General features: G+C 38.5%; 11 protein-coding genes and 1 pseudogene across 22 annotated transcripts; 3 read left to right on the forward strand and 9 right to left on the reverse strand.

Annotated features, from left to right (window-relative positions):
- The first annotated feature begins 1,581 nt into the window (after window positions 1–1,581).
- On the forward strand, window positions 1,582–11,096 carry LOC131794341 (DBH-like monooxygenase protein 1; annotated as a pseudogene).
- A 134-nt stretch (window positions 11,097–11,230) lies between these two features.
- On the reverse strand, window positions 11,231–37,428 carry LOC131794339 (serine/threonine-protein kinase PRP4 homolog). 7 transcript variants are annotated; one of them, XM_066164625.1, is made up of 14 exons: window positions 37,297–37,428; window positions 36,113–37,213; window positions 35,600–35,972; window positions 35,122–35,206; window positions 34,512–34,659; window positions 33,528–33,665; window positions 33,006–33,159; window positions 32,017–32,131; window positions 30,854–31,092; window positions 30,186–30,383; window positions 28,861–28,953; window positions 28,283–28,328; window positions 12,841–12,870; window positions 11,231–11,924 (listed from the first exon to the last, which is right to left on the reverse strand). In XM_066164625.1, exons 1-11 carry the CDS (start codon window positions 37,377–37,379, stop codon window positions 28,930–28,932), a joined length of 2,658 nt encoding a protein of 885 aa, XP_066020722.1. In that variant the 5' UTR covers window positions 37,380–37,428; the 3' UTR covers window positions 11,231–11,924; window positions 12,841–12,870; window positions 28,283–28,328; window positions 28,861–28,929. The 7 variants fall into 7 exon arrangements, with proteins under 7 accessions (XP_066020722.1, XP_066020721.1, XP_066020718.1 ...); XM_066164624.1 differs by lacking the exon at window positions 12,841–12,870 and adding an exon at window positions 27,991–28,020; XM_066164621.1 differs by having other exon boundaries at window positions 11,231–12,870.
- Window positions 16,638–25,278, forward strand: LOC131794340 (DBH-like monooxygenase protein 1). The gene is given in 13 exon segments (XM_066163569.1): window positions 16,638–17,078; window positions 18,593–18,739; window positions 19,277–19,447; window positions 19,664–19,747; window positions 20,311–20,499; window positions 21,461–21,563; window positions 21,659–21,848; window positions 22,435–22,508; window positions 22,717–22,802; window positions 22,948–22,986; window positions 23,519–23,572; window positions 24,229–24,353; window positions 25,170–25,278. Coding segments are annotated over 13 exon segments (1,677 nt in total). The 5' UTR covers window positions 16,638–16,772.
- A 1,328-nt stretch (window positions 37,429–38,756) lies between the features above and the next one.
- On the reverse strand, window positions 38,757–43,601 carry LOC131794377 (uncharacterized). Its single transcript, XM_059111905.2, has 4 exons — window positions 43,447–43,601; window positions 41,269–41,562; window positions 40,542–40,714; window positions 38,757–39,992 (listed from the first exon to the last, which is right to left on the reverse strand). Exons 1-4 carry the CDS (start codon window positions 43,511–43,513, stop codon window positions 39,894–39,896), a joined length of 633 nt encoding a protein of 210 aa, XP_058967888.2. The 5' UTR covers window positions 43,514–43,601; the 3' UTR covers window positions 38,757–39,893.
- A 2,114-nt stretch (window positions 43,602–45,715) lies between these two features.
- On the reverse strand, window positions 45,716–59,688 carry LOC131794255 (uncharacterized). Of its 4 annotated transcripts, none has more exons than XM_059111766.2 (5): window positions 59,572–59,688; window positions 53,452–53,730; window positions 50,279–50,566; window positions 49,580–49,755; window positions 45,716–48,130 (listed from the first exon to the last, which is right to left on the reverse strand). In XM_059111766.2, exons 2-5 carry the CDS (start codon window positions 53,516–53,518, stop codon window positions 47,996–47,998), a joined length of 666 nt encoding a protein of 221 aa, XP_058967749.2. In that variant the 5' UTR covers window positions 53,519–53,730; window positions 59,572–59,688; the 3' UTR covers window positions 45,716–47,995. The 4 variants fall into 4 exon arrangements, with proteins under 4 accessions (XP_058967749.2, XP_058967747.2, XP_058967748.2 ...); XM_059111764.2 differs by lacking the exon at window positions 59,572–59,688 and adding an exon at window positions 59,109–59,520; XM_059111765.2 differs by lacking the exon at window positions 59,572–59,688 and adding an exon at window positions 59,051–59,520.
- A 1,052-nt stretch (window positions 59,689–60,740) lies between these two features.
- On the reverse strand, window positions 60,741–66,238 carry LOC131794336 (uncharacterized). Its single transcript, XM_059111858.2, has 4 exons — window positions 65,987–66,238; window positions 63,598–63,837; window positions 62,492–62,685; window positions 60,741–61,770 (listed from the first exon to the last, which is right to left on the reverse strand). Exons 1-4 carry the CDS (start codon window positions 66,069–66,071, stop codon window positions 61,552–61,554), a joined length of 738 nt encoding a protein of 245 aa, XP_058967841.2. The 5' UTR covers window positions 66,072–66,238; the 3' UTR covers window positions 60,741–61,551.
- Window positions 66,239–67,361: 1,123 nt separating this feature from the next.
- Window positions 67,362–70,093, reverse strand: LOC131794342 (uncharacterized). Its single transcript, XM_059111863.2, has 3 exons — window positions 69,939–70,093; window positions 68,611–68,753; window positions 67,362–67,797 (listed from the first exon to the last, which is right to left on the reverse strand). The coding sequence occupies exons 1-3, from the start codon at window positions 70,006–70,008 to the stop codon at window positions 67,705–67,707; spliced, it is 306 nt and encodes a 101-aa protein (XP_058967846.2). The 5' UTR covers window positions 70,009–70,093; the 3' UTR covers window positions 67,362–67,704.
- A 956-nt stretch (window positions 70,094–71,049) lies between these two features.
- LOC131794349 (uncharacterized) lies at window positions 71,050–77,272 on the reverse strand. The gene is made up of 4 exons (XM_059111871.2): window positions 75,987–77,272; window positions 74,772–75,038; window positions 73,221–73,405; window positions 71,050–72,464 (listed from the first exon to the last, which is right to left on the reverse strand). Exons 1-4 carry the CDS (start codon window positions 76,078–76,080, stop codon window positions 72,258–72,260), a joined length of 753 nt encoding a protein of 250 aa, XP_058967854.2. The 5' UTR covers window positions 76,081–77,272; the 3' UTR covers window positions 71,050–72,257.
- A 33-nt stretch (window positions 77,273–77,305) lies between these two features.
- Window positions 77,306–81,232, reverse strand: LOC131794275 (cyclin-dependent kinase 10). Of its 2 annotated transcripts, none has more exons than XM_059111787.2 (3): window positions 81,198–81,232; window positions 79,968–80,579; window positions 77,306–78,993 (listed from the first exon to the last, which is right to left on the reverse strand). In XM_059111787.2, the coding sequence occupies exons 2-3, from the start codon at window positions 80,500–80,502 to the stop codon at window positions 78,368–78,370; spliced, it is 1,161 nt and encodes a 386-aa protein (XP_058967770.2). In that variant the 5' UTR covers window positions 80,503–80,579; window positions 81,198–81,232; the 3' UTR covers window positions 77,306–78,367. The 2 variants fall into 2 exon arrangements, with proteins under 2 accessions (XP_058967770.2, XP_058967769.2); XM_059111786.2 differs by having other exon boundaries at window positions 81,194–81,232.
- A 936-nt stretch (window positions 81,233–82,168) lies between these two features.
- LOC131794314 (ankyrin repeat domain-containing protein 27-like) lies at window positions 82,169–102,109 on the reverse strand. Its single transcript, XM_059111830.2, has 34 exons — window positions 101,978–102,109; window positions 101,405–101,524; window positions 99,435–99,494; window positions 98,100–98,190; window positions 97,328–97,402; window positions 96,941–97,035; window positions 96,633–96,692; window positions 96,318–96,374; window positions 95,558–95,623; window positions 95,357–95,433; window positions 95,010–95,055; window positions 94,586–94,667; window positions 94,200–94,278; window positions 93,263–93,325; window positions 93,032–93,119; window positions 92,343–92,417; window positions 91,808–91,929; window positions 91,040–91,122; window positions 90,618–90,733; window positions 90,372–90,464; window positions 89,653–89,761; window positions 88,972–89,066; window positions 88,706–88,786; window positions 88,267–88,350; window positions 87,866–87,910; window positions 86,860–86,985; window positions 86,046–86,246; window positions 85,522–85,641; window positions 85,196–85,257; window positions 84,547–84,643; window positions 84,137–84,239; window positions 83,437–83,692; window positions 83,086–83,158; window positions 82,169–82,988 (listed from the first exon to the last, which is right to left on the reverse strand). The coding sequence occupies exons 1-34, from the start codon at window positions 102,101–102,103 to the stop codon at window positions 82,851–82,853; spliced, it is 3,264 nt and encodes a 1,087-aa protein (XP_058967813.2). The 5' UTR covers window positions 102,104–102,109; the 3' UTR covers window positions 82,169–82,850.
- Window positions 102,110–102,185: 76 nt separating this feature from the next.
- On the forward strand, window positions 102,186–110,460 carry LOC131794160 (malonyl-CoA-acyl carrier protein transacylase, mitochondrial). 2 transcript variants are annotated; one of them, XM_066163976.1, is made up of 6 exons: window positions 102,186–102,571; window positions 102,814–102,922; window positions 103,632–103,885; window positions 105,191–105,369; window positions 106,138–106,227; window positions 108,990–110,460. In XM_066163976.1, the coding sequence occupies exons 1-6, from the start codon at window positions 102,260–102,262 to the stop codon at window positions 109,165–109,167; spliced, it is 1,122 nt and encodes a 373-aa protein (XP_066020073.1). In that variant the 5' UTR covers window positions 102,186–102,259; the 3' UTR covers window positions 109,168–110,460. The 2 variants fall into 2 exon arrangements, with proteins under 2 accessions (XP_066020073.1, XP_058967665.2); XM_059111682.2 differs by lacking the exon at window positions 106,138–106,227.
- A 342-nt stretch (window positions 110,461–110,802) lies between these two features.
- On the reverse strand, window positions 110,803–116,586 carry LOC131794158 (E3 ubiquitin-protein ligase TRIM71-like). Its single transcript, XM_059111681.2, has one exon. It carries the CDS (start codon window positions 116,335–116,337, stop codon window positions 113,980–113,982), a length of 2,358 nt encoding a protein of 785 aa, XP_058967664.1. The 5' UTR covers window positions 116,338–116,586; the 3' UTR covers window positions 110,803–113,979.
- Window positions 116,587–128,023: the final 11,437 nt, after the last annotated feature.

Here is a 128,023-nt window from a genome sequence, read left to right on the forward strand (position 1 = left end):
GTATCTAAACTAGTAAAGTATATTTTCCATGTTAACAATTGGAAGAGTAGCATTGTAAAGGTCACAAGAATACACAACAGATTTTTTGTTTGTATCTTATTCGCTCCACTCTACTAACTTATCGAACGCAACGACTGACATCTGTTCATGCGCTGGCACGCGAGGTATTTCGAATAAATGTATGAATCGATCAGCAGTTGGCTACGAACTAACTCTTTTTTCGCTTTCTAAATACAACTTTTGAGTAATTTCTACTACGATGAATGAAAATATTAAGACCTTTTCTATGCTAGGTATGATAAGGTTGATCGTTTTGATCTTTTGAATTTGACTTTCAAAAAACCCTTCCTTTATCAGCCTCTCACCGGGAGGCATGTGCGACCGTCTCGCTAAAGTTTGCTGATCTTGCGAATTCACTGGCAGAAAATTGACAACATTCTTGAACGTCGCGATCCACATGTGTGTTCATGCACTACTAATGACTTTATACCTTCAAGTATCTTTTTAAACGCATTGCCTATGAAAGTAGGAAGTTATATCAGCGGAGGGATTAGTGACCTAGGAGACGGAAAATGCGTTACGTAACGAGATTGAACACTGGCTGCAAAGGGCACCAGGTCTAAGAAAAGCCTTACATTTATCTTCCGGTCCATCACACCTTGAGCTGTTCAGTCAGATCATTCAGTTGGCACAGAACAAAAACTTTTATTTATGTAACTAGTCAGACCAATTGTTTACATTCTTGAACGATTTTAGCATAGTCAGAAACATTAGATAATATCATAGCAGATGATACCACGCTTGACTGTATGATTATTAAAGTAGCCCACAAAATATGTGTAAATTTTGAAATTTTGCGTTTTTCAGGGAAGCGGAGGTAAAAGTGAGGCATCCGCGAAGGGCGAGTCATTCCTCTCGCTCGTTCATCACATGCACACGCAGGTTCAAGCAAATCCGCACCAAAATGGTTGGTTCTTAAAACACGTGCGAGCTCGTCATTGTTACGTGCAAGCGAGAGTACTCTTCGAGCCAATTAATATCACAGGATGACAGCACTTCTTTATTTTAAGGCATTACTAATTGGTTTGCATTGCATAATCGTTGATGAATTTGTTGCCGTATAATCAAATTATATTTGGTGTAAATGATGATACGTTTTTCGTTATTTGTCTATCTTTGCACACATCTGAAGTCAAATTTTCCGTTTAAGAACTATTAGACGTGTAATTCAGATTTCATGCCTCACCTTTATTGATACTCTTTTGGGAAAGATTTCCGTACAATTCCCTACTATCCTAAAACAAAGCTGCAGTCTAAAACGCAATTGTTCTAGCCATTGTTTTCTTTATCTAAAAACTTTTATTATAATGAGTATGAGGCTATGCGGAAATCTTGCCCTAAAGTCACATGATTAATTGTGGTGTTGTAATCAATAGTCAGTAACTCGTGTACGACAATGCTTTGCAGATCCTGTGCTTTAAAAAAAAAAAATGAATTGATCCCTTTGACTAATCGACTTTTGACTTTTAACTCTTGGATAGCTTCGACGCTTCTCAGTATTCACATAGGAAGGTTGTTTGAAGCGCCTGTTGTGTGAAAGTATTTATAACCTCGACGTAATGCGTCACATTGTTCACTTAATTAATGCTTGTTCACTAGATTAGTGTCAGAAAGAGCGGAGAGCTCTTAATCCTCTCCGTACTAAGCACTGGAAGTGTTACTGTGAGCAATATTCGGCCTGCATTCAAACCAATTTTTTGTTGTCTGATTTTGCAGGCACTTGTTGAAGCTACATTTGTAGAAATTTGCCACAATGTCAACTTTTTGTCAGACGCAGAAGGTCACGAAGGTATCGGCCTGCTGTTTGCTGATCTTCGTATGTTTAGCGAAGTCGTCCATCATTGATCTTACATCAGGACATTCCTTCTTTGCTGCTTTGGATGAGAGCCAGAAAGTGAAGCTGTATTGGAATGTCGACACTGCAAAGAAAGAGATTTCTTTTACAGTGGAAGCCCAAACAACTGGATGGGTCGGCTTTGGAATTTCCACAGGTCAGGGCAAGATGCAAGGAGCTGATATTGTTATCGGCTGGGTGAAGGATGGCAAAACATACTTCAAGGTAAGCTTTGTGGGGGAGGGACACAAGCTAACGGAAATCTGTAGCTCACAGGAGTTATTTTACAGTACTTCTCTTGTTTTATTCAGCTTGATTACGCAACATGGTTAACTTAATGTTGAACGACGGCGCTATTTAGTATTCAAAACTAAACATTCCGTGACAACAAGAATTGTGCGTAGTTTGCATGCCTGGACGTAAACCAATGGGAAAAGAAAAAAAAAACACTAAGTAACAAACAAACTCGTTTTGAAGATTTTTTGATCAATTTCTCATTAGGAATTTATTTTGTTTATCACTTTATTGATTTCACATTTTTTCCAGGTGATCCATCATTAAGGGCAATATTCTTCAAGATTGCTTTTTACCTTTTTTATAGTATTAAGCAGTCACCCACAGGGTGGTAAACAATATAAACAAGCCGTTAGGACTTAGTAAAGGGTGGCTGCAATCGCTTACGTAATAGAAGTGACCGCTTAATAGAGGTAAAAGTTAGAGTGATTAAAGGGAAACAAATTCGGGACTTTGACAACTGACCGCTTAATACTGGTTAACCGCTTAATAAGTTGCTGCTTAATACAGGTTGAACTGTGTGCTGAAAATTCCATGGTTTTTATTTTCTGCATCACCGACTAATCCTCTCCTTTTAGCGATTGATGTCATTTTGTACTTGGTGCAACTGAAAGTGTGTATTCGACATTTTTTGGATACCCAAAATTAAGGCGTTTTCAACAGTGTCATGTAGACATTCACTTTTACCTCCGACTTCCGCGAATTTTCGTCCTCACAAAATTAACTTCTGAATCGTGGCTTTTAGCACTACGTGTATAAGAGGTGGCGACACATTGGTCTGTCCACAAAGTAGAAATAGGAAAATCAGTAGGAAGAGAACAGACTTTAATACGGAATAAACCTAATATGGTGTTAAACTTTTTTATGAAAGTGTTGTTTGCCTATTTTGCTGCAAATATACTGATTAAGTATGTTAAGTAGCTCTGCGGGGCAAACAGTGTACAGGTATATCAAAATCCCCTCTTTGGAATCGTTAACCTCCCTCTCCAAGTCTTTTGAACTAAACTGTCTTGGAGTGTCAAGCTTTAACAAACTGTTTCAGCAGATATGACGACTGATAAATTGGCGCTGTCTTTGGTTTTGCCTATCGCTTTGCTTCAATGGCTTTGTTTGCCTCGTGAAAGGCCAAGTGAACACACGTAGACAAATTTTTTGCAACATCAGCTGTGTTTTAGCTGACTCATGCTGCACGCCTCAGTGATCTTCTCTATCGGGGGGGGGGGGGGTAGTGAAAGTTCTCAGGTTGTTTTCTTACAGGTCTTGAGGCGATGAGGTCGACTGGCACCTTCTGAAACTTGATTCTCTGCTTTGATTGGTTTGTTACTGTTGACCTGCACATGCGTGAAATTTCTGTCTCTGGAGGGTGGGGAGGGGAGTGACCTCTCTCAGTTATTAAAGTTAAACGGATATCGTTTTTCCCACAAATAACTTCAAGATCCACTCGTTTTCAGGATCGTCATGCAACCGGACACTCCACACCAAAGATCGACTCTCAGCAGGATTATGTCCTGATCGCCCTACAAGAGGAAAGTGGCAAGACCGTCATGAAGTTTAAACGGAAGTTTGAAACTTGCGATACGGATGACAATTCAATCAAGGTTAATTTTTAACTTTCCATGTAATGAATAAAGGCAGATGAAGTATTTTCAGTTCATTCAAATTTTGGGCATGTGTTTGGATCGTGAGGTCGTTGTCTATTTGCTCCTGTAAAAAAAAGGAAAATATGTCCTTACTCAAACAATCTTGACGCGAGGAAAGAAGACTGGGCGAAGCAAACGATAGTTAGGCTGACAGGTAAACTTCAGCTTAGAAATGCTCTGAAAGGACAAACAGGCTTTTTGCTTACTGCTGTTTATTGGAAGTCTCCTCGCTCGGGTAAAAACCTTTTTAAAGGGAAACTTTTCAATAGAAAAGAAGAGATGCTGCCTTCATCGATTCTACGCAAGGCCCCACGCAATATTTTAGCCCACCGCATATACGTAACCCAGTTGTAATTTTTAGTCAAACCGTAATTTTGAAAACTCGATACTGAGGTACTTTATTTTGACTCCGTTTTTAGACTAATTGTACTAAAGATGTGGAGAACAGGTTATTTATTCTTTGGAGCAGATGATAAAGTCTTTGTATTCTATTGCAGGAAGGCACAACTAAAGTCATCTACGCTATGCACCCAAAAGATCCAGAATCTGAAGATAATATTCCAATGCACACCATAAGAGGAGCAAGAAGTGTGTTTTTACTCAACGCTATTAAAGACGTGCCCAAACTTCCGGCTGATGCCAAGACGTTCGCCTTCCTTATGAACAAGGTAACAGTTGCTGTGACCAGAGTGTCGAGAAGTTATTGAAAGCCTGGTGAAACCGAACCAAAATAATCAAAACGGCTAGTCATAAAACAAGCGAGATATCGCAAAGTTAAAACAAGCAAATTACCTGCAGAGGGGGAAAACGCGAATGACAATGTCGTGACCGTTTTTTTTTTTTCCCCTTTATTTGCTATCATTCATCCTTATTTTATTATCTTACAGACACAAGTGCCACCTAAACGTACAACGTACTATTACCGCGTGTTCCAGTTTCCAACTCTACCTGGGAGACGGGACATTATTAGGGTAAAGTTATTCTCCTTTACCTTTTATTTTTTTCTTTTTTCACTTTGCAAAGTCGTTATCACTTGTCTACAACTTGATAAGTAGTTGTAAACCTAAGCAGTTGTACTGTTTGATTGTCTCTACGCATATATTTTAAGACTGTTGAAAAGGCTTTGAAATAGCTAAGGAAAACATGACTTCGTTCCCAGAACCTGGGAACAATGTCTAGAAACAATGTTTATAAACAATGTCGATGAACAATGTCGATGAACAATGTCGATGAAAATACGGTCTATGTGAGTTATTGGAACCAATTAGGTTTAGGAATCTTGATTTTCCCTTCAAATTTAGGAGGGACTTGGAGAAGAAATTGCTTGTGGAAAGTTCCACGATTAACGCTCCAGAGAGGGTTGGTCACCAACACTTTTCATTAATACTTTGACTTAACAAAATAAATTCTACTGGGCATGCAAATTGTTTTTGGAACCATTGTCAGAAGGAAAAGCGAATAATCTTCATTGCCATTGATCAAACGGGGCTGGTCAAGTTTGAAGTTTAAGTTGTTTCTCTCCGATTTCCTTCTCAGATCGAACCTGTTATCCAAGAAGGCAATGAAGGAGTTGTTCACCATATATTACTTTACCAGTGTGATCACAACAATTTCCCTTCGAGCAATCTCAGCTATGAAGGAGTGGGTGATTCCCCTGACATGCCTCCTGCTGTGAAAAGTTGTAGTGGACCTTCCACCATTGCCGCCTGGGCGATTGGAGGCGAGGTTTGTGTCTCCTTACAAAATGTTTAAGCTATGGAGTTTCCAGCTCAATAACCCATGTTAGAAGATGTTAGAAAGGTACGAGGAAAGTCCGAAAATTTTGAATCGAGGAATTTCTTCTTATTAGGGGTGTGGGGCTGTCGGAAAATTTTCTCATCACTTCTTGCGTGAGGGTATATTTCAAACAAGTAACCTCAGCGGCCAATCGGAACAATTAACCTTTAACTCCCAAGATCTCATTAGTAATTCTCCTTACTGTCTGCGATACAATTCATATGATGTGAGTTTGGAGAATTTGGGATTGGATCAACCAATAATCCTCCAATTGATATTTCTCTTTATTCTTATTACTTGTCTGCTTGATATTGTACTGATAATATAAAGAGAAGTTTTGTTTTGGTCTTTAGCGGGATTTGAAGGGTTAAGGGAAATTATTCAAGGAGCTAACGGGAATCTAGTATAAAACGCGGAAAACTATTTGGGCGCGAGAAAACGCGACGGACCAAATCGGGATAAGTTGTAGTTTTGCACCACCTTGATTAAGAATACATTACGTTTTTTTTTTCGTTTTTGCTTTTGTTTTGTTTTTTGTTTTGGTGTGGTTTGTTTGTTTGTTTTCTTAAACCGAACAGAGAGCAAAATATATTAAAACTAAGACAATCCCTACAGCTCAATTAATCCTTTACACCCTAACATCAGTATGCATTTTCTCCACACTGCTCCCTATGCATTTCCTATGGTATTCACAAAGAGAATTTGTTTAACAATCAAGAGCTTCTTTAGTTGGTGATCATTTCCTTTATTCTCATGACCTCAATGTTTGCTTTAGGGGTGATACTGATAGGAGAAAATAGTTGCTTATCACTCCTAGGGGTTAAGGGTTATGAAACGGCTCCATCATCGCAAGCACCATTTGTTACATGTCTTCCTCTGTGACTAACAAATGTGATGATAACTGAATCCACAGACCTTTTATTTTCCTGAACACGTGGGATTTTCCATTGGAACAAATGACAGTCCAAAGATCGTAGTAATGGAAATGCATTACGATAATCCTTTACAAAAAACAGGTAATCTGAAATGAAAAAAAAAAGTTTTTCATTTGTATCTGTTTGTTTCCTTTCAATGCCTTTAACTCACTGCCGTTCCCTTTTCGTTGCAGGCATTTTAGACAGTTCTGGTTTGCGCTTTCATTGCACAAGTCAACTTAGAGAGTACCAAGCTGGTATTTTGACCGTTGGATGGCTTGTGTCTAAAAATATGATCATTCCGCCTCATCAAGAAAGTTGGGAAACACAAGGCTATTGTGTTAAAGATTGTACAAAAGAGGTTAGTAAAAATGAAGAAAAACTGTTCAGTGCTGCATGCGCCCCTGAAGCTGTGTCCAGAAAGGCAGCGAGTCTGACACTGGTACGACAGGCCTTTCTTGAACTTCTTGGACTGTTTGGCAAGAGAAATCCACGAACAGAGCATAATTTTTCAGGTTTATTATTCCTGCTACTACAAAATATGAACAAAGGGAGTAAGTTTGTAAAGAAACTGTGGCGCAGCGTCGGTGGGAGAGTATAACATGGTAATTTGGTATCATCGACTGAATTGATAACGTAAATTGGTTACCGTAAAGAGTTTCAAAGCTGACGTTTCGTTAGCCCTTCGTCAGAGGACGTCAACTTTGAAACTCCTTGCGGTGGCCAATTTACGTTATCAGCTCACTTGATAATACCAAATTACCTTGTACTACAAAATACGATTTGCTTCATTTATTGGTTTCCCCACTCTTTTTTTATTGTTAACTTCCGCCACCACCCTCCCCTCTCCCCCTTCAACCTTCCATCTACGCAAATCTGTGAGGCCTTAGAGTTGCTTATGAAGACGTAATAAAGAGATGATAAAATATTATTTCTCAGGGTATGAAAGGATCCTCTTTATCCGGCGGAGGAATCAAAATATTTGCCTCTGCTCTCCACACGCATTTGGCTGGTAAGTGTCAGCTACTAAGCCAGCACATTCTTTTTTCCCATATGATATCATGTTGTCTGCTTGAATGCTGAAAAATAGTCACTAGAAACTGAAATGACTCTGTTTGCCTCACAATGCACTGAATCACTGTACATATTCATAACAAGGCCAGGTATAAATAAACGAAGATCACACCCTTAGCGTCTCATTCCCGCTTCCCTCTTGCAGGTCATGCAGCGTACACTAAGCATGTCAGGGATGGTGTCGAGCTTCCAGAGATCATCAGAGACGATAACTATGACTTCAACTCTCAAGTGAGTTTGTTATGATTAACTGGGGGAAAAAAATCGCAACTAGACTTTGACAATTTGACACATAAATTTCTTGTCAATTCAGTGTTTCATTAATGTCCTTGTTTCTCCCAATTGTTTCTCTTGATGACTGTAGGAGTTCCAAATTCCAGCTGAGGAAACCACAGTCATGCCGGTAAGAAAGAATTTTGATCAGTGCTAGGGGTGGCTAATATTTCAATTGTGCGTCCAATTGATATTGTGTGTGTGTAACTGTGTTCTTACCCAAACCCTGCTGTGGAGACCTTTAAACGCTTGCACACCGATACTACTGAATCCGCTGACATTTTGGCGACCACATCTACGGTATTCGGGCCCTTACAATGATGCCTCCTCCAAGAGCCGGTTAGGATTTTCTGGAAAACGCACTTTTAACGTGGAAATCTGAAGGTCCCCACAACTTATGACCAGAGTGTTTACATTTTCCTCGGAAAGGTTCCTACAGTGGTATGCTATGATGAAGTGTACACTTTTCTTGTTTGTTGATGATGTAAATGAAGATGATAACTTTTAGTCATTTGTTCGCCCACGATCGTGAGATCGATTGTTCTTTCTGCTGATGTTCAGAAGACTGATAATTACAGTTCTGATCTTACATTCCTTCCTTATTGTCTCTTATAAATTACTCACGTTTCCTTTTCTTTCTTTTATTTTTATTATTTTTTTCAGGGAGACACGTTGATAACGTGCAGATATCATACAAAGGACCATCCAAAATCCGTACGTCTCTTTTTTTAACTTCTTTATAACTTGTAAGCTCCAGTTTGAGAACGAACAATCTGTTACCAGAGCTAAGTCTCATTTAGAAGGATCAAAGCTTTTGTTTCTTGACAGATAGCCGTGATTCCTAAGCGCACGAGTGAAATGATTTCTTATCACTGGAGAAGTAAAAGATAGGGAAGGAAGGGGTTAAGGTTATTTCCGTGACCCCTTGTTCCGCCATTTGTGTTTTTCGTCAATCGCGATTCACTTAAAACCGATCTGTGAATCATGAGTAGAGTGCACTCCGTGAACAGTCAGCACAGTCCGCTCACTAAGCTCCCGGAAAATTACCAATGGACGGTGTCAAATAAGACACTCAAGTCCGTGAAGAAATGAAAAAATGCATCCACGTTGATCTCCAATATTCCCTTACCGCCCAAATAAAAAATGTCTACGCTGTTGGTTATATCAAGGATGGCTTTCCCACAGTTATTTGCGCGCAATTTACCGAGGAAATTTATCCAGTTCAGGTGTTGTGCTTCTGCCGTGCCGAGCTTCATCGTACGTTCCTCATCATACTGAATAATGATCTTGCTCGGCAGCTATTCAAACGTCGTGCCTCTCTCACACCAGACACTTTTTTAATATTTGCTTGTTTTGTTTTTTTCCAGGGCGGTCTGGGAACGAGCGAAGAGATGTGCCTATCCTTTCATTACTACTATCCTAAAATTAATTTGTCTAACTGCTTATCGTGCCATGTCCAGCTGTGGAAAATTGGTATCAATCACACTACTCGTAAGTATCGTCTTTTAAACATCGTAATTAGCGCCGAGCTAATACTATCGAATCATGAGAAACTGGTGTCGAGTGTTCCATTGTAATGGTGCTTATCAGAGGTTCGTTGCTCCCGTCGAGTCTGACAACCAACGTCCTCACGGTAAAATTGACCAATCAGTTTTCACGAACGAGACCTGTTACGAACGACAAACAAGAAGTTGGTCATGTGATTACTTAGCTCGATAATAGTTAAGTGGTAAAACGTCTGCGCGTGTGCGAAGATTGAAACACATTAAATCTAGGGAGGCGGTCTGACGTACCGCTTTCATGGTAAACAACCTCACAAACTAGTTAGTCGCGGTGTTTTGAAAGCGTGTAGACTTTTTGTTTGTTTAAGTTCGAAACTAATTATTTAATCAATAGGATACCCTTATCCTTACCCTTTGAGCTCGGGAAGTTTTCCTTTCCTCACTCTTGTTTTAATATTTATCCATTAATAGTTCAATTTATCTTCATAGATTTTATGTGTCAGCGTTCTCTTTTCATGATTTCCTTTAAAGTTTTGCGCTGGAAACTAACGCGAGCCTGGCAAAAAATAGGCGGTGCCCATATGTATAGCTTTCGTTTGACCGCTGTGTTCCCACCGCTGTTTGGGAAATAGGCCCTCACTCCAAACACGAAACAGGCGAAAGTCGCTCTCAGAACAGCAAAGTCCCTTTCGGGAATACCCCTCATCCGGACGATCGCACATGATCGACTTTAAGTCCCACGTTAAAACGATTTACTGTACGCATCTAAGTTAGTGTTTCTCATCTTTCATGAATCCATGTAGGCAACATCCCGCAAAAAACAACTCTCTGTGGAACGATAAGTGGACTCCCGGACTGCGAGACAGTTATCGAGACACCAACGCTATAAATGCTCACTGCAGTGGTGCTGACGGAAAGGACCTGCCGGTGGGTATATCTTAAATTTCTTAATCATTTGATGGCCTTGTGAATAATTGGGGGGGGAGGGGAGGGGGGGAATGGAGCACACAGATCCCCACACCCATCTAACCAACCAGCATTTATTCAAAACTTACACTGTGATAACTTTTAGTGGGGACAGAAAAGGAACAGCCCTGTTCTTTTGCAAAGACAAAATGAAACAGCGATGACTTTGCCAAACATTCTTTTCACAGGGTCTCGGTTGGAAAGTAGTGGACAAACCAAAAATCGACACTCCTTTGAAGCCTGAGCCGGTGTGCCAAGATGTACCCTCAAGCTCCCCTAACAAACTAGCATCGTGCAGCCTTGGGCTGGTAACAACTCTTCTTGCCGTGCTTTTCTCTTGTATGTACTGATTTCGATACAAACCAAAGGGTTAAAAACTACATGTATTCTCAGTTTCCACTGAAAGTAATTCCCATTTACCCAAGTAATCCACTTTTATACTGAAAATTGAGCTGAATACATAAATTGATATCTTTCCAGAAAAAAAGGAGGCACGGAAGGCTTTCCCAATGGAAAACTTTCTCAAAATACCATTTAACAGTGCATGACAAGACTTTGTGTATTGCAATTTATTTAACCAATCACAGCAGCAAATAGTATCTAGTCTAAAGTAGAAATAGTAGTAACAATTGTAATCACTTTGATCTTTTTGAGAAGTAAGTTAGGAAAAAAGTGAAAAAAGTGCATAGTGCTTTATCATAATTTGACAGCTAAATTTTGTGAAGTTTTGAATTAAATAAAAATCCCTTAAGTGGAAACTTAATTTTTTAAATTGTGGATCTGCTATCTTTAGTAGCTTCCTCTGACACTGTTAAGTCAAATGTCCTTTCAAGTCGTATGATTTTCTTTAAGTGCGTATTCCTACCCTTTTCACCCTAACATCAGTATGCATATTCTCTACACTAGCCTCGGTACATTTTCAAAGGTGGTGACAAGGAGAGAGGTTGTTTAACAATCAAGAACTTCAGTTGTTGATCATTTCCCTTATTCTCCTGGCCTTAATGTTTGATTCAGGGCTGATACTGTAGGAAGAAATTGGATGCTAGATACTCTTAGGGGTTAAAGGATTAAAAGCTCGCGCAATGTCCAAGACTATTCGATCGTACGATCAATAACACATGGAAAATTCTTAACTCTGCTGGGTAAAAATATTGATGAACACGGTAGATTTAATCCATTGAAGCATATGCAGATAACAAAAAGTCAATGAAAACAGAAATTCCAATCTTATGAAAGTCGTTCCTACGTTGAAAGCTGTGCATATCACGTTACTAAGGGTACCACTAAAGCTGGCTCATGGACAATGCTTCATACTACGGCAAATTTGATACGGCGCTGAAGAGTTTAACGGAAGGGTGCGGCACTTGACCGTTTGTAAAATTCAGTAATTCAACGAGTTTCGCCATGGTTCTCTTAAGGTTTTTCTTAGGAGAGCGAAGCTCTATATAGGATTCCCTGACGAAATCTCTAACGTTGTTTTGCTAACGTGAAAGAAACGCAAATAAGGTATCGGGAGTAAGTGTCTCTGCAAAAACTAAAAAGCAAATACAGTGGTTGTACGCCAGTTTAAAGAAGAGCTGTCAAAACATACCTAGGAAAAGAAAACGCATGTGAGTGACTAGAATAACCGGTTCGAGACTAAAATACTCGCAAACTCTTCTGAAAATATGTAATATTCTTCGGTTGTCATTATCGATGATACTAACACACGAACAGTAAAACAATTGACATAAAACTAAAAAGAAAGGCACACCCCACGGAGCAGAACCCGGCTTCTGTAACACGTTGATTGGCCAAGAACAAAATACAGTGACCCTGTTAAGGGCTCTATACCAGACCACTCGGTCCAGTTGACTCCAGCACAATAACACCAGGCCTCCTCGTGTGCCATGTCGAGACACATTTTAAGGACACCCAGCCGTTACGAACCTACTTTACTAAGAACAGTAGCTAAATCCCCGGCCAAATCTACAAAGAAAAGTGTGGAAGCAGGTACCGATAAAAAAACTGCGACCTAAACTGCCAATTGCATCGTTCTACTCTCCTTACGACGGAGAAGTTCGATAATGGACAAACCTTTTTTGTGTTGTCCCACAATGTTAACGATTTTCCGCTACTTCGACCTATATTTCACATTGATGTATGAATCAAGGTAAACGTCCTCGAAAAATGAGTGAAAATGGACTACAGCTATCTTGAAGGAGTATACCTCTACATTTTAAAACTAAGCAATGGGTCAATTTCATCACCTTCCGCTATTCCGTAGATTATGAGCAGTCCTTGGCGGTAAGGTCTGTTACGCTTTAGGCGCTAACAACAATTTTTTTTTCACCGACTTTTTTCTATTCGGGCGGCAAACTTCGCCGAAAAACAGGGACTGTTCGGAGTCTAGCTATTCTGAGTCTCGCTTCTATGGATACCTTGTGGCGGTACCCGAATATCTCCGCCGTTATCAAAGTCGAATCTACATTTTATCATTGTGAACAATTAAAGAATTTCCACAGTACCTTTGGTTACAAGAGACTGACCGCTACCACCTGTATTGGAAAATAAAAAAATTTGATGGGAAACCAAGTTGCAAAAAACAAATAGCTGTAAAAACACTACGGACTACGAAATTGAGAGAAGGTTGAATTCAAGTTCCTGACATTAAAATTTTCATCGTTGTTTCTCATAATATTGTTGCTACTTTAAGATTTGTGCTAGATTCCGTTAATCTTAAGATATTTGTACCACAGTCACGAATATGGATCGCAATTAAAAAAACTAATGTAAAACACTCCAAGAAGGAAAAAAAGCCCTATTCTTGGCCTTAACAGAACTGAAAAGCAAATACTGCAAACCCGAAACAAATTGTGGTACGACTCAAATATCAAGAGGTATTTCTGCTCATCATCTGTATAAGGATTTTATCCATCCTTGGTTCTCCATTATACCCCTTCAAGCTCCAGCTGTGAGATGATCATCTTGCGAAATAACAGTCATGTCGAAATTATAAGAGTTTGTATGATGGGGACCACACTGTCACTTAGCACCCGTGGTTCTAAAACAATTTACTGATGCCAGTGACGGTGTGGTTCCAGGTGAGGTACAGTTTGCAAAGGAGGCAGGGTTACCAAGCTAGTTTTCACTGTGAACGCGGACTGTGAGAAACGTCTCAACTGGAAATTTTTGAAGCAAACTGCGGCTTAGCGTCGGTTTCAAGGGGAAGGTTGAGTTTGTAGTGAACTGAGATGAAACTACGGTATATGTGATGGATTCTGTGTTGGATCCGCCCGGTTATTTTGAGTTTGGATTTTTTGATTGTGCAGCCTTGGGCTTCTCTTATGTAGTAAACTTAGAAATGGATAACTCGCTAAAATGGGTTCTTTGCAACACAGTAAGCTGTCAGACAACAAGCGATACACTGTGGAAGTAAGGTGAGGTACTTTTCTTGAGAATTTGACTGCATTTTGTATTCCTAAGGGCAGTCGTAAATATTCCCATACAAACTCTTATAATTTTGATATAACTCTTATTTCGCAAGAAAGATCATCTCACGGCTGGAGCTTGGGCCACCTGTGGTTTCAAGAGTCCATCAAAACTGGCTACGAGAGAAGCGACTGAGTGGGAAAGGAGTCTCACCAGATATCACACTACAACTTCTTGAAGGATTGATTGCTTGTTTCATTCCGTCCGCCATCTGTTCTTGCATCCTCTCCTCCATCTTTTCAGCTCAACTCAGTTCTTGCCTTCCTGGTTCCGTTTCTTCCCTATCCACCTGCCCGCGGATCTACCGACCTATCTATTTAGCTGCTTACCTAGCTGGTTGATAACGTATAGCGAATACAAATCTTCCAATTTCACCATTCTACTAATTATTAGACAAGTTCCACCAAATCCAACTGATTGGACTGAAGAGTTGGCTTCTGAACTATGGGATAGTTATCAAGACACTCAAGACATTTCCGTCTACTGTAGCGGCCATAACAGTATTCTTTTGTCGGTGGGTATTTCATGATAATATTAAGATTGCCATCTGATGCGAGGGATAAAAGCACAAAACAATAGAGAACCTGCCGTCGCACACGAAGGTGCTGCATAGTTTCCAACATTTTACACATAAGTGACCTCTGCAATCTGGTTGGCTCTCAGTAGTGCAACATATTCACAAATCGCACTCGCACACAGATTTGCTTTTTTGTTCGTGGCTTAGATTGCTTGCTTCTCTCACTCAGGGAAACTGGAACACTCCGAAAAATTTCAGGACGCAAGACTGGCTTAAAGCAACCGATCGAATTTCAAGCAGATGAATAAGCAAAGAATGAAAATATGAAGCGAATTCTTCAGCTTTTTTCGGCAAAAACTTTGCTTTTTGAAATATTAGTATACCAACCAGAGTATTATGGACGATGGCCTCAAGAAACGCCGGGATGCCTGATGTTAATTCGATTCCCTAGTGTGAATAAGACAAACGGCAAGTATCTTGGCGTTGGGTTATTTCAACTGATAACTTTGTTTTGCAGGGTCTGAGGCACACTTTACAGAAAAAGGCAGTCATCAGTTCGCCTTTGAAGCGAGAGGTTGTGAAGTGTGCCGAGATTATATCGAATTCACGAGCGGGTCAACATCCACCATTGCACTCTGTCCTCTTTTTGGTCGCAAGTTCTCTTTCTTTTGTTTTATAAACTTGCACTATTTGGGCTTCCACATAATTCAAACAACCTGTTGTCGCTTTCTAGGAACAACGTTTTAGAAATTTTCTTCCACAACGAATAAATATGTTGAGATTCTCTCCATGTCGGAGCTAATATTTAGGTCGATCGTTTGAAAGACTCTGAATTTTACCCTCAAACCCCCTTTCTTCATCATCATAGCACTATGAAGCCTGCGGGACCCCCTCGCCAGAGAGAGCTTATCTGACGGGGGTTGACTGGTGAATGCAGGTTTACTAAATTTCGCAGAAGTCACTGATTGTTAGACCCCTAAGAGAACAGAGTGAGCAATTACTAGGGCAATTTAGTATTATCAACTGAGGTGATAACGTAGATTGGCCACCGTAAAGAGTTTTAAAAGCTAACGTTTCAATCAGCCTCTCACCGGGAGGCATGTGCGACCGTCTCGCTAAAGTTTGCTGATCTTGCGAATTCACTGGCAGAAAATTGACAAAATTCTTGAACGTCGCGATCCACATGTGTGTTCATGCACTACTAATGACTTTATACCTTCAAGTATCTTTTTAAACGCATTGCCTATGAAAGTAGAAAGTTATATCAGCGGAGGGATTAGTGACCTAGGAGACGGAAAATGCGTTACGTAACGAGATTAAACATTGGCTGCAAAGGGCACCAGGTCTAAGAAAAGCCTTACATTTATCTTCCGGTCCATCACACCTTGAGCTGTTCAGTCAGATCATTCAGTTGGCACAGAACAAAAACTTTTATTTATGTAACTAGTCAGACCAATTGTTTACATTCTTGAACGATTTTAGCATAGTCAGAAACATTAGATAATATCATAGCAGATGATACCACGCTTGACTCTATGATTGTTAATGTAGCCTACAAAATATGTGTAAATTTTGAAATTTTGCGTTTTTCAGGGAAGCGGAGGTAAAAGCGAGGCATCTGCGAAGGGCGAGTCATTTCTCTCGCTCGTTCATCACATGCACACACAGGCTCAAGCAAATCCACACCAAAATGGTTGGTTCTTAAAACACGTGCGAGCCAATTGGTTTGCATTGCATAATCGTTGATAAATTTTTTGCCGTATAATCAAATTATATTTGGTGTAAATGATGATACGTTTTTCGTTATTTGTCTATCTTTACGCACATCTGAAGTCAAATTTTCCGTTTAAGAACTATTAGACGTGTAATTCAGATTTCGTGCCTCACCTTTATTGATACTCTTTTGGGAAAGATTTCCGTACAATTCCCTACTATCCTAAAACAAAGCTGGAGTCTAAAACGCAATTGTTCTAGCCATTGTTTTCTTTATCTAAAAACTTTTATTATAATGAGTATGAGGCTATGCGGATATCTTGCCCTAAAGTTACATGATTAATTGTGGTGTTGTAATCAATAATCAGTAACTCGTGTACGACAATGCTTTGCAGATCCTGTGCTTTAAAAAAAAAAAAATTGATCCCTTTGACTAATCGACTTTTGACTTTTAACTCTTGGATAGCTTCGACACTTCTCAGTATTCACATAGGAAGGTTGTTTGACGCGCCTGTTGTGTGAAAGTATTTATAACCTTGACGTAACGCGTCACATTGTTCATTTAATTAATGCTTGTTCATTAGATTAGTGTAAAAAAGGGCGGAGAGCTCTTAATCCTCTCGGTACTAAGCACTGGAAGTGTTACTGTGAGCAATATTCGGCCTGCATTCAAACCAATTTTTTGTTGTCTGATTTTGCGGGCACTTGTTGAAGCTACATTTGCAGAAATTTGCCACAATGTCAGCTTTTTGTCAGATACAGAAGATCACGAAGGTATCGGCCTGCTGTTTGGTGATCTTCGTATGTTTAGCGAAGTCGTCCATCATTGATCTTACATCAGGACATTCCTTCTTTGCTGCTTTGGATGAGAGCCAGAAAGTGAAGCTGTATTGGAATGTCGACACTGCAAATAAAGAGATTTTTTTTACAGTGGAAGCCCAAACAACTGGATGGATCGGCTTTGGAATTTCCACAGGTCAGGGCAAGATGCAAGGAGCTGATATTGTTATCGGCTGGGTGAAGGATGGCAAAACATACTTCAAGGTAAGCTTTGTGGGGGAGGGACACAAGCTAACGGAAATCTGTAGCTCACAGGAGTTATTTTACAGTACTTCTCTTGTTTTATTCAGCTTGATTACGCAAAATGGTTAACTTAATGGTTGAACGACGGCGCTATTTAGTATTCAAAACTAAACATTCCGTGACAACAAAAATTGTGCGTAGTTTGCATGCCTAGACGTAAACCAATAGGAAGAGAAAAAAAAACACTAAGTAACAAACAAACTCGTTTTGAAGATTTTTTGATCAATTTCTCATTAGGAATTTATTTTGTTTATCACTTTATTGATTTCACATTTTTTTAGATGATCCATCATTAAGGGCAATATTCTTCAAGATTGCTTTTTACCCTTTTTTTATAGTATTAAGCAGTCACCCACAGGGTGGTAAACAATATAAACAAGCCGTTAGGACTTAGTAAAGGGTGGCCGCAATCGCTTACGTAATAGAAGTGATCGCTTAATAGAGGTAAACGTTAGAGTGATTAAAGGGAAACAAATTCGGGACTTTGACAACTGACCGCTTAATACAGGTTAACCGCTTAATATGTTGCTGCTTAATACAGTTTGAACTGTATGCTGAAAATTCCATGGTTTTTATTTTCTGCTTCACCGACTAATCCTCTCCTTTTAGCGATTGATGTCATTTTGTACTTGGTGCAACTGAAAGTGTGTATTCGACATTTTTTTGATACCCAAAATTAAGGCGATTTCAACAGTGTCATGTAGACATTCACTTTTACCTCCGACTTTCGCGAATTTTCGTCGTCACAAAATTAACTTCTGAATCGTGGCTTTTAGCACTACGTGTATAAGAGGTGGCGACACATTGGTCTGTCCACAAAGTAGAAATAGGAAAATCAGTAGGAAGAGAACAGACTTTAATACGGAATAAACCTAATATGGTGTTAAACTTTTTTATGAAAGTGTTGTTTGCCTATTTTGCCGCAAATATACTGATTAAGTATGTTAAGTAGCTCTGCAGGGCAAACAATGTACAGGTATATCAAAATCCCTCTTTGGAATCGTTAACCTCCCTCTCGAAGTCTTTTGAACTAAACTGTCTTGGAGTGTCAAGCTTTAACAAACTGTTTCAGCAGATATGACGACTGATAAATTGGCACTGTCTTTGGTTTTGCCCATCGCTTTGCTTCAATGGCTTTGTTTGCCTCGTGAATGGCCAAGTGAACACACGTAGACAATTTTTTTGCAACATGAGCGGTGTTTTAGCTGACTCATGCTGCACGCCTCAGTGATCTTCTCTATGGGGGGGGGTAGTGAAAGTTCTCAGGTTGTTTTCTTACAGGTCTTGAGGCAATGAGGTCGACTGGCACCTTCTGAAACTTGATTCTCTGCTTTGATTGGTTTGTTACTGTTGACCTGCACGTGCATGAAATTTCTGTCTCTGGAGGGTGGGGAGGGGAGTGACCTCTCTCTGTTATTAAAGTTAAACGGATATCGTTTTTCCCACAAATAACTTCAAGATCCACTCGTTTTCAGGATCGTCATGCAACCGGACACTCCACACCAAAGATCGACTCTCAGCAGGATTATGTCCTGATCGCCCTACAAGAGGAAAGTGGCAAGACCGTTATGAAGTTTAAACGAAAGTTTGAAACTTGCGATCCGGATGACAATTCAATCAAGGTTAATTTTTAACTTTCCATGTAATGAATAAAGGCAGATAAAGTATTTTCAGTTCATTCAAATTTTGGGCATGTGTTTGGATCGTGAGGTCGTTGTCTATTTGCTCCTGCAAAAAAAGGAAAATATGTCCTTACTCAAACAATCTTGACGCGAGGAAGAAGACTGGGCGAAGCAAACGATAGTTAGGCTGACAGGTAAACTTCAGCTTAGAAATGCTCTGAAAGGAAAAACAGGCTTTTTGCTTACTGGTGTTTATTGGAAGTCTCCTCGCTCGAGTAAAAACCTTTTTTAAGGGAAACTTTTCAATAGAAAAGAAGAGATGCTACCTTCATCGATTCTACGCAAGGCCCCACGCAATATTTTAGTCCACCGCATATACGTAACCCAGTTGTAATTTTTAGTCAAACCGTAATTTTGAAAACTCGATACTGAGGTACTTTATTTCGACTCCGTTTTTAGACTAATTGCACTAAAGATGTAGAGAACAGTTTATTTATTCTTTGGAGCAGATGATAAAGTCTTTGTATTCTATTGCAGGAAGGCACAACTAAAGTCATCTACGCTATGCACCCAAAAGATCCAGAATCTGAAGATAATATTCCAATGCACACCATAAGAGGAGCAAGAAGTGTGTTTTTACTCAACGCTATTAAAGACGTGCCCAAGCTTCCGGCTGATGCCAAGACGTTCGCCTTCCTTATGAACAAGGTAACAGTTGCTGTGACCAGAGTGTCGAGAAGTTATTGAAAGCCTGGTGAAACCGAACCAAAATAATCAAAACGGCTTGTCATAAAACAAGCGAGATATCGCAAAGTTAAAACAAGCAAATTACCTGCAGAGGGGGAAAACGCGAATGACAATGTCGTGACCGTTTTTTTTCCCCCTTTATTTGCTATCATTCATCCTTATTTTATTATCTTACAGACACAATTGCCACCTAAACGTACAACGTACTATTACCGCGTGTTCCATTTTCCAACTCTACCTGGGTGACGGGTCGTTATTAGGGTAAAGTTATTCACCTTTTTTTTTTTTTTTTTTTTTTTTCACTTTGCAAAGTCGTTATCACTTGTCTACAACTTGATAAGTAGTTGTAAACCTAAGCAGTTGTACTGTTTGATTGTCTCTACGCATATATTTTAAGACTGTTGAAAAGGCTTTGAAATAGCTAAGGAAAACATGACTTCGTTCCCAGAACCTGGGAACAATGTCTAGAAACAATGTTTATAAACAATGTCGATGAACATGTCGATGAACAATGTCGATGAAAATACGGTCTATGTGAGTTATTGGAACCAATTAGGTTTAGGAATCTTGATTTTCCCTTCAAATTTAGGAGGGACTTGGAGAAGAAATTGCTTGTGGAAAGTTCCACGATTAACGCTCCAGAGAGGGTTGGTCACCAACACTTTTCATTAATACTTAGACTTAACAAAATAAATTCTACTGGGCATGCAAATTGCTTTTGGAACCATTGTCAGAAGGAAAAGCGAATAATCTTCATTGCCATTGATCAAACGGGGCTGGTCAAGTTTGAAGTTTAAGTTGTTTCTCTCCGATTTCCTTCTCAGATCGAACCTGTTGTCCAAGAAGGTAATGAAGGAGTTGTTCATCATATATTACTTTACCAGTGTGATCACAACAATTTCCCTTCGAGCAATCTCAGCTATGAAGGAGTGGCTGATTCCCCTGACATGCCTCCTGCTGTGAAAAGTTGTACTGGACCTTCCACCATTGCCGCCTGGGCGATTGGAGGCGAGGTTTGTGTCTCCTTACAAAATATTTAAGCCATGGAGTTTCCAGCTCAATAACCCATGTTAGAAGATGTTAGAAAGGTACGAGGAAAATCCGAAAATTTTGAATCGAGGAATTTCTTCTTATTAGGGGTGTGGGGCTGCCGGAAAATTTTCTCATCACTTCTTGCGTGAGGGTATATTTCAAACAAGTAACCTCGGCGGCCAATCGGAACAATTAACCTTTAACTCCCAAGATCTCATTAGTAATTCTCCTTAATGTCTGTGATACAATTCATATGATGTGAGTTTGGAGAATTTGGGATTGGATCAACCAATAATCCTCCAATTGATATTTCTCTTTATTCTTATTACTTGTCTGCTTGATATTGTACTGATAATATAAAGAGAAGTTTTGTCTTGGTCTCTAGCGGGATTTGAAGGGTTAAGGGAAATTATTAAGGAGCTAACGGGAATCTAGTATAAAACGCGGAAAACTATTTGGGCGCGGGAAAACGCGACGGACCAAATCGGGATAAGTTGCGGTTTTGCACCACCTTGGTTAAGAATACATTGCGTTTTTTTTTTCGTTTTTGTTTTGTTTTGTTTTTGTTTTGGTGTGGTTTGTTTGTTTGTTTTCTTAAACCGAACAGAGAGCAAAATATATTAAAACTAAGACAATCCCTATAGCTCAATTAATCCTTTACACCCTAACATCAGTATGCATTTTCTCCACACTGCTCCCTATGCATTTCCTATGATATTCACAAAGAGAATTTGTTTAACAATCAAGAGCTTCTTTAGTTGGTGATCATTTCCTTTATTCTCATGACCTCAATGTTTGCTTTAGGGGTGATACTGATAGGAGAAAATAGTTGCTAATCACTCCTAGGGGTTAAAGGTTATGAAACGGCTCCATCATCGCAAGCACCATTTGTTACATGTCTTCCTCTGTGACTAACAAATGTGATGATAACTGAATCCACAGACCTTTTATTTTCCTGAACACGTGGGATTTTCCATTGGAACAAATGACAGTCCAAAGATCGTATTAATGGAAATGCATTACGATAATCCTTTACAAAAAACAGGTAATCTGTGAAATGAAAAAAAAAAAGTTTTTCATTTGTATCTGTTTGTTTCCTTTCAATGCCTTTAACTCACCGCCGTTCCCTTTTCGTTGCAGGCATTTTAGACAGTTCTGGTTTGCGCTTTCATTACACAAGTCAACTTAGAGAGTACCAAGCTGGTATTTTGACCGTTGGATGGCTTGTGTCTAGAAATATGATCATTCCGCCTCATCAAGAAAGTTGGGAAACACAAGGCTATTGTGTTGAAGATTGTACAAAAGAGGTTAGTAAAAATGAAGAAAAACTGTTCAGTGCTGCATGCGCCCCTGAAGCTGTGTCCAGAAAGGCAGCGAGTCTGACACTGGTACGACAGGCCTTTCTTGAACTTCTTGGACTGTTTGGCAAGAGAAATCCACGAACAGAGCATAATTTTTCAGGTTTATTATTCCTGCTACTACAAAATATGAATAAAGGGAGTAAGTTTGTAAAGAAACTGTGGCGCAGCGTCGGTGGGAGAGTATAACATGGTAATTTGGTATTATCGACTGAATTGATAACGTAAATTGGCTACCGTAAAGAGTTTCAGAGCTGACGTTTCGAGTGTTAGCCCTTCGTTAGAGGTAACGGCGAAGGGCTAAACGCTCGAAACGTCAACTTTGAAACTCCTTGCGGTGGCCAATTTACGTTATCAGCTCAGTTGATGATACCAAAATTACCTTGTACTACAAAATACGATTTGCTTCATTTATTGGTTTCCCCACTCTTTTTTTATTGTTAACTTCCGCCACCACCCTCCCCTCTCCCCCTTCAACCTTCCATCTACGCAAATCTGTGAGGCCTTAGAGTTGCGTATGAAGACGTAATAAAGAGATGATAAAATATTATTTCTCAGGGTTATGAAAGGATCCTCCTTATCCGGCGGAGGAATCAAAATATTTGCCTCTGTTCTCCACACGCATTTGGCTGGTAAGTGTCAGCTACTAAGCCAGCACATTCTTTTTTCCCATATGATATCATGTTGTCTGCTTGAATGCTGAAAACTAGTCACTAGAAACTGAAATGACTCTGTTTGCCTCACAATGCACTGAATCACTGTAAATATTAATAACAAGGCCAGGTATAAATAAACGAAGATCACACCCTCAGCGTCCTCATTCCCACTTCCCTCTTGCAGGTCATGCAGCGTACACTAAGCATGTCAGGGATGGTGTCGAACTTCCAGAGATCATCAGAGACGATAACTATGACTTCAACTTTCAAGTGAGTTTGTTATGATTAACTGGGGGAAAAAACTCGCAACGAGACTTTGACAATTTGACAATCGTTTCATTTACATAAATTTCTGTCAATTCAGTGTTTCATTAATGTCCTTGTTTCTCCCAATTGTTTCTCTTGATGACTGTAGGAGTTCCAAATTCCAGTTGAGGAAACCACAGTCATGCCGGTAAGAAAGAATTTGATCAGTGCTAGGGGTGGCTAATATTTCAATTGTGCGTCCAATCGATATTGTGTGTGTGTAACTGTGTTCTTACCCAAACCCTGCTGTGGAGACCTTTAAACGCTTGCACACCGATACTACTGAATCCGCTGATATTTTGGCGACCACATCTACGGTATTCGGGCCCTTACAATGATGCCTCCTCCAAGAGCCGGTTAGGATTTTCTGGAAAACGCACTTTTAACGTGGAAATCTGAAGGTCCCCACAACTTATGACCAGAGTGTTTACATTTTCCTCGGAAAGGTTCCTACAGTGGTGTGCTATGATGAAGTGTACACTTTTCTTGTTTGTTGATGATGTAAATGAAGATGATAACTTTTAGTCATTTGTTCGCTCACGATCGTGAGATCGATTGTTCTTTCTGCTGAGGTTCACAAGACTGATAATTACAGTTCTGATCTTACATTCCTTCCTTATCGTCTCTTATAAATTACTCACTTTTCCTTTTCTTTCTTTTATTTTCATTATTTTTTTCAGGGAGACACGTTGATAACTGGGTGCAAATATCATACAAAGGACCATCCAAAATCCGTGCGTCTCTTATTTTAACTTCTTTATAACTTGTAAGCTCCAGTTTGAGAACGAACGATCTGTTACCAGAGCTAAGTCTCATTGAGAAGGATCAAAGCTTTTGTTTCTTGACAGATAGCCGTGATTCCTAAGCGCACGAGTGAAATAATTTCTTATCACTGGAGAAGTAAAAGATAGGGAAGGAAGGGGGCTAAGGTTATTTCCGTGACCCCTTGTTCCGCCATTTGTGTTTTTCGTTAATCGCGATTCACTTGAAAACCGATCTGTGAATCATGAGTAGAGTGCACTCCGTGAACAGTCAGCACAGTACGCTCACTAAGCTCCCGGAAAATTACCAATGGACGGTGTCAAATAAGACACTCAAGTCCGTGAAGAAATGAAAAAATGCATCCACGTTGATCTCCAATATTCCCTTACCGCCCAAATAAAAAATGTCTACGCTGTTGGTTATATCAAGGATGGCTTTCCCACAGTTATTCACGCGCAATTTACCGAGGAAATTTATCCAGTTTCAGATGTTGTGGCTTCTGCCGTGCCGAGCTTCATCGTACTTTCTTCATCATACTGAATAATGCTCTTGCTCGGCAGCTATTCAAACGGTCGTGCCTCTCTCGCGCCAAACACTTTTTAATATTTGCTTGTTTTGTTTTTTCCAGGGCGGTCTGGGAACGAGCGAAGAGATGTGCCTATCCTTTCATTACTACTATCCTAAAATTAATTTGTCTAACTGCTTATCGTGCCAATGTCCAGCTGTGCAAAATTGGTATCAATCACACTACTCGTAAGTATCGTCTTTTCAAACATCGTAATTGGCGCCGAGCTAATACTATCGAATCATGAGAAACTGGTTGTCGAGTGTTTCCATTGTAATGGTGCTTATCAGAGGTTCGTTTGCTCTCGTCGAGTCTGACAACCACGTCCTCACGGTAAAATTGACCAATCAGTTTTCACGAACGAGACCTGTTACAAACGACAAACAAGAAGTTGGTCATGTGATTACTTAGCTCGATAACAGTTAAGTGGTAAAACGTCTGCGCGTGTGCGAAGATTGAAACACATTAAATCTAGGGAGGCGGTCTGACGTACCGCTTTCATGGTAAGCAACCTCACAAACTAGTTAGTCGCGGTGTTTTTGAAAGCGTGTAGACTTTTTGTTTGTTTAAGTTCGAAACTAATTATTTAATCAATAGGATACCCTTATCCTTACCCTTTGAGCTCGGGAAGTTTTCCTTTCCTCACTCTTGTTTTAATATGTATCCATTAATAGTTCAATTTATCTTCATAGATTTTATGTGTCAGCGTTCTCTTTCATAATTTCCTTTAAAGTTTTGCGATAGAAACTAACGCGAGCCTGGCAAAAAATAGGCGGTGCCCATATGTCTAGCTTTCGTTTGACCGCTGTGTTCCCACCGCTGTTTGGGAAATAGGCCCTCACTCCAAACACGAAACAGGCGAAAGTCGCTCTCAGAACAGCAAAGTCCCTTCGGGAATACCCCTCATCCGGACGATCGCACAGGATCGACTTTAAGTCCCACGTTAAAACGATTTACTGTACGCATCTAAGTTAGTGTTTCTCATCTTTCATGAATCCCTGTAGGCAACATCCCGCAAAAAACAACTCTCTGTGGAACGATAAGTGGACTGCGGACTGCGAGGACAGTTATCGAGACACCAAACGCTATAAATGCTCACTGCAGTGGTGCTGACGCGAAAAAGGGACCTGCCGGTGGGGTATATCTGAAATTTCTTAATCATTGGATGGCCTTGTGAATAATTGGTGGGGGGAGGCGGAGGGGAGGGGGGCGGGAATGGAGTCACACAGGTCCCCACACACATCTAACCAAACCAGCATTTATTCAAAACTCTACACTGTGATAACTTTTAGTGCGGGACAGAAACGGAACAGCCTGTTCTTTTTGCAAAGGACAAACCAACAATGCGAACACAGCGATGACTTTGACAAACATTCTTTTCACAGGGGTCTCGGTTGGAAAGTAGTGGACAAGCCAAAAATCGACACTCCTTTGAAGCCTGAGCCTGGAGGTGTGGTTTTTGGGCCAAGATTGTAACATCAAGCTCCCCTATACAAACTAGCAGCGTGCAGCTTGGGCTGGTAACACTGCTTTTTGCCGTGCTTTTCTCTTGTATGTACTGATTTCGATACCAAAATCCAAGGGTTAAAGTTGTTTAAAAACTCTTACATGTATCTCATGGTTCCACTGAAAAGTAATTCCCATTTACCCAAGACGTAAATCCACTTTTTATACTGAAAAGTGAGCTGAATATAATAAATTGCATATCTTTCCAGAAACCATAAAAAGGAGGCACGGGAAGGCTGTTCCCAATGGAAAACTTTCTCAAAAATACACATTTAACAGTGCATGACAAGACTTTGTGTATTGCAATTTATTTAACCACATCACAGGCCAGCAAATAGTATCTAGTCTAAGTCGAACCAATAGTAGTAACAATTGTAATCACTTGATCTTTTGTGAGGAAGTAAGTTAGGAACACGTGAAAACAAAGTTGCCTAGTGCTTTATCCTAATGTGACAGCTAACTTTTGTGAAGTTTGGAATTAAATTTTAATAAAAATCCCGTAAGTGGAAACTTAATTGTTTTAATTGTGGACTCTGCTATTCTTTAGCTAGCTTTTTTCCTCTGACACTGTTAAGTCAATGTCCTTTCAAGTCGTATGATTTTCTTTAAGTGCCGTACTTCCTTACCCTTTTTCACGCCTAACATCAGTATGCATATTCTCCTTACACTAGCCTCGGTACATTTTCAAAGGTGGTGACAAGGAGGAGAGGTTGTTAAACAATCAAAGAACTTCAGTTGTTGATCATTTCCCTTATTCTCCTGGATTAATGTTTTGATTTCAGCGCTTGATACTGTAGGAAACGAAAGAAAAGAAAATTGGACTGCTAGATACCTCCTAGGGGTTAAAGGATTATAAAGCTCGCGGCAATGTCCACAGGACCTCTTCGATCGTACGCATCAATCAAACATGGAAAATTCTTCACTCTGATGGGTTAAGTTTTACAAAAATATTGATGAACCACGGTTTAGATTTAATCCATTGAAGCATATGCAGATAACAAAACGTCGAATGAAAACAGAAATGTCCAATCTGATGAAAGTCGTTTCCTACCGTTCCGAAATAGCGGTGCATATCACGTTACTAAGGGTTCAGACACAATGCCTCATACTACGGCAACAATTGATACGGTGCTGACGAGTTAAACGAAGGGTGCGGCACTTGACCGTTTTGTAAAATTCAGTATTAAAACGAGTTTCGCCATGGGCTTCTTAAGGTTTTTCTTAGGCGAGCGAAGCTCTAGATAGGATTTCCCTGACGTGTAAATCTTAAACGTTGTCTGGCTAACGGGAAAGAAACGCAAATCAGGTATGGGCGTAAGTGTCTCTGCAAAACTAAGAATCATAAATACAGGGGTGGATGACAGTTTAAAGAAGAGCTGTCAAACATACATAGGAAAAGAAAACGCAGGTGAGTGCACTCAGACTAACCGGTTCGAGACTAAAATACTCACAAACTCTTCCGAAAAATATGTTCATATTCTTACCCGGGGGTTCATTATCGATGCTCGAAACACTACGAAAAATAAAACAATGGACGTAAAACTACAACGAAAGGCACACCAACGGAGCAGAACCCGGCTGTCTGTAACACGTTGAGTGGCAAAGAACAAAATACAGAGACCCGGTTAAGGTGCTATATACCAGACCAATCGGTCCAGTTGACTCCAGCACACCACAAAATCAACATCAGGCCTCTCTCGTGTTGCCATGTCGAGACAAATGTTAGAACACCCAGCCGTTACGAACCTACTTACTACGCAACAGTAGCTAAATCCCCGGCCAAATCTACAAAGAAAAGTGTGGAAGCGGTAGGTAACGACCTAAACTGCCAATTGCATCGTTATTGCATCGTTCTACTCTCCTTACGACGGAGAAGTTCGATAATGGACAAACCTTTTTTGTGTTGTCCCACAATGTTAACGATTTTCCGCTACTTCGACCTATATTTCACATTGATGTATGAATCAAGGTAAACGTCCTCGAAAAATGAGTGAAAATAGACTACAGCTATCTTGAAGGAGTATACCTCTATTTTAAAACTAAGCAATGGGTCAATTTCATCACCTTCCGCTATTCCGTAGATTATGAGCAGTCCTTGGCGGTAAGGTCTGTTACGCTTTAGGCGCTAACAACAATTTTTTTTTCACCGACTTTTTTCTATTCGGGCGGCAAACTTCGCCGAAAAACAGGGACTGTTCGGAGTCTAGCTATTCTGAGTCTCGCTTCTATGGATACCTTGTGGCGGTACCCGAATATCTCCGCCGTTATCAAAGTCGAATCTACATTTTATCATTGTGAACATTAAAATTTCCACAGTACCTTTGATTACAAGAGACTGACCGCTACCACCTGTATTGGAAAATAAAATGTTGCTACTTTAAGATTTGTGCTAGATTCCGTTAATCTTAAGATATTTGTACCACAGTCACGACTATGGATCGCAGTCTAATTAAGAAAAATAATGAAAAACACTCCAAGAAGAAAAAAAAGCCCTGTTCTTGGCCTTCACAGAACTGAAAAGCAACTACTGCAAACCCGAGAGAACCGTGAAATTTTGATTAGACACAAGTTTTCTTCTGCCAATCTTGTCTGCGTTATCTGTCAGTAATACCTCTGATTCAGATGGTAACATCTGTTTCATCCATTTCACCAAATAACTGCGAAGGATGGATTCATTGGCACAACCAGCATAAAGGCAATATGTAAGAGAAGACATCGTTAGCAATGAAAGTACAATAACATAGCGCACATTTATGTTACAATTTAGCAAAAATACCGAGAAGTCAAAATCGGCTGTCTACCAGCCAACTGTCTCAAAACTGCCGGAGTTAAACCCGGTTTCAGCAATGTTCAATTGAGTGTCAAAGTAATCCGGGTTCGCTTTAGTTTTTCTTTAAGTCGCTCTACGATTAGTCCCGAAAACTCGCGCCTTTTTCTCAACCAGTCAGATTCGAATTCAAAACCAATCGCGACTTAATCACTCACGTTTTCCCGCGCTTCACACAGTTCACCTATTTTAACTCGTATTAACTTGCACAGACCTGAAATGGGTCTATAAAAATCCTGCTTTAGTCTAACTGGTGGACAGAGGTAAGATTGGGACTTGTATTTTGATAAGTATCAGAGTGTTTACAGAATAGAAGAATTCAATGATCGAGCATCACAAATCATTGTCAAGAATTGCATTACCCTAAATACTGGAGAAATACAGTATAATTTACATGTATTTCTACTCTTTGGAATGGTTGCCGACTCGCACTAAGGTACCTCCTGTAAGAAAAACTATAAAATGATAAAACAGTCAGCATAAATTTTGATGAAATACACACATGTATTTAAAGAAACAAATTTTGAGTAGGTTAACTTGATAGGCACCATCAAACACTGACATTCACATTAGAACTTTTAGGATAGATCCTATTGAGTGCAGAATGTTTATGTTTATGGAATGTGCATGTTATTCTCAGTTACTAGTAAAAATTGGAACGCAGTTATTGAATTCCTAGCCTTCTAATTGGCTGAAAGGAGGCAGGATATGAACCTATAGCTTATTTCCGCGCTCAAAACCTAGCAGCGACAAATAAGGTAAAAAAAATCGTCAGCAACGTGAGAAAAAAACAAAATTATTAATTTTACGATCGAGGTTACATGTAAACCGATTACCATGCAACTCCTTCTAAAATGGGAAAGAGAAAAACATTGCGCTAAGTATAAATGTATTTCACTTCTTCTCAACTCGTTCCCTGACATCCTATCAAAGAGACTTTACAAGGTCTTAGCCTCAAATAGATGTAACTTAAAATTCAGTGAACAATTATTAACGACATTAACAAACATCCCACTCTTGAATTAATCAAATCAAAATTGTGAGAAACATGACAATATAACATCTGCCAATGTTCCGCACTCTTTTTTCTTTATTTTAATCAGTTTATCAAAGTCAATAAATTACTCTAGTAACAACAAACTTAAAACATCACAATGTTTTATTAACAAACAATAAGAAAGTGCAATCAACTTTTATCAAGAACACCAACAATCCCCTTGGACTACGATAGAGACAGACAAATCTATTCTTTTTCATAGCTAAAATGCCTCGTAACCCCCATAACATTCAGAATAGGAAGAAGTTGAACCTTCAAAGCTCAAGAAGGTAAACTTTTCTTTCTACCTATATTCACACTAACTCGTTAAGCCAGGAAGGCATCGGAGCTGATATTACTACACGTAGCACTGAAAGATGCAGGAACTTTTCCACGTCACAATATGTATATACTAAAATTCCCTAAATGGCTTAAACAAGTTTAACAGCTTGCAATATTTTCATCATTATCCAGTCTGAGCAATGTACATAAAAGAAAAGACTCATGAAAAATAACTCAGCCATTAAATAAGTACTAATGTCTACCAAATGAAACTCATCTTGAAAAGTGTCATAAATTGTTAAGAGTACATGATGGATTCATGAACAAAAGAGAGATGAAGTCTTATGTACAGCGTTCATCGGCTCAAACCTTTTCGGTGATGAAAGGATGTGTGAGAGCCTGATTGAGAGAGATCCTTTTGACTGGGTCCAACATGAGGCATTTGTCGAGCAGATCCTTTAGCTGCATGACTTTACGTTTATGTTCCTCATTCAGTTTTTTGTAGCCCAGTAGAGACTCAACCACTTCTTTGTTGGGGTTGATGGCTCCCATCACTGTAACCTTTTCCTAGTGTGTTTGACAAACAGAAAAAAAGTTACAGTTGCATAGAATCAATTATCAAAAATGGTTGTTTACAATGGTCAACAGTCAAATGATTACTGTATGTATCATTGCATGTACGTATATGATAATCTCCTGTTGCTATTTTCCTAATGATCCATAATCCAATACATGTAGCTAGGGGTGTGCTATGATATTTTCTTAATAATGCTTTACAACACAAAGAAAAATGAGATTTAAAACCAAGGACATAATTGATCGAATCACATTCCATAAAATAATATGACCCTTAAAAATTTAAGCAGTTCATGTTGTAGTAGAAGTATGTACTTTTAGTTCTCACCATAAAGTGGCTGGTTAATAGTTGGCTGGTTAATAATATTATTGTTGAGGAGAAGTTGACACAGTCTTGTCACAATAAATGTGACATGTACATGTGGGTGTCTTCAAATTGTAGCCAGCTACTTTACTCTTACCCTTTGAGTGACCTTGTCCACCTCATGATAAAGGAAGTTGCAGTTTTCATCAAAGTGTTGATCTCTGAGTGATCCTTTTCTAATCATCTTGTTAGGCATTTTCCCTTTGTAATCCATCATAAGCTTCAGCATTTCATTGTTGGTCTTCCCAGGGAACATAATCTTTCCTGTGTAAAGCTCAAATAATGTCGTTGCTACAGACCACATGTCTATACTGTAGTCATACTTTGCACCTATAACTGAGAGCGAAAGGAAATTTAAAAATTATAATTTTATAATGAAAACTGTGTATAATAATTTTATAGTTGTTGACAAGTGCATGTGTTTTTGTCTACACAGCATAATTTTGAGAGGTACATTGCAAAAATGTTTCCTATAACATTGCAGGATTGCCTACATGTATGAGGAAGAGAAAAGTGCAGCTATGTATTTGACTCACACAAAGTAGGTTGGACTAACAATATTGAGTCTAGCATGTGCAAATTGTAATCCTCAAAGAATTATGAATACACTTCACCCTACGTAGGAAGAGCAGCATTGTACACTTTTCTTTTTTTTCTCTATTTGTGTCAAACTTGCTCTAGGTTCTTTCCATCAGATACATGCATGTTATTTAACATAAAGTACAAATATGAAAAAAAAAACCCTCATCAATCAAACAAGTGATAAGAGTACACCCTCTAACCTGTCCAATTGTATATATGGGTACAACACCAGGACCCATTTGTTTGAAGGGTATAATACTATCTGCTACATTTTAATTACACTCAACTGCTGGATAGCGATTTATCCAATGCATAGTGTTATCTGCCTTGAACACCTAGCTCAGGTTGTTCAAAGCTGGGTTAATATAACCCAGGGTTAGTGTTCAGCTCTGAAAGCTTTATAAGGAAAATTTAGTTCAAATCTTCCTGCATGCAAGTTAATCATTGGATTTTCTAAAAGGAACAAGGAAAATTTTCACCAAAAGGCTTTTGAACAATGAAATAAAGAAACCTGGATGAAAATTGAAACCCTGTGTTAATGCTAATTGGCCTTCAAACAACTGGGCCCTGGGTTCAGAAGTTTAAATGCAAATGCACAGTAACTAGAAGTGAAAATTAGCAATCAGATCAGGGGAGAAATGGGTGAAAACATTTCTCCTTCATTTCATTAAAACTTACTTATCTCTGGGGCTCGATAAAAACGACTAACAAGGTATGGAGTTATATCACAATCAGAGGAAAATGAAGCTGATCCAAAATCACAGAGCTTTACAACCAGTTTTGATTCATTCACCTGTGAGAAAAACGAATAAAATTTACTGCAGTGTCTTGATTACGCCCCCTTGTTCTAATAAGTGCCCCCCTTAAATTTCTTTTTGTTGTAAAGTGCCCCTACTGCGTAAGCACTCTCATACCAAAGAGCATCCCCTGTACCAATAAGAACCCCTATTCTGTTTCAGTGATCTGGTGACAGCACTGTTAGAACCCTATAAGAGTACAAGCACATTATGATCAATTGTGGTCATCTTCCTTAATTGCTTGCAAAAAAAAATGTGCTCTTCACCCGAGTCCCTCAACTTTTATTTCCATGTGATGAAACGTAATGTTGGATCAATATCAGTATCTGGGCAACTGCCCACCAACCCCTCCCCTAACCCAACAGCAGTCAATTGATAACAAGTTAGGGTTAATGTTGGGTTAGGGGAGGGGTAGGTGGGCAGTTGCCCTGATACTGATATTGATATGTGATTTTCAACTTCCCTGTGACCACTGTTAGGTGAATATTCACTGTATAATTGTTACTGCAGTGACTTGATTACACCCCCTTGTTTTAATAGGCGCCCCCTTACATTCTGTCATTTCTAGGAAAAGAAATATGCACCCTGTCCCTTATAAGTGCCTTGTTCCAAATAAGTGCCTTCCCTTAAGTACATGTACATGGATGTCTCAAAATTCAAAATTTTACACAATGCATGAAGATATTTTGCTTGCAAATAATTCACTTATTTCGTATCAAAGCACAAGACGTGTAAATCAGTGTGATTGGAAGAAGGCACGTTTCAAAGGAGAGAAAAAATTTTTTACTCTTCCTTTTCATATCCTGCCTCTCAGCCAAAGCTCACAGAGTGGCCATTTTCTATGTTCTGTTCTATAAAACAGTTACTTACCAGAATGTTATCAGGTTTAATGTCTGCATGGATTATACCTGTCTTCTTTAAAAGCTTCAGGGCTAGGAATAATTGCTGACTATATGAACGGACAGCTTTGTAGTGAAGTCCCACATTCTGACCATATTTCCGTAGAACCTCTCTCAGGTTCATACTGAATGGAATTAACATGAAAACAACAGAACAGAAAAGTCAACCTCTACATTTATTTACTACATGTTTTTGACAGTAAGTTGTTTGTAAATAGTCTGTTCTGAACACTGCAAAATTATTTGAAGGATACTAAACAAATCAACCTCTATTTGGTGTAAAAATATGCTAATATAATTGTCCTTGTGCATTGTCTTTGGCCTCACATTTGAAAAAACTGTTCAGCTCTTCAACAGTTAATGTCCCCTGACAAATCTGCAAGTTCATCTTCCTACCAAAAGGAAGCTATTGTGTATAACCAACATAAACCTCTCAACCAAAGAGCTGACTACTGAGTTTAATGGTAAACTCGAAAAACAAACCTACATGTACCTCAGAGATTCAAATACAAGACACAGATGATTCTTGTGAAAGAAATGTCGATATAATTGCAGACAGTGATACTTGTCATCTGGGTCAGCTGCATTCAGCTTCTTCAGAAATTCAAGCTCCTTTAAGCCAGTCTTGTGCCTGTGGTTTAGATAGAGATGAGATACATGTAAATTAAGTCAGCAGGCTGTACACGGTACTCTTACAAGTAGTAGGTAAATGTGATAGGGTCTTATAACCCATTCACACCAAAGCTTAAACAAGTTTTACAGGTATTTTGTTTAACACTTTAACACTGTTTAAACCAATGTTTTTTTTTGTCTTCAAGTAAACATTGAAAATACATGCCAATGATTACTTGAATCATACAGAAAATTCAGTTTTCCAGTCCTCTGTTTCTGGTTTTCATTCAGTTAAACCTGATTTCACTAAACATATTTTGCTGGTGTGAATGAACTGTTAATGACTTTTAGATTTAAGGCACTTAATCTACCTGTACCAAAATTTCAACCAGTCACCCAGGCCAGAGAATTCTTGAATAATATATAATTTAATAACTATAGAAATAAATATTATGATAATACTTCTTATTCTTATTATAGTAATAAGAATAATGGTGGAGCCATGCTGCTCACTCTTAATACAGGTACACAGTAAATTGTTTAGTTTGTTTATTTTGTTTTTTTCCCCACACTGTAGCAGCCAATATTTCATCTCTGGCAACCAGTTAATAATTTCAGGTTGCCAAAAGGTGAAACTGAAAAACATTAAGCTTTGAGCACTGACAGTTATTGTCCATGTTCTGATGATTTGCAATGCCAATAATCACTGGAGGTGGTACAGGTGAGCAATTTATGTTTGAGTGGCAACAGGAAATCAGTCTCCTGGCAAAAGTTAGGTACATATACACTGTAAACACCCACTATAATACAGTGCAGTAATGCACTTTGAGAGCATCACTGAGTGCAAAGCTATCTTATTACTTACATCATCTCATTATTCCTGGCTATTTTCACTGCCACTTCTTGGTTTCCTCTTGCTTGATCTCTTGCACGTACAACATTTCCAAACACCCCTGCTCCAGTGTAACCATAAACACAGTAGCGCTTGTCAAGAATTTCACTGATACGAATTCCTGAAGAGCAAAAATCAACACTATCAAGATTTGATGTATACATAAACATGTCTTCCCTGTAATAGCATAGCACTATGCATTTAACCCTTTCACTCCCAAAAGTGACCAAGACAGAATTTCTCCTTACAATATCAATACAATATCAAGCAGGCAGGTGATGAGAATAGAGAAGAATATCAATCATGGGATTATTAGTTGATCCAATACCAAATTCTCTGAACTAACATCATAAGAATTGTATGGCAGATAGTAAGGAGAATTACTAATCAGATCTTGGGAGTGAAAGGGTTAAGAGATACCCATTGTGCATCATCTAAAATTTGACCACATTAGACTCCATCAGAAGGAAAAAAATGAACTTGAAGCAAAATCAAGCAAACAAGCAAGCAGAAAACAAGAGTAACCAATTCACAAATGGTTTTTTGCACATCTAACTGATATCAGAACAACAAGTAATCTTACTGTAATATCCCTCAGCATCATCCCAGTTGTCTGTGAGGTTAGGATTTTCCTTTCCTGCCTCAAGCTTTAAAGTCCTTGCAGGACTCTGAAATTATAACAAAAGTCACAGTGTAATTGGTTAAGAATCAGATCACTAATTGCATACTTAAATCTGACCAAACTGTTGTGCTAGTGACAAATTTAAGCATCAAGAGATTATTGTTGCAATTGTTTAACCTTTAAATTGTTGAAAAAAAAAGTTAATTTTTGACACACAATGTTTAATCCAATCTTGCAATGGTGTTCTTGATATAAAAAATGAGTTGGTATCACTCCTTAATAATGTTTATTTTAAGCTGAAACTACAGGACTTCTTTCTTGTGCAGGTAACAGTTTTGTCTATTCTATTTACTGGTCTGTGGGATAATGTGGTAAAAATTCATGCAAATCACTTCTGGTTTGGAGTTACAGGGTTAGATTTTTCCTGAGGTAAACTTACACTGTAATTATCAGAGAACATATCATCATCAGCAAACATGTCCCCCACAGCAGATTTTGTTTCACTTTCTTCTTTTGTCTCCATGTTGTCCTTTACATCTCTCAGCTCCTTCTCTGTTTTGCTACTTGCCAATGCTATTTCCTGTTCTAAATCTTCAGTGGCTTGTTTTTCTACAGTGTCACTGTCTTCACTGTCTGATCTCTCTCCAGGTGGAGACTGAGACACAACTGAGTTGGCAGTGGACGGAGCATTTGATGAAATGCCACTGCCTTGGTACTTTTTCAAGATGGCTAATCTCTGCAGCCTTCTTTTCTCAATAATTGCATCTTCATCTTCTTCCTTGTCGTCCATCTCAAAGTTGTAGAGGTCAACACTATAATTTATAATAGGAAATTTGAATTTAAGTGCAGAGGGAACTTCTTTTCAATCTTATTAGTGTTTGAAAAACCATCACAAAAATCTGGTTCAAAATTTTTTAATTCCTGTGACTATCAAAAAGAAAATAACACTTACTCTGGATCTGAATCCCCCTTATGACCTTGCCCCTCAGAGTAACTTCCCTTGAATTTATCATTGTCACGTCTTTTGCGCCGAGGTGACCGGGACCTGCTGCGCCGTCCAGGAGATTTACTCCTCCTCCTTGGTGAGCGACTGCGACGTCTTGGAGATCTGCTTCTTCTCTTTGGTGACTTGCTGTGTCTTTGTGATCTAGAGGATGACCTTCTCTGTCGTCTAGGAGATCTGCTACTTCTTCTGCTTAAATCCTGTTTACTTTTCCTTTCCTTGGATAAAGTTCTCCTTGGGGACCTACTACCTGACTTTCTTGGTCTCTCTCTTGATTTTTGTTCCTTGTCAGACACAGAACTTCTTTTTGGTGATCTAGATTTTGAATGATGTCTGAGTGATCCTGATTTTGTTTCACTGTCTTTTCTGCTTGCATCAGTTTTTGTTGAATCTCTCCTTGGAGCAGCAGATTTTTCCTTTTCAGCATCATTACTTTTTACACTTGAATCATGTCTGGCTTTTGATTCCGTTTTGCTATCATAAGAACCACTATGTCTTCTAGAACTGTGACTGTGTGAGTGATTGTTCAATTTTTCATCTCTGACAAAATCAGTGCTTGGCTTACTATTTTCCTTGCCATCCTCTCTTCCATCACTTTCTCTTCTTGGGCTTTTCCGTCTTCCCTTTTGTTTTTCTTGGCCATCAAAGTCTCTCGCTTCAATCACCTTATGCTTTCTGTCAAGTTCATGATCCTCCCGGTTTTGTCTATCTCTATGCTTGTCTTTAACTTCATCATCTGTCTTAGTCACCGGAATTCTATGATTTCCTGCTGATTGTTTCTCATTAATTCGAGAAGCTTCTGCCAGCTGTTCCTGTAAAAACGCTTTCCTTTTCTCGAGTTCCAAAAGTTCGTCTGCAATTTTAGACTTTTTCTCGGCAGGTTCGCCGTTTTCAGGAGCGTGATCCTTGTCTCTTCTCTTGTGGTGTTTATGCTTGTGCTTATGACTCTTGTGTTTGTGTTTATGCTTTTTCTTCTTTTTCTTGTGATCATGCTTACGCTCAGATGTTGTCTTTTCGTCCTTCACAACACGGGTTCCTTCTTCTGAATCACTGCACAAGTTGTAAGAAGGAGAGAAATTACTGAAAAGAACTCAAAATAATTCGAAAATTATTCATTTTATCATTGGGTATACCTATCTGACGATTCATCGTCTTCTTCCTCCTTCCTCGACTCTCGCTTTCTGTCTTCCCTGACTCCGAAAATCTCGGCCGCCATATTGATTATCTAAGCACTATGTTCGCCATGCGTTTTCCCGGTAGCCTCGATTTGCAGATAACAATAATTTCTATGGGGGAGATGAACGAAAACGTAAGGGGCTCTCGTAAGGTTGCACAGAGGCCACCAAAGCAAAAGATGGAACTTTGCTGAAAAATAAAAATATTCCTCTTCATTATAGCCCGTCAAACTGAACTGGATTTAGGGACTGAACTAGAAAAAAGACGGAAACACATTCTTCCTTCCTTGTGAGTGTAACAAGTCTTAACTCTTCAACTCCCAATGGCTGATTATAATTCTTCTCTCTAGCTACTAAACATTTCTTTGCAAGCTAGTTACGAGAAATTGGTGTTAGATCATGACAACAACTTCTACCTTATAAGTTTGGGTCTATTCTCGTTACTTGTTTGCTGGATGATGTATGGATATTATAGGGAGAAGTTACATGTTAGTCACCTCCAGTAAAAGGGTTAACTTTACTTACGACAGGAGCCCCATAAGTGATTTCTCAGAGCAGAAGCCGGTACGCACTCTTTTTATCTATTTATTTATGTTTTTTACAAGAACATCGAATTTTGGGGTAGTGACTGAAAGTTCTTGTATTTTTTCTTTTTTGCGACTTTAGCCTCAAACGTTCTTAACATGTTCTTAAAGTTGTCTGGTATAATATGTTATTTCAGTCCACTCGGAGGTGAAAAAGAAACCTTTAAATAATGACTGTTCAGCGATTTGTAATGAGCTTTCTTCCATGAACTTTTTAGAAGTTCTTAGAAGTTTTAGCAGTTCATACTAAGTTCGACTACAGACTGAGTTGTTCCTCAGTGAATCGCGCAATGAGAAAACCGTAATAGGAATACTAAAAAAAGTCCTTAAGTAATTGAGTTGATTGTTATGTGAGACCACAGTTGTACATTTCTTTTACCTTAATTCATACTTCTCACCATCGAAAAAAAGAGAGTAAAATAAAGACGTTCTCAACCTCAAATATTTGCGCAAATTCATGATGAGACGGGGGAGGGGGAAGGGGGCGCTTCTTCGAGTACGAAGTGGGGGGGGGGGGGTGGCTCGGGGTCGCGTGGGAAACTTATTAAGTTTCACCAAAATCGTAACCCCACATGATAGTCTTTTCAATGTTTGTAGTATAAAATTTGGGCGTTTGCATAAGCGTTTACGACAAATGTGCTTGTAATTGCAAAAAAGTTGAAGATGAACCTCCCATCTCATTTGATTGTCCTAGGTATTCGTCTACAGCAGATATTCCTCTCTAAAGAAGAGCTCAAAATTTTATTGAAGGACAACTTTTAACGAGATACTCTCTGATAATCATTCATCTCACCTTACTTTGAAATAAGAGGCCAACTAATTGCAGCAAAAATAATTCCCTTAAAATTTCTTTTTCCTTTCCTTTGACAATAGTTAAATTCTAATTGTTCTGAAACACTTTAATACCCTGTTATAGCCATGTAAACAAAGCGTGTCGTTATTGTTGTTGTCTTTTTGTCATACTTCATTACAAGCTATCAAACTGCACAAGGGAAGAGCAAGAAGAAAAAGTTGAACCTTTTTATAAATCTTTTCCTTATACAATGCATGGTTTTTCGTGATAAGGGCGCGTCTCTTTAATTCCTAAGGCTATCTACTTATTCCATGATGAACAGCATCAAGCGTTATTCCTTATAGACTCCTATAGCCAATCCCACATCCCGCGCACATTTTGAGAAAATTTTGAAATTCGAGAAGAACATCTCTGACTGTAAATAAAACAACAATACACAGATTCCACTCAATTTTTTGTTCAAGTGATGAGAGGATAAAAAGACTGGGCCTCGGTACTCTAACGACCGGGCCTCGGTACTCTAACGACCGGGCCTCGGTACTCTAACGACCGGGCCTCGGTACTCTAACGACCGGGCCTCGGTACTCTAACGACCGGGCCTCGGTACTCTAACGACCGGGCCTCGGTACTCTAACGACCGGGCCTCGGTACTCTAACCTGCTCTTCTCCATCAAATAATTTCAAAGTTTTTATCAGCTCGGATATAAACCCCTCCACCATTGCATACCAGGGTATTCGTCAGGCTGAAGAGGTCCTAAAGTGGAATTATCCATCATGCGTCTTACAAAAAAACTTAAATAGTCTGGTATCAAGTGTAAGGAAGCAAGCCGGAATACGCAAGCCGAGGAGGACGATGGTGACGAGCTGTAACGTAGTCTCCAGAAATTAACAGAACATTGATTTACCTCAACGCTTTTGCATAAGCTGAGCTAGAAACTTCTCCATATTCCGGAACATTCTATTGAGTTATTTTAAGGATATGTCATCATTAGCGTCTAGAATGTTCTTGCTACTAAAAATAGTGTTTCAGAAATAAGTATGACGTAATCGGCTATTATAAATAAGGTTCGAGATCGTAAGGTTTTCAGAAGTTTAAGATAAATAATTAAGTGTTTAAAAAGGAAAACAAGAATCGTCTCCTGGCTTCGTGACACGGGCGACTTTCTAAGACACATGCTTTACAGCTTAGAGTCCTTACTAGAAGGGCTCTGATCAGTTAGAGTATTAAGGGTGATTCCAGCACTTGTGTTCTCTCCTTCTTCGACAGCAGCATTGTCCTACATATATATATAAAAAGGAAAACAAAAAGAGAATTTGTCACCAACATTCTGAGTGCGAATAAACAGATATCGTGTCGTAGTCATAAGTGTAACTGATTTTTAATTTGATATGAATATCGTATTTCTATTCGTCCCATACATGGAAATCGCCTTCAGCTCGAAGAAACCATCGTATTAAACAGGTGCACGCATAGAATTTGACAGCTTAGTATGCAGTATCTGTAAATGTTATAATACATTGTAGGCTCTCGATAAACTGGCGCATGCAAGTGATACGAGAGACCCGCACAAGCACGCCAAAACCACTCTCACAAAATCACCAATTCTTATTTCTCTTACGCGTATGACTAATTTTCTCGGCAGGTGCCTCTTTCGAAAGCTTGATAACCTAATACTCTTAACAATGGCTAGATCTGAGAAAATCTGTTTCTTGACAGAATTCGAGGCAGGTATACTGCAAAATAATTTACTTTCTCACTAAGCATGATGAAGGAAAGGAAAGGAAAGCGTAAGTAAAATAAATATACGAATCTAAAGGCGACTTACATGCCCAGTTACTGAATGAGATATTGTTGTCATTGTTCTTAACTTTCCTTCTTGAAGACGCTTTCGGCCCCGGACCAAGTAAACAAGAATCACCGTAGAAAGACACAGAAAGATTCCAATCGCCACGCCAATGGCAGTGTAATCAACGTCACTCAGCTTCTTTGCTGCTTGGCCTGAAAATATATCGAAATGATATTGGCTATTATTGCATAAGTAATAATGAAACATACGAATTTATTTTGTCTCATGAAAGATTTGTTTACGTTACCAAAATTACCCAAGAAGGTTCACAAGCACCGGAAAATGTAGTTATCAGATTACGACTTTTGACCAAAGTAATCCCAACGACCAGTCAGAACAAAGGTTTATATTATCATTAACCAATGACATTCAGAGGGAAAACAAACAAATCGCTTGAAGCGCGGGAGGACGCGAGCGACTAAGTCGGGTTTGTTTTGCATTTGATTGGTTGAAAGGTGGGCGCGACTTTTCGGGACTAAGGAGAGCCAAAGCAATGATCGCGGATTACTTTCGACACCAAATGAAAACTGTTTTGTTTACCAGTGTAACACAATGTAGAAAGTGCGACTTATATGTGGGTTGGAAACTGCCTGAAGTGCCTGAACCGTAATGGTTCGACGTAAAGCAAAGCAAAAGAAGTCGTGAATTATTTTCGACACTCAATTGAAAATGTCTCTGATCAAGTATTGCTTAAATGAAAGCTCACCTTGTATCACAAATGATCTTCGTGATTGTCCATCTTCATCTGTCCCAACACATGTGTAAGTACCTCTCCTTTCGTCATCATCCGTCACTGCAACAAGAAGATGACTTTCCAAGATGGTGCCGTTGTTCCAGGATATTATCACTACACCAGAGCTACCATCTCTCAGATTGTGCCCTTGTTTCTGCCACGTGATTTCGGCAGAAGAAAGATGGTATTTTAAGGTGCAGGTAAAATGAGCGATTTCACCGTTAGCTGTCTTCCGAGAGGTTGGAGCTCTTGCAGTAACTGATGAACCTAAAAAATGATGGCCAGTAAAACAAAACGAAACCACTCTTATTTTGAAGAACATTGTTTAGCTGGAGTAGGTGAATGTCTGACGTTTGTCTTACGATACACAGTAATAAGTTAGTAGAGCGACAGTTACTTGGTCTGAACATAGTTAATGAAGGGAGTCCCCTCTACTAACTATGGTCTGAAATAAATCGCACGCGAACTCGTTTGAATGAAAATTGATGTGTATACTTCCAGACCAAACTTGCACGACGCACTCCTTTTGATTCCGCTTCCCAAAATAACAGGATTTCGATTAGTACACCTAAAAAGATGTAGAAGCAAAACAGCAAAATTTTTGGAAAAACTGGCCCTTAAATGCCTTTGTTTTATCATCCGTTTTCCTGCGATTTAAATTATCACTTTCTCATTGAATAGTAAATTTATCAGAGTTAGAAACGAAAAGGGAGCACTGGCTTGTACTTAATAGAACTGCTGGTAGCTGACCAGATTGCAAGGACTATGAGTGACACCAAAGTAATCAATTGTTCATCTGGAGATCGATATGGCCTCCAATGATATACCGTAAAACGAGTCGAAGAACCTTTCAACAATGATCTCCTGACTTAGTCCATTAACATCAATAAGGAGAAAGAAAAATGACCTCCCGGAGCCTGGATGCCTACAAAAGCCGGTCAACAACATGCCGGAATAACGAAGAGAACAAAAGGTACTTATAGCATCTGTCTGCAGACATTTAGCGACAAGTTTACGGAAGCTCCATCAGTCACTTGGTGGGGAAAAGCCGTGTATCGCCGTTGAAAATTTGCAAGCAACAATTTCCCGTGAGTCAGTATCGCGAAACAAACGATGAGAGTGAGGATATTTAAATAATATCGAAAAGGTAAACAATGATCACATATTGTTACACTGACGATCAGGAACAACGCGGTCTGATGGTTTGAAGTGGTGGAAACCGGTGAGATAAGTTCACCCCTACAGAGGGACGGAAACTTCTCTTATCTAGAAAAATAATTATCAATTTGTCGAGCTTTATCGGCAACAATCTTTGCAAGGGAGCCGATAAAGTAACCTGAAACAACATTTGACATTACCGCACGTGATTTGTTGCATTTGTTGCCGCTCACCGCGATTGCTGAAGGCCGCAGTGTTAGTTTAAACGACGAGAACACGTGTTTCAGGCCGTATTTGGCCTTTCTTAATTCTCAGTTTAAAAAATTACGAAACGAATAGAAGATTTATATCAACAAAAATCTGCGACATACATACAGCTCAAACGGAAACTACAGTGCAGCGGTGAATTCAATGATAAATAAATAGATAATTGAAGAAAAATGAAAGATAAAGGTACTGATTTGTGTAGGTCGCTAAACTGAGGTCGCTCCCGATTTTGTCGAAGATTGAACGGCAAATGATCAAGCCTTTCTGGTATCATAACAGTGCATGAGAGTTACATATTTTATTAGTATTTAGTTCGTACACGATCACAGTACAAATCTTCTAGAGTGCAAACGAAACAACAACGGCGAGCTATAGAGGAACAAATGGCGCAAACGCAAAAAGAAAAGGAAAGATAACGTTATGAAAAAAAAGAAAAAAAAAATTAAAACGCTCGTTGAAAAGCTGGAGCTAACGTTTCATCATCGCGCTTCAGGCAATCGTGATGAGAATTGGTGGATCATCACCTTAAATGGGTCAAGAGTCGCGGAATTAATCCTATAGATCAAACTCATTTATCAGCATTTGTTATATTTTGTTTCTGTTCAAAGTTACATCGCTTGAAACTTTGCCCAATAGGCATGGCTGCCCGAAAATAGAGCTAAGAAAAACATTACAATTTAGTCTAAGACCAGATTTTTTTTATCCTAGAAGGAAAGACTCACTTACCTTCATCGCCATCAGCGAACAAGAGAGTAATCAAAATCATCACCGCCGAGAAAAACTTAGCTTCCATGCCGCTCAACGTATCCAACTGTCTGAGGGCAGAAGCTGTAGACCTGTTGTATGCGAAGTCGCGCGCCTATCTGACTCTCATATTTCCTTGCAAGTCCGCAAATTTGATATATCCTTTCCGGTGATGGGCGATCCTATAAATTTGGTACTGGCAGTAATTGGAATTTGACATCTCGTGATGGCCCCATGAAGACAATCAAAAAGAGGTGCTTAACTCCTATTTTCGACTTTTTCAAAATAATATGGAAATGTGGTTATGCTGGTTTTCGCGAATTGAAATTCAAGTCTGTGGAAACATTCTATGATTTTCCGTTGGTCTTTGCTCTTGACAAGTCATCAGAGAAAATGATGAGAGGCCTTTTGACAAGAATAGTTCATAACTTGTAGATACTTCATAGCTCGCGATCAGAATTTTGCTTTACTTAAAAATATCTTAACTTTCATAGTGATAATATCAACAGGTGTCAGAGGTCAGTAAGAGTCTTTGGTACGATTTACTTTTAGAAAGTGGCGTGATGTCCCTTTAGAATGTGGCGTGATTTCTTTTAGCAGCTCAGACGCTGATGTCCTTGTGATGTGCACGTGTAAAAACGGAAAGATAAACAATTTCTTTTAGAATTGCAGAGACGATCTGGACTAAAGCCTCAGGTTCCCCCATGACCACATTCAAATGAAGTTGAAAAAAAAAAATGGAATAATTAGTAGATAAAATTAAGTCCTTTCCTCTTAAAATGGGCCAAGGGCTAAAGTTCCGATGAATAGTTATGACGCCCAAAAGTCAGCATTTCCTTGGGATTTTTATAATCCGTCTGTGAATTCTCGATCAATCTGTTAATTAGTATTAGCTTTCATTTACTATTTCAAGCTCATTATGCATGCAGCGGAGCAGCGGTTAAACGTAGGGCATGCGCGTAGAGATCAATTTTGGGCGCCCGCGCGCCAATTTCCCGCGTAAAAATTCGAAGGAAATCATAAGAAACAACTGTTTTCTCTCAATAAAAGCGAAAGAAAATTGAGACGTTTTTAAAAATCTCTGAAAGGAAACAATAGAATGGAAAAGGAAAACTCGAGACTTTTCAAACACGAAGCTTAAGACGGGTATCATGTTCATTTATCATTATGTTTTGTGTTAAGCCAATTAAATTATGCACTTCTAAAACACCGAGACTTTATACTGAGTTGTTTCGGATTGCTTGTGATTTTTGTGAGACAACATGGTTCTCATACCCTGAAATCACACCATCTAGACCTCTCTCTAGTCATTATAAGGTTTGCACATGCGCAGACTTTTAACCGCTCTGTTGAAAGCGTTGCATGGTCTTCGTTTGATGAGCATGGGCTCATTTCCCGATGGTGGCTAGTTATCGAGCCAGCCCAAAGAACACTCTGAGGAGCGAGGCGTAGAAAGACTCCATTGCAATTCTCCTACCTCCCAACATCCTCTGCTTCAGTAGTCTCGCGTTTTCGACCCAAACCGGAACAAAGAGAAAGCATTGAAGTGTTACATCGGCTACTACAATGACATAGCCCCATGTTTAGCCGGGGTGAGAACTAATTTGACCGTGCCAGAGACTTCCTTGTCACTTGACGACTTTCTCTCTTTTCCAGAAAATGTTCCCCGCTAATCTAACGTTACGAATAGAGTTAAGACAGGGGTTTAGAGTATGTTTCGCGCAGTTATGAAACAAGGCATCATCTTTTCAAATAGCTGCGTTTTATGTAAACAATTTTAGATTAGTAATCGAAAGCGTCTGGGAACATAGTTATTTTATTCAAATTTGAATATTTTATGCGATTTTGAACTATTCGTATGCTAAATTTTTTCATAAGTTGGACTTAAGCATGACTAATTGGACTTATTTTGTGAAATATTGTGAGACAATTCAGCATAAGCGGGAGACTGGACGACTTAGTTGTTTGCGAGTTTGAAGCACCTTCGTTTTCAAAATGAGGCCGAGCGCAAAACCTCTCTTGTGTGCAAGTGTTTTGATTGCGTAAGAATGGAGGAATTATTTACATTTTTTTAAAAGACTTCGCACTTGCCCTCGTTTTAAAACAAAGGCTTTGGACATGTCGGAAATGGCCTTTTTGTCTACGTCTAATAGTCTCCTCAAACGCAATTTGATTTTCATGCCTTCCTATGCACGTGAGTCCTATGAGGTGTTACAGTAAATTTTGCTTGCCACAAAATAACACACTCCTCTTCAAAATATGTATATACATATATTTCTTCTTTGCAAGGAAACTCAGCATCGAGTAACAAAAATAAAACACTGATACATCTAAAGCTTAAAAAATATTCCTACTTAAGCTTACAGTGATACCACTCTTTTATTCCCACGGCCCTGTATTGGATAAAAGTTTCATGAAGCTCTCTTTAAAAAAAGATTTAATAACCATCTGCCTTTAGTCCCTTTTTGTAATCAAATAGTTGCTCAGGTGATTATGAAAATGCAAGCGCCCTAATTAGTCGAGAATCACGTCATATCCCTTTTTCTAATCACCCTGCTCGAGAAGCATTTATTTTCGCTCTGATAATCACCCGAGCAATTATTTTATACTATAACAATTATTCTTCCCGGGTTCGGTGAATACTATAGAATATAAATGTTCATTAAAAGCATTTTACGCAAGAACATTTCTATTTGCTTAAAAACAACTCACTTATATGACCTTATATGGACATTTTGAGGTCCACTGATCAACTAAATAACTTTTTGTTTAAATAATCGCTCCTTGGTTTTTAGATTTAAACAGGTGCTACCCTTAGATTGCTGAGGGGGTGGGGAAGGGATGAGTTGTCCTCTGGAAGTAAAGTAGCGTGATCGTATGAATGGAAAAGGAATTCAAAACCTACAATGCAAACCTCTTAAAAATTTCCCAGTTTCAAATGAAACTTAAAAAATATGACGCCCTCAGGGCATTGAAAAAGATACTTTCCAAAAAGAAACTTAACCGAAAACTCCTTATCTATCAACTTTTCGCTCAATCAGGTGAAAAAAATCCTTCTCTGTATTTTTAATCTAGAGTAAGACCCTACGCTTTGATACACCCTCGCGTTGTACCCCAGCTCTCATTTGTAATATATTATAGAATAGAGGGAATTAAAAATTTAAAAAATCAAGCTATTTGTGTTTTGACAAAATCGGTGCACAAGAAATAAATACTAGATGATCGACAGATAAATTCAAAATATAGGCCTATATGTATCACTGCAGTTGATTTTTTGTATGTCTGGTAAATTAAAAATTGATAATCATTTCCAAGATATTGCTGTGGTAAAAAAGGATGGTAATTTAAACTCGGGCTAATCTTGCAGGTGTGCAAACCACCGAAAGCTCTGTTTTTATGAGGTTCTTTTGTTTTCAACGTATGGAAAGTGCGGAGAACATGAAAGTACAGGGAAGAAAAAGTGGAGGTCATTTAAAACGCAATAGCCTACATGAGGAAACTTTTGGCTGAAGTAATCTGGGAGTGCTTTGGATTTGCTTTACTGAACTGTGTTGGGGCTTGAGAACTTGCGTCATCTTCCAGACCAAGCGGATGCAATACGAAATCAGTCCAGACTTCATCATTCAAATTTTCATGCGCTTAGTGCTTGTATCTACGCTGAATTCTCATCGGCTACTTGAGATGTTAGCCTCTGCTCGCACAGGCTGTAAGAATCACTTCGTTTTTAACTGGTTTACATATGCAATCGAAATGCTCTGTGTTAGCTAAGCGTAAAAAAAAAATCATTGTTCACTGACGAAAGTAAGTCACAAATCATGCGCATTAGGGCGCTTTTTGATTCAGTGTTGCAAAAGCTTAAATAAAATTATAGCAACGGCCAATCAGAAGAAAGGAAATACCTTAAAGAGCTAATAAGAACTCAAAATAAAACCAACTAAACTTCTTGAAGCGCGGGAAAACGTGTGCGACTAAGTCGTGATTGGTTTAAGTTTTGCATCCGATTGATTGAGAGCGTGACACGAGTTTTCTGTAACAATTACAGAGCGTGACATGAGTTTTCTGTAACAATTACAGAGCAAGGAAAGCAAAAACAAAGCAATCCTGGATTCCTCTTTACAATCAGTTGACAACTGTTCCAAAATCGATTTAGAAAAAAGTAGCAAATGGAAACCACCACACGAGAAACCGCTTTTCAAATTAAAAAAAAAGAAAAAAAAATAGCCACAGAGACAGAGCGCCAAATGAATTTAGGCGACACCAAGAAGAGAAAACAGGCAAAGAAAGTGCCTTTTTTTTTTTGGTCTTTTCTTAGTTTCACAATTATACACTCTTCAGGTTTACTCAAGTACCTCTATCTAGTGTACGTAACTACAAAACCAACGAGACAGGCGAAAGTGCTTGTTCCAATCACCAAGCGGATATTGCTACGATTACACCGAATGAGATTCCCATTACGTTTAGTCTGAGTAAAACCTCGTGAAAGCTAAGTCGCGACGTGAATTGTTTAAAACCCATTTACTTGTCTCTTGGTTCACACCGTCGATGTGCAATTAAGACTTGTAGCTCCATCATCGTCTGGATCATGATGAGCTGGTGCACCGTTTCTAATTTCTTTATCGCTATCCTTATTTGGCGTGGAGTGCACTAGGGCAACGTGTTCTGCACCCTGAAAAAGTAAGAGAGACCAGAACGTTAGGGGTTTAAAGGAAAGAAATAAAAAAGGACTTCCGCACTTGACAGTGACAGAGCGGTAAACGCAACCATGATGTTTCCACGACCAGATTCAACGCGTTTCCAAGCAGTTGAATTCAGTAAGAAAGACTACTCTTAGCCTAGGATCGGAGGTCTGATTAAATCTTCTGTCTAACGCAGGGTTAACTTTTTACTTCAAGTCTCATCTTTGATTCATGTATTTGGACTAAATACCGTCATTATTTTTCGCCGGAGGGAGGTGGGGGTTGGGGTTTTTGGGAAGGATCACATGGTTTTCAGGGAGTTCGGAGGTGTAGGAGTATCTCATGTTTGATTAATGTATTTTGATCAAGGAACCTGCCATTATTTATCACCTGAGGGGGGTGGGGGTTGGAGGTTTTTGCGTAGGATCACATGGTTTTCAGGGGGAACGGAGTGGGAATCAGTCGTCTCCAATAGCGTTTAAAGGGGTGATCAGATAAATTTTATTGTGATACAACCAAAAGCCTCAACCATCCCCTTGGCGATAAATAATTGGGAGTTTAAGATGTCACTGCGGCGACGTGTGTGGTAAAACGTTGCCGAAAAAACGCAAATTATTCTCCTTTAAGATTTTCGCCAGTAGCTCTCAACGTTTCTGACGGTGCGAAATCTTTACTTCGTCATAATATGTGAACGAAGTGTTAAGTTCAAAGTAAAACTGTGACTAAATCGCTGTCGAGGTCTCCTTGCTAACAGGGCGTAAAAGTTGGCGATTTCCGTTTTAGTTCTGTATGGGACGGCTAAGAAATGTTTTAAGTTTTAAAACGCACGTGTTTTGCTACGTTCTTGTTTCCGTCGCCGTCGTGGTTTTCTCAGTCTATAATGACTGGTCGCTAATGCTAATAATCAGCACAGTATAAATATGGGCAAATTTAGTACAAATAACCCGCGACGTTGTGCGGTAAGTTGAACTGTTGGCTATTTTGCATTTGGAAAAAAAGCTGCTAGACAAGTTGACTACACTTGCGTGAATAAAATGCAGCGGTTAGATGAGAATAAATGATTCAAAGTTTTAGTGTGAAGTATCGCTGATTATTTTCATTCATTGTCTGTATTTTAACCCTCGCCGCGGGCTCTTAAAAATACGGCATAACTTAAAATTCTCAGCGACACTAAACACCAAAACCTTTAGTTAGATTTACACATCCTTTAACCTGTTTACCTCTTAGAGTGACCACCATTTAATTTCTCCTTACAATGTCACCCCTGAATCAAACACGAAAGTCAAGAGAATTGAGGAAATGATCCCCAGCTGAGGAAGTTCTTGATTGTTTAACAAATTCTCCTTGTCAATACCCTCAGAAATGTATAGAGAACAGTATGGAGAATGTAGATTCTGACTGATGTTGGGGTGTAGATGGCAAACTTACTCTTCGCTTACCTGAGAAGAAGAAGACTGTGACAAGGTTCTTGCTCTTTGCCTCCGGACAGATTTCTTGATCTGTTTTGATCCGCGCTTCATTAAAATCGCAATGGATATCACGAAGAACAACGTTAACCCAACTGATATACCAATGGCAGCTTTGTCCGTAGAAGTTAGTCCCTCCAGGGGGTATTCTGACATAAAAAAAAAAAACAATCACAAAAATACGCTTCTATAAGACAACACTCGTAAACAATCCTTGATTTGACCTACTCGAGTCGACAGAGGAACAAGCCAACTGCTGCATCAGCAAACTGCACAAAACCGTTCTCTGACCTTAGATGAGTGACTTCATCTAATTTCTCCCCACAAAGTCACCCCTGAATCAAACATTAAGGTTAAGAGAATAGAAGAAATGATCACCAACTTAAGAATATCTTGATTGTCAAACCAATACTCTCTGTGGGCAGCCCAAGAAATATGCAGACAACAGTATGGGGAAGATGCTATCGCCGTAAACAGCCGGCGACTCTTTAGATTTCTCTGTTTAGCTCTAAAAATGCAACACTGTTCATTTGTCTTTAACTGTGTGTGGGAAAATGAATAAGCAAAAGCCATAGAGCCCAGTTTTTGTATCATCAGGGGAAGCAGAACTAGGATGAACTCCACCCCATGCATCAGTACGAAATATCGTAATAATGTTTAACTTATACGTACCACCAATTTTAAAAGACATTGTTGTTTCTCCTTCTCCGTTTCTTGCCACACAAATGTAAATCCCCCGTCTCTCATTGTCAGTTACAGCAACGAATAAATGACTTTCTTCTAAAGTGGAATTACTCTTTTCCAAAACAGCGACCCCTTCATCTGTATCTTTAATCGTTACTCCGTGACGCTTCCATCGAAGGAAAGGCCTGGGACTCCCACGTGACTTGCACGTGAAATGTGCTATGTCATCCTCCTTGGTAGAAACAGCCGTTCCGTTACCTATAATTTCAGGCTTACCTGTTGGTTTAAGAAAGAGATTCATTTTCGTCAGAAAGGGGCCTGTGTTTCTTATGCTGATTAAAAATAGGAAGCTATATATTTAACAAATATTTTCCGTGTTGCCATGCGCCTGTGTAATAGTAGGTCACAGATAACGTCAAAGTGTGATATAAACTGCGCCTGTGTCGCTTGTTCCTGAATCTGTGTGACCGCAAACCGTTGGGAGTCACGTGACCGGACCCCAGCTGTCACGTTCGCCTTTTGCTGTCCACGTTTGAAATTAGGGCAAGGCAGTTTCAGGTAGTTGAACTCCGTTGACGCCGTTTTTTCTTCCTGTTTCGTATGTCCTTTAATTATATGTGAGGCGAAGTCTTTTCAATTTAACCAATCCATTTGGAACGCTAGAAAACCAATCTTTTAGCCGCGTTTTGTGTTTGAAACAAAGGATCTCCATCCTTTGCGTAATTCAAGAAGGCAATGCATATGTTGATTTTTTCAGGTGAAAGCCGACGTCGATCTAAAAGCTGAAAGTCTCGAAACCTCTAACTTCTAACTACAAACTGTTGACCGCGGTTTGACGTTTGCGGTGAACACATCAAAAGTGGATCTAAAAGTCTCTACCGTACAGATCCACGGAAATAGAAAAGCAAAATGTTGCTGATGGTGACGTTATCTGTGTCCGTCCTCCAATCAATCATAGGTAAGAGCCAATCAGTAGGCGAGCATAATTCAGCTTATCGTATATTGGTTTCCAATCAACTTTTTTTAAATTGATGGAGAAAAAAAAGCTCATCACTTACTGAATGAACCTATACACAATTCATGATCATTCGCTCATTGCATGGTATTTTTTACCCATCTGTACAAAAATGTCAAATTCGAGGGCTGTATCATTTTTTTTCTGCGTAGAAACATGTGTGTTTGTCACTCAGTGTATCGCTCCTCTCAGACGTTTATGTCACAACACTTTTGTCGATCGATACAAAGAGCTATTGTCATTTGTCTGGATTATATACCTGTCCCGATTTTGCTCCTACAATGCTGGAAAGTTGCTCACTGGAATGCCATAAAGTTTCCAAAAAACAGCCAAAAATCCAAAAAGTGGCTACCTAAATTTCAAAATTTACTACCTAAATCTCTTGATTTATTTCTATGAAAGTTAATTAAAAGCTTTATTTTTCGTTATTCACAATAATTGCGGAAATAGGTCTAGAAAAATAGGTTGAAACTTAGAGTTACTGGCAAACATAGGCAATATTTATGGTTACTTCAGTCTAACGGAACAAAACGCATGGTTCAATTCTTGCTGAACGTCATTTCAGCCGATTATCCGTTAAAACATTAGATATGAATCGCAATAGGCCTGCGAAGCGTTGTCAAGTCACAGGCTGTGTGTTGAAAAGGTTGATAAAAAGTTCATGAAATTCGCATAAACTGCAGTTGTTTATGAAATCGTATACATTTGTGTGCTTGTTATGTGCTCTAAACCTATATTTGCTCAAAAAATGCTCAGAAAGCAAAAGTTGCTCGAGGTTGGTAGAACTACAAAGAGTTGCTCTTAACGCTAAAAGTTGATCAAAAGTTGCCGAGCACAATCGGAACAGACCTAACGGATTCGCGTTACGTACAACTTTGGCAAATAATTGATCTGACCTCGGGGAAACAATGAGCCCTTAACAGAAAAGAATATTTTTAACGCCTCGATAGTTTTTATTATTTGACTAATCAGTTTTTGTTAGTAAGACGTTGTACAGGTTTGTAAACAAACAAGTCAAGGCGAGCTTTTACAGAAAGTGGAAACGAATTCGTGAAGATGTGGCATCTAAAATCCTCCCTCGTGCTCACTTAGAAGGTCGAGCTTTTCAGTTAAATATTAATGATGTTGTTATAAGTATTTTTCAGTTTAATTTGCATATAAATAAGTTGAGAAGGACTGCTTGGCCATAAACCAGCGCTGTATCAGCCTGGGGGATTTAGGAAAGAGTCGAAATTGTGTTTCGTATTTTGGAAAAAACAATGTGTCTTAAGAAAATTACCAATCGATTTGTGGAATGAATTTACAGTGTTTCACCTGTCCACTTAAGCATAAAATCTCGCCCTCTGGTGCCTAACGAAAAAAAAAATTATCGTGATTCTAAATTCACGCCAAACTAGTCGGCTGATTGTAATCTCTGTCTGGAAAACATCACAATCGTTTTTCTGATTTGATAACATATGCATTTGTATTTGCTGCAAGATCGCTGAGATTAGTCAGTAATGAATATGTTATATTCGTTTTTAAAGTGGTCAAAATAAGTTTGGAAAATGAAAACATTGATTATCATTTGATCGTTTTTGAAGACAACAATCAATCAGTCTCGAGCAACATAAAATCGCGTTGTTTCTTAGAACTATGCCAATGGTTTCGAATTTTGCCTGCAGTCTGTTTGCAAGCCCACCAGATATTACGAGTATGTTACGTCACTCGTTACAGTTCGATAGTTGGAGTCTTTAAACGAGGTCACTTAAGATAAACAATCATTCACCCAAGAAGCTCTGTGTAATAAATTTTCGAAATAAACCTCCAAAAGGGGGCGATGTATGCTTCCAAAAGAAGCATCTTAATAAAGCAATGATCAAAATAAATCAGATGACTAGAGAACTAGACGTCGCGTTTCGATCAGGTTTTACGCAAATGTACTTGTTTTGTTGCCAACATTCGAGAAATAATGGTGATATTTTACTCCGAATTAAGTAAGGTTTATTCTGACAAGTCCGATTTCGACATTATTCGGGTTTCTCGCCACTTCCCAAGAATTAAATAATGATAATTCAATTTATAGTTTCCTTGATGACTCTCTCCAACGCGGAAAGTACCAAAGTTAAACTATACGTTACTATTACTATACGTATCCTCCACTTACCTGCAGAGACGACACAAACAGACTGCAACAAAACAGTCCCCACCAAGAGGCTCAATAACACAAACATTTCTCTGTCAAAGTTCAGAGTGTCTGAGAGCTAAGTTGCTTAATCTTCCACCACCAATTTACATTTGTTTGAATGAGCCACGCGGTGGAATTAAACGTTGTAAACGTGAAGTCTTGTCGACCGGCGTTTTCGTTGAATCCACGTGCCAAGCTTCAAGAATTGATTTGACGTCAGCTTTTCTGGACACTGGATGGACTTTGGCACCACTGAGTCTTGCAAAACAAAAATTTAGACGTTAGGTCATGTAATAACTCCTAATCTTTGTGGTGCGAGCACGAGAGCCGTAAAAGTTTCATCCTGTGCGTAACAAAAAATTCGGAATATATTTGCATGAGAATGAGTTAAAATATGTAAATATACATTTGTTAGTTAAAAACTGTTCTATTTGCCTCTGATTGTGTAAAACAGGCAGGTGGGAAAGGAAAAGGAAAAAGAAATGGTACGATGAAAGAGTTCTTTAAATGAAGTCACTGTATCTTTATTAAAGAAGCATTGTTAGAACGAAAAAAAAACTAGACTAGTGCACTTTTACTCAAAGAGACGGAAATTATTCTAGAGAAATCACATTGGTAATAATCGGCAAAGGTAATACTTGTAACCACCAATTTGACATCGTCTAAAGTTCATTTTACCCATCAGAAACAAACTTGATAGATGGAATAATATTTGCTTTCTAAAAAAAATAATTATTGAGAATACTCTGAAACCAAGGCAACCTTTTACATAATCTTTCACTGAGTTGTTCGTTAATTTTTTTTTAACTTTTTCTACTCTGTTAAATTAAAGGGTACCTGTAATGTTTTTTCACGAGGCATTGCCCTTCGTTGCGGTCAAAATTATCTTGTTTCAACGATTGTAGAATTTAAGCTGATTTATTTTCAAAAGCCTTAAAGAATACTTAGCTTATACGAGTTCCGGTACCCAAGGTCATTCGAATTTACATCTGTAAACATTAGCGCTTTTTAAACAACCCTGACAGTTTTGGCTATCTCGCGTTTGACGTGAACTTCCTTTCTCTTGAAGCCTTTTCAGCGGGTTTATCTTAAACTACTCATTGTTTATTGTTATAGGATCTTTGTTCGGATTTCTCGCGTGTCTTTGTCGATACTTTCGTTTCGGTTTTATTACATATAAAATTTTTACCTTTGCCAGAGTCTCTGAGAAAGAATAGAACATTCTTCATAACTTATTCGTTCCATCTATTTGGTAAATAATATGTATGTCGATCACTTTCGAATTTATGTGGTCGAACTTTTATGGGCACCCAGGAGATTTCGTTATTCAAGAACAATGTGATAATGTCAGACGCAAAATGATATGAAATTATGCGCGGGTCGGTGTTAATGAAATAAAGTAACCCTTAATTCAACGACCGATCAGCGGAAAGTGAGGCTTTATTTTCACAAACTCGCAAATTCAGAGGTTGAGGAACTAACGAAAATTACTGGATAAACACCGGGGGAAACACGAGTGAATTAACCACAATGGAGTTTACAAAGTTGCGAATCTGAAAGAGGTGCCGCTTTTCTAGAACAATTGGCAAGGAATAAAAGACAACCGAACTTCCCTGGCAACATGAATAGTCACGCGACACTGACATGCGATATTTATTAAACGGTTCAAACATCAATTCCTGGTTTTTGACGAGGAGAGCTTGATTTGGTCTCATATCTTGGCAAAGCGTCAGTTTTGTTGTTCACACCATACATAAATTCCGAGAGATAGGTTTACTTTTAAGTGCTAAGCTGGATTTTGACCTTATTCTGACCGGATGAAAAAAAAAATTGTACTTAAAATAATCATCGAAAAAGAACAACATACCCACTCGCACAAACAAACTCATTTAAAAGTCCGGTGTCAATTTGAACCACACTTCCCCCCGTATTTTTGATACTAGACACCCCTTTCAGATTGGGGGGTAAATACGCCAAGCCACTAAAACATGCAACACAGTGAGCAAAAGCCTACCGTCCCCCACCCTATCAAGGCTTTAAACTCGCAGCTGTATAGAAATCATCTTGGAATAATCTCTGGGCTACGACTGGGTAGTATATATCTTCTCCTCCCCCCCCCCCCCTCCCTCCTCCCACAGCTGGTCTGGTTGAAAGGCAGGCGATCTTTGCCCTCAAGTGGAAACCTTCCAAACAGGTTAGTGCAAATGCAGTCAAAATCGTACGTAGAGGTTATTCCAGCTTTTCATCACTGAAATTTCCTGCGTGCCTTTGAATATCATTCTCTTTAGCCGCGTGGCTTCTCTGCTTGACTTCGCGACTACCGCTTGCTTGCGCCGGACTAAATCACAGCGTTCGCTTAAATCAATTGAATGTTGTGCAAGCTCTCTATTTAAACGCTCTCTAAACAAGAGTAGCCTTTCGCTTCAGATCTTAAGGCCCAAAGAGGATACAAATATTACTCTTGGACCGTTACTAATGTCTCCCTAAAGTTCTCAAAGCGAACGAGTGTGAGATAACCTCGATAGGAGAAGATAAAATCCTATCCACAATAGGACATGTTGCGTTTTGTATATCACTTTCTGGATGGTTGAATTAATGAGTTTTTACCGCGTCGCAAAAAGAAGGCAAGTTCTCTCCCTAAGAATCAATTCCCTTTAAGGAAATGGCGTGACTTGCTCAGTAACCATGACGACATTGTTGGTTTCACTTGTCAATGGCATAACATGATCTCTACATATCGCGGTAAGGATATCATGAAATAATTAAGTTTTAAGGCGTCTAGACAAAGATGGACTGAAACTAAAAGTCCCTTAATTGCCACCTCCTCGTAAACAATTTATCAACAAAGTTGACAAGATGTAAGCGCCATGCGCTGTAAGGAGCTGCCTATCTTTTTCCCGCTCCTCAGCTTTTTGCCGTGAATAGAGGAAATTCTTTATCTCGCTAGGAGCAGAGTGGGACAAAACTAATCCTCCTTTACCACTTCCTCCCTCCCATTGAGAATAAATTGCGAACTTGTGCGTTGTCTTAAAAGTGCGGGTTGGCGTTTGGACAAGGGTCTAGTCTATAAACAATTACACCCATCAGTTATCAGCCCTGAGGGGAGCTTGTGGTGCAACCGCCTTTTCCATACTAGTTTTCCTCCCGCAAAACGATGTGCTTAAAATTGCAAGTTGTATATTTCTCTCGAATGAACTTTTTTATTCTAAGGCGGAGAATCACAGTTTTCAAAACCTCCGGATCTCCGTGGAGGGCCTGTAAACCAAAACGACTGATCCCATCAGATTCATAACGAAGATCTTTTGATCTTATAAGAAATTTGTTTAATCTGAAGCAACTTCCTTTGATCTAAAATTAAAAACGTTTGATACGAATCGTCTTTATGGGCTTTGTCTCGAAACTGGGGTGGCACGCAATGTTCCTCGGAGAAGCTGAATGCATATCACAGAGGTAAGTTCGGATACAAATGCTGGAAATTGCACATTCATTCAAAAAAATTATTAGTTGTTCGTTGTTTTTTTTGTTTTCTTGTTCTTAAGTTTCATTTTTCTTATAAGACTGTCTAAGTTTAGGTTTGGCTGTTTAATTTTCAGACTTAACTTGTTTCTTCAATCAGTTATGGGCGGAAGAAGCCACGACATTAGCACGCAAACGCAACCGACCCACCGACCATTTTACTAAAAGCTACTCTATAACAAAATTTTACCACTTGATTAGACTTTACGAGTCTGTTTGGTTGAAAATATCAAGAAGCTCTGGAAGCATATGGAAATTTGTTCCAAGGGCAAAAAAATGACAAAAAAAGAGTTTTAGAGGTGTCTTTGATACAGCACCCTGCGTGATTTAATCATATTATCGACATGACGCAGTAATAATTACTTCTTGGTGATCAAAAACGAAAACAACTCTATATTTTGAACGGAGACAGAAAACAGTTAATTGCCAGCGTTTATGCGTAAACCTACTGACGACTGAACAGCTCAAAACAAAAACAAAAAAACGAACTCACCCGGTTTGATGCTAAGTTGTAGGCACGCGAACGTAATGAACAATAAATCTACTCTTAGGATTAGGTAAGGTTACGCTCTCCTGATTCACGGTTCATATGATACCCTAAATATAAGAAATTTTTCAAAATTTTTCTCTTGTCATAAATGGTTTCGACTTACCGACTGTGTACGCTTGTTAATTGTCACTTAAGACTTTGTTGACTTTTATCGTCTAATACGACTAATGATGAGGTTTTTCTCTTATTTCTTGGTAGAGTAAATTCAAAAATTATTTTTTCGCAATTGAAAGTATATATAAACACAAGCATTGTGGGCGAAGCTCCGAGACAGAGGCGTAACATCTAACACATAAGATTCCGGATCTATAGGTTTTGTTTCTAGCTACGGCTGGCTTATCTTGTTGAGTTCCCATAACTTCGACACTTGACCCCACAGATCCTTTCTCTACCTTGGTTACCGGAAACGGGACAAATGTGATTAAACTGTTAGGGAAGGGGAGGGGGGGCCCGGGGGAGTAGTTACACTGCGAAAACCTAGTAGCCCATCTAGGAGAAGTAATAATGTTCCTGGTTGTGTTATGTTATGGACACTTGGATTAGCTCTCACCGTTAACTCCCAGAAGTGATTAACAAGTATCTTCTCCCAACAATATCCATGGACTATCCAGCAAACAGGTAATGAGAATACTCAAATGTATCAGGTAAAAGTTGTTATCTTGATCTAACGCCAAATTCTCGTGACTTATTTACAAGGAAATGTGTAGTAGCTAGAGTGGAGAATTAACATTCAGATCTTGGGAGTTAAAGCCGACTTAACCCTTTCAAAACCGTTGCTAATGACCCCTCCTTCTAAAGGACCTGTTAAACCCGTTTTTTAACAATTAAACATGTTCAAGAGTCTTACTAATCCTTTAAGTTGTATCTTCTTAATAGTATTTCTCGAGTGCAACAGATTTGAGCATCCGATATCATAAAAGATTGTTTTTTCTTGTTTTCAAAGAGTTTTGTCGTCAGTTGATGCGCGCAGCCCAAGTTTTCAGCCTTTCGAATACTTTCTTTCGAATACTAGATAGGTCATATATTTTCGATTTTAGTCGATGCAGAATATAAAATCTTGAATGCAAATGTGTAACATAGACGTGGCTTGATTTCAGACAGTAGATTCTTGAACAACGTGACATCAAACAATGCAAATTTATAATTGATACCAATATTAGCTGAAAGGATCGCGGTGCCGCTTGTTTGTTTTTTAATTTTTCTGTTTGTTTTATAATTTATAGTTTGTTTTTTGTTTTGTCTCTGTATCGTTCCCTGTGTGATAGACTAGTGATTTGTGCTAGCCGATCAAAGGTCGATCAGTCTCTGCCACTCAAAATAAATCACAGAAAAAAGCGTTTTTGTACGAAAATATCATGTCTAGACACAATTACAACTCATTTAACTGTTGTTTTGACCATTAGTGTTTACAATGAAGTATGTTTACATTTACAGTGGCAACAACCCCTTTGTTGTTTGATAATGCAACCATAATAGAAACCGCGTGAGGGCCGTAACAAACAAAGTGTCTACCTTCCAAGAATCGTCAAAATCCAGTTTTCTTCAATATTACTGAAAAGGAAATCGTTACCTCTAACTTGGAAATGAAGCTGTAACTTTCAGAACGGCAGAGAGATCTAAAAATCCATCACAACGATATCATGAACTGATCAAAACAACTCCGTAGGGGATTAAAGATCAAGTTTTGCAGCGGAAAGTCACGTTTCGTAAGAGAAATATGTAAAAATGATGAGTTGTCAGCCAAGACCCCCTAACGTCACCCAGCACAAAGATCACTAATATAGCATTTTTCGCATTACATCCATCGCGCCTGACATCTGATTCTTTTATATGACTCGTTAACTTCATGGTTCGAGTACACGGCTCAGTAAGTTGAATATGCTGGACAGTATAGAGGATAGCTGCGCGTCGATACAAATTTCGTCTTAAAGCGTTCAAAATATCTTCGTAAGGCCTTAATCTGCGGTTTAGTAATCTTTAGGAAGTTGCGTGCACGTACATGGAAAACAGGTAAGAACTTGAAAGATACTGACTTGAATCAACTTGCACTTAGTTCAAGATTCTTCATCGCCTCTACTGTCGTCTAACAATTTACCAGTGTAACTAAATAATTTAATCATGGCTCTGTCTAATAGTGATAAGACCGATTAGCTAAACTGGTCCAACAGGGTTTGTAATCGTATGAGTGATTAACAAAATGACGATCGCGACGATTTGTCAATCACGAGTATGATCAGACAACCTGATTGGATAACACAACGTTATTGTCACCATAATCAAAACTGAGACAAAATTATTTGAAATAAAATACTGATCGGTGAATAAAGGGGAAAGTGTCTAAAGAAACTGAGGTGTTAATTCGGTGGGGCAATCCAACAAGATAATTTGGTTTCATCAATTTAGTTGATATTGAATATGAAAGTGATCTTCGTAGCAATAAAAACTACTTGACTAGCCTGTTGAAAATAAGGTCGAAAAAAAAAATTCAGGCTTGTATGAGATTTGAACCCATGACTTCTGCGATACCGGTGCAGTACTCTAGCAACTGAGCTAACAAGCCAACTGGGAGCTGATCATTATGTTGCTTCGTAGTAAACCCGTGAAGGGATGAATAAATGACGGTGGATATATGAAAATCGTAGATATGAACTGCGAGTTCGCATATATGATTTCCATATATTCACAGCCATTTTAGTTGATAATGGAAATTAGCCACCGTAAAGAGTTTCTAAACTAACGTTTCGAGGGTTAGCCCTTCGCTAGAGGGGTGAGATTATTCATGAAATCATTGTAGATCAAAGAAATGTTTTATTGATTGTAATGCCTTGGCTGATAATTAAAAGAACACTGAAATCTGGTGATGATGAAAAATCCCTTTATTAATTTAGTTCAAGGACTAAAAACATTGGTTGGCATTTAACATTGCAAATCTACGCAATATTTATACATCCGGTCTTATTTTAGTTAGTGGATTCGTTTCACGGAGAAATCACGCCTTTTGAAATTGGCTTAGCTGAATCTAGTTAACCAGTGGAATCAAGTTGTTTAAGGCAACCAGAGTAAATAAGTAAATAATAGTTGTAAAGCTTTAACATCTAGTTTAATTGGGGTAAGAATTTCTTATGAAAACCTAAAATAAGAAGCGTGAATTCGTATGGTCCTGTTTTTAGTCTTTTTATGACTGACACGATTTGTTGTGGTCTCGATTCATCGCACCCTCGCTACGCTGAACAACTAAAAAATTCTCGTGGCTAACAACGCGAAAACGAAAAATTAGGCTAAGCTCTTCGACCACTTTGCAATATTAACGTTTCCTTCTCCAGATCTGAAGTACTAGAAAAATTTTTTTCTGATTGGAATTAATATCTTCCGTTCCTCTTACAAGAATTTGCAAAAGGCGATAGCTATGTAGTGAATTAATAATCCACAAAATATGTGTTCGTTTTATGGCGTCCTTGTCCGGTGAAACTAGCTGACATCATTTCCAGGATCACGCCTAGTTCAGAATCCGGGGAGAGGACAGGCCGACCCGGTTGACAAAACTCCGATAACTAGGGAAGAAATATTCCCCCCCCCCCCATTCCTTCCTGCTAAAAACGCTCTCACAGTAGCTTGGCTGATGGGCTGGAGTGTTTCAGGGGGAGACAGAGTGTCTAGATTGTTTGTAACAGTACGTCCCAAAATCGTCACAGTCGTTAAAGTGTGATCTAGAAAACTCTAATGATAAAAGGAAGAGAGTTTGTTTCAACAATGCATCACTTTTAATTGCAACTTTCCCCTAAAAATAATTCCGCAGATCTAAAAGTGTCACCAGCTCAAGCAGAGCCCTATGAAGGCATATTCAAAACAGGGAAAATTTTTAAAAGCTGATCAGAAACAATCTGCAAAGGATAGCCTTTGAACTGATGAATCACGACAGGAGCACATTAATGGGCTCCTGACTACGAACTATTTCGACAGATTTCTTTTAATTTAAAAAATATATTTTAACAAGTCAAAAATGTCCAATCATATTACACGTATGCAGTGTACTGGTACATAGGTCGCCCAGGTGCGTTGGCGTTCCCATCAGGCTGTTCGTCCCTTCCTAAAGTCTCCAGCCAGTGATATTCCGCTGGTCTGTTGTTCTGCCGTGAAGATTTACGGGGTCCTTTGGGAGCCATTCTCACCTGGAAATCATTTATTGGATAACCGGGTTTTCTCACGTTTTCCTCTTCAACAGCCACGTTTTGCTATTGGAAATATTGAAAATGGTTTAATCGCACTGATTCATGTTTGAACTCAAAATTTACTAAGGTCTGTAAAGCGGGCTCAAGTAGTTCCGTTTGTCATATTAAGAGCGTTTTCTTGTCTCAAAGGGATCTTCCCTTACACCCAACAATGAAAAAGTGTAGAAGTGGGGGAAAGGCTGAGAATTGCAGAAACTTTGGGTGGCTATTTTCTAAGTCTATTGTAAATCTCTCTCTTCTAATCTTATGAGTACAGACAAAAGAATATTAACTTATATTGCCTTGATACACAGTAATGAATCGTCTCGCCCAAAACAAAACACATTCAACATAGATAAGGTAGTTTCAATTTCCTTTAACCGTAACAAAAAGGTTAAAAGTCGTGTTAAAATTAGAGGGGCCGATTATGCTGCATGAGTCACAAACAGTTGCATCTCGCCGACTGAAGAATGTTTTCAAGACCTTTACACTGGTCCGCTTTAGTTTCGATCGAGCGGGAGAGATCTTCCGGCCCTTGGATCGATCGAACAAAACATTCGAGGCCGAAGCCCGAAGGAACTCGGAGAAGAGAGAAAAGATTCCAAATTCGTGGCTTTAGGCATTCATCTATTATGATTTAAGAATATGTAGTGGCATGATCGTGAGAATCAGACAGAGAATAGAATAACTTATTTAAAGTGCTAGTCCAAATTCCAAAGCGAGTGTTTGACTGTTGAGTACTTACATTTCCGTTGACATTGACTCTCCATCGTCTTTTGTTGTATTCATTCTTTCGGCGTCTTTTTGCCCGGTAAAGGAATACCGCCATAAAAACAATGATAAAAACTGTCAAGCCAAGTGCGAGAGCGATGGCGATGTAGTCAACATTACTGAGTCCATCGTCTTGTTCCTCTGGCGGCTGTTCTGTTTCTTCTTGAACTGAAGAGGAGTCAAATCAGCAAAAGTCGTCTTAGTGGTGGCATTTCAAAGAGCCAAGGTTAGAAAATAACGAGTGAGAGAGCCGGTTTTGAAAAGTTTACCGATCAGACGGCCGATTCTAACTACTTCATTCAGTGCATCATGACTGTAAGTATTACTTTTTAAGTCCGGGCTTCTACATGTAATTGGTCAAATTTCCAGATCTGGCCCTCTTATCAGTGGTTATTTCAACTACGGTCTTTACATGCATGTTAATTTTATAATAACCAGTGTGGGTGCGGCTTTCCAGAAACATGGTTAAAGAAGAGTTCTAAGTCATAATTTGACTTTATCCCTTATTTTTGGCGATCAAATTGAAAAAAATTGGCATGCATGCTTCCAGATTCCAATAGGATGTTAACGTAGAGCATCAAACTGTAAAAGCGCCTCCACGTCCCAGAAAGCCCTTCTTGTATTGCTTTGGTCACTGTAATGTATCTAACAACTGTCCACCGAAGTGGAGGTGAAGTCTTGCTGGTGGACATTTACCGAGCGAATTCGGTAAATATTTCCCAGTTTCACCGACAGTGAGGTGCATCCAATCCAATTTTTTTAGAATGTAACAGTGAAGAACCCAAAAATAAGTTTATTCCAGTGCAAAATACCAATAAATATCGGGTATTAAACAGTCTCAACGCTAGATTCTGTCTCTCTGGCTGTTCAGAGATGAATAATGCTTACTTTTCACTTCCGAGCTTGCCAATCAGCACGTTAACGAAAAGTACCGATCGTCTATGTGGTAAGCACCAATATAAAAACTACATCCACAGAGTGGGTACAGTAGCAGAAGATCTTTGAACAACCGTAGTGAGTAGATTTGAATGCAATCGTAACCTCTCAGAAGTGTGCCACAGTTACACAGTTTGTACTCACCATCTGATGGGGAGACGAGTTGAATTTTCTTCAATACCTTTGAATTATTTGCTGTGCAAATGTACAATCCAGCATCTTCTTTCGTGAGGTTAGAAAGGACTAAACTTATATTGTGAGAGGTAGTGTTAAATAAAATGTTTTCGTCCTTGGTCCATTTTAAAAAAGTGGAGGAGGACAGGCTTCCGTTACCACAAACAAGGGTGATATTTTCTCCCGGTTCAAATGTCTTGTCCTCTGGCTCTGAAGAAAAATAAGATGGCTCTTAGCTCGTAACATGTCCAGTTTCACCTAACGATTACACTTTCGTGACTGGTCATTCATCGTCCAGTAAAGCAATTGCAAAAAGGCCGGCCAAAGGAAATTCTCTCTAAATGTATTTGAAGGAGGTGTTTGCTTCGTATACCTGACATAAGTGTTTCTGTGCCGTTTAGAAGTACTTATAGAATTTCACCACTGAGTGCGCTTTGAGATTCCGAAGAGCAACTTACCCATAGCTTCAAATGTACTTTAAATTCGAAATGAGCTTCGTCATTTCGAAACCAATTCAGTAACCTGACCATATATCCGGTCACATACGAAAGACAAAGTCGCCGTTCGTTCTAATTTTGAATCTGATTGGTCAAAAGAGTGGTAGAATTTTTTTTGAAAAACAATTGCTAAACATTGGTAAGATAAGTTGTTATGACAGTGCGCAGACAAAGACAAATAAGCGAACAAAACAAACAAACAAAACACTAGTAAAAAAGAAATCAACAAAAAAATTAATGGCCTTTTCAAGAAGTCTCCATCGCAGACGTTGTTTAGTCTCGTTATAAAACGCTTTCTGATGGAGGGTGTATGTTGCTTTAAGAAACCAACAGAAAAACCATCTGCATGGGAGATCATCACCGGTTACCTTCAGTTGCAGTGATCAATGTGTCTTTTGTTCGAATCATCTTCTCACAAACTTTCTATAAAATGAAAAACTCCAAAGTTGCGTTAAAAATCCTGATGGGCAAAGAGTTGACGTAAGTGAGTGAGCAAGTGAAGTGCATATCAGTGTCTCTTGCGTGCAGAGCAAACCTAATTTGACGAGCGAGTGCGAAGTACTTTCTCGGTGAAAACCGTAGCTGCCATCTTTGATTTTAATAACAGCAGAAGGCTGGGGAGAGAAAGAAATTTGTGCCAAGAGGGTGGGAGACGGTCAATAGGAAACAGAGGGAATGGGGTGCGGCCTTCCCCGTCCACTCTAGCTCTGAATCAAACATGGCTAGTAGAATAAACTATCGCGAGCTTGTAACGTTAAATTGCCCTAATAAGACGCCTACACTGCAAGCTATCATGTCTCCTACTTCATGTCCTCGAAACAATGTTTGTACTGACCATGCTTTGGTCAGCAGTTACCAAAATATTTTGCGTGACTCCCAAGGGAGACCTCTCGTGGCCTTTAGCATATGAAGCATAAATTAACCTCAGTGACATAACAATCTTCGCCTGGAAGCTCTTTCAAGCGCGTCCTTCTCCAATTCTTTCGCTTTCGTGCATTTAAATAATCACTATCTGTTTAATTTTGAAAGAAGTGAAAACAAGATGTTCCAAAAAACAATTCTACGAGTACGAGCTTGCAAAATATTCTGTTGCGGCTTCAGTCGTTCCCCATGATAATCTCGTGGCGGCACAAGCTCAGCCGGCTTCTCATTGAATCGTTCCATTTGGTTCGGTGTTAAAGAATTGAACTAAACTTTTCGCATAGCTCTCACGCAGAGCCAGCTCCTTTGTAACAATCCTATCACTGTTTGGTCCCTTGCACTATTTAGCTATGGAATATCGCAATAACAACTTCTGAACTACTAACTGATCAAACGATGAAAACTGTTTGTTCAAATCGGTATTGATAAAGCTGTAAAATGTATCCAAGAGTTACGGATTGGGAAACGGACTGAGTAGCTTCGAAGATTCACCATAGGAAATAATTCACTAACAATCACAATTTAGCTAGAATATAAGATAATGAGGCGTATAAGAGTTGTTTATAATTTGTGTTAATTGTTCCACAAAGCTTCGGTTGGTCCCTTATTATATGAGAATTGTATTTTAATCATTGATGGGGCCGGCGGGCTTCAAATCGCATCTTTAATCTAGACAAACTAACTCAAATCGTAGGAAACGTCTTAGAAAAGAATTCCAAACAATAATCTTCGGTGGAATTTCAGTGTAAAAAGGAACAGTATTTCAATATTAGCAAGCGTCGATTTCGTGACTGATGACTCGAAAATGTTATTCCATAATTTCGCCACCCCTGGCGGTTTAGTTGTTATGAATCTTTAAGGTTAGATTATTATAAATTTGCACGCGCAAATGGGAGAATTGTATTATTAGTTAAATTGAATTTATCTACTACATAGCCTACCGTTTGAAGCAAATACTGTAACTTGAAACAGCGCCAAACAACACAAAGCCAATGAAAGTCGATGGATTATAACCCCACAAAACATCGTCTATCCTTGAGCGTTCCCTCGATGCGATGTTTCCAACTGATAGATTACAGTTTTTCCTTCTTAGAAATCACCCATTTCATGCTGACAGCAACCTAACCGTGCGTCGACACGCGATCACGAGGGAAAACAATCGCAAAAACTAATTTATTCCTATCCTCAACGACTCAAGCTAAATATCACGCATAAGTAAGCTTGGCGTTGCATTTAAATGAGTTGAGTTTAAAACAAGAGTCAAAAATAAAAGCCTCTTTTTTAATCAACAAGAGTAAAAAAAAAATTTGAACGAGTCTCGATAAAGAAACAGCGCAGTCGTCACATTGCAGAAAAATAAGATCACTTGTCTGACAGGTTCGTAAGGCGTTAAATATAAACGAATCATCAGATGCCGTACCCTAAAGAGAGGACCTAATCTGTGAAAGGTTATCGCTGTACTAGGTCAAAATAAATACAGGCAACACAGGCTGTCACAGAGCGTCATGTAAGAAAAAATAAACTTTGTTTTTAACTGTAATGATTTATAAATCCGCTCTGAGTCTTCAAATTCACGTTCAATAGTGCTAGAGAGAAGGATGTCATTTCGACTGTGGATATCCTTTCTAATAATAGGATTGGAGAAGTAAATAAACTTACCAGTGCAGACTGAAAGAAAAAAAAAATAGTTTATCGCAGTAGTCTGTACTTTTTGTATTGCTAAAAAAAAAAAAACAATAAGTCAAAATTTAGAAGTTGCTATCTTCGTCATTGAATAGATTACTGTAAAGCTGACAAGCTCAGACAAAGTGAATTTTCGATGTCATTAGAAAACGATGTTGTGGTATCTGTTTTGAACTGCCCGTCGGCCGACCAGTTACTCCATAGTCCTTACGCAAGACGAAAAGATCTGCATCTAAACAAATTCTTTCAATTCCTCTCAATTTGTTCGGAGATACTTTGATGCGAAAAACTCGCACAAGCCCTTAAGGATTATCCTTGGTCTTCAAAATTTTTCTTGACTTTTTACACGTAATAGTGAAAAACTTTCCGAAAACTTTCGTTTCCGAAACGTTTCTGTTTATGTTTTGCACTTTAAATTAAATTCCGCCTCTCCGATTGTTCCATAAAGTGTTTCAGGAAACAATCTTGAACGCAATACAACCTTGACAAAAAGTTAAGACTCTCTCCAGCTTAATTTTTTCCTATCGTACTTTAATACTCATCCTATCTGGACAGAACACAATAAGACGTTGTTGTCTAATTCTTCGAGTAGACACTTATCTACAATTATTGCTTTGTTACGGAAGCTCAACATTGCAAGTTCAAACCTTTTTTATAAGATAATAACGTAATTGTTCTAATACAAATTTTTCAAATTATTTTTCGAAAAGCATACCTTTAAACAGCCAATTGTAAAGAGCATTGATACAAGGTGTCTGACTCAAAACCACAGTCTTTTTATGTCTAAATTGCTTTCTGAACTATTTTGTTATTAAATCTACTTTCGGTATCCATGCTGTAAGTGCGTATAAAAATTCTTGGCAATGAATTTAGTGCAGAACCACTTGAATAACAAAACAACCGCTATAAGTAAATGGCATTACACGGTTGAAGGCCTTCCATAATATTTCTGTCGATCTTGCAGGAGCAGATCTTTTTAGGAGCTGCTAATATACTGAAGTGAATTCATGCTAATTACACGAACTTCACCAGGTCCGAGCGCATCCTCGGTGACAGCGACGGGATTATTCTAGAAATGAAAATAAAATAGTAAATATTTCATCGCTCAATTAAAGGGAATTCAGGTCAGAATTTCGAAAATTCCTCATTGTTGACAAAACTTGAATCGACTTGCATTCTTGTGCAAATCGCTTCGAGAAGTAGCTTTTTTATACGGGCTATCAACACAGCCAGAAAGAAGGCTTTTAGCTCTGTAATGTTTGACAGCGATCACTTGAAAAGTATAAAAGATATCTCTTCAATAAGAGGCCGAAATCAGGATAGAGATGTTTGTATGGTGATAAATAAGTCTGTGCTGGTACCAATACAAACGTCTGAAAAATCGTGGAAGGGTGAATTAAGATGGGGTCTTGCAGCATGTAAACTTACGGTGTGAAAAACTATAAATTCGAGGGAATTCTTACAGTTATACGTTGCTTATTGAGTGAAAATAACGGAAGGTGATAACAAAAGAAGAGAAACCTTTTAAATAAACCTTCGCATGTTTCGCAAATTAAAGGGATTTTTAGCAATTTCAAGATGTAGATTCAGTAGATAAACAAAAAAAATTAAAAAAAATGAAGAGGATACCATGAAGATATTAAAAAGCAGGGATAGTAAGCTACAGATTTAGAGCTCTTTCATTACAAATCAAAAATATGAAATAATCAGGACAAATCAGTTGGGTGCCAACAGAATCATCCTGCCAGTGGAAGGAGCAAGACGTAGTCACGTGGTATAAATTTTCTTTTTCATGCGTTAGACGGTTCTTTTGAGCTTTTATAAATGTTGTAAAAAATATAAAAAGATACCATTGCAGGAAAGAACTAGATTAGGTACTCACATGTCCTGCTATGTTGTTGTTTTTGTTGATTGGGGGGTTGTTTCTTGCTCGCCACACAAAGCAGCCCACGAAAACCACCAAAAATGCAGTTAGTCCCAATGAAACTGCTATAGCAATGATGTCAACATCGCTTAATTCCTTTGCTGAAAAAATGAAATAAAAAATAAGTACTGTAACTCGAGGGACGTGCTTGCTGTTTGCGTGAGAAGGTGTACGTGTCATTCGGATGAACTGCAGGATAAACAGGCATTTTCGAGATATCTTGTTTGTTTATGGTTATATTGTTCTTGTCATCAGTTCCTTTCGAGCTGATAATGACATTTTAAATCGATGTTGCAAACCATAAACATGTGATGACTTCAAAGGCATTTGTACTTCCATCTGTCGATATAAAACCCGGAACTTCGCAGAACGAAGTGTAACTTGATTGCCAATATCAACCGTCTCTTTTGACGTATATTTATACACGTCAAACGTGTAATGCCGGCAGTTTAACCCAACAAAGACTTGTTACATGAATTTCTGATGTGATATGGCGTTTGAAGTTAAGACATGAGAAGGACTTAAGCAGTCTAAGGAAACTAATACTGCATATTACATTAGTTTCCCTAGACTTAAGCAGTGTAAGGAAACTAATGTAATTTTTAAGTGATTTATTACAAATGAAAATTACAGAAGTGCAAACAATGTATTTCGTGTGAAATTTGGTCTAGTTGTTTGATCTAATAGGGTAAAACGCGTTTCGTTTAGCACGAAAAAATGTCAGCCGTTGATAGAAAGTTATCGCTTCGTTCTTGACTCGAAGTGAAGTCCAATAAAAAAAATCTCTGCGCCGTCTTGGGAATTTTTTGGGTGTTTCACGTAAACAAAAGAAAGCCAGAAGGATTTGGTATTAAGAAAGACAACAAGATTCAAAAGTTATCACATTCGAAGAATCAAAAAGCCTTGCCGGAATATCGACACTGTTTTAAGCAACAGTTAACAAAACACCGCATCATTGAGATACTTAAGCGTGCAAAGCTACACGCTGCTTAGTTCATGGAATCCGCGAAATCCTCACGAGCGAAATTAAACGATGTTGTCTTCGAGGCAATAGTGGGTCTTTCGGCAAATACACCTCTAAAAAGTAATGATATTGAATCGAGTGGCCAATCGCGCTACTTCGATTGACCTCAATACCAATTGCATCGCAAAAGTCATCATCGGTAAAATAAAAAACATCGACATGATCAAATTCAGAGTCGAAGATTTGAAAAAGTAATTTAAACCCCACCTAAACTAAATCTCCGCGTAGAAAAAATTATCTGATGTTTAATCACATTACTTACCGCAAGATACTTGAGGAATGAGCTCGAGAAACACACAGATAGCGACGATTAGCGCGCTTTGTCGATTCATCTCTGCAAAAACGTTTGTTGTCTTAAGTTGTGAACTGTTGGATTTAAACGTTAAGAACTGACGCAAAGACCACTTTATTTACATGAAGGCGGAATTTGCTCACGATTAGTGACACACGAGTGCGTAATATTGTATATTTTTAATGGCTTAACAAAGAAGTGACAGATTCATAGATTCCTTCACTTTATTCCTTTTTGTAATTTCAAACCTTCACTATCTCCTTAAATTTTTTATAAAAAAAATATTCCCTGGGTAAAAACAATTCAACATTTCCATGTCTTTTATTTTGTCACTGACCAAACATTTCAAGAGCAAGAAAAACCTCAGCAACGTCAAAAATTGAATGGAGGTCGATTTGATAAACATAGGTTGCACGCACAGCTGTCTAAGGAAAATAAAATGTTCTTGTGCTTTTTTACAATTTGCTGAGTCGGAGCCTTTTTGTGATTGGCCGAGACAGAGTCACCCCACATCCAAGCTGATCTAAAAAAAGATATCATTAACTCCCTGTGGCTTTGATTTGTCCAGGCCACAAAAGTTAAAAAACCGTGACAAATTCATGTTAATTCGGTTGCAGATGATTAAAACCTGCGATCTGAAGCGCAATAATTCTTAGGTCTCTGTCTTTCAGTCTCGTAAATCTACGAATGACTGCTTATACAGTCCTTTATTTGAAACTTTTTCTTTTTCAACTTTCTGACAACGTAATGATACCATTTCCAATTGGCCAATCACCATTTGTTTGGCAGCGCAAAACTCGCGTCATGGTCGCGCGAGAATTCTAGCAAGTTATGCTTCGGTAATCGAACGATGCGGGGGTTTTTCAGCTGTGTCAGCAGAAAGAAAAGGAGAGAAGGTACAAAGGAAGAGGAGAAGAAAGGAGATTTCAAAAAGGTGTGTACAAGAGAGACGATCAATAGTAACGTTATCTGTATTTGAACGAAGGGGGAGAACGACTTCAAGACCTCAGGAAAAAAAACAAAACAAGCATAAAATTAGGGTTTAAAGCAAACGTCAGAACTTCGTCAAAGGAAGAAACTTTAATGGGAAAAATGATTTTGTAAATGCATAACCTAAGTTTACTTTTTTATTTGTAACTTTTCTTCCGCTCACCAAGTCATATTCGGTGCTATGCTAATCATATCTTCATTTCCGTTCTGAAACAAAGAAGAGGTCTGTTAATCATAGAGGTTCCTATAGTGGTCAGTAGTCCATGGTCAGTAGTCCATGGTTGATTAGTGAGCAAAGAGCAAGAAAAATTTTCTTCAAAGTGAGGGAAACTATGAGATCTTGGTGCGAAAATATAGAATAACAATGAAAATGAGAATGATAAAAAAACTGTTAAATCAATCAACATGGTAAAAAAATGAAGAAGATCTGAACTGTTGGACCACCTATGACGCAGCTGATAAACAATGGCTGAATCAAAAGCAACGAAGCGTAGTTCACTTGATTTAATTAAACATCACTAGTAAGAATACATGACGGTTGCCGAATATCACGTAATTAAAGCGTAGTAGAAGTCAAGTAGTGTTTTCTCTCGTAGCTGGTTTGAATAGGAAAATGGCAAACTATGGTGGAAAATAGAACGGGGAAAATAGTCGGGCGCGAAGTTTCAAGCGACCAAATATTTTCCCTGCCTTGCAAATGAAGCCTTAACACACGTAAATAACGAGAGGATTATTACGTTCGCAAACCATTGTAAACTGCGGTTTGTTGCTTTCTAATAATTCCTTTGGGTTTACAAACACCATCGCTTTTCAACAAATCCGTGATTTCGTGGTTCATCCGTCATTTCATAATTACCAAATAAAATTCACAACACTCCTTACTTCTTCTGTGTTCTATTAGCGTTTGGATTCACTTTCAATTTACTGGTTCACGAAAGAATTTGTATTTCTTTCTAAGCTAACAGTTATCTTTTATTTACTAAGGCACGTATTTTCTATATATTTTCATTCTCATTGGATTCTTTGAAATACCAAAATACCTTCTAAGATGTTATTGTTAATTATTCAAAGGTTGGATTTTTAAACATATTTTCAAAAATATACATAGATCAAAACCTTCCACAGTTTATTTGCTTTAGCAAATAAATGCTTGGTAAAATTTCCGCACAGCCCCATACTATTGTAAAACAAATCTGTTTTCCCAATGGCGATGTATTGTTTTTGTCATTGTTTTCTCTATCCAAGAACTGAATGCATAATGTAGTATGGGGCTGCGCGGAAATTTTACCAAATGCTCTTTCAGAACTGTGTACAGCCTTCTCTTCCGCTTCTCCCCGAAGACTCAATCACAGCTTGAGTCGTATTTTTCTCGTGTTTGTCTTCTTCACAGTTATTTCTGGCATTTCCATTTCCAGTGTCAGGTGTCATTTGCTCATTTCTCGCGGCTTCAGCCTCGACTCTGTATCCTCTAAACTCGACAAGCTCCCCTTCTACGGCCAGGTTTTCCTATCACAGACAAAGACAGAGAATAAACTGTAAGTAATGAAAACACAAACCTATGGTATTGCAGAATTTTTTGCTACTTTGGTAGTATTATCTAAAGTTCTGAAAACCAGATCAACAAGAGGCTCATCTTTCTCGCAATTTATTTTTCACGAGTGTTTTCTCATAATGGAGGTAAAATCTGTAAAGTATGTGATATAACAACTGTGTAAGCAGTTTTTCCCTCGCTATTGGCTCCCGTTATCATGTAACATTTAACAAAAAACAAGCCAAAATTTGACGAGAAAGTAAAGTCTGAAGAAAGTTAAGTTGCAGCCAGAGTGTGGTAGTGTGACACCAAATTGACTATCAACTGTCATCCCACTCGGGGAGGGGGTGTGGGGCGTTACTAGTGATGTTCGTAGTCGTTTATAAAGTTTGTAACTTTTTGTATACTTCCGTAGTCGAAGTATACAAAAAGTTATACATTGGTGAAACAGGAGGACGACTAGGTGATCCATTCCGAGAACACCTTCGCGACGTTGAAGAAATGACAAGTACGCATCCAAACCATACTGTCTCACCGACGCAGCACCATAGTTTCTTTAAAAAGTTACCCCCTTTAGTCATTTTCCAGGAATAATTCGAGTCGTTTAAATCTCAGTGGAAAATCTGCTCTGAACGGTGAATCAATAAATCTGTCTTTACAGAACATGTGCACCTCTACATTTATTGACTGGAACTAAAAAACATTTCAAATTTTTCATATGATGTTCATACCTCTGCACCTCCATGGTTGTTCCTGAATCTTTGTGCTTTGCCTTCTTTCTGAGCTCTCTTAATTCTCCTGTTTCCGCGCCACAAGAAAAATACTATGAACACCAGGAGAAGGAAAGCAATTGTAATGGACAAAATGATTGCCCAAAATTGCTCAGGGCTAAGTGTTCCCTTGCGAGCAGGGTCGTCTGTAAAGTAAAAAGAACTTTAGGTGCTGAGGAAAAGTAGTAATTAGAAGTGTGTTTTTAGATTTGATACTGGAACGACACCATTCGACACCAACTGCGCTACTCTTTTGGCTGGTGATAGACAGTTGGCAGATGATAGACAGTAGGCAATTGATGGACGTTGGCATATGATAGACAGTTGGCAGATGATAGACAGTTAGCAAGTGATAGACAGTTGGTAGGGATAGACAGTCTGCAGGTGAAAGACAGTTGACAGGTGATAGACAGTTGGCGTGAGCAGCAAACTGCGAGAACTGAATTATTTTCGCCATAATATGTTGAACTATTCTCAGTATTTGAGAAACTGCACACCTATCCCTCCCGGGCAAACTCAACATTAATCCTACCTTGTTATCAGTTGACTGTTGTTGGGTTAGGGGAGGGGTAGGTGCGCAACTGCTGAGATACTGACATTGATCCATCAATTTTTCGCGTAAACATATTTTTTTTCTTCATCTTCTTTGACAGAAAGCTATTACAGTATCTTTTCCAGGTTATTTTAAGTTGAAGTTGACATTTTAAGATCTATAAATTTCAGTTCACACGTTCGCATAAGCTAGATTCGCACACTGTTTTTGTTATCAAGTCTAATTCTCTGTAAATAAACCCCTTGAGAGAGCAGGGTGCAGGGTAAAACAAGTCATATTTTTTTCTGAAGAGTTTGGAAAGGGAAGAATTAGAGTATGAGTGCTCATTGCAACCTATAAACCAAATGTGATACATTAATTTATTTCTTAGGGCTATATTTATTGCATTAATAGTTTAAGTCATGGATATTAGTGTATACATATATAAATATATGTATACATATAATTTTTGTTTTTTTTTCTAATGTATATTTTAAGATTTTTTAAGTAGTTTTAAACTTTTATACTTAGTTCACGCCCCTACTGGAAACCAGCTTCTATAATGTTGATGATAGGCTAGAATTCATACCCCTCAACCTGTAGGGAGTTACACGCCCTGCACAAATAACTGTAGCGACGTTTTTCCCAGAGTCCAACAATAGATTAGGAAGTACTTAATCTTTCCAGCGAAAGTCAAGTGTTACAGTGTTATATTAAAGGCAAACAGTTCACTTTCATGAGGGAATGGCTCAGAATAAAAGGGCTCCAACGTCTAGGTTTTAAAGCTTGGTCAATGTGTACAAAGTCACAGTTGCTGATTATGTCTTTTGCTAAAAAATTTGGGTGGGCCATTTAAACTCAATTTTTGCGGGGGGGTGGGGGGGGCGGGAGATTTCCTAGGGGGATGTTGAAGCCTCGAATTGATCGACGCATTAATACTATGTTTGTATAATCAAATACTAAGCAGAGTGTTTACTTACTTTCAATAACAAATGTACGTAGCACCTCATCAGGTTTATCGCTTGATATACAAACGTATTGTCCTCGTAAATCATCATCTGTCACAGCGACAAATAGATGGCTTTCCATATTCCCGCCATTTTTCGTTTCGAGCACAGCTACACCAAGATCGCTGTCTGATAAGTCTTTTCTTTCCCTTTTCCAAGTGATGCTGGCTGTCTGGTCACGTGATGTGCACGTGAAGTGGGCGATGTCGTCATGCCTGGTGTGCACAGTTGTCAAATTTACTGGAGAATAAATTAACCATTAGGATTTAAGGCTTCACTACGCTATTTTTTATCTGTCAAATAAGATAACAGCTTATGTCAATGGTAAGAACATCATTTTGAGTCTTCGTAGGAGAGGATTTAAGAATCGGAGGTACAAAGTGGTCACGTTTATAACTTATCTCACGTTGAAAACAAGAGATATTTGATTCCATGACAATTTCTCCATTCGTTTTGGTTTTCATTCTGTTCAAGAAAAGATGGACTTTTACGCAAAAAAATTGCTTGAACTCTAGAAGATCTGACTCGTACCTGCCTCTGAGTGATGTGATTTTCTTTTTAATTTTTTAATCTCATGGTAAGATTTGGTGATTATAAAAGATTCAATCTGAAATGGTCTTTTTATTGCTAGCACGATCCTTTGAAACAAAGAAAAGTTGCAAGTTACAGCAATTTCTTTGGTGAGAGTAATCTGTTTTGCGAGTCGAGTTTTCAATTTGTACTAATTAAAAATAATTTAATCTCATTTCTTTCGGAGTCATTCATGCGTACACGTTGGAAGGTTGGTCCACCAGTGAAAACATCACGCCTAAATTAACTTAAATAAATAAACTGAAATATCCTTAATTGCTTTGTGGGAGTAAGCATTCTTGCTGGTCTAGTTGTTCTAAGAATTCTGAGCTATTTTAAAACGAATTAACTCCATTGTCTTACGCAATTCCTCGAGATTTACGTACGTAATCTACACGTAAGCTTTGTTTTGAAAATATACCTTAAACTTACATGCATTTTCGAGTGTAGTTTTTGAAATGTATTGTGGAATAAAAAACTGAAATCAGCTTTCAGCTTTAAGTCTGTTACTGTTGACTACATTTTCAATAAATCAGTGTTCTCGTGGGAGTATAGCTTGCGTTCTGTTGGTGTGAGGATTGTAACGCCTAGTTTATAAATAAATTAGTTAAAACTTACAAGCTTCTCTCCGATGTCTTACGAATGTCACTGCAGCTGTTACGGCATGGATCCCAAGAAACAAAATAAAGATGTTTAACACCATGTTCTCCATCGAGCATACCCCAAATGTCTAAATGACAACTAAATGAATGAGGGAGACTAAAAGATCCGTGGTCTCCTCAAAATTTATATCATGCCTGTGATCACTGTTTTATCTGAGCCGATATTTTTTAGTTCATAGCGTCAGAGAAAATTCCTTGACAATATCTATGGCACTTATCATAGGTTAATTCGTTTGCATGTACAGCTATTTTTAAAAGGGGTTGTCCCCACAAGGGCACAAAAGGGTATAAGCGACACTCCAAACCGTTCGATGAGAAATAATTGTTTGGTGAAAGTATCGTTGCCTGGAAGTGATGATACTAAGGAGCTAGAATGGATATGCACATTACTGGATTCTCCTTTTCCACTGGCGAAAGCAAACCACAACAACGAGAAGCATTTGACTCTTGACTTGAAAACAAGGTACACAAGCATAACCCATGAAGCCATTCGGCATCGTAGCTGAAAAAACCTAACCGTAAAGACCTCTATTTGTTCCGCTACAGCTATCAATTGAAATTTTTGAAGAACAATCGAGCTTTTGGATTATTAAAGAGACCACGTTCGAGGAAAAGAGAAGAGATTGTTATTCGAAACTCATGACTTGGATAACACCACAAAGTTTTATCACAGTTAAAATCAGGTTCTGAAATCGCGCAAAATATCTTTTTGCCTGATTGAACAGATGTATAGAGGTGGAAAACTTGACCACTATTACTTCAAAACTTGAAAACCATACAACAAAACAAGGGAGAAAGAAAACGTGACAATGCACTAGAATCTCGCATCATAAAACTAAGTTATCATAAATGAAAATCTTAATATAGCACAGAAATATTGGTCATGTGACTGAAGTATTTAAGAAAAAAACTTTTGACTACCGTTGTTTCGAAATGTCTAAACCACATTAACGTTTAAAAATCTTGCTGTCATAAACGTCCAAAGGAACACTTTTTGGGACTTCAGCCAGTTGCAAATTTCGTTATTTTGACGATGTAATGTTATCATTTAATCGAGATTTCCTATCCTTGTTATGTAATCTTAAAACCAGCCAGCCAGTTGCAAATTTCGTTATTTTGACGATGTAATGTTATCATTTAATCGAGATTTCCTATCCTTGTTATGTAATCTTAAAAGCTTCAGCTCAAGCGAAGATGTCGTTTGCTTGCTGCAAGGACATCATTTTTGTGAAAAAGAAAATTACAAGACTGTTACAAAAACAAAAAAAAAACAAAAATTTACAAGACTGTAAATTGCGATTAAATATTGCCGAGGCTACTTCGTTCATAAGTTTTGATACGACCATAGCTAGTCCACTTAATGATCACGTGATGCTTCTACTGAAATAATGCGAGTTCCCATACAGATGCCTTAAACATTTTTTGAAATCTATCGAAACAAGACTTAGTTCAAGAAGAGTATTCTTGTGCCAGCGTTTAAAAAGTGACGACGACCACTCAATATTGTGATATTCCAAGAATACGTAACGCAATGAAGCCTGAAATCATATTATCAATATTGACACAAAAATGCTCTTTTAGATCAAACACCCACTCAGTCAACTCCGTGGTAGATGCTTAAATGATTCTGTCATTGCCATAGCAAAGTTGCTAGGTCCACATGAAGCTGTTGAAAAATGTTTTTGAAATCGTCTAACTAGTTTCCTTTAAGGAACCAACACATATTTTGTTTTTAACTTCAAGATACACTTTCGTCCACTTTCATGCTATGATAGAGTGCATATTTTTGATGCCCACCCTAAATAATATTATTTTTCTGAGGACTTAAGCCTGAGAATAATCTTGTCTAAATATTCACTCTCAGATCACAGTATTGTATTTCAGAGTATTTTAGTTACTGATATGCTCTGAAGACTCTGGTGCTAGTTTGTGTCGTTTTTTCTGCCGCTTTTTTTTTCTTGAGAATTTACCAAAATTTCTTGAGAATTTATTGAAATAAACACATCAATATGCAAAACTGTTTTACGGGACAAAACCTCAGCCTTTGCTTTAACAAAACCAACAATTTTAATATTGCCTTTCTAAGTCTTAGTCATTCTGATAATTTCTCAGAGCCATTAAAGTCAGTTTTTGCGACAAGTTGCTGTAGCTTCCATGTTGTTATTTTTAGGTCATCATGCTAAAGGTCGATAGCATAAATATACGCGGCTGCTTGACATACCGATCAAGTGTCGTTGACGCCAAGCTGAATGAGCAAGCCACTTTGCTTTTCATAGAACACCATGAGGCAAATGCAAAGTTGATATTTAATGAGCAACCAAAAAATTCTCAGCAGTTTCATTTCTTTTTCTTTTTTTGAGGCAAGTGAGGCCCAAAATCAGCGAACCCTCTTCGGAACTCATACTCCGTCTCGTGTGGAACAGGCCGCTTCTCTCCAACACGATGATCAGACGGCCTCTTGTTGTAGTTCCGGTTCCGGTGCTCAGGAAAAGTTGGCATCATATCCGGTTGCACCGGGAGTGGTTTTTCGACAAAATACGAGTTCTGCAAACAGTCGGCCGCCGAGGCTCTTTTACACGGGTCGTACATCAATAAATGATTTATTAGAGTCAGTCCCGCGGGACTCAACCACGAGAACTTGTGTTTCAGATTATTATAAGGCTGGCGTTTGAAGTTTATGGACTTGGCTCCAGGGAGGCTCGTGAATCCTGGCCAAATCTGGTCGCTTGGTGTTCCAAGTAGATCCACAATGAGCTGAAACTGGTTGATCTCTGATCTTCCAGTCATAAGGGGCTTATTGTCAAGGAGCTCACCAAAAATACAGCCCACAGCCCACATATCCACAGCTGTGGTTTGTACTTTGGAGCCAAGAAGGAGCTCTGGTGCACGATACCACAGGGTCACCACAATCGGGGTCATGGCCTTGTATGGGTAACCAAATGTGCGGGCCAGACCAAAGTCGGCTAAACAACATAACATAAAAATGATAAAAAGAATAAGGAAGATGGTAAATTTTGAGCTCAGTAAAGAAACAGAGTACGATGTCTGGTTCTGAGTCCCCGTGGGGAACATGATGCTATCAACATTGCTGACTGATCCTTGCAATATGCATGCTGCTTGTCATATATGAACTTTTTGATGGCCTTGCTCACCATAGTGTCTCTGTGGCTCAGTGGTAGAGCATTGGAGCCTGGAATCCAAAGGTCTGAGCCTTGTTTCCTCATGGGGACTCATATTTTTTTTCTTTGGCATGTTTGTGACAAGATGCAAAACATCTTTCTCTAAAATATTGCTAATTAATTAGAGGACTGTATACCACTGGGTCACAAAAATCAGTGTCATAGCCTTGCATGGGCAACCAAATGGGTAGGCCAGCTGCCCAAAGGCAACTTAACAACACTACATAAGAGAGATAAGCATCTAATTCTCCTGGGGCAGCTATAATTCTTTAGCCAAATTTAATAAATTATATTGCTTCGTATTTCTATTTCAAGCCTTTTACCCCTTAAAGTGACTGGCTTCTGATTTCTCCTTACAGAATCTGCCTTAATTAAATCAAATTTAATGGTCATAAGAATAAAGGTGGTATGCACCAATGTAAGAAGCTCATGATCATTTGACAAATTCTCCTTGTCAGTACTATATGAAATGTAAAGAGATCAGTGTGGAGAATATGAATACTAATAAAAGGGTTAAGGTTATCAGCTGAAAGGTAAACATTTTCAAAAAAGGATGCAAACTTTAGCAGATACTGCTAATTAAATCAGGAATAATAATTTACTTTGCTGACAACTAACTGACAAATTTGAAAGGCCACATGTCACTTCTTTTGGGCAATCTAACCTCCTTGTCTGCATTCCAAGTTGATAATGCACACAAGAGTTCAAATATTTTATGAGCTAATTGAATTAAGACTTAAAACTATGTCTTTATTTACCAATCTTAAGGGTTCCTTTCCCAGTCAGCAATAGATTTGATACTTTCAAATCTCTATGCACAATAAACTTCTCATGAAGGTACTGTACTCCATGGAATAGCTGTAACATCAAACACTTGATCTGTGATTCTTGGAAAGGAGATGTCATGTTATCTAGCAAGCTTGCCAAATCTTGCTCACAGTATTCCATGACAAGAAAAATACTGTCCAAGTGTTTTCCCACAACTACCTCCATAAGCTTCACAATATTCTTGTGTTCCAGATTTAACAGAAGACTTATTTCCCTCAATCCACTGAGAGGTATGCCATCTTTTTCTCTTTCCATTCTTACTTTTTTCAGTGCAACTATTTTGTTTGAAACAGTGTCACGAACACGATAAACCACACCATAAGTTCCTTCTCCGATTCGATTGAGTTTTTCAAACTCTGTGACTGGTCTACATTGTCCATAACAGTGTTCTTGTGGGATTTCCTGCTTTTTCAAGGTTTTAATGGATACCAGCTCAATACCTTGCTTACTGTGCTCCGGCTGCATGACTTGGACACTCAAAGCATCATGTCAAGCTACAGAACAGGCTTTTATGGACGTGAAGATGAGAAAATCCTTCAAATCTGATGATTAATATGAAAGATGGAATGTTTTTTTAATCAGCCAGCAATGCAATCATACTTTACCCTTTAACTACCATGAGTGACCACGAGGTTACTACAATACTTCGAAATGCAAACATTGGCACCTGTATTAAAACATCAAATATCTTCATCTCGATCGAATGGGGACTTTTTAAATCTGGTAGGAAGTGGAGAATGAAGGATATCCAGGTTTTAATAAAACTGCTTCAGTGACTCAGACAACCGCAAGTTTCTAAACGTAAACAACATAACGTTTTCGAAGAAAGCTAAAATGCGGGGAAATCGTCAACCACAAAATCACAGCAATGTTTTGAACCGCTTTGTATCGGTAGAAAAATTGAATAATATCAGCAAGTTCGAACAGAAATTTTGAATAAATATTCTCGGAATTTCAGAGTTTTCGTAAACACTCTTGATCTTCGATTAGCTAGTCACCTTGAGCGAGTGGTAAACTATTCGTTTGACCCAATGGACAATTGAGCACAAGGTCTTCACTCACCACGAGCAAGCATTGCAAGGAGCAGATACTTTGAAAATTCTATGCTAGTATCTAACATCAAGAAAAATGAAGACTGTTTACAACAAATACTTACCTACTTTTTATTGCAAGCGAGCCGCCATGTTTACAAAAGTACTGAAACCTAGATTTACCTCGTACTCGTTGGGCCGCGCTCGATTCCAGCTCACCGTCTAAGGGTTTGACATCTTAAAAAAAATTAGTTAATCGCGACCATAACATTTATCGAAACCCAGTTCTGGTGCGGTGTCTCAAAACTAGCAACAAAGCGGTTTTGATTATACTTACTAACTTAGGGGGCGCCGTCTAAACTCAGCTTGAATAAGAAAAAATTTCTTGCCCCACGCCATCGAGAGTTGTTTGAATTATTTTTTTTTCATTGATTTATTTCGGCTCCAAATACAGGTGGCCGATCCTAGAGTTATATTTTCGGATGTTTTTGACGAGTGAAAATAAGGTCTGTTAAAACGAGAGTTAGTTGTAATCTCCAAACTTGAAAGGGACATGTGTTATGTGATTGTTTTGATAATGGAGTGGAGTGGAGTTTGGTCTGAAAACTTTTGATTTTAGTCTAAAATTGCCCAACATGAAGTTAAATTACCACTTTAAAACATCTATTTCAAAATCGCAAAATTATGTCGCTAAATACCATTTTTTTAAGCCTGTACAAATATTTTATTGATTCAGCATATTAAGCTGGTTCAAAAGTTGTCTCTGATTTCCTTGAAATTTGGTTGAGTTCTTTAATCAAGCCTTGAAATTTGATTGGTTGTTGTTTTTTAGTAAAGCTGTCTCAATGGTTAGGAAAAATATTTAGAGCATAAAATTGTACGATTTGTAAATAAATTGCATCGGTGAGAGCCAATCAGATTGCAAGGATTACAAGTGAACTCACAATGAATGTGTTTCGTCGAGACAAAGTAAAATACTTGACTGGGGAATTCACCATCTTGGCGAAGATAGTGCATTAAAATGCTAAAATCTGAAATGGTAAAAAGGTTCTGAGAAGTAATCAATGAGTGACAATGTTTTCAGACGTCTACACTCCGCAGGCAAAAAAGGTTGATTTATTATTTTAACATAAAGTTGTTCCAGTACAAAAGTACAAAGCTCTTCGAAGTTAAGGAAATCAGAACATATGTTGAAAACTCTCTTTCGGTTCTCATCGATTTTTTTCTCTCTTATGTCCCATAAATCGTATATTATACGAGTTCTTCTTTGAAGGCATTACAACAAATTCAACGTCGCTTTATCCTAAAGCGCTAGCAACATAATCAACTATGATTCTCTTGAGGAGAATCTTCATTTGGCTTCGCCCAAAGAAAAAAACTTTACGCACTTACTTTCAAAGAATCATTAACAAGGTACCATTTACCAAAGAACCAGCCTAAAATACAAATCCAATTTCTATGCTGGTTCCATTTCTCGTTATCTTTTTTAGTATATACCACGTACGCGAATAGCTCTTTTCGCGCGTGCTGATTGGCTAGCTGGCAAGTGATTAGCATTACTATTCACCTACGAGCAGCCAAAGAGACAAACTTGCACGTCAAGAGTTTAACCTCTAATCATTTTTCTTTACTGGTTCTTGTGCGGTATATACTAAAAGAATTAAACAACCCGTGTCGTGGTGGATATCTAACTCCACTTCGGGGTGACAGATTGTTTATTGTAAATATGTCCCTCCTGAAATTTGCGTCGTGTGTGATCTCCACGCGGTAAACACATGACTATCACTTGCAGGCATCATCTTTTTCGTCTTCACTACTGACATCTCTTTTGTAATTCTTATCTTGCTCAATCATTGGTTGACTATGATCACGTGTAAGCACTTTCCGGAGCGCTGACCGATTGAAATGCTGAATGGACAGCTACAAAAAGAAGCACAACAGTTTTTCAGGTTAAATTTTCGGGTCAATTGTACACCACAAAAGGACATCACATTTTTCAAAAGAATGAAGCTTTCACCTGGTGTTTAAGGTACTGATCAAACAGTGGCGAGCTTTTGTCAATCGTTGCAGTCTTCCTCAATGAAGTCTGTCTAGAATTCAATAAAATGGTATATGTTAGAAGTCCTTTAGTTGTATTTACCATTTTCCTCCTATCATTTCGTTCGCTGGGAGACATGAACTCTCAGACAGAGAGGAGGGGCGGAGGAGGAGATCACAAAGACAATCGCTTACTGCATGTTAGTCTAATCACAACCAGTTTCTTACGTGAGGACGGTCGCGTAAGTGCGGAGGTGCACAGGGCAAACGTGCACGAAGAGGCAGTGAAAAAACCAAAATAGTACGGAAAACAGACTGGCGCATATCTCACCTATCAAAAGACTTGACAGCCTTTCCAATGTCTTGAAGTCGTTCAACATCACCTCTTTCCAGTCTCTCAAACAGTTTGTTGAGTCTCTCGTGCGAAGGAAGAGATATGTCTCCAGGCTCACTAGTAGGCAGCACGGTCGACGTGGGACCAGTAGCACTAGTAACAGGCAATGGCTGTTTAGTAACGGTCCCTCCGACGAGAGCTGGAATCGAGTTGGATCGGGTCTTGAGTTGGGCGGAGTTTGACTCTTTATTACCTGAATTAAGGCAAAGAAAAAATGAGAGGAAAAAAACTGCAACTCTCTTTGAGTTATTGGTTGGCGCCAGTGATTTGAGATACTAGTAAAATTATGTCTAAGTTACTAGGTAACCGTGCCTGGTCCGGACGTACTCTACAGTACTCGTCGTACTCTTGAAGCCAAAATTTCCCCTCGTTCTTGGCCAAACTCTTAACTTTCCCAGGAAAACACTTGTTTCCATCTTGTTTCTACTAATTCTGTTACGACGAGCTAACGACTCAAATGCGGTTTCGACTTGACCCATTTTGCTCTCCAGGCTGTTCTCCTTGACTAGAAATCGTTTCACAGAGAGACATTCAAAACATCTCACTGAGCTCGTCCCCACGATCCGCGGAAAGACTCGGTCCGCAACTAACAATAAGGACTTCGAACTCAGTTAGTAAGAGTTATGTATCTACCTACCCTGTACGTATGGCGAGTTGTGGCTGCTGTAACTGAGTCTCTTCGTCCGAGCATTGAAACTGATACCCCTCGCTTGGTCCAGAGCACGTATGACGTCATCGCGCTGGCAGATGGAGAGGAAAGTAACAAATTTAACCAGTTTATTAAAGTTTGCATGTAACGTTGAGAAAAGTTTGAGGCGGAAGGTTCACAACAAGAAGAACTTTTTCAACGGTCTCATCGTAGGTAAACACCACGTAATCCACCCTGAGGGATCCTATCCCGTTTTTGTTACATGATGCGACTAGAGGTATCTCTCTTTCCTCTGGATGCAGAATACTCCCCCCCCATCCCTCCCTCCCTACATTTTATCATAGTTCTCTGACAGTTTGCCTGCACCCATGACAGATGCAAGACCTCAAAATACGTACTTGAGCATATTGTAGAGGCGTCAACTGTTTCTTGTCCCTTATCGTCACCGACGCTTCGTTCTCGAGCAACAAATTCACAAGTTTGAAAAAATTAAACCTGGAAAAGGAAGGAAAAGTTAGATAGAAAATATCGCTCAGCAGAGCAGCTGCGCTAAGTTTGCCATTACTGTGTATTAATAGAGAAAATTCATCTGAGATCCAGGAATGCGTGAGCCAGATCTATTTATTCCTTGATTGCATCAACTATAGTGATAGACTGTTTTTAATTGTTTAGGATTAAATTGACCCATCTTGTCGCCCAGTTCCGCCACATCCTGTTCTATGACAGAATGAATGATCGTTGAAATACCAGTTACTTTTCTTGGATATTGTTCCAGTTTCCACAAAAATTAAGACCCCTGGATTATCTCGACCCACCGCTGAATCGATTAAAAACAAAAAATATCCTCGTCTCTATGACAGTGTAATGCCCTGGAATGACCGGAGCTACGACATCGTCAACATATGACACACGAGGACGAGGCTGAAAATGGGCATTTCTACTTTCCCTCAACCTCTAGCGAAAAGCAGCCCCAAGATAACAATAATACGTGCATTTTTTCTCAGTAATCACTAAATTCAGGAGCGAGTTTGGAAGACAATACCATACCTGGCTGCTACGTGCAGTGGTGTATTTCCCTGGTCATTTGAGAGATCCACGTTGGCATCGTGCTGCATCACAATATGAACAGATCAGGGAAGTTAGATTAAGCCTCTGTCTCCCAAGTTCTGATTAATAATGCTCCCTTGCAGCTCCGGTAAGTTTTCTTACTACATGTACTTAGTTTAGAGAATTCGGTATTATGTCAATAAAATCATATAATTTTATCTATTCTATTAAACAAACACCAAGTAAGTCAGAATAAACCAGAAAGGACCGTGAATGTCTGAGGATGAACAAGATTAACAAGGACTGTAGATAACATTCTGACGTACCCCTATGAGGACGCTAGCAGGATCCAAATTTCCAGTGAAGCAGCACAGATGCAGGGGAGTATTGCCTTTGTAATCTTTGATGTTAACTTTAGCTTTGTAACTCAAAAGAAGACCGGCCACCTAATAATGATTGAAATAAAAAACAAATAAATAAAAATAAACAATAAGACATATTAAGGGCATAAAAGACGAGGTGGAAGAGCTATAGCTGTTGCCATTAGATCAAACACTGTGATAAATACACTCGCAACTCCAGAAAATTTTTCGAAAAGGACACCTCAGATAGTTTTTACGCAGTCAAAAGTCCGTGAAATAAAAGAACCTCCAAGATCGTCATGTCACCAAGAATATAAATTGCGTTGACTTCAGACTTGAAGTAGTTACTAATCAGGTCGTTTGTATTCTAGTAAGGATTCTTTTTTCTATTTCGGACACCATTCTTAGGACAACTCGACGAGTCTATCCTGCCAGCTCAAAGGGTCAACAGTGCTAAGTAAACATCACAATATCGATTACAGACCTACCCTCGGGTGATTGTACTGACAGGCGAAATGTAAAGGCGCTCGCATCTGCGTGTAATTCTTAGCATCAGCCTGCGCTCCTCGGCTCAATAACAAGTTGGTCATTTCTTCGTATCCCCTGATAGCTGCAACGTGAAGAGGCGTGTTTCCTTCGCCATTCTTAACATTTGGATGAATGATCCTCTCTGCGGCTTGTTGTGATCTCTGCCACAGAATTCACAAAGAACATAACTTACGAATACAACCTCCACGGCATGAGAGCATGCTGGCTGAGGTACAACTTTTCTAAGGCAAAGCCTGAGTTTTTAGACCCAACAAGGATTTAGAGGCCTATGAGGCAGACTTTTCCTCTCTATTTAAGCTCAGCGGAAGACACACAAAAGATTACAGCAAAAGGGAGCCAAAAAAAATTTTTTTTTCTCTCTTTCGCCACATGCCCTCGGTGACTCTCACTCAGCTCTCACTCTTCCCGTTTTCTTAAAAGGCTATGGACTTAATGCAGATGCTTAGGGCACGTTTTACACTACATCGTAACATTCGAAACCCTTCGTCGAGATCTGGCATAATGAGACGCGCTGGAAATTTCAAATCAACACAACAAAGGTTATCAAAGAGATGAAGGTCAGAAATTGTTCATATTTACAGACATTTGTAAATCTGAGTTGGTAATTTTTTTCCCAAACCATAAGTATGTGACTAATTCCTCAGTATTTCTTTTGCGTCCTTATACATTTAGTGCTGAATTCTGAACCTTCTTGTGAAAAGCAATGTTCAGAAAAAATAACGGAAGTGTCAAAATCTCCATCACGTGGCATACCTTCTGCCACTTGCTGCACTTGTCACACTGACACAAAGGATGACAGAGGTCTTGGTCAGAGCGAGGCTGCTCGCCCGCGTCCACCTCGTCTTCTTCATCGTCACTCAGACCAAGTTTATAGCGAACCTGAAAGAGAAAATCATTTAAATAGAAATTTCTTAGTGTTGAAATAGCTACATTAGATAAACCAACAAGGAACAAAGATGACTAAAAATGAAGATTATCGAAAAAATGATATAGAAGCATTCAAGCTCTTCTCTAAAACAGTTTGAAAACTCGGGTTTAAATTCGAATATGAAACTTTGAAAGGATAATTACCGTAGAGGTCAATACCGAAAAAAAAAAAAAACTTCACTTTGAGTCAGTTAAGATACCAAAAACCCCACCACGGCTTCTCTCGGGTTTAAATTCGAATATGAAACTTTGAAAGGATAATTACCGTAGAGGTCAATACCGAAAAAAAAAAAACCTCACTTTGAGTCAGTTAAGATACCAAAAACCCCACCACAGCTTCTCTCGGGTTTAAATTCGAATATGAAACTTTGAAAGGATAATTACCGTAGAGGTCAATACCGAAAAAAAAAAAAACCCTCACTTTGAGTCAGTTAAGATACCAAAAACCCCACCACAGCTTCGAAAAGCGTCCTCGCCTGCGACCAGGCCCTCATTGATGCTGCAGGACGCGCGTCTCTCCGTACGTAGGAATATTTGGGACGAGTCGGGGAGAGGTTTGCCAGTTTCTGACACCCTCGTTTTCAGGGCTAGATCCCTTACGCACGCGCAGATTTCTTGCCGTCTCGCATGCCACCAAGCCTCATACCTTCCGGCGAGCGGAGAAACGCTGGTGCTGAAGCGCTGACCATAGGGGGCCTTCTCTCAGGCTAAAAGGAGCCTCAATAAACATACAGTTTTTAGATGTGCGTTTCTTCTGAAAGGTTCAGTCTCTTTGTTCATTCATTCCTACTTCGGTTACCCTTTACATGCCACAATATGAGTGATTTCTTACCAGTTCTACATCGCCATCGGCAATTGAACGTATAAATCGGTCAATCTTTGAAGATAGAATACAAGATGCAGCAATAAGCTAACGAAGCTGGTAAACTAATCGAACATACTGCCACTTATGTGGAAGATACATGGGTTTTCTTGTGATCTGATTGGTTGTATACGTGTGCTTAGGAATTGTATCTTCTTCACCTTTCATTGGAATTCCTCTTCAGTTATTATGTATTTATGTACCACTGATTACTCTTGCTTTCACTACAGCCGAACCGTAAGATATTCGAGTCAGATTGTGGGAGGGTTTTCGTGTAAAAAAGTAATTATAGACTGGTTGTAAGCGTTCTTTCTTTATGACGGCTTAACGTTCAAATGGCCTTTTCTAAACATCTATGACTTCGGGTTTACCTCCTTGGCCTTTTCCTGATCCTTTGAGACAGCGTTTGGAAACTCCTCGGAATGAATAAGCGGCCTTTCCACAACTGTGTTGGACTAAAAACAACAACGTCAACGGTCGGAGACGCACTAAAACAATTAAGATCTTCTAAGAAAGCTGTTCTTTTTTAATTACCAATGGCCAACATACAAATGTAACGACAAAACGATTTGCAAGAACTTTGGTTTTTCTATGCAGCATGCTGTTACTGCAATATTGTACCACGAGCCTACTGATTTCAGGGTCATCGGTCAGCAGACTGACACTACGTAGTACTCTATTATTATCGGTTAAGGGGGTCGATTAAGTTCAAAAGTTTGTGGAATAAGATGCTCCATTCTACCAGAGTTCCTCCAGGCAAAGCTCTTACACGATTTGGACACTATTAAACAAGGACAGGTGCAAACTTACTCTTTCCTCCGGATAAGATATCGCTGCGTGTTCTTGTTCTTCGCTGGCTGAAGTTTGTGCTTCAAGGAGTATCTCGGTGACCTGCCGATTACAAAAATTGAAACGCAACGGAATTATATAGTGACTGTTTTGAAAAGTTATAAATTCAAAAGCGCATACGAATTTAAGCCACCAGATGATAAGAAGCGGCCATGTCACTCCTCCAGCACCACTCCTTTCGCGGAATAAGAAAAAGGCCACCGTATGTAGGCTGAATCGAAAATTACCTGTTTATTATGGGAGCTGTCCAATGGAGTGGCCTTGTCTTTGTTTCGAGCTTCCAGTGAAGCGCCACTCTCAAGCAAAAGCGGGACAAGTTCAGCTGACAACAAACACACAAAAATGAGTGAACGATGAAAGAATTTGAAAGTAGAATACTGCTTCGTCAATTGAGGACACATAAGACTGCTGAGAGAAGATAATAATCAAGCAGAACAAAGCCAGAAATATACAAGGAACCGATAAACCCACTAAAAGTAGATCACATACAAACGGGCTCAAGCTCGCGATTGGTTTTAGTCTAGCATTGTCACGGTTTTAATAGGTTTTTCCATAAGCGGCTGCCGATGGTGCAGTAGGCGGCTGTTCCCGGAAAAACGCCGTAAGCGCGAAACAGGATAGCTACTTGCAAGCTAAACAGATGGCGGTAAGAGGTCTCAATGCGGTACACTGCCATTAACTGGCTTTTATTGAAATACCTGGAATGAACGCATATTCTCTTGCACAATTACAGTAAGAAGAACCGTAAAGAAAATTTCTTTCACTGTCAGATGTACTGTACTCCACATAGTCGAGTGATTTAATAGCCAACTAGATAACAAATGGAAGCTGCCCTGAGTTCATAAGAGCTTTCATTTTCTTCATGCAAGAGTTACTTATGATCTAAGTTCAGTGAAGCAAGACCCTACCATATCCCCAACGAGATGCCAAATGCAAAGGCGTGTCTCCGTGTTCATTGGCAGCATTCACTTTGAGCACGTTTAATTGCGTGTCAAAAAATATCAGCGCCTTTGTGCACTACGGGGAAAAATCACAAGAATTCTATGTCATTTAACGAGACTTCATTCTACTAAGTGAAAAAAAAATTGTTATTGACATTCATATTGTAATCACTGGTGATTCTTGCAATCCGACTGGCTCTTATCTGTGCTATTTATTCACGAATCGCACAATTTTTTGCTTTAAATAACATCTTCTCCCCAGCCAATGAGAGAGTTTATCAAAAACACAACAACCAAACAGATTTCAAGGCTTGCCTAAAGTAACTAATCAAATTGCAAGAAAATGAAAGAAAGCTTTTGCAACTTTTTACAAATCAGCTCAGTACTGGATCACTAAAATATTTGTTCAGACAAATTTCTGTATTTGAAGAACTGCATTATGCAATTTCTAAATGGATATAATAAAGTGGTGATTGAACTTCGTGTGGTGCAATTTTGTTCGGAAATCTTACTGGTAGTTTCAAATCAAATCCGCACTGCGTGCTCGTTCGATTTTGAAATCACGCGTATGATGTTAGAGTAAAGAGCACTCCATTCAGTTCAATTACCATTATAAATCGTAAACTAGCGAAGAATGATTATGAAGAATTTGTCGATCACCCATAAAGTTAAGAAAAAGCTCTTACCTTCTCATGTCCATTCGCTGTGCATAAGTGTAGAGGCGTATTACCATCGTTATCGGGAGCGTTTACATCAGCTTTATAATGCATCAGTACCAACTGAAACAGGAATTTGCAAAAGAGAAGCATTCGTTTGATTCGTCAAGTCACTTGGTGCATACAAGATAGGTCAAGGTAAAAATAGAAGTGTTAAAAACTGAGAGCACTAGAGCGCTACTACCGGAAAAGTCCAAATAAATATTTCCTTCTTACCGCAGCGCTACCGTGTCCCCGCTGACAAGCCAAATGCAGGGCTGTTGTTCCGTTATAGTCCATAGCATTTACCACAGCACCTCTTTTGATCAGTTTGTACATCACGTTACAGTGTCCTGTTGATTATCAACAAAGAACATCATCACAAATTGTTCGAATCAGATCCCTCTCTGACCAAGTTACTTTGTTTTTGATGACGTCATCTACACCTCGTGACTCGGAATGTGACGGGCGAATTCGCACGCCATTAGTAATATGGTGTGAAATCGGCTAGAAAATCACGTACTGTAAGATAATTTTTACCGGAATTTGGCACTTGAAGAGAGAAGTAACCTTGGGTCGATGCAAGAGCATGAAAAAAAAAAGACTGTACAAACTATTCACCATTCTAAACAAATAAGCTCACCGTATTCTCTACATACCGTACTCAGATGCCACATGCAGCACAGTTCGTCCCAGATCATCTCTGGAGAAGACTGTCACTGCAAACGGGTCGTGGCGTTTCCTGCAAATTCGATGATTATAGTCTCTTCTTTTCACAGTGTTTTGTTAGGAAACCATGTACAATTCCTAATCCTTCACCCCCATTCAACCAAATCACCACCATTCTATTTGTTTTCAACTTAGTACCATAAAATTCCGAAAGTAACTAACCACTTCCCTCTCGTGAATAGCCTCATTTAGGTCTCACTATCTTTGGGGTGCAAAAACCCTATTGAACTTTCTTACAACTAAGTTCTTCGTCTGACATGAAAGACGAAAATTCGATTGCAAGTTTGTCTACTGCATTAAAATCTCGGTGCGCTGGTAGAGTTTGCAAAACCATTCCAGCGCAATACGTTAATTTTGAAAATGATAGGGTAGCAGCTCAAATTTGGCGAATAGTACGTTCCTGAAATTTTAACAGCTAATGTTTGAACACGACGCAAAATAGGCTGATTAAACAGGGCTGAACATTTTACGATATTCTGTAGCGACACCACGATGTCACTTAAATCGCTTGACTACTGATTGAATCAATAACTTTTCCATTGCACAAATTGCTATTTGAAGTCGAAAGGGGAGATGCAGGGAGAACATCAAGCCACTTTGGGGGGGGGGGGGAAAGAGGAGGAAGGCACTATTTTGGGAATTTATCCAATGCCAAACTTTTTAAAGTTACCCGCGGAATTTTAAAGCAAAACGTTTACCTGCTGTGTAGCTTTTCGCATTTAACACAAGCACACAGAGGGTGACAGAATTTTCCATCCGCAGATTCTCTCCCACTCAATAACAGCTTTTCTACTTCTTCTTCGTTTCCACTTGATGCAAACTAAAAGACACGGGGAATGACAAGAAACGGTAAATGATTGTTAATCGATTATTTTCACGAGACACTGTAGCTTTACCTGTGTATGTTGAGGGTGTCGCTCATTTGGAAATCTACTCTGACTCGAAATGGTTTCTGATAGAAGTCAAAAGGTTTTCTAACTAACAGGTAGATTTTTACGTCTTTTATATATTTCTTCATATATGTACATCTATATGTACGAAAGAAGTGCCTAAAGACACTCTGTAAATTGTCCAAGATGGGAAAACTTCCAGCTGGCAGTTGCCAAACCACTTCCCAGCCAGGCTATTTTTCCCGTGTCCATGACATGTTCTTGATGACACTTTTTCACCGTAGGTGGCACTCTAAGATTATTCTACCCATTTGAAACCTGATTGACAACCCTTGACACTTACCTCAAACAGTTTTTCAAGAGCTGTCATCTTGCCTGCTACATCGGTTTCCATGACAAGCCGGGGAGATGTTATCTTCTGGACGGAAAATAGGAACGGAGAATTCAGACTAAAACATAAGTAATACGCTCACAGAGATCTTTCAAATCACTAATAATACATGGAACAGTACGATCAGGTTTTTTTTTCAAGCATAGTGGAAAGGCAAAAGTGAGTTCCTCTTCAGTGCAAAAAGTAGACTTTGTCCTATGCCGAGAGCCTACAATTTGTGACAGCAAACATGGCTGGATAAAACCGCATATTTCACCATGAGTCATTATGAAAGAGGGACAGCGATTTTTCCTGTAATTTAGGTGAAAAAGAAGAACGATATTACTCTTAGCGAAAAAAGTGGTTACATTCACGTTAAAAATTGATTGTATGAGTATAACATAAATTTAGATAGCGCTAATTACAAGCCTCTGAGCGCTTAACAGTATGCAAGAGAGAAACAAATATTTCCAACAGACAAAAAATGCTTGAAATCCCAACTGGCCGGAGGCAGACCAGTTGGCTATTTACACAGCGCAGCCGAGGAGTTGAACTCGGCACGACGGAGAAAAAAATCCAATTTATCAAGTCATCGCCCTGACCACTTGGCCACGCCGCCTCCTTTGTCAGTGCGCGATCTTCAAAACACTTTATTAACTGACCTTAGTGGGCGGAAGACCCTTTAAAATATCATCAACAGATCCTCTTCTAATGTGTTCCACAGCTGCTTCGATTGAAGACAGAAAGAATCTACAAATGGAAAGAGAAGTTTCGACATTAAAGAAACTCCACTAAAAATATTTGCCATCCCGATTTTGTACGAACTCGGCGCAACTGATGGTTATGTAAAGGCCATTGACAAAGAAGGCAATTGTTTCAAAGTTAATACTCACTGGAACTCACTGTGCCCTCGTTTAGAGAAATGGAAATTGTGCATATAGGTTATGTTGGCAAGCCTGTGAACGGAACAAACTAAATAAATAAGTAAATAAATACGTAAATAAAAAAAAGAAGAACAGGAACAAACAAGGAATGGACTACTAGGCAATTAACAGACTAAAATTCAACTAAACCGGAGAAATGTGAAATGTCTTACATCTGCTGTGTTGACATTTCTTGTCTAGTCATAAACGTTTCATCGGGTTTACATGGTCTCATCTTAACAAAGGTGGGGGAGGGGAGGGGAGGGGAGGGGAGGGGAGGGGGAAGGAGGACGAACCAGAAGTAGACACATTTCAACAATTTCCCAAACTCCTCGAGTATTCAGATAAAGCTGTGCAAAAAATTCTCAAAAGTACGTGCGAATCCAAAACGTCTCAATTGCTGTCACCTATCGACCAGTGAAAGCGCTGGAAGTATCACAGTTAATTCATTCATAAATTTTAAACGCAAAGTTAATAGACGGCATCCTCTAGGAACGATTTCATGTTTGTAATTCCATATTCAGTTACCATCAGTCTTTTGGTAATCAAACATCATAAATTCTCACAACTTCAGATTTGCCTGATAACGCTGGCTGTTTAGGCCGTACTGCAAACATAAAAAATATACATCTAGTATGCGAGCAGCCTCTTTTACACGCTGTAGCACGAGCGGCGAAGTCCGCCAAATTCGAGCACGCGAACGAAGCAAGCCGTCTGTCGAGAACGTGCCAAACCCATCGCAAATCCCACACTCGCACCCACGCTCGCGCGCAAGCTCACACTCACGACCCGAAACGCGCAGGCCTCGCCCCTTATATGGCAGCACCAATGACAGCTTGCTTGCAAGATTATTTACATCGTATCTACACACTAGAAAACCAAATAATCGTTTCTAATAAATACAAACCAATTTGGAATGTCAGATTTGATGATTAAAAAGATTAGGGCTGGAAGGAGATCATCCACTGTAATGGCCTCAGCAGCATCTGCAAGAGTGAAAAATATCATTTTCCATAACGTTTCAGGTTGAAATTTTCCAGGAATGTGCCTTGAGTCATCAGTTATCAGTGTTATCGATGATTATCTCGAAACACGACGGTAAAATGTCATTTGGTAATGTAGAAAAAACACAACACAAGGACAATTTATAATGACACGGTAGACGGTTGATCTTCACTTTGAAGGAAGTTAAATACCTCATTAATGCTGTTTTTTCTGCTACAGTTTACGTGTCATTTTTGACCATTGAAAGTATTCAAGCACATTCGCATGCTTTTACAGAAAAATGCCTACCATCTGGAGTCTTCATCTTCCTATCAGTCACTAGGGTAACAGTTTTCTTCAGACAATGAAACTTTTCCAGGGGCGTTTTGTACTAAAAGAAAAAATACAAATATATTATTGTGCATGAATAAAATGTAAGAGTTAAAAAAATTAAAGAACTAACGGACGAACAAATAAAAATGAACGAAAGACGAACGACAAACAACGAACAACGAACGACGAACGACGAACGACGAACAAGGAGAAGAAGAATAACGAAAGAAAAACGACGAACGACAAACGCACGAAGGACGAACGCCGACCAAACAATGGAACGATCGAAAGGATACGTAAGCAGACCGAAAAAAAAAAACAAGAAAGGAAGAATTGTGAAGAACTAAAACGGAAACAGAATGCAGCACACAAGAAGTATTTTAAACTAAACCCCACCTACCCTATTCAAGAACGAAAGAGCTCTTTTTCCTCTTGGCAGATTGGTACTGTGAACAAATCAATACATGAAGGCATATGTAAGCTCATCAAACTACTAAAAGAATTCCATGAACGTTTTACTCATTTCTTCTTTTTCATTAACTCGCCTCACTTGGTTGTCAAATTAAAACCGTGTCATTTCCTAATCAATTCACTTAAATCTATTACCAGGCTATCTTTTTTCCTCGTTTTTTTGCTTGAAGTTGTTTTAATCACTTTAAGAAAGAACAATTTCCTGGTGAGATGAAAAGGTTAACCGTACTTTATTGGATCTGATGACCCCAGTTAGGCCTCCATAATGTATCTCACCGTAGCTGTTCCTTTATTCCCAGATCTTTGATCTGAATTTCGGCCAAGTTTCTGGTGGTTTTATTTAATAATGCGTCCTAAGAAAAGAAAAAATCAGAGGTCGATACTTTAATGACGGTAGAACTTCACATGTAATGTGCCCAACTAACAAAACGAGTTCGTGCAAGATAACAGTTAAGACAAGCAAAGATAAACACTCACTTCTTTTCCAAAAATAGAGCTGATGCCTCTTAAAAGCTGGTCATGAAGTTCATTCATCACATATGTCTAACAAAAAGCAAAGAGAAAATTTGTTAGCATAAATTGTTGACCCCTTAACTCCTGAGGGTGACTGGCATCTATCTTCTCACTAAGGTATCACTGCTGAATCAAACACTAGGTTCACGAGAATTGAGCAAATGATCGTAAACGTGAAAAGCTCTTGATTTATATCTTAATTCTCCTTGTCACTGCCATAGGAAATGTATAAAGAACAGTATGGAGAATATGTATGCTGATGTTAAGGTGTAAAGGACTAAGGGTTTTGTATTGTTAGTAAAAAGTGCCAACAACTGAAAAACCTCAAAAGCTACTTGCATGTTTTTTAGCAATGTCAGTCATTGATTAACTTCATTAACTAAGATACAGGCATTAAGAATGACTCTTCTTGATGTCAGCATTTTCTAATATTCAGTATCACTCACTTGCATGAGCTTTAAACCTAAAGAAAACCCCGATTGATTCTAGTGGAAAAACAAACAAACAAACAAACAAACAAACAAACATGTGCCCACAAATGATTCCTCTCATATTCTGACATAAATATGGCCCCTAAGCCCTGACTGATTGTTGTTACCCTCATGGGGACTCAAAATTTTTCATTTTGCTTATGCTTTTTAAAGATGAAAAAAAAAAACTTCCTTCATTAGATTATTTTACATGTCAACACCACAACAGATTATTAAAACATTTCCTCACAAACCTCAATGGCAAGTTTGATGTTGTCCATGTAGTTGCCATTATGCAGAGTAAGTCTCCTCTAAGGATTAACAAAGGTACCACAAATCAGTGACATACACCAGTTTAAATGTTATAACTTCTGTTTAGTACAAGGTGCGAGTCAGCACTATAGCCAAGTGATTCAAAACTTCAAATTGAAATCAAGTTTTTGAGGCATGAAACAACCAAAAGTGTATTTATTACCAGTATCTGATGCTAACCGGTCCATATAAACAGACATATACATATCATTATTTTATATAAGGCGCCACCTCATCATCTTGTAGTCTATACTTACAAGCTGTGAGTTCTTGAGGGCTGCTTGCATGGCGCGTGTGTATATTGCGTGAGCTGCATCCTGTTGGTGTTAAAATCATCACAAAGTGTCAAGCCATACTCTTAAAAAAGTTGTAGTGGGTTTCATTGCCTATATAAGCTTTTAAACAAGCTGTCATACATCATTAATTTTAACTCCTTTTAACTCCCAAGATCTGTTAATTCTCCCCTCAAGCTGCTACATTTTCTCTTGTAAATTAGTTACAAGAATTTGGTGTTCAATTAATGTCTTCCTGGATAATGTATGGCATTATACATGTATATGCTTACCATCAAATGCCTTAGTGATTCTCCCTCAAGCTGTTCATAAGTTGAGTTGAACAACAACAAAATATCATCAATCTGTTTCTGAGATTGTTTGCGTCCTGAAATAGAAGGCCAGAAAACATTCTTGTTCATACATGTAGATAAATAGATACCATCACATAAGGTATATCCACACGCAAACATAAAATGTCCTGTTTACTGTTTTTCTTTTACTGCGGTTATTAATGAGATAAATTATTCAAATTGGAGACAATGTTAACAAGTCAGCCTAGTTGAATCTCTTCCACCTAGAATTTATTGCACACCCTACACTTACAGTGTAGCTGAAAAAAAAAAAAAAAATTACAAACCAATAAGCAAAACAAAACAAAACAAAACAAAACAGCAAACCTGCACTACTCCACAAGAATTCACAACATGCTTGTAAAGATTCAAGAGATGTTACTTTTGGTTCCAGACTGCCTCCTGTGATAGGAAATTTTATAAAATCATTCACATTGTACTTAAAACAACTCCCAGTCCAAATTGGCAAGATGCAATGCACCATACATGCATTCCTCCCTGTAAGGATCATAAGTTAACCATGGATGAATCAAGAAAGCATAAATGGTACATGTGTAATATTCCTTTAACCTGTTAAAGGGAACTTTTCAATGATATAAATTTCATTGACCTGCAAATCAAGCGAAGCAAGGATCCTCCCAGGTGTTCTGTAATTTAAGCAATTGCAATAGAAAAACCTAAAAAAATTTGGGCTTTGACAGGATTTGAACCTGCGCCTTCCAGATAATAGTTGGGCACAACTAAAAACTGAGGGATATGTACAAAGCTACACAATATGATTAAATTTGAGAAGTTAATCTTTCCTGTAAATGAATCTGATCCCATTTCAAATGGAATAAATTCCTCTGACCTGGATGAAAATCAAGTACAGTAATAGCAGTTGCTTAACCCTTTAAACCCTAAGAGTGACTGGCATCTAATTTCTCCTTACAATATCACCCCTGAATCAAACATTAAGGTCATGAGAATAAAGGAAATGATCAACAGGTACAGGAGCTCTTGAGCATACATAATATAAAAGATAATACCCTCTTGAGAGATTCCTGAGGTGAAAGTAAGTTTTCTGCGTAGTTTTTATCAATTTATATGGAGTTTTTACCTATTCCTCCTTCTAATGGCTGGTCGATACACAGCACTGGAAAGCTCTGATTGTTACCATTGAAAAAAGTTTCTTCAAACAGCACCCGCACCTATTAAGATAAAACAAGAAAGAAAATTCACCATCAATAAATGTTTAGTGGTGGCAAGAAAGTTATATTAAAACCATGATGCTTATAGTGTACATACATGCAGCAAACAGCACAAAATTAATATCTATTACAATGACTAGACTTCATTAACTTCAGTGTATATCATACAAAATGAAAATAAATCATAGAACTGAAGTATATTGAATCAATGCCCATGGTTGGTTATTATCACGCATTTCAAATACCGGTAGTTCTTTCATGGGTAAATAGGATAAGAAGAATTTCAATATTGGCATCAAATCAAAAATGATGTTATTCTACTTGTCACAAATTGGGTTTGGACAAATGATCTGAGTACCTGAGCAGAAATCAAAACCCAGACCTTTGGATTTAAACTGTATACACCCTAAAGCCCTATTCAAATGGTCATGATACTTGATGATAGTTTTATCTAAATTGCGAGTTTGAAAACCAACTTCATGCACTATCATTAACTATTGTGTAGTTTGAACATGTTCAAATTCAACATGATAGTTAATGATAGTTTTTTGCTGTTTGAACATGTGGATGATGGTGAATGATAGTTTTTCTGTCAGCAGTTTTGTCGAAAAAGAGCTCAAACCAAAATGGCAAATGGTAAAATGACTAAAGTAGCCACCAAAATTTCACAGAATGTCTTGTAATTCATTCTAATCATCTCCTGGTAGGCTCCAGTATCTTCAACTTGCAACTTCTTGATTAAAATTTCAAATGCCACCAAAATTGCTGACCTCAGTGAGCAAAATACTTGTTTAGAATTATGCAATCTCAATGTGTGATTTCATCAGCTATCATCAACTATCATGAACCATTTGAATGCAAACATGATAGCAAATGGATGTTGAAATTAACATTGACTATCGTCAACTATCATGACTGTTGGAATGGGACTTAACATCAGTATGCATATTCTCCATACAGATCTCTATAAATTTCCTGTGGTGCTGGCAAGGAGAATTTGTGTAACAATCAAGAACTTGTTTATTTGGCGATTATTTCCTTCATTCTCCTGATTTAAGTCAAGGGTGATATTGTGGGGAGAAATTAGATGCTAATTACTCTTAGGGGCTAAAGAGTAATGCTAAATGCCCTATTTCTCAGTTAAAAGATCTCAACGGTAAAGTATACTCTGCAAGTCATTTCTAGGTTCATAAGGGGCAAGAGTCCTGAAGACGGCAAGCATCAGCAATGTTGAGAGCACTTACTGATTTCACATCCTGAAAGCCTTCAGTTGTCACTATAAAATCTCCACTTACTTGGACTTCCTATAAAAAAACAAGTACAGTGTAAGGTCTGACTGTACAATGATCTCCATTGGAAAATGGGTATTCTAGTACTTGCACTATACAATTAAACTATCCTGACTAATTATAAGCAGTTATTGGAGGAGGTTGAGCACGATAATGAGTTATCATTACTGAGGTCTAGGTTATCTGCTGAAGGCTGAGGCAGATAATAGACATGAGGTTTGATAATTCATGATATCGTGCTAAAACCAAATTCAATAAATGTTTTATCATACACTTACTAAACAATCTGAAAAAAACACCTCTCTCGAGTTTAAAGTTTGAGGACTCTCCACGAGCAAGGAGCTTGGAAACTTGACAGACTTTGAACTTGACATGGTAACTTAATATCTGCTGCAGATATTGGGTTATCATGTAAACTTCACATGCTTATTAATGATGATCATATTCACTCCTGTGCCACCTTGGATAACAGAGTTCTCTTAAACAGATTGTTGGTAGGATATCATACAGTGCATCTGCCAGATGAATGTCATGTGGCTCATTGGTGGAAATTCTCCCTTGTTGACCTTAATGTCAACAAGCATCCCTTTCGAAATAAGCACCTTTCCCTCCTTCCTTATTAACATTTCAGATATAAGGAAAATATTTTTCTCATATAAACTACAATGTTACACAAGGATTTCCAGCCCTGAGAAAAGCCGTAACAACATGCATGAAAAAATATTGCTTTTTTTCCACATGCATTTGATATCGCCAATCAGCTGCTGACATGTCACTTGCATTTCACACCCCTCAGTCAGGTTGATGAATGAACAGCAAAGCCTTCATGATTCTCAATACATGGTAGTTTGTTGGAACTTTCTTGGATTATGGCAGTTAAAACACTAAAAAATCCGTATTGCTCACAAACAGTGACATTGAAGAAATGTAAAATGGTTTCCATGTTTACATAGCCTGATGTAAACACACAGGAGGTTGGGAGAACATGAGATAAGTGTAGGAAACCACGACATGAAGCAGAGTGGTTTCCAGCTTATCTCGTGTTCTCCCAACCTCCCAAGTGTTTACATCAGGCTATGTAAACACGGAAACCATTTTACATTTCTTTTATAAAATAACTAATGAAAGAGGAACGAAAAACTGTGTTTACATACGCTCATGTAAAATGGTTTTATGGCCAATCAGAGCGCGTGTACTATTTGAATTATTTTATAATTAAACTTTCCTAGAAGAGGAAGAAAACCAATATATGAAAAGAAAACTGTAAGTTATGTATTCAGTGGTTTTGGTGATGGCATTTCTTGCAGCTGAGAATGAAAAATCGACACTTGGAAGATTTGCCACTGGCCAATTTTGGCCATTTACCTGAAAGACTTCTTCAAAGTCAATAAAATGAGAATTTTGTAAATTAAGAATTACATTCATTGTTATTCTGATAATCATGATTCAATGCATTTTTCGATCTTAAGAGTTAGTGCCAACACACTTTATGATTGTTAATTGGATTGTAGATTCATTTATTTTCATTCATTGATGAAGTTGGCTTTTCTTATCAGTAAAGGGCTATTGTGTTTATATGATAAACAAAATGATATCTGGTTGCTTCTAGATATAAAATTTCTCTTCACATGTTCACCTTGACATCTCACTCATTCGCTGCGCCCATTCGTGAGCTATCGAGTTGAACACTTGAAGAGAAATTCCATATCTATGTATGCCCATATATTATTCTCTATTTCCATTGCCACTTTATTAATAACTTTCTAAGCTTTGACTAAAACAGAACCAGCAAAGGTTAATAATTTCTTAATAAGAGCCCTCCTTCCAATAAGCACCTCTCTTTGTAGCCAAAAATTTAAATAAGTGCACAGGCACTTATTCAAGGAAATACAGTACACACTCTTTTTTCAAAGCAATTATCTCACCTTGTTGTTCACAGTTTTAAATACAGATGATTTGTCCTTTACAGGTTGTAGTATGTGATTTTCAATATGGCTCTGGGTAAAGTTTCCTCTTGGTAGAGTTCCTTGTCTTGGAACACAAATCTGTATTGAAAAACAGAAAAATTATGTTGTTTAAAAAAAAAACAGGTGAATCTTGCTGATGGTGCCTGATCGTGACACTGCATCATCTTTGTCACTCAGAGATTGAGACTTGCTTCTCAGATTCACCTGAATACAATTTCAAGTACGTCTATTCCGTACGAAAGTTGAGTGAAGATCAAGTTAAGTCATGCATTAGCAAACAAGTACTGGCTTCAACACCTGGAAGGTTGAAAGTCCACCTCTCTGTCTGGCCGTGGGAATTACTCGAATTGCCCTCCAAAAAAAAATTTTTATGAGGCACTTTCCCAAATTGACACGAGAAGTGACGTTGATAATCACTGAGAAATGCAATGGGGAAAGGTTAATAAGTTCCGTAAATAGCAGCAGTGATGTCACCTTTGCATCAGTTTTCTGCAAAAATTCGATCCCAAATATCTGAGTAATCAGACCTACCGTCCATCTTTTGCTAGCTGCTTCCTCGTATATTTGTTTTCGCTTTGTTTGCATGTACTTAAAGAACGGATTTTCGCACAAATCTTCGTCATATCCTGAAGCTTGGAGATTCACATCTTCCGCCATCTTTGATTCTCTCAAAATGAGACTCATGCCAAATCCCACTACTTTGACCGCTGAAAACGAAAGTATTTCGCCGGCTCAGGAAGAATATGGCGGATTGAGTGAGCCTGTAACAGAGCATAACTTTACAGCAACATTTGTGCTCACTTGAGCCATACTATGATCGCTAGCGCATTGTGTCATTTGCGAATATTTTTCATGAGATTCCATGGACGTCCTAGATTTATTTCTTCATCGTGTATTCTCTTTCCCGGGCAAGGAGCTCAATATGTCGGAATGTGCCAGCGCTTGGTAACAGAGAGTACGGTGTCGCAGCTTTTTGAGGTTGCTGAGAAAAGTTTGGGGTATGACTTATTGAACATATGTTTGCACGGTCCTGAGGAAGACTTGAATAAGACAGTGCACTGCCAGCCTGCAATTGTGGTGGCTTCTCTAGCTGCTTTACAGCATGCGAAGGTCACAGGCGCAAAGGTATAAATTTAACATCTCCCGCCAAAATATTTCACCGTTAGTAGCTAAAGAGAAGAAACAGGACGGGTTGATGTTTGAAAGAAGTAGTAGTAGATCCAGAAATATGACATTTAGCTTGAAAAGTTACTGGGGCTACGGGACCATGGTCATTGGAGTTTGATCTAAAGTCAATGTGTAAGCTCAAGACTGCTATGACTTGTCACCCTTTATCAAGCAAAATTAATTGCCCTGAATTTTTACAGGTTTGCCTTAATGGATCAGATGAACCTAATTCTAACGTGGTCACTGCTGGATTTAGTGTTGGTGAGGTATCTGCCTTGATATTCTCTGGAGCACTTTCCTTTGAAGATGGTAGGTATTTATGAGTAAACATTTGTTTCAGTCTTTTAACAAGCCAGTCACTGGAAGCTTACCCAGATTGTCTGTAACTTCAGGCTCTAGCTGATGAAGTATGAAGGAAGATCCACTTTATTGCCAAAACTTTGATACCTAAAAAGCACGATCCATGAACAATTAGACCAAATGGCTTCATGGGAAATGTTGGCAAAGATACATAATTAGTGATTCATTTTTCTCATTTTTCACATCATTCAATTATTTCTTTTATGATACTCCTTTTCTTTCAGGAAAGCTTGGATAACATCCATCATTCACTACCTACAACTAATGGCAGTTATCATGTATTTGTGGCCCATAAAGGCATAGGGTCTTGTCTTGTTTTTGCAAGCAAGTGTTTACATCTGTTAGTTTTCTATAAACCTTAGGATCTGATTCATAGCTCTACCCATTTCTTTATTTGTACATGTAAATTGGGTTGATTTGTGGTTTTATCAAGATGATTTACTCCCACTTATGAGTTCTCTCTTCCTCTTCCCCGTTTGGGGACTGCCAAACTGACCATGTTACCAACAGTCTACTGCTGCCTGATAGACCTTGTAACACCCTTTGTTTAGCCTGCAAGTTGTTCTCAAGTTTGAGTTTTGGGTTACTATCAGCAGCCCCTTATGGAAAAAGTTAATGAAATCCTTTCAAAATAATTTACATTTTTTAAACTCTTTAGGCCTAAAAGTAGTCCAAGTGCGTGCTCAAGCCATGCAGGAAGCTTCTGATAAACACCCCAGTGGTTTGGTGTCCATTTTGGCACCAGCAAACCTGGATATTCATCTTCTTTGTGATCATGCAAAAGAGTGGTCTCACAGAAGTGGGACAGAGGAACCAGTGGCTTGTGTGGCAAATTATCTTTTCCCTGGTGGCTGGGTAATAGGAGGTGACAAGTCATCTGTGAAGTATATTCTGGAATTTGGAAAGGCTAAGGTGCAATAAATAGAGAATGATAAATGAGCGTGTGTCTTCAAGTGTTCAACTCAATATCTTACAAGTGAGTGCAGTGCAGTGCAGTGCAATGAGTAGGATATTGTTTGAAAATGAGAAGAGAAATTTGATTTCTAATATCAACTACATATTATTTTGTTTATTGTATAAACACAATAGGCCTTTACTGACTAGAAAAGTCAGCTCCACACTGTTTTTTCCATTAACAAAGCGAGCAGGATGGGTCCATCTTGCCCACTTGGGTAGCCAATCATAGCACAGGATTTGCTACCTCTTGCCCCATGGGTGCAGCCAGAATATGATAATAAATGTCTTGCCCAAGACTAAAACACAATGCCCTGTGAGGGCTTGAATCCTGACCTCTGCTCTTGAAATCCAGCATGCTAACCATAAAAAAAGTTGCAAAGTCAATTTTCAATCTGAGGGAATTATTAGATGTTCCTGTCTCTGTAACATATAGATTTAGCCAAGCCTAAAAGCAGAGCTTCCCTTTTTTTCCCCGCATGTCTCAAGGGCACAACACCTTCAGGGTGTGAAATTAATTTTTTTTTCTGATAGCCACTTGGCTCTTAAATTTTCAAAGTGGTAGCCAATTCAAAAAAGTTGGTTGCCATTTTTAAAGACAAACAAAACTTTTTTTTTTTATGCTGTCAGCGTGCTAGACAGACCCTCTAAAATTAAGTTAGGAAAAAGATCTTTCATGCTACATGGACACTAGGACTGATGATATTCAACTCTCAAGCTCACCTAAATCCAAGATGATGTCTCGTTATTGACTGAGATGCATGTGCTGTGTTTTGGAAACAAACTTAACGAGGAAGTTTACTGCGGATTTATCTTTGCAAATCTTTTTAATTCACTATATCTCCAGATAATGTTATGATGAAGCATTCTAGGTGTTAATTTGGTGACTAATTTTCAGGATTTGGTCGCCAAAGTGAAAAATTTAGTCGCATTGGCGCCTGTATTAGGCACAATTTCACGCCCTGACCTTGCCCCGGCCAGGACTAGAACCAGGGTTGTCCGATTCAGAGCCCAGTGCACTGACCACTGGACAACTGGACAAATCCATGGCATTGGCATGCCTGTGAAACAGTTGACCACACGTTAAAAGTAGCACCTTGTAGGTTTGTACGGTCGTACGGTCATACATCCAAATTTTTTCGGCTTGATGGGTTACTACTATTTTGTATAATTATGGGGTTACGCAGGCTCCGCTATGATTGTTACATAACTTTTGCCTTAATCTAGTTCTAAATGAAAATTAACTTTATTTTCATCTCTTAGCATGGCATCAAAAGAGCTCAGCTCATTCCTGTAAGTGGTGCATTTCATACCATACTGATGAAGCCTGCCCAGGAACCTCTAAGGCATGTGTTGGATTCTATCACTGTTCAAATGCCCAGATGCACAGTGTATTCAGGAACAAGCTGTGGACCCTTTACTGATGTGGAGCAGATAAAAAGGTATACTTAAATAACAACAATTGATATCATTAATGGAAATCAGATCTCAGCTAAGTACAATAAATCTTTTGAGGCTTGACTGGAATTTCTGTGTTCTGTTCTGTGTTCTGTTCTGGGACAAGTTGTTCTCACATTTTGCCGCTATCCATCCAAGGGGCGTACATGGCAGGATTCATTAAAACTGCTTATCAGCAGTGTACTGTCACCTAAATGACCTCTTATTGCCATCTGTTTAGCTTGCAAGCAGGTTCTCTTTGGGTTTTGCCTTACGGCTCCTTAACTTAATAGAGAGAGTTATCGAAACCCTACCCAGGTACTGGTAAATTTTCAGGAGAAGCTGATTATGCTAAGAGGAAGAAGCTACCAGTATCATCAGCATCAAGTGGGAGTAACTGTCAGTGGGTATTGGTTTTCATGGATGTAATCTTTTCTTGCCACAGAAATTGTTATGAGATTTTGCAGTCTTTCTGTTCAGTCATGTATTAGGCTTGTTAGGCTAGTTACAAGGGGTATTTACTGGGTTCATTATCATTAAGCCTTAACCCTTTACTGCCCGAGGGAAATGCTAAATTTCTAAAATGAGAACGATGAACCATTAGACGATGCATAATATATCATTTTAAAGGGATTTCCGGGGGTGAGTTATAAATGACACCAACAGGTGTGGAGGTGGTAACTGAAAATGCTGACAAGTGTCTCAAGTGAAAAATAGCACGTTAAAATTTTTCATTTGCCTGGCACATAATTGTAGATACCACTAAATTATAGCTTAGATTACAGCTCCCAGAGCATTGATTGTTGTGAGATGTCACCCTTAGCCAAAACAGGACAAAGACAAAAAGTTCCAAAAATTGCAGGGTTAGTAAAATCAAGTACTATATTGCAGGGGGCCATGATTTTATGTCTTCAGTGTGCAGATCTTTCAATGACCTTTTGGTTGTGAAAATTATTTCTAAGTCAATGATAGTAAGTCTGGGAATAACCAGTTATTTACAAGAGTTTAGGTCAAGGGTGGCGTCGCTGTTAAAATTACATCAATGTCTTACAGATTTACTGCTTGTCCAAAATTATTTGGTTGCTGGTTAAACCAAAGAGTGACTTTGATCTAATTCCTTCTTATGGTGTTACTGGTGAATCAAACATTTAGATCATGAGAATAAGAGAAATGATTGCAAACTTAAGAAGCTTGTGATAGTCACACAAATTCTCCTTGTTCGCACTTTAGGAAATGTGTAAAGAACAACATGGAGAATGTGCATGCTGATGTTGTGGTTAAACCACTGTCAGCAACTCAGCTTATCTCTACCCAATATACTCAATAACTAAGTCACTATTCAGGATTTGAGAGACGCTGGGAAATTTCTTAAAGATTAGGCTTAAGAGGGTGGCAGAAATTAGGCCTTTTCACAAGTGGGTGTAGAAATAATTGGATGCAGTTAACTTTTTCAGCCTGAAGCTGCTTGAAAAATGTAACTTGGTTTAATCAACCATTCACTAGCATCTCATGCTGTTATTAATGGTAGCAATGCTGAACAGAGTCAAAGCCTTCACCATCTCTAATCCTTTTTGTGTTTGAATGAGGTTCACTGCACTCCAATCAAGGAACTAGCCTTAGGGTGAAATGTTTCCTTAACTATGACAAGTTAAATTTCATTCTTCAGTGAATAGTTTACAACTGTGAATTGCATAATCTTATAACTCATAATTCAATAACATATTTGTAAAGTTTAAATTCAAATTGTAACATGATCCTTTGCAACTGAAGGTAGTAAAGTTGAAACATGTTTTGCAAACTGAATTTAACTCATAAGAACTATTTTTTTCCTGCTTATTTCCTAACTGTTTGGAAGAATCCTACAGTTTGTGTTATAAATCAAGCTGTTTTACTCTTCCATTCTGCAATGGCTGCTTAACACATGGCAAATATTTGCACCCTTTTAAGGAACTGTTATGAATGGAAGCAAGTCTGTTATTAAATAAGAGGCTGCTAAAAGCATTGTACCTTGCTACATCACCTGTAGTGCTAAAAGCAGTAAGAACATCCACATTTTTTCATAAAGAATAAGAACTAATTTAGTGTATAATGTTAATCAATTTTATCAGGCAAACCTTAGGGAAAATATTCAGAGCATAACTTTTAATAAGCTTGTCACACTATAACTATGAGCAGAACTTATGCACCAAATAATTGAATACATTTCATGCATGGGGTATGTGATTTACACGATGGAGATCTTGTCTTTCAGCTCTTTTTTTTTGATTTGGTTTTATGTGTGTGTGTGTGTGATTTTTGAAATTACACCAGCATATTAAGTTTCAAAGATTTGTCAACCACAATCAGTTCATCTGGACTTGGTCCAATTTTACATTTCTATTCAAATTAAGTCAAAAGCAATTGGCAATGGCATTCCAGAAAGGTCTTTGCTCCTATTTTGAGTGCTTCTGTCTAGATCTGACAGAAGCAAGTTGTTCGTAATATAAGGTGATTTCAAAAGTAGATGAACAAAGCCTGACATTAGTTAGATTCAATGGCTTTTATGTGAAGTTTTATCAGGTAGTGCTGTTGCTCCTTAAATTACCTTCACTCACCTACAATGATGCAAATAAGTTCTGTTCACTCATACAATTGTTGGCAGTAATAAGTATTTTATAAATAGCAGAACTATACCACAATCAACTACCATTGTTCCCTTATCAGGTTTGGCTTTCAAATTTGCATTTCTCAGAAGTGGTTTGATTGTGTTTTTACATGCATCAAGCATGACATTGTGAAAGCAATTGAACCTCAATCTATTGGGAAGGGTCAAATACTTGCCACTTATTTCAAATGTGATATACGTTTACCTTCCTGTAAGTTCTGCTCCTTTTTCTGAGGTAATATCAAGTTTTCTCTGTAATATGGAATTCACATTTCTTATGGAACTTAGAAAGACAATATCTCTGGTTTCCACCAGTACCTACATGTATTTAATCCCAATACTGTGCTTGTGGTTTCACAGCTTGAAGAGATCCATGGGGAACTGTTTTGTTTGTCTCTTAAATTTTCTTTGTGAATATTTTATCATTACATACTAAGTTAACAAGCAATCTAGGATCAGGAGTGAGTAACAAATTAAAAATAACTTTTATATGGTGTGACCTATAGAACATAAGGGTGGATAACTTGCAATCTTAATTATGAATTATTGAGCAACAAAGTTAATGTCATCCTATAGAAAGCAAAATACAAATTCATCCACTTTGTACTCTTTTAATATAGTTATTAATAGTAAAACATTACCACCATTAGGTGAATGATGATAAGCTTTTCTTGATTTCAATCAAACTGAGTCTTGCTTATACCATTGCTTTACATTGACTCCATCTGCTTCTGTCCTGCATGGGAAGTTTTAGTTCCTCAGCTGTCACCAACAACTCAGTAAATCCTTTCCATTACTATAACTGCTCACCCCCTGCATTCTGCATTTCTTGTGTCAACTTCCGGGGAACCAGCTCACTAACAAAATGCTCGATGACTAAACCCTGAATTTAAAATAAATCTTTGATGTTACTCTTGAAAGAAAATAGCTTTCTGTTTTCAGGGTAGAATGCCTCATATTGCTCTCTTTGTTATTTTGCAGTTTACTTGTACAGCAACTCGTGGAGCCAGTTCACTGGATGAAAACAATCCAAAATGTTATCAAACAAAGGACAAACCCAGAAAAAATCTTTGAAGTAGGCCCAGGAAAACAGTTAAAGGCTATGATTTCTCGTATTGACAGAACACTGTTGGATAATTTTACCAACCTGGAGACATAAACCATAACACAAGTGACAAAAGGATGTTTTGAAATTCAGGAAATTTATTGTGCAAGTCTGGCCTTGAATGATCTTGACAGTGAAAACATTGCACTTGGATCCCTTTGTGACATAACAAGAATGGAACCTCTACCCGAGTTTGTACTTAACTGGATAAAAGACACTACGGGCATCCCTCCTTCAAATATTGGTTGAAACTACCAAGGATTAAAAGACTAAATAATGATGGCAAACGTTTCAGATATTTCTAATGGTGACAGAAATTTTATTTAAAGTGCAACATTCAAACATGGCTTTATGTGTTGCATGAAAATTTTGCATGGTTAATTTTCTGGGGATTTTGCAGATGGTCCTCAATAAATTCAAACTAAGGGAAAACTGCAACAGCAGCAAAATAGACTGCAGGAAAAATTCACCGCATCCAGTGAAATGAAATAACTCTGTATACAAATCAAGTTTCAATTCTTACTCTGTATGTTTGCACTTTGCAAAATATCCATCTCCGAATTATCAATGTATTTAGTAGAAAATCTGAGTGAGTTACATTGTTTCCTTGCAAATGTTCAGCTTCTTGCATTGAAATTGCAAAAATTAGCTCCAAGAAGAAACTTTAGCTATCTTGAATTGGGAACATATGTCCCTGTACAAAGTTCTTGATACACTAAATACAGATCAAGGGAACATACCTGATATAAAATACAACAAACAAACAATGGAGTGTGAGTCAAAGAAAAAATTATTAAAACTTCCTATTCCATATAATTTGCAATGAGAGCTTTGGCTGAAATGTGCCCCATTTGGTTTGTAATTTAAGCATGAAAACAGGTTACACAGCGATTGTGTAAGATTTATCCCTAGGCTTGTTAACCTTACCAATTCATTTTATCTTTTAATCACCAGTGCAGGTGACGAACAATGTCTTTAAAACCTTGGTGTGCAGACTGAACTTAAAGTTTCTGTACAAGCATCTAGACATAAATGTCTTGATGCTGAACCTAGTGATATAACTGACATATCACAGTGTAAGACACATACTCAGAGGGTTCCATCAAGCAAATGTAATTATGGGAGAATAGACTGAAGTAAAAGTACATTCTTTTTCTGTCTTATCTGAATTTAAAAATAGCTCTGGGGATAAAATAATTAAGCTGTAAAATTCCTCTGTTTCTAGATGTTTTTTTTAATTACATTAAATTTAATTTAATTGCACAGACCAGGAAATCTTGGCTGATTATGTCAAGTTGGCTTACTCTTAAAACTTCCTAGTAAATACAATAAAAGTTCTCTGTGGTTTGACCTTACTGTTTTAGCTTTCTTTCATGTTTTAAGATATATTTATTTAGTAGGACAATGCTCTCAGTATGTATCCCTTAGCAGCAGCAAGGTTCGTCTTGTTGAATACTGTGGCAGCAGTCGTAGAAAAGGCTGCCTAAGGGTCCTGGTTGATGGCAGTTTTTTCAAGTCTAAGTCGCAGTTTCACTTCTTACCTACTAATGTTAAGTCATTTCAAAATGAAACAAGAGGAACATTTTTATATAAATATTGTTCTCAATGTTCTTTGCGATCAAATTCTGGTTTGAAATTAGCTGCTGAGGTTAAAAGGTTCCTTGTTAGAACCTTGACCAACTTCTCTGAGGTAAAATTTTGAAGTGTCGGGTTCTGTGGTGGAAGGGCAAAGAATTAAATTGGAGAAAAAAAATCATGGGAGCAAGAAAATGAACCAAAAACAAAGTAAATCCACATGTAACACAAGGTCCAGGAATGGGACACCACAGTCATGGGAGGTGAGAACTCTTGCACCATCACTGTTTCCCTTGCGCAAATTCACTCGAACTTCTTGACGCTGCCATAAGCATCCTACAAGGTTGGTTAAATTCATCAAAAAAAAAGAAAGAAGATGCATGTTTTGTGTTCTGGTATTCGTAATTGGTCAACAAGGTCATAGGAAAGCACATTATAACTGATAGTACATCTCTTCCATTAGGAGAATAATTGAATACCAAAGAATTGTTAAGGAAACTTTGACTTTAGCCTGGAAAAACACCTTCAGTGGACTATCATTCCGTGCATGGAGTGTGACACTGTTCCTGGTCAAAGCAGAAAACATCCTTTAGGCACAATGTGGGCCATTTTGCCACAGCAAGTTCATTTTTTTGCTTGTAAGCCAGTGTCTCTATAAATAGCAACGCTCTTTTTCAAGTGGCAGACAATAACCTTCACAATAATGTAATAAATTCAAATTGTTTAAATTTAATTCAATAAATTAGTACGAAACAGTCCTGGTTATTATATTATAACATCTAGCTGTCCTTGTTTTGAACAGTAATATTATGGCACAAAATTATTACATATAACCCTTGCAATTCCTCAAATACAACTTTGAAGATAAACTGTACAGGAGAGCGTCAAAATAAGTGTTCAAATCTGATAAGAGAGATTTCTACACCTTGATATTTACGAAATATTCTATGAAGATAATAGCAGAACAATATATTAAGCTTGAGAGCTAGTTCAATAAATAATGTGCCACAAAGTTGTATTTCAAGAATTGCAAAGGAAAAGTTTAGCATTTGCGAGGAATACACTCAAACAATCTCTAAGAATTAATTTAGTAATCAAAACCTCGAACGCATGATCTACAATATTCTAAAATAGGGACGGACATTCTCAATTTTGGAATTTTTTACTAGGAATTTTTTACTTCAATAACGAGCACATCAATGAATTTTCTCCTGATGCCACGATTTCGTTGTAATCAACTTTATTGCCATCACTCCATTTGCTGATTCTTGAAAAATCGAGAAAAAAAGCTAACTCGGAACTGTTTAATCAGATTGTAAACTTGTAATTCCAAGACAAAATTGGATCAAAATTTGTTAACCTCATTTAAACTAGTATCAATGCGTGTTCAATGAGTGAAAAGAACAAAACAGCTTACCAACTTTTTGAAGTCCATCGATCTTCAAATTAAAGATTCAAACGTGAACAAATTTAGAATAGTAAGCTAAGAATTACCTTGACACACTACGACAATACAATATACCAATGAAAACAGTAAATATTCATTACACTTCATTTTCGAAAGATTTCACTACAATCTTGAATTTGTTTCACTCTAATAAGCAATGCCGTTTCGAGGCACAATTAATATAACTTTCGCGATTTGTCGCTTTTTCTCTATCTTTAGACTGAAATACGACGACGTAACTTGAACATAATGTTCAATTCCTCATTTTTTCTAAACAAAAAAAATAAAGCTAACATTAGGAATATCTATCTCATTCATAATACATCTTTAGTCGATAATTTAAGTCAATGATTACGCCACTGCATATATGCGCGCAAAATATTCATGTTCTTGATAAAAAATAACACATCTTTAGAAATTTATTAGGCTGGGAAAATCAAATCGTTTGAAGGTGTTCTCTAGTTCTGTTTTAACAGCGATGACTACTTCTACACTTAAAACTGACTACTGTTTTCTACGATCTACCTCGATTTTAATTCCCAGCGCGCGCAAATTCTCTAAAATGATCTAACAACTGCGTCTTTCTCGCGTTTAACCGAATAAACTTTGGTTAACATTTTCGGGCGACTATCACGCGTTGCTTAAGGCAACAACGTACTTTTCAACCGAAATGATGTTGTAAACATAACTTGTTTTTGTTCAGTTCAAAGAACGAATCCTCCCATGGGATAGCCGTTATATTCCATGGAACGTTGTAGTACAAACGACTTGATTTAGTTTTCAAACAGGAGAAAAATTGGTATTCCCACGGGATGTGACTGTATCTTCCAAGCCAAAGTTAAAAAATGTCTTGACAAAAGAAAAAGACGCCTTAGATGGTTTCTTTTTAACGTATGGAATATGGACATAACACATCAATTTCAAGAATTAGCCTAAAGAATTCTCCGAAGTGGCGTTAACAATGGCATAGCTTAGAACAAAAACAAAGCTATGAAAATTCCGAAACCTTTTCCGCTTCTCGATGCAAAAGCAAGTTGAATAGTAAACGAACCTCTATTGAGATGATTCACACCTTCCCTTTTTTCAGGCCATAACGTCGGCTCGTTTGAGCTCGGCGTCCAAATTAAATTATTAACTATTTCTCAAGGGTACGCTGCCAAAACGAGATCCTTGCACAAATAGTTGACTCTTCTAACTATTTCTTCCAAGACAAACGCTTTAAATAATCAGACAAAACTCAGCATTTAAATAGATTATAAGCTTACATGTTAAAAGTGCTGTTACGAACTCGAGGTGCGTACATGACTCGTGCAACATTTTGACAAAGGAATCAAATAAAGACATTGCAAAAGATAAGCTATAAATTTCGCATTTCATATCTGTCTGGCGAGCTGTGTTCTAAATTTACCGAATAGTATACGAGCTCTCTACGTGAATGATGAATTTGTACTGAAACGAAAGACGGCGTGTATGTTGTCAGCACAAAATGGTGTGAAACGCAAATTCTGAGCTATTGTGGGTTTGGCTTAAACTGTTCAACTCTACTTTGAAAATCTCTCCGAGCCATAGGCCAATTCGAGCGCTTGAAACACCGCAAGAACTCAAAAATAAAGCTTAAAAATAACATCTCCTGACAATGAAAAAACAATCGATCGATGTTAGAGAGTTCCTTGATTTCTGCAGTCATGCAAACATTTTGTTTACATTATCTCACAGCGCTCAATTGAAGAACAGCTAGCCGGGCAAAAAAAAAAAACCTTGTCGCCATAAACGTTTCTAATAGTAATCTACTTCACACGATCATGTAAATGCAACAACACGTCGCCCAGCGTTTGTTAATGGTTTTAGAACACTTGTATGCGATTGTTACCAAAATCTACAACAATGATTGCTCCTTCGTTGCTTACACATATACCTGAAGGACGATCAAGCTGACCGGGGGCATTGCCGTGTATTCCAAACTTGCAGAGGAAGTTTCCATTGGGTTGGAAGATCTGAATTCGGTGATTCTTTGAGTCAGCAACGATGATGTTTCCCTCTTGGTCCACGGCGACTCCTTGAGGGCGTAGGAACTCTGTGTTCTTGCTTCCCTCCACTCCCAAGAACCAGGCATGTTGGAAGTCCACCCTGATCACGAGCAATCGGTGGTTGTTGAAGTCGGTGACGATCATATGGCCTTCATGATTAAACGCTACACCGCGGGGAGAATCAAACTCTTTCCAGTGGATGCCTTCAAAGCCAAACTTGCCGAGGAACTTTCCCTCTCTGTCGAAGAGTTGGACACGGTGATTACGCGTGTCCGAAACTAGAATGTTACCCTCGTTGTTGCATGCCACATCCCAGGGGTAGCTAAACTGGCCATTCTTGCAACCTTTCTCGCCAAATTTAAGAATGAATGTTCCATCGGCGTTAAAAACTTGGATACGATGGTTGTCTTTATCAGCAACGATAATGCGTCCATCGCTGTCACAAGTTACCCCTGCGGGCCGATCAAATTGTCCATTTCTAGAGCCTGCAGATCCGAACTTGAGACGAAAATTCCCGTAGCAATCGAAGACTTGAATACGGTTGTTGCTTCGATCAGCAACAATAATATTACCATCTTTATCGCAGCAAACGCCCCATGGGCGACAAAGTTCACCATCAGCTTCACCCTCAGAGCCGAAAAAACGAACGACTGGCCCTATGCCAACGTAATTTCGACCCTTGATAACTGTAACTCTGAACGGAGAATCGTTTATGTGTCGACCACGTATAGTCACTGAAACAATATGTTCTCCAGTCACTTGAGGACGATAAGAAACTGTGTAAGTTCCATTTTGCCGATCGCTAACCTCTGCTCGATAGAAGATCCCATCAGGGCCTTGTACTTGAACGCGCAAGGGGTCCCCACCGATACAGCGGTTTTCGCCTTGATGATCTTTAGCTTGCACTATAAACATAGCCACTTTGCCGCGAATACCTCGTCTTAGCCCGTCACCAGTCGCACAAGAATACGGAGCAAAAGCGTTACTACTAACAATACCCAGAGAACTAATGGCTGTTTGCAAAGCCTGGTCAGGAGGTGTGAATAATATGGCGTCATCTTCGTGGGGCTGTAATAGGCCACGTTTCGCTCTAAGTTCATTTAAGTGTTTAGATAAACGACCCTTGGCTGCGAGCAATTCTGGGTCTGAGTTCAGTTCTAACGCTCCCTCAGACGATTTGCAAACGCTTAAGACTTTACCTAAGCTAGCCTTGAGTTCATCAATCTGTAAATGAAGGGATTTACCTTTAATTTGGCGCACTTTCTCCACGCGTCGTAAAAGCTCTCTCTCCCGCTCTTCCAATGCAGCCATGTGCCTTCGTACAGTTTGCCTGATCTCGTTGGAGACAGTTTGTGCCCTGTATTCCACTTGCTCTGCGATCGCTTGCGATGAACTCACCGATTCTTCCAATTTACAAATCTCGCTTTTGGCATCAGCGATCAACTTTCCCACGATCGCTTTGGTTGATTCAACCGCCTCGCGAAGGTACTGGAAACTATGGCCTCGATGATCTTGGAAAGTACAATCACTACAGACCGGAGTAAAACATGTCTCGCAATAAAGCCGCAAAAATTCAGTTTCATGTTTCCCACAGCGTACCAACCCTTCAGAAGGAGTTTTATCGGCCATCGTCGGCAAGGGCGAAATTGAAATGGTTGGCGAAGACGCTAACGTTGATGTGGCAAGGGTTGTTTTATTCTGCATCATAGCAGCTTCTTCGATAAATGAAACGATTCTATGATCTTTGGTCATCCGAACTCTCTGATGAGCTCGAACACAACTGTCACATAGATACTCACTGCAGTCTTTACAGTGCGCCGTAACCATTGATCCTTCACTACAATTACTGCAATCACGGATCACAGCTCGTATCAAGCTGCTGGTTTCGATGCTTCCTTGGCTCGGAACAAGCACATCCAAAATATTATGACTGAAGATGTTTGTAGGTAAACCGTCTACTCCGGCCTCAGACAGAGGAACGTTTAAACGACACGTTGGGCATTTTAACCGACCATTTTCGACCGCTTCCGTCAGGCAGTTCTTACAAAAAGTATGTAAACACGGCAAAACTTTTGGATCGTCGAAGCCGTTATGACATAGAGGACACGGTATTTTGCTCTGTCCAGCTAACTTATCCAAGCCCTCGGCCATTTCACCGTCGCAAAATAATCGCATTGAATCTGAATAAACTGGGCGCAAGTCACAGTTACCACTGTGTCCTTGGCGATCTATGCAATGGAATGATTTTCGCTCCTTGAGCACATGTGATCGACTCTTTCTGGTTCACTACAGTGTGTTCATTCGCTGCGTCACTTTCATGCACACGGTTTCCTTTGAGTCACCAGCGGCTTTGTTCCGTTTTGAAAAGAGCCAATCACAATTCGTTTCAACTGATGAGAAGGCGTGGCGGGAAAAGAACTCACATGGCCATTTCATTTTGACACTACGTACCTGTCAATCAAAAACCCAGTTAACATGAACACTGACCAATCAGAGGTGCGTATTAACGATGCCTGCCGGCTGTAAATTACCGAGAACACAAGCGTGTTACATCCAATTTTATGTAATATCAAACAATAGGCAGAGACAAGAGTGAGCTAGTAAACTGCAGGATTGTACGTGACAGGTATCGCGATCCACTTGGTTTCGCGTGTAGGAGTTGGCACGTAGTTATTCACCCCGAACCTTCTCAAAACAATCTTTTTTTCGTAAATTTCGCTTTAACCCGTTGTGGGGGCAGAAGGTTGAATTTGAAAAGAGGAAATTAATTAGATCTGACATTCATGATTCGTCAACCATGTCATGTCACACAAAAACAAACCTCCATTACACTCGCCAATTAGCCAGGGGAAGGAGATCAAATGCACAGCGCTGTTGCATCTTCAAATGTTTGGCGGAAAGCGATCCCATTTCACGATCGCTTCCGCTCTGAACAATCCTGCGGTTTCCTGTTGTTATATTCGACGATTGAAATGGATAATTTTTTACGAATGACTACAAACGCTGTCCATAGCTATGCAAATTTTAAGCAAGAACTTTGACACCTCTGGCACAGAAACAGAGGACAAAGAGGCGCTACTCTGACATTTTAAATGTTTCATTGAAGCATCCAAGGTCAATGTGACGCCATCATCTTGTTCGCACATAAAAGAGCATTTTTATCGTATGTAAATCTCTCGTTTGTGACCTTTAGAGGCCACTTTTGAATCAAACATCATCATCATTCAACAATCGCTACTTTGGAGCCCTTGTGTTAGGACGCTTTATTTAGGTTAGTTACCAATGATAATGGACGCCACACAGCTCGACAAAAAAATAAATATAGTATGCTAATAGCAAACAGAAATATCCCTGTAATCACTTAAAAAACCCAAGAAGAGAACTACAGCTTTTTATCCAATTAAATGCGTTCAATCAACAAATCACGGCGTTATGGCATTGTTCCCGGCTTGAGCGTGTTGTGTGTACTTTAAAACTCGGGATATAAGGATATTTAGCAGATACTGAGCACCGGAAGCTAGGACGTGACGTTCAAAAACTCACGTCGATCATTGCGCTTATTATGTTTCAAAATCTCCCAAGGATTGCGCAGGCTAGCATGACCACTTCACTTACCCGTAAAGGCAAAACATGAATATTTTAAATCAGTGAGCTGGAAACGTAAACGTAACGAACTGATCTGTGTGTTAAATGATTGCAGTTATGACGTATAGCGCTGTTTAGATGAAGTCATTATTACGGCAGATTTACTTGATTTACTACTTACTTTACTCTGTCTTGAAGATTCCTAGCCATATGCTGGAGGAAATCTTAATTTATCCCACACACAAATCGCCGTGAATCACCCAGAGGTTTTACAGTCTTGTGAAAGTGATATTTAAGCTCTTACCTCTATATCTTACAGTCGATTACAGAAGAGACAACTAAACGAAGATTTGCTGCGTAATTTCCGAAGATGATCTCTGCCAGGCTTAGGTGCTGTGAGGTCATAACACGCCACCCGCGAGGAATGTTGCAAGCTTTTTTCTTGTCGCTGTGTTCGTAATACGTGCTCACACTGTTCAGGTTTGTAGATCAAACTGAACGAAAATAAGAGGATTCGGTGTTTTTTGTTTTGTTTTATTTTGTTTTGTTTTTTTAACCAAAAACTCACACTTTCGATAAAGCAAATAGAACTAGATGATTGGAAGTCGAAAATCCGCTTTGCATTAATGAATGACTTCAAATGAATGATAAGCCCTCTATCGTAGACCCCTGGTATGTACCGATTTGCTTTGGGTTATTGATACCTAAGCTGACTCATAGAATGCAAGCCAAGGCCAACATTATTGTGGATCAAACGCTTGCTTATCGGTCGTTACGGTAAACAACAGTTTAAGAGTAGAAAGATCATTAACTAAACATTATAAAGCATGTATTTATAGGCACCTTGCCTAAAGGCTAAAACCTCGAGATATCGGCCAAAACCGCGCATTACAGCCGTTTAGCTACAAACATGAGACGGAAAACGTTGATAAGCATGAAAATGACCGGGTGTCGATGAACGTGTGGAAGAAAGGTCATTACTTCAACCGCTTGTTTGACTTTTTGCAATTCCTTGCTGTCGTCGAAGTTTTAGGTTAACCTGTGTAAACCTTTCTGAATTTTGGATAGTGAAGTCAAAATGCCAACAGGCATGTGTCCATGATCTCAAAGTTGGTGATATTTTTTGTCTAGATTGAAAAAACTTATGACTCTTCAGGATTTCCAGAAATCTCTTTGATACCACAGAGGGAGAGAGGACGCAGGCATGCAATATGATTGTTATTGACCTTTGGAGCTTCAATTAAACTTGACATTCAACAGGTTTTCAGTGCATATTGTTCCAAGAATTGTAATTGGTAACTCTTGCCTTCCAAAAATAACATATGCAAATTATTTAAAAAGATAACTGAAGGACACTTTCTCTTTTGGATTTCCGCCATTCCAATTTCGTAGTTAAGAGGATAGATTTTACGGTTTGCTCACGATGTTCCGTGCGATTCAGTGAAACAGACTCTGAGAGGAAAACGTTACATTCAGTCTACCAAATTTCAGATAAAACTTTAACAAAGGCTCGTTAATCATCAAAAACCAACTACAAATTGAAACTGAATTATCAGAATTTGAAGCCTTGTGATTAAGTGGAAAGGTTTCGCCCACTCTTGAATTCATTTTGCGATAATAAATCATTTACAATCCTGTCAGTGTATTTTCGGATAAGAACCTTACAATACTGGCGCGTATTTTTGTTTTTGATTTATCACCAAAACAAGAGCGATAAGTCTTGATATCGACCCTACCACTGTCTCTGATTCTTCGTAACCCTTTGTTTAGTGGAGCATGTTTATGTTTTGCGTTCACTCACGCCTATTTCCGCTTAGCTACGATTGAGAATTCCCCTCCATGATCGTTTTATCGGCAGTTGACTTCTATTTTTGGTCAGGTATTTCATTTGCAGAAATTTCGCTGTTCATTGATTATATCACTGTTTTGTTAACCCTACCGCTTTTTAAATACTTACTGTTTATGGAAGAGATCAGTGAGGCGAACAGGCTGTGAATGTGGCATAGAAGAGTGGATAACTTTTTAGAGGACACGGTTGGTGTTCGAAAATGAAGCGAACTTATAATTCAGGAACCCGATTTATTTAATCAAAAGCTATTCGAGACATCAGACAGTTGAACAATCTTTTGTTTTTAAAGTAAGTGGTCTAAAGGATATCCTGAAGTAATAGAGTTACAAAAAAAAAGCAAAGAAAAAAACATTGCGAAACGAGATTGTTAAATATCGGTCTCAAGGTCGATTCAACGCAAGCTGTCGTGATATTCGCGCGCTGATAATGAGTTCGTATCATCTAGAAGAATGTTATGGTTTTTAAATGGAAACTTGGTCAATTGAAAACACGCTTAAAAGTAGAATAACTTTATTGAGTTTTAGCGAGGGAAGCGCAAAACTCAGCTGAAAAAAAAAAATCAAGAAAGATGCATACTCTTTACTCTACTGACTTTAAATTTTCGAAGTTACGTAATATCAATGATCTCTGTACTTGGTTACCGTCGTTTGTCCGTGTTGAGTGAGAAGCTTTCGTCAGTTTTTGTTTTAGTCATGCAAATTCTCTTTTGATCCCTTCTCTTGTTTGCGGCGAATTATGCAAGACTGAAAATTACGAATAGACTGCCTAATCTCTCGCCATCCTTCTTCAATTTAAGGCGAATTCTGCCGACCACCTTAATCGGCTTGATCGCATGTTCGAAGCCTTCTCTGTACGTCAATTCATTTTACATTTAAGTTCACCACGGGTCATACAGGTCATTTCATTCATAATTCATTTGGCTCGAGATTAAAAAAAAAAAACAAAAAAAACACTTCTTCCTGTAACAGTTGAACTGTAACTTAATTAACTGTATCAGAAGTGAGTGTAAATTAAGTTTTGGTATATTAAATTACACTTAAGAAGGACAGACCGCTTATGAATTATGAATTCCGTTATAAGTATCCGGTATATTGGTCACAAAAAGATGATTACTATATAGGCTGTTTCGGAAATGTTTCGGAAGGCATGCACTTAAACTCGAAACAAAAAACGAAACTACTTAAACAAAACCATCGAAACGACTAAAAATATACTTGAAATAAGAAAAAAACAGTCATAAATAATAAAATGAATGCCTGGGGGTCAGCCTTAATATTCGTCTCGTTTCGATTATGGTCTATAGGAGAAATTGTCTCTGGCTCGATGGCCGTGGGCTTAGGTTAGCCTCTTAAACAACGTTACATAATATTAAGGCTTCCTTTCTGAAACAGGGTGGTAATATGAAAAAATTTTGTTGAAAAAACTGGCTTGAGTTGTCTTCGGCTTTGAGAAGTGAAAGAACATTGTGTGAAGCGTGAAAAAGAAGGTAAAAACTGAAAAGGAGTGCTTCACTTGAAATAATCGTAGCTAACATAAAGCGTCAGGAAAAAAATTGACTTAAAAAAAATTAGGAAAAAATCACGGACATAGACTTGGTCAATGAATACTGTTATAATTCTTCTTTCTCTTCCTTATGTTCACATTATATTTGATACGGCATTCCGTTCTCCAAACTGACATTCAAGTGTCAGTTTAGAATTTCAACCGCTAGACGCTAGACGCTAGACGTTTCTCACTTGGCGAAAACAAGAAAATTAGTTACTTGGGACAGCCATAATGTTTAAAAGCCCAAGATGCGTGAAATTATCGCAGTGAAGTACAGCTACATTTCATCTTCCGCTGGTCTCGATAGTTTTAGTGGATTTTTTTCGCTTGTTCCGATTGTTTCGTTTCGTTTTGCTTTTTCGGGCTTTCGTACATGCAGTTTCGGAACGTCCGATTGGGATTATAAGAGGTTTAAATAGACTAAATAACTATCAGATAAGAATTTTAAAAAAGCAAATCTTCCTGCTGTGAAAAATCCTGACAAATAACACTCTCAGATAATTCTAAAAGCATTCGAGACGAAAATGAGTTTGTGAAAGTTTAGCGGAAATTATTTCTGTCAACGAGTCAGTCGCTAACTCGCTACTGTGGCCAATACGTAAATTTTCAAGAGTACTCGAATTTAAAATTGTAACTTGAGCTGAACCATAACAGTTTCAATATCATAACTTAATCCCACCTCGCTACCAACATGTGGTTTCTAGCCGGCCACATGTAACATAACTGCCTAATCGGTGTTTAGTAGGCATGTGTTTATGCCACGTTATAGATCGAATGATAATTTAAGATACGTTATATCACTTAATTTATGTAACTTGTCTATCTATTCATTTTTTATTTATTCATTTAATGCTTCCTGTAGTTGCCTTCAGTGTTGATCATTTGCGCAGTCCATTCGTAAACCAAATAAATTTTTTTTTACAATAATCCTACCAAATGCATGCGTGTACCAAAGAGTAAGAAGTTTAATTCGAAACTACTGTACACCGCCAGTGACTCTTTCAGTCTTGAGATCTACAAATTTAATATCCTAACTGTCCAACATAAATATCGTTTAATTTCAACTATGAGACTTAGGTATATGAAAAACCCAAAGAAATCTCATTCGTGATACGTTTTCTTCCTTCTTCTCGGCTTTTTCCTTGATTGATTAGTGTAAGGAAAATTTCTTCTTTAGTCACTACTGAAAGTAAAATTGGTTAGAAATACGGTATCCTTTTTCAAAATTTTACCAGGTCACTGTTTGCGGTGATTCCTAGATATAATGTGGGCGAAAAGCCAGGAAGAGCCAAAAAATAAAACCTTGAAACAAGTGATCAAAGTACGGCAAATGTTGAGAAAGCTATGTTTACAACGAAGCACCACCACGTGAAAATCACGCGCCCATGATACGACACGTTGTTGGTGAAGATTCTTGCTACGGTTTCCTTATCTCAATACGCACCTAGTAAATAATTCAATTGCTCACTCATTGCCTGGTTACTTGAGTAGCGCTGGAAAAGCCCCTTTGTTGTTCTGTGATGACAGGTTACTGGTCATTGTAAGGAGATGGTTGTTGTTTTTTCTCTAAATTTTGTCAAATTAGACAATAAATTGTGCTTGAGAAGCGCTTACGATGAACAAACATGTTTGTTCATTCATTCATATTCTGGTTCGGGAGCCGGGCTGTTTATGACCATATGATAAAGAAAGTTTAAGTCCGGAGCACATCTGTCAAAGTATATTGATTCTAATTTCTTTGAAAGAAGAAAAGAATAGAAGAAAAGAAAAGGAAAAAAAAAGTATTTTTTAATTCAAGGCTTTAAAGGCTATGGGCTTTTGATCTCGCAGTCGCTGAAAACTATGAATCGTAAAAAGAACACCACCAGATAAAGAAGGGCACAATGAAACAATGCCTCGTTCTGCAGTCCTTCCCGCTGCGTAAGGGTTTGAGGGAAAACCCCCTCCCACGGGGGGTGGGGAGGAAAGCTTAATTATAACTTCAAGTTAAAGTACACGCTGTATTATCACCAATAACAACTTGGTTTTATTAACATCATAAAAAAAAAGTAAGATGAATTCGCTGTTAAGGATGGTAATTATTAACAAAACAACGTGTTTGAGTAATTTTGACCAGCTTGAGGTACGAATCTCGAATAGCTTAATTCAGGGTTGTCGATCAGTGTTTATTTCCGTGGATTATTGCTTATTGTATTTCATAGTTTTTTAGTCGGTGTTACTTTACGCGATCGTTCTTAGTTCCACAGAACTCAGAAATTAAGAATTATTTCCCTTTCCAACCCCTCACATTCATTTAAAGCTGGTTGGCGAGGTTTGATGTCTTTGATGGCTGGAAAAATCTCTCTCCAATTCTGAGGTAACAAAGCTGAACCTGTGCACTAGAAATAAACGCTTATTCAAAGTCTATCAGCAAAAACCTACAATGTGGAGTAAATGAATCATATTTTCTATAAAATCAGACTTATAGAGTATCTTGCCATTCCTTTTCGTAATTTTCTGCTGTATGTGGCTCATACTTCTTTGTCCACAGTAGTTTATTAGAGTCCAGCTAGCTTCAAAGTGTCCGTTGTTCGTTGTACAAAGGTGTCTCTCGGGGAAGCTAGCGGAGTTAGTACCTGTTAAGTTACAGGCAACTCTATTCATTACAGACATTGCATAATCTACGTCAAATCTCTCAAGATATAACCTTACCGCCTTAAAGGACCGAGCTGACGAGAAAATCAAACAAAAACCCTCACCCCTACATAAAATTTCCGCGACATATAAATTTGCCATGATAATGGAAAAAATACTGAAATTAAGTCACGCGATCAAAGGACCATTTACAAGTTAGGGTATTGATGCTGCCAAACAACACAACGTGCCCACATGTAATTCTAGCCCAAATAGACTACGTCTAGATATGAAGAAAACGTTAGTCAGGAAAAGATCATGGATGTTTTTAAATCGTGAATCTCTTCCTAGACGAATAATCCGGATCAAAAGGGCCCACATGTAATTCTAGCCCACATAGACTACGTCTAGTTATGAAGAAAACGTTAGTCAGCAAAAGATCATCGATGTTTTTAAGTCGTCTAGGAAGTGAATCTCTTCCTAGACGAATAATCCGGATCAAACACATAATTCTTCCTTGGACTTCTTATCTCGTTACGAGAGACAGTGGAGACCGCTAATCAGGTCTGTTGGGGAAGTAAGCACTGGCACACTTAAAGCCGATTAAAATCTGACTCTCACATCGGATCAAATGGAAGTTCTCCTAACAATTTTAATACACTCTAAAGCAGACAGGTGGTGAGAAATTAAGAAAATTATCAATCGGTAATTTGGTGATACAGCACCAAATTCTTCAGGACCAGCTGACAAAGAAACGTATAGCTGCTGATTGGGAGAATTAACTTTGAGATCTGGGAAGTAAATAAATCAAAAGGGGTAAGCGATGATATTTGAGTCGTCTTATTATTTGCGACATGAAAACTGATTTAGGGTAAAATATCAAAGAACGTTTTTTTTTAGATCATTGAGACGAGAATATATGAAGAAGGTATACAACTAGTCCCTGACTGAGGGAGGAAAAAAAAATGGCGAAAAAGAACACGGATGACAAACTTAAATGAACTAGAATATACAGAAATCGCTGGGGATATTTAAACCTTTAACTCTCAGGATCTCATTGGTAATTCTCCTTAATGTCTGCCGTATAGTTCTAATGATGTTAGTTTGGAGAATTTGGTATTGGATCAAGTAATAATCCCCTAATTAATATTTTTCTTTATTCTCATCACTTGTCTGCTTGATATTGTATTGATATTACAACGAGAAGTTCTGTCTTGGTCACTCATGGGAGTTAAAGGGTTAAAAGTTACTGAGACTTTTAGAAAATGATTAATGTTTTTACTTTGTCGGGAATTGTGGTGCATCGCGTGGTCTAAAATGGAGATTTTGACGGGCTTAATTGCATTTAAGCCCTCTCGCAAGCTCGCGTGATTGTTCAGACTGTTTTGTTGTCATTTAATCAATTTATACTTTCTCAATGCCCTTCGAAGTGATAATAATATAAAAAAACATAAATATGTTTTTGACCCTTCGTAATATCATTTAAATCCTCGCCTAACGGCTTGGGCTAAAATGACTACGAAACGGACCCAAAATGTGTTAATGCCGGCTTAGGCTGTATTGTTTTATTAAAAAGGAAAGTTTAGAGATAGTTTCACTTTTTGGGGCGGTGCTGTGTTGTCAGTTCTACATCTCACGACCTGGCGACTCAAACCTCATCACAAGAGATCATAAACTCTTGTCACATCATTATCATCACCTGAAATTCAAAGTCGGTAAGAGCAGGTTTGGAAACATACCATCCACATACACAAATCTAAAAGTAAAGTTTCAAACCATGTCTAGCCATAAAATATTCAATAGAACAAAACATTTGTAACTTTTACGACTTTTGCGTATACCTTATTCGATCATTTGACATTTAATATAGCCGGATAATTTGCGAGTTGCGCAATATTTTTTCGAACCCCCGTAGGGGCGAGGGAAATTACTAGCAAATGAGCAAAATGTCCGCTAGTATTATAAGTTAAAACATTGCATAAGGAATTTATTATTCCATGATTACATCATTTTCCAGTTTTCTAGTTTTCGAAATAAATCCTACGGTTTATTTGAGAATATTGATAATCAATCGCATCCTGCCTGCGTGACAGACGAAAACAAGACTAGCAAAACCATTGAAGAATTTCCCTCGACTGGCAAAAAAAAAAATCTGCCGAGCTTAAAAGTCAGTTGCTCTAAAAGTCAAACCTTATCCAAAGTCTGGATAGTTTAGTGGGGCCATTTTAATCAGTGCTTCTCCCTCCGTCCGTATTCTTCGCCTGTTCCTAAGCGTAACACCGTGACATATTTTGCGCTTTCCGTTGCCCTAACATGGTAAAGTGGCCTAATTAGGGAAAGTAGACTTAAATAATTTGGCAAGAGACATACTGTCGGGAAAATTAGAGAAGATGTGATTTAATTTCTAATTATCTTATCTTTTTTTTTTTTTTCAATTTTTTTTTTTACTTGATAGATTGAGCCAAAGACTGTTCCGGCTCCTTGTAAAGTTGTAAAGGATAAATTTGAGAGATCGTTTATCACGTATACACGAAATCCTTAGGAAAGTTTAAACATTAATAGAGGAAGAGCTAACGGGATATTTTTGTTTGTTTTTCAAGGCTTCTTTTGCTCTCTAATTCCATCGTACTTGATTACTGGCTGAGCGCGCGAACGCTTGAGACCAGTCAACTCGAGGGAAATTACCATAACGAGGAAAAAACTCAGTTCAGTTTTTTCTGGCTTTAACTCTGTTCAGCCTTAGAGCATGTGTAAGTTACAGTCAGCACATATCTCACAGACCCCTTTTTGCTAGTTTTGATCTGTATTTGAGTTTGCCACTGATCACATGATCACTTTGCAACAATGATACTTATCCTGTATTAGAAAGATTATACCACCTGAATGTCAGTAAAAGTACTTTTACTTTTTTTTGTGTGTCTGTTCAGTCTGAGAGGCATTCATGAAATCACAGTCTAGCGAGTTGAAGGAAACTTAATTGCTTTGTTTGTATATTTGTTGCTCAACGGGAACTCTGAAGAAGTTTTTAATGTCAGATTGAAGCTTTTTGCATCTAGAAAAGTCAGCGTGGGCGGCCGATTTTCTCACGCCTTCCACGAAAAAGCAACATTTTGAGTTTGGGCTAATTACTGTGTCTCAGACGGATTTCCTCTGTAATTCACAACCTTAAGTGCTAACGAGATAATTTGATAAGGACGTGAGAGTATGACAAAACTTAAAAGCGGCTGCATTCTGATGCCGATAAAAAATATCCGGAAAGTCCGAGAAAGCACCAAGCTCTTGCACATAGAAACTCCATAAGATGGATTTTACACGTCTAAGCAAAACATGAACGACAGAGCTCACTCAGTTCTAATTTCACGTACGATATTTTGTTGCTTCAATTCATGGAACAAAGAATTGCTTTCAAAAAAGGGTACCATCGGCAACAGCTGCAAATATGCTAACTTCGTCAAACACACAGCTGCATAGGCATGCAGACAAAAAAAAAAGTGAATTCGTGCCATTTGCCTCTTGCATGAATAGTGGTTCTTTAATCTGGTCACATTCATACAGCTGCCATCGAGCTGTCTAGATGTCGCTTTCCTTATTTTCTCCAAGAATGGAGAATTAGAACTCCTTTTTCTGTTTTCCATTTTGTCTGAAGTCTGTCTGCGAAAACCTTTTGCGTGACTGCAGTACATTCAGACAAAACCCCCTCTGTGCTGCTTAATGAGCAATGTACAAGAATAGACAGCTTTTCTAGTTTCGCAGCTAAACGACATTTATCTCTCTGCAAATGAAGTTTCAGGTTTATATGTTTCATTCAAGTCCTGCAAACTGAATCAAAGCCAGTAATCCTGCTATCATTGTTACATTAACACCATTTTCCCATTCTTGTGTTATGCAGGATGTGTTTCACCAGAGTGTATTTGAGACAGAAAGCTTCAGTTGTAACCAGTTTTGATTATCGACGGGTTAAAAGAAGAAGGAAATTCTCTACGACTACTGAATAAACGTCATTTGTTGTAGATGCGAGAATAAGCTGGGAAAGCAACAAAACACTGATAAGAGTAAACCGAACACGTTTACGTCAGGTTTCCTCTTTAAAATCTTGGTTCTCGTTGGGTGCTCAACACTACAAACATGTAATGATGAACTTTTGAATAATCTCTCTTCCTTCCACTTCCGTGTTAAGTTGTATTCGTCGCTGCGTTGAAAGGGAATAATAAAGGATTTGTGTTAACCGCTGACCTTGAAAAACAAGGAATACTTTGTTTTAGTGAAAGG

This window comes from Pocillopora verrucosa, chromosome 3 (assembly GCF_036669915.1).
Source record: "Pocillopora verrucosa isolate sample1 chromosome 3, ASM3666991v2, whole genome shotgun sequence".
NCBI classification, from domain to species: Eukaryota; Metazoa; Cnidaria; class Anthozoa; order Scleractinia; family Pocilloporidae; genus Pocillopora; species Pocillopora verrucosa.

Coding starts and splice junctions, on each gene's coding strand:
- LOC131794339 (XM_066164625.1), bottom strand. CDS start 37,379: ATGGCGGCCGAGATTTTCGGAGTCAGGGAAGACAGAAAGCGAGAGTCG. Junction 37,214..37,296: donor GACGATGAATCGTCAGATAG/GTATACCCAATG, acceptor CAACTTGTGCAG/TGATTCAGAAGAAGGAACCC. Junction 32,132..33,005: donor TTAAACCTGATAACATTCTG/GTAAGTAACTGT, acceptor TTTTTCTCACAG/GTGAATGAATCAAAACTGGT.
- LOC131794377 (XM_059111905.2), bottom strand. CDS start 43,513: ATGGAAGCTAAGTTTTTCTCGGCGGTGATGATTTTGATTACTCTCTTG. Junction 41,563..43,446: donor GTTCGCTGATGGCGATGAAG/GTAAGTGAGTCT, acceptor ATCATTTTTTAG/GTTCATCAGTTACTGCAAGA. Junction 39,993..40,541: donor CTCATTCAGTAACTGGGCAT/GTAAGTCGCCTT, acceptor ATATATATGTAG/GACAATGCTGCTGTCGAAGA.
- LOC131794255 (XM_059111766.2), bottom strand. CDS start 53,518: ATGTTTGTGTTATTGAGCCTCTTGGTGGGGACTGTTTTGTTGCAGTCT. Junction 50,567..53,451: donor TGTTTGTGTCGTCTCTGCAG/GTAAGTGGAGGA, acceptor TTAAACCAACAG/GTAAGCCTGAAATTATAGGT. Junction 49,756..50,278: donor AATGTCTTTTAAAATTGGTG/GTACGTATAAGT, acceptor TTTTTATGTCAG/AATACCCCCTGGAGGGACTA.
- LOC131794336 (XM_059111858.2), bottom strand. CDS start 66,071: ATGTTTTGTGGGGTTATAATCCATCGACTTTCATTGGCTTTGTGTTGT. Junction 63,838..65,986: donor TACAGTATTTGCTTCAAACG/GTAGGCTATGTA, acceptor ATTTTTCTTCAG/AGCCAGAGGACAAGACATTT. Junction 61,771..62,491: donor GAGTCAATGTCAACGGAAAT/GTAAGTACTCAA, acceptor TATTTCCAATAG/CAAAACGTGGCTGTTGAAGA.
- LOC131794342 (XM_059111863.2), bottom strand. CDS start 70,008: ATGAATCGACAAAGCGCGCTAATCGTCGCTATCTGTGTGTTTCTCGAG. Junction 68,754..69,938: donor CATTCCTCAAGTATCTTGCG/GTAAGTAATGTG, acceptor TCATTTTTTCAG/CAAAGGAATTAAGCGATGTT. Junction 67,798..68,610: donor ACAACAACATAGCAGGACAT/GTGAGTACCTAA, acceptor TTTCATTTCTAG/AATAATCCCGTCGCTGTCAC.
- LOC131794349 (XM_059111871.2), bottom strand. CDS start 76,080: ATGGAGAACATGGTGTTAAACATCTTTATTTTGTTTCTTGGGATCCAT. Junction 73,406..74,771: donor ACGTACATTTGTTATTGAAA/GTAAGTAAACAC, acceptor TTTACTTTACAG/ACGACCCTGCTCGCAAGGGA. Junction 72,465..73,220: donor ACAACCATGGAGGTGCAGAG/GTATGAACATCA, acceptor TGTCTGTGATAG/GAAAACCTGGCCGTAGAAGG.
- LOC131794275 (XM_059111787.2), bottom strand. CDS start 80,502: ATGCAGCCGGAGCACAGTAAGCAAGGTATTGAGCTGGTATCCATTAAA. Junction 78,994..79,967: donor GAAAGGAACCCTTAAGATTG/GTAAATAAAGAC, acceptor TATGTTGTTTAG/CCGACTTTGGTCTGGCCCGC.
- LOC131794314 (XM_059111830.2), bottom strand. CDS start 102,103: ATGGCGGAAGATGTGAATCTCCAAGCTTCAGGATATGACGAAGATTTG. Junction 91,930..92,342: donor CTCTTGAAAAACTGTTTGAG/GTAAGTGTCAAG, acceptor CGTGTCTTTTAG/TTTGCATCAAGTGGAAACGA. Junction 85,642..86,045: donor GTCAGTACAATCACCCGAGG/GTAGGTCTGTAA, acceptor AATCATTATTAG/GTGGCCGGTCTTCTTTTGAG.
- LOC131794160 (XM_066163976.1), top strand. CDS start 102,260: ATGATCGCTAGCGCATTGTGTCATTTGCGAATATTTTTCATGAGATTC. Junction 103,886..105,190: donor TGGAATTTGGAAAGGCTAAG/GTGCAATAAATA, acceptor TTCATCTCTTAG/CATGGCATCAAAAGAGCTCA. Junction 105,370..106,137: donor GATGTGGAGCAGATAAAAAG/GTATACTTAAAT, acceptor ACTAAATTATAG/CTTAGATTACAGCTCCCAGA.
- LOC131794158 (XM_059111681.2), bottom strand. CDS start 116,337: ATGCGATTATTTTGCGACGGTGAAATGGCCGAGGGCTTGGATAAGTTA.